Source organism: Phalacrocorax aristotelis, chromosome Z (assembly GCF_949628215.1).
Source record: "Phalacrocorax aristotelis chromosome Z, bGulAri2.1, whole genome shotgun sequence".
Classification (NCBI taxonomy): domain Eukaryota; kingdom Metazoa; phylum Chordata; class Aves; order Suliformes; family Phalacrocoracidae; genus Phalacrocorax; species Phalacrocorax aristotelis.
This window is the reverse complement of record NC_134311.1, coordinates 27,437,128-27,580,308: the sequence shown is the minus strand read 5'-3', so window position 1 is coordinate 27,580,308 and position 143,181 is coordinate 27,437,128. Positions and strand designations below refer to the sequence as shown.

Here is a 143,181-nt window from a genome sequence, read left to right as displayed (position 1 = left end):
AAGGCTACCTTTAAGTGTGCCATTTCCTTCTAGCCAGTTTTTATGATTCCCGCTTCTGCTTATTCAAGAGAAGTGTATCTCATTGCTTCTGGGTAAACGCACTTTTTTGGCTTACTCATTACTAAATGACAGTTTTCTGAACTGACAATGCGAATAGGCCCAGAAAAAGCTATCATTACAAATACATCCAGTTATCCATCTTTGAAGAACAACCTTCAACAAACACGTTGCACTGAAGTTTTAACAACTGCTTTTCTAACTGGAAAACCACTGTTGGGAAAGCAGACCGGTCATCTGTGTGCCTCTCTTAAATACATTAAACATTCTCAAGAAATAATCACCAAATTCCATTATTAAGTGGAGTAGCAGCACTGTAGTACAGGCTCTATCTCCAAATACACAAAGTTTCAGCTAAGCTAGAAAACATGTGTGTTGTTCATTTAATTTTAGAAGGTTTCGTTCAACATTAGGCTTGTTTAGGACAATGCAAATGTCATTATTTCCCTGGGAAATAGATACTAAGTGTGTAGCTGCACCAAGACCAGCTTGCGTTATTAATCAATTTGCTTGGAGTTTGTCTTAAGTATTATGTCCACCTAAAAAAACCTAGGTGAATTCAAGGCAAAGAACACACTCATCTAAGGCAGGGGGAGGAATCCTGTTAGAAATGCACAGGGCACCCAAGACATAACCTTAAGGATGAGGGAAAGCATGCTGCGGCAGGGAATGAGAAAAAAGAAGCAGCACTAATCCAAATCGATCCCTTCAGCCTATTCTCTTCATATGAGAGATACAACAAATGAAGCTGACCTTTAACACCACACTAGTGATACCACTTAAAAGTCTGAGCTGTAATTACAAGCAGTTGGCTAGGACTTCTGATTTAGATCATCAGTCACAATTGTGAGATTTTTGTACTGCATGGAGAAAAGGGATCGTAGGATTGCTGCATCTAGCTGAACAAGGGACATCTGAGCAGTTAATACACCGTTCCAGTTAATTCTCACAGAATAACCAACAGCTTTTAGCAGTTTGTTTTCTCTGTGGAAATTCAGATTGCCATTTAACAAGGCCTGTTTGGTTGCAAGTGTTTTTAACTCTTCCTCTACTGACGCTTACATTCTGAACAGCTTCTCAAATAGCTATTTAGCCTTCACACAGCCCTAACCACTGCTCCATGCATCCACGTGGGCCTGCAGCCCACTGGCTGTAAGCCTGAATTTCTCTTAAAAACACAGCAGTCCACTGGCAAGCCAGTGCGTGTGCTGCGGGATGCGTAAGTTAAACTGAGGGACTACCTTCTGCAAGCTCTTTTGCAATCCGCTCAAGTTCTTCACGTTTCTTTTTCTCTTCATCCTCTACCCTTCTCTCTTCTTCAGCAATCGGCTTTAGGTAGTCTGTCATTAACACATTCGCTTTAAAACGCAATTTCTACAAGCCGGCACAAAGCTCTGCGCCTGCTAGCTCACTCAAAAAGGAAGAAAGAGCAAACAGTTTCGGGGGCACAAATGCCCATTTCACACGAGTCCGTGGCTCCGAACCAGCAGGAGCCCGCCTCCGCGGGCCCCCGGCAGGGCCAGGCCGCCCCGCTGCGGCGGGGAGGGGGCGGAGAGGGGCCGGGCCCGCGGCTGCGCGGCCGCCACCGGCCGCCTCAAGGTGCCCTTGCGGGCCACGGGAGGGGGGGAGGTGGCCGCCCGGGCCGCCGCACTCACCGTATCGCTTCTTGCCGTAAATCATCCCCACCAGCAGCGCCGAGTACCGGGTGAACTGCGGGGACAGAGACAAGGCCGCGCCCTGCGCTCAGCTCCCGCGCAACGACAGGACAGGCCCGGCCAAGGCCCGGCCCGGCCCGCCACCTCCCCCCCCGCCCCTGCCGGGGCCGCCGGCCGCTCCCCCGCCCTGGAGGGCACCTACGCGGCGCCGGGGCAGTCGCCCGCCGCCCTCACCTTGATAAGCGGCGAGACCTGCACCGGCGGGATCATCCTGGCGGCGGCGGCGGCAGCGGCCGGACGTGACGGCTGCAGGGCGGCGGCGGCGGCGGGGCGGGAGGCGGGGAGCGCTCCGCCCGGCGGCGGGCGGGGCCGCCGGAGGGGGCGGGCGGCGCGGCGCGACGCGACGCGCTCGGTCCGTCCCTGCCCGGCCACGCGTCATCCCGGAGCGACGAGCTGCCGCCTCCCGACATGGGCCGTGCTCGTTCCCCCCTGACAGAAGGTGGAGGAGCCGCCGGGGGAAGGGGCGGGGCGGACTTTCCTCGGCGGGGGGAGGGAGGGGCGGGGGCGCGCCTGGTCCCGGCCGGCGGCTGCCCCCGCCCGGCGCCGGCCCGGAGGAGCGGCAGGAGCCGCCCCTTGCCTGTTCGCCGCGGGGGGCAGCGTCACGTCAGTAGGGTGCGCTTCTGCGTTTCGTTCCTGAAGCGTGACATCAAGCTGTCACGTGGTGCCGAGCGACTAAGGAACCTCGATTGTGTTTCGTATTCACAAAATTAAGGAAGCTTAGTCTTAGCTCATTAGTGCCACCATTTTAAAATAATTTAAATCTTTAAATCCTAAACTGTAAAGTTAAACATCGCGGCGAAAGCGTAAGGATATGATTGTTAAGCTCCCTGGAAGCTATTGGCCTGTGTTGTTTTCTGCTAATCAAGCCACAGGTAATTGAAATTCTTTCACTGAAATGAAAGGTCTGAAATGTTTTAAGGGAGCCGGTTGGAAGATTCTCAATATTCAATTCATTTGTAGTATTGTCACCAATATCGGCAATAAAACCACGTAACACCAATGTAGTATTAAGAAGCAAGCATTCTTTAGTACGGTGCCGGGTGCACGGGGGATAGTTCCTCCTAGCGTGCATGCCACAAGTCGCGATAGACAAAGCTTATATTGCTCAGTTATATACATACGCATTAGATTTCCTGGAAGTAATTATAATACTTGCGTCTCAATTACCCATGCATTTTAAGTCCCTTAGGAGCCCCTGAAGGTGGTCTCCAGTGGTCCCTAGTGGCTTGCTGAAGGGGTGTTTTTTGTGTCCTTTCCATGAACTCGATGTCCTTCCACACACAGTCATGAGCTGGCCCATTGAGTAATGTTGTCACAGTGTATTGCGAGGTGCGTTGGTTTCAGCTGGTGTTCTGACCCTTATCTAGGTGGAGATGTCCTTAGTTCCTTTTGCCTTGGTTTCAAATGGCGCCTGCTGCTGGATTGTTTACATCCCTCCAGGAACGTTCCCCATCAGGCTTGCGAAGATTATTTCCTTGAGCGCATTCTTGCCTGAGGCCCCTTACAAAAGTATCATGAAGTTTTTTTAATTACTGTCGTATGTCCTACCCCAGTAAGACCTGAAAGTGCTTTCACAGATGAAATGTATGTAACCCGTCACTTTTTTTTTAATGTTTCTTTTATTTATTTTGAATAGCAAGAACTCTGAGAGACACTTGGAGCATTACAAATGAGAGGTCACTGCTGGATGGATATCACTTTAGTTCCAGACACCAATGTCGGTTGTTAATGCCGTGGCAATTCACCACAAAGATCAATGCCAAGTCAGTAACAAACCAGTTACTAGTGGCACAGTGACTGCCTGTTCAGCCACTTCTGTCCAATGTGTGCCCAGGTGAGAGTTCTAAAATCCTTAAATACCTGACAGTGGCAAAATTTCAATTAAATGCTGTAACCTCCCAAACACAAAGCAGCAGTGGTATAGCTAGGAGTCTTTATGCTGATCTCCAAAGAGATCATGCTGACTTGTAGACGGGTACTTGCAGAACCAGAACCCAGTCCGGCATTTCTCCAAATGCTAGTATACCAGTTTCAAAAGCTAACAATTCAAGTTAGATCATATATTATCCAGAATTGTTTTTCAGCTTACTGCTACAAAGAAAAAAGTTGCAAACTGTGATGGTCTTGAATTACTGAATCACTTATTTTGAGATACAGATAACTTTAATCAGCCACCTGACTAGCCTTTTCTGTGTACCACCAGCCTGAAGCGCCTTCTGATGACCCAGGATGACAAACTCTGCGCTGGCTGGGTTTTGTTACTCACATACGTGGGTGCTAAACACAAATTACTTTTAAAAAAGGAAGTAAGTCCCATACATTAAAAGCTCCAAACTCCTAAGACAGGGTATGAAAAAGAAGCATGTTTTACATCTTTCTAAAAAAATGAATTCTCCAGAAGGAGTATGTGGTAACAGTGGATTCTGCTCTTTAGCCTCTGCCTTTATGAATTAGCACTAACTCATTTTTTGAGCTTTTGATTTGCAGAAGTGCTTTTCTGAGTTACTGATGGAGTTTGACTTATTCAAAGCATCAAAATGCCTCATTTTTTAACGATTTTGAGCAATTAATTGAATGACATCCCTGTGCTGGATGTTTAAACAGAAAGCGCTAAAGCTCTGAGGAAAAATCACTACTGCCCTTCATTGCTTTTGATGATACACAGATAGAACAGATGACCTGGTCTTCCCCCACCAATGCAGCAGGCAGCTTGGACTACAGGCTGTGATGCTACACCATCACACATGGAGAAGGAGGGGTAAATGGCACCATGAGTCACCTGCAATAAAATCTCAAATTATAAGTGCTAAAGGAGATCTATGTTTTCTTCTCACCACAAACACATTTATCTTTGTGCCCCATTCAACAGTAGCAAACAAAGAGGTCACAGTTACCAAACTGAAGGCTGCAAACCAAGTTCCTACAGTGAATTTCAGCTTTGCACACTACTGTCGCGTACCATCACACTGAAGAATCAAACTGAGCAAGTCCAAAATTTCTGGCGACTGACTTTATTTTACTGAAAAATCCAATTGCAAGAGCTGCCCTTGGTTTATCAGATGCCAAACAGCAACTTTGACTATGTCTGCTCCAGGCTTGCCCCTGTACTCAGCACTGGTGAGGCCGCACCTCGAGTACTGTGTTCAGTTTTGGGCCCCTCAGTATAAGAGGGACATTAAGTTGCTGGAGCGTGTCCAGAGAAGGGCAACAAAGCTGATGAAGGGTCTGGAGAGCAGGTCTTATGAGGAGCAGCTGAGGGAACTTGGGTTGTTTAGCCTGGAGAAGAGGCTGAGAGGAGACCTTACTGCTCTTTACAGCTACCTGAAAGGAGGTTGTAGCAAGGTGGATGTTGGTCTCTTCTCCCAAGTTACTAGCGATAGGACAAGAGGAAATGGCTTCAAGCTGCATCAGGGAAGGTTTAGATTCAATATTGGGAAAAATGTTACTTACTTCAAGAGTGGTCAGGCATTGGAACAGGTTGCCCAGAGACGTGGTGGAGTCGCCATCCCTGGATGTATTTAAAAGGTGTGTAGACGTGGCACTTCAGGGCATGGTTTAGGAGACATGGAGGTGTTGAGTTGGTGGTTGGACTTGATGATCCTAGAGGTTTTTTCCCAACCTTAATGATTCTTTGATTCTATGAAACTTACACGGAAGTCTGAATTGTCCTAAGAAACAGCTTCCTGGTAAGCTGTAAGATAATTATTTGCACTAACTCAGTTGTTTTCAAATAAAATGGAAAAAATGTAAACCATTTACAATGTTTATTGTGATTAATCACAAATCCTGTCTCTGCAAAGAACTCCAGCTATGACTGTTACTTTTTTATAGTGAATGAAGAGCTCTGTATGTTCATCATTATTCTGAAGGCTGCAAACTGAAGCTGCACCCTTCAGCAGTCTTCTAACAGAATTTTCAGTCAGCAGTATTTGTTATGGAAGGCAGAGATGGCAGGGCTGCAAGAGACTGTTAACGTCTTTTCAGGTCTTGAATGGATTAATCTTGAACCTGAATCCACTAACAAGGCCAACCGGTCTGAACAAAGCAGCTGGTATTATAGAATCACAACTGTGAACAATTCAGACAAGGACTTTGGACAACAGACTTCTCAAATACCCTCCCTCCCATGTATGACCATGTTCTGTCCAACCTGACCTATTCATTTTCCTGACTGGCAGTACCAGTACCACAGGCGAAGAATTTCAATGTCATTAGAAGGGAAGTTTTACTGCAATTTTTTACTGCAATTTTCTCCACTTTCAGGAGATTTAATTAAAATCTTTTTTTAATTAAAACTATCGCTCTGGCAAGGAAGGCCAGCAATCTTCTAGACTTTGGAACCAAGTGCTGCTGGCAGGTCACAGGAGGTGACCGGTGAGAGCATATCCAGCGTGCTGTGTCTGGCTCTCCCCACCCTGGCACAGGAGAGGCGTGGGCATTCTACGGAGAGTCCACCAAAGGCTGATGGAGACAACGGCAGGGGCTGGAGCATGTCTCACAAGGAGAGACTGAGAGAGCTGGGACTATGCAGCCTGCAAGAGAAGGACTGGGGGGGGTCTTATCAATGTTTATGAATACCTAATGGGGAGGAGCAAAGAACAAGCCACTCTTCTCAGTGGTGCCCAGTGGCAGGATGAGAAGCAAAGGGCACAAACTGAAATACTGGAAACTCCTTTTAAATGGAAGAAAAAAGAACCCTTTTTTTTTCTTCCTCTTAAGGGTGACTGGACACTGAAGCAGGTTGGCCTCTTGAGCCCTTAGCAACCAGCTCTAGCTGACCCTGGGGGATAAAAAACCAGGCTTCTCCCTTAAAACAGGAGGGATGGACTAGACACTCTCCAGAGGTCCCTTCCAACCACATCCATTCTATGATTATTATAATTTTAAATGTTTCACTTCAATTCTTCCAGAGGCAAACACCTGTGGTCATCAGTAATTCTGTAAAGAAGGGCTAGTTAGTTAGATCTGGGAATGTTTCTTCTACTTGAGAATCACACAATTCAAATTAATGCCTCGTTCTGAAATGCAATTTATTTCTCCAGAACTTACCAAAACTATCAAAATGGTCATAAACCAACTCTGTTTATACAAAAGTTTAGGTTCTGAGATATTACTAAATTTGGTTTGAGTAATGACTACAAGCCAAAAAATTGTTCTTGCTGCAGAAAAAATTACTTGCAAGTGGGGTTAAAAAAAAAAAGGAAAAAATGCATTAGCCAGCCATTACAGTTCCTTGTAGTATTTATACATTGCAATTCAGTGCTCTTCAAAGCACCCCTGTAAACATTGGAATGAAACTCCTTGGTCAGATTCCGTTTCAGGTCTCATTTTCTTCAACTACCAACAGAAGCAGAATCAGCATTTCTTTCCATGACATTAAAAGCTTTTGGGTGTTTCACACAAAATCACAGAATGGCTGAGGTTGGAAGGGACCTTGATGATTTTGAAGGAAACAAAAAATAAAAACATGCCCAACATAATTCTAAATGTAGACATCAGATGTAAGTTTTCAGCTGCAGAGCAGAAATAAAGGGCTAGAAGCTTTTTTCTTTTCACTGATTGGAATTTATTACAAATACATATATTCACTGCTTGTTATGTGCCTGATGCACATAAAAACAAAATTGTACAGAACCAAAAGTGCTCTTAAGTACCAGAAAAACCTTGTGATACACAACACAATGCAGAATCCTACTGCAAGCCACTTAACCTTGAGCAGGTATAAATCCCCTTGAAGAAGAAGTAGGTAATACTAACAATTACATATTGATACCAAGGTGCTTCAAACTAAAAGCACAAGTGCTTTCAGGACTGATCCCAACTGAAACAAGATACCTGAATTGGTTTTCACTAACAATTTTAAAATTTTATTTTTAAATTTTTTGAAGAGGAACAACAGGATCCCTCAAGTGCATTTAAATATGGGATTAAAGTTATCAGGCACTAAGACAGTTCAAGATACAAACTAATGGCTCTGCCAAAAAGAAATGTAAAGGCTTTCAGGGCAGCCAGAGGCTACATGGCTTTGCCAACTTCTTCTGAACAGCTCTCTAGAGGGTAACGTTTGATAAAGCATAAAGGTTATCAAACTGCAAAGTGTAAAAAAATTCAACGTGCCACGGGCTGGGACTCCTACAGGGTTGGTTTCTTCTGCTCTCTTGCTGAGGATCAGAAATCTGTGGGATCCCTTAGACTCTACTTACGGAAAAACTCAACTCCCTTACCTGATGGGGAACACTAACATGTGGCGGGAAAGTCTCACACTCTCTCTGACATCATGCCTTCAGAATAACAGAAGGATGTTTCTTTCAATAGGCATGGAAACAGACACACAAAGCCTGAGACATCCAAACCTTTCATTTCAGATGAGCAGATGCTTCAGAACTGAAAACAAATTTACCTCTAGTCCCATGGCACTTTGAGTATCTTCCCTCAGAGATACCAAAGCTAGTTCAAACCTTGGATACACATCCACATGAATTCTCATTTGTTAAATACATCCATTTTAAAATAACAGATATGCCTGAAGAACTTGTGTTCAGGTAGCCTGGAAGACTGCATAAGGGTCACAACTGCAACTCCCATCTAAAGTCATGCTCAGAGCCACCCAACACAAGTAGTTTTCAAAATGCCATCAGAAGTTTGTGACTATGCAGAAGAGACATCGTAACCACTAAAAAGAAAAAAAATGAAGACCAGCAACCTGTATGCACAAGTGTTCTACCATGATACACTATAAAGAAATCCAGAGGTCTCCATGTCTTCAAAGCCCTCCCTCTTTTACAGCAGTACAACCAGCCTCTGTACTTGTGTTTGGCTGCCATAATGACTGCCATGTCAGAAAAAAGGGCATTTTGCTGAGCATCTACTTGTGCACTTCTTAATTGATCATCACTGCAGTTACATGTCAAGCAGCATTTTTTCCAAAAGGGTAACTCTAAAGGAAAGGGAACATGCTTTTCTTTGTATCTCCTATTTACCAAATTTTTTCAATTACAGGTTTTGGAGAACAGGTCTCAGGCATGACCAGCTGAAAAATATGCCCCAGTTATGACCAGCGCGGGCTTTGGTTTAGACCAATATAATCCATACATGAAGATAATGTGAGTTAGAAGAACTGAAGTTCATGTTATTACTTCACATGCACTGCACGGAAATTTAGGACAGTGTTTCAGTAGGAGGCAAACATGCCTCCTCTTCTTCTAACAGTACAACCTTCCGTGTGGAGAGAGACATCACAGACTTTATGACAGTTAAAGAAATTCTAACAAAAATGCGCAGGGCAAGAAAAGCAAATGGGATTACAATCTGCATAAGATGGAAAATTGCTGTGCTAAATTCACTTAACAAGCACGTTAGAAAGAAGGCCCCAAGGCTTACACAAGGGTAGAGAGCCAGCTTGGCAAACATGAATGCATGCTCCTTGCCACCATACCTAGCAAAAGGATGCAAAGTTTCCCTTTCATGGAGGAGGGCTGTAGTCCATATTGCAAACTGAAATATACTGGCAAAGAAAGTGATAACACAGCTGACCTGAATGGCTTCTATTTCATTGTGAGACTTCTCTGCAAATTCACTGGTCAGCTGGTAAGCTAGTGGAAGCCCACCGATAAAAGCCAATGAAAGTATGTTAAGCAGTTCCATTAACCGTGTAGCTTTTGTTATGGAAAGGAAAAGTGAATGATGGACAAACCACAGGAGACCAATTGTTACAAACGAGCCAAAGTAAGCAAGGTAGTTTGGCCCATATTCACTTAAAGCTTCAAGAAGGCTGCCATGGAACTTCTCCTCAACTTCTCTGGGATCAGGGACGTTGTCTTCACTGTGGAGAGAAAACTTACTTTACTTTGCATATTACCATTATAAAAACACAGCTGGAGCAACACTGAACTATGTTGCTTTACTCTGAGGAAATAGGGAACACCAGGCATCCACTTTGTGGTTCTCTTATTTGTAGCTTACAGCATTTCAAATAACAGCTCTGCAAATAAATTAGATCTGAAAGGAAATCTGAAAGTAAGTTGGCATTCCCTTAGGTTAGTGAAATAAAGTTGCCACAGTGACTACACAGATTTTGCTGATAAAAGCCCTTTATCTGAAAAAATGGCTAAGCAAAAAGGAAACTTTATTCTTCAAGACTCTACACCCCAATATACATAAAATAGACTGATGATCACTACTGGAATGTGGGCGCTAGAAATATCTTTTGTTTGTGTTCTATATCTTTCTAGAAAATCATACTTAAAGTAACCACTGCAGGTTTTAGAAGTCAAAGACAATGTTTGGTTAATTTTATTTCCTCAAATATTATATATAGACATATGTAATAACAAAAAGTGTAAGAGGCAATACAAAGCCTTACCATATATCCAAAATGAGCAGGGTTGCTACAATAGCATAGACTCCATCACTGAATGCTTCCACCCGTTCCTTACTCAGAGGCTCACTCAGGTAAAAAGTGAAGGTTTCTAAGCTGTGATGTTCCTCCTCTTCATCTCTCTGACCTGGAAACAAATCCAGATGTTTACTAATGAAAGACAAAACCAGGTAGTATAGAACAAGGTAGTTACACAACCTGCTGTGACCTCCCTTCCTCTTTCTCCCCACCTGCCAAAATCTTTCTGTAGAAAGAAGGGTGCTGTTCATCCACAAAGGTCAGTCACTCCACTTTTTTCGGCAGCCATGCCTCTCCCTGAAGTTCATGTTGCTTTCAGGACAACACGTGCTTCAGGGACAAAAAAGCCCTGTCCTTTAAACTGTATGGCAGATCATTCTCACCAAGTGAATAATGACTGAAAGCTGTAATTGAACAAAATATTTGAGCTAAACACATCAGATGTTATACCTATTAGGGAAACCCAATAGCTGTATGTCTTCTAAGACAGTGTGGAGAATTTATACAGCATGGGAGAAAAAACTCACTGGAGCGCAGGGGCTGCACTGGGACATCAAATCGCCTGCTTTAAAATAAATTCAGTCTTTGGTCAAAAGGTGGAGCTCTGGAGTTTTTATAGGAAATATCAAACACATCCCTAAAGACTGGACTCTGAACTGCCCAGATAGCCAAGCTGCACCACTTCAGGAGTATAGGCTGGACAAAGATAAAGCTTACAGCTCCCAGAGGAAGTAAGGAGGGGAACTGAATGAAAAGCAAGTGTAATCACAACTCAGTCAATAGAGCAGTAATTTATGTCAGCCATCTGACAGGGTGAGATGTACACAGACATGAGGTGACTGCAAACCGCAGTGCCGCCATCGCAGCCAGCAGAGGCAGTATTTGTATGTGTTTATTCTCTGGCTCTGAGAGCCTGGCCATAGCCATTTCAGAGCATTTCTGCCTCCCTGTCTATTATTGCTGCCGCATGGGGGAGTCAAAAGTATGTTCCCATTTGCAGTGTACACAGATGTACTGGCTGAACAGCAGAAGCACAAAGATACTATTCTTCTGACTCACCTCGGGAGTACTGATTCTAAAGACATGATCTGTTCAGTGTTGTTGTGGTCATTTTACATTGCTTTCAAAGAGGGACACTCCACCTTTTGGCTAAGTAGATTGCACGATACCACCTTCTGCTTTACTTTGGCACTGGCAATCTCCTCAGCAGAGTTTAAGAGCAGCTCTGGCTGTTGGTGTGGCTGTGCAATTGTTAGTGCTGACACAAGGGGGGAGAAAGAACATAAGCAAGGGGCATGAGGGAAGGAAGCATGGATTTAGGCTTACCTAAGCCATGTATGAAGGCACACCTTTAGACCACAGCAGTTAGATTACTGAGATTTAACACCCTAAACAGTTAACTACCCTGAAAAAGTTTGATTTATAGCTGCTTTGCTTGCCAGTTTGAAAATGTAGGACCATACTGTATTGCTGGAAAGAAAGTGATACAGGCATAGAGCTTGCTTGCTTTATTCTTCAATTCCCATGCTCCCTTTTTAGGAGGGAAAACAGATAGATGGCCTGCACCCATCATTCATGTACTTGTGTGTATGTGTGCATGCATGTGCATATTCAGCACAAACCAGAGAGGTTTTGCACTCAGAAATGATGTTTGAATGTGTTGTGCCTTACACAAATCTCATCACAAATTAAGGGAAACCAGGGAGTGAGGGAGAAACTGTTTGGAAGCACAGCAATAAATCCCAAAATCACTACATTCCAAGACTAAAAATGGAAGTAGAATAAAATCACTTCATTCCAGGCTGTTTGGATAACATGTTGACAAACTAATAACATACCTGAACATACTCCTATGAATATTGTTACTCACCGACAATCTTGGTTTTACACCATGTAATGAATCGAGTGAGATGCGGAAAAACGATTACGAGACCAAGAAGTACATAAGACTACGGAGAGGAAAATGAAGAGAGTTTAAATTTCCTTATAAAAATATAAATCACCTTCCAAGTTTAATATGAAATGATTACTCTCAATCTTGAGAAGAACAAATCTTGTCTTTATGACATGGAAAAGCCTCATCTGAAATGCACAAGCACCTCCTGAATATTGCATGTGCAACCTAATGCTGCTTTTTGATAGCTAATTTAGTACCAGTAACGGAGCAAGCTAAAACAAGAAGGGAACTAATTCTGCTAACAAAAACGCATTAATGACTTTGTTGGAAGTTGGAGAACTATCCCACGTGATCCTTATGAATCCCTTCCAACTTGAGATATTCTATGATTCTACTGCTTGTTTCCTGAAGACACCTCAGTGGGTCATAAGTGGTTCACAGGTTTTGTGCAGGTCTAAGCACAACAGTAACTTGGAGACTAATTTCACTGTCACTAACGGCAAAAGAAAAGACACTAGTGAACAAGGCAAGGGAGAAGGAGGAAGTAAGGGTGTGAGAGTTAAAATTAGGCCTTTTCATGGTTGGACTCAGAACCGTCCCTTTTAACGGCAGCAACCTGACTCCTCCCAAATTTGGGAATTATTTAAACAATGCTAATTCCCATAGAATCTTTCTCAAAATTCAGTTAAATCCACCTTTTCCTAAAGATCAAGACAGAGGAAAGGAAGCTCAGGATACATCCAAAAAACAGATTTCAGTTCCAAACAGGAGTTTTGAGAAAGATAAAAGCTATTAGTAAGCAGGAGCAACTCACTGCCATTTAATAAAGATGGCAGAGAAGAAGGCTGTGTAAGAGCAGGCCTTAGCCAAAAGCATTTGTTTTAGATGCAGGTTGGCTAACTGGTCTGCTTATTCAATTTGCTCTTACACCCTGAGTTAGTTCAGCGATTATATTCACTTGTCTTCAATTTGTACAGTGTATTGTTTATTTCATGTAACCTTCCACATTATCTTACCTACTTACTATGAGCAAGACACTAAATTACTGTTCAGAAGACCTGTTTCTAATTAAGAGAAGGATTAAAAAAAAATCAGGCAGAGCAAGTAAAGCAAATACTGTATCAGAATATTCTTTCAAAACTATCCACACTCATGGATCAAATTATGGATTGGTATCTGTGAACCGAACACTTTCAATGCAAAACAGCAGCCATGATTACAACACCACAGAACTGGCAACTAAGAAGGTCTGCATATTTAACATGGACATCATTATTTTAATACACAGTCCTAAATATAACTAATATAAACTGCTGCAACAAAGTTTTCAGTTGACTGGGAGAACTTACCAAAGGAATAAAGAAAAAAGAAAAGACAGCTGCTAAAAAGCACAAAACCGGTCCTCTTAGGATGATCTTTAAGATACGACGTTTATAGAAATTCTGATTTTCAGACACCTGTATCTGTTGATTCAGTAAGTGTGGGTGATAGAATCCATATGCTACTATCACAGCCTGCAAGAAGAGCATTACTGAAGTTATTACATACGAGTATATGCACCGTTTTCAAATATAAAACTATTAAACCAGTATATGCCAAAGCACTTTCAACCTTATTCTTCACTCCCACATGGAGGGCTGATCTTAGAGTCTAAGATTTCACAATACGTTGCATGTCATGATTTTAGTCTCCTCTGCAGAGCTTGTCAGACCACGCATCTTGTATGAACAGCAATGGACACCTCCACAGTAAGGAACAGAAAGCAACAAGGCACTGCACCAGGAAAAAACCAGTGCCACTGCGCTGAAGCTGAAAGCCCATGTTCACTGAACCACCACTGCACAGCTCAGTAAGAACTTCAGTAGGAAAAGTCAATTGCTATTTCCTCAATGCATTTTTAAGGAGTGGGAAAGGAATTACTATTCTGGGTACTTTGAGGTCAGCTGCATTTTAGTTGCATAAATCAGCTTCACAGGACAGTGGCAATGCAAACTTGCATCTTATATACAGATACTATATTATCACAACAGGCACAACTTTGAAAAAGAATGCTATACAAACACAAAAGACATTTGCCAATTTATACACATAGTTAAGAAATGTAATTTTAGTTCTACCCAAGAAAATATATTTAAAAATGAAAATGTAAACAGTTAGCTCCAATACCTGTATAAGGCCAATGACAACAGCACAGACACTGAACAGGAAAATGCCAAAAGGTACCTCTGGAAAGGAGGCCATTAAGGAAAACTAGAAAAAAACACAACTAGATCAAATATTTAATTAAGAAGCAATGTAGGAATAACAGTAGAGTAACAGAAGCACTCTTCATTCAATACCGCAACTCAAAAACCTAAATAATGCTTTGCATTTCAATGTAATTCCACTAATTGCAATTTCTAGCCACAAATACATGTACACATCCCAACCGAAGGCATCTGGAGAGATGGCTTTGCTCTCATGTTGATAGTACAAAACCTTAACCTCTCTGACACTCTGTCTCCGTAATAACTACAGTCTGGCATGTAGCTGAGCTTAAAGTTTAAGTGTTTTCAGGGGACAAGATCTTTATAGCTGTGAAAATTCTTGATATTAGGATAGCTTTTTAAATTTTTTAATTTCTCTACCTCCATGGCTCCCTGTTGTATTAATTTCTGCAGCTTCATTAGGGAAAAAAATAAAAGCAGGGAGTAGTATTAGGGTAACATTGACAACTTTCAAAAAATTATTTAAACTTCAAGGCAAAGTAAAAGTATGTGCTCTTGCTGATAAAGACCATTTTACTGGCCCCAGCCTTATTCTTTGCAGACTAATATATAACACAGATACATCCAGAGAAACAGGTGCCAGTCATACAAATCTGTTCTACACATACAATAGAAGTCAAGATGCACTTTAAACATCTTGTTTTGCTCTGCTAATATGGTGTTCATTTTCAAATATTCTTTCTAGGTCTAAAGGTCGTTGTCCAGAAATTGTGCAGAACATCAAATTTGAAGATTTAAAAAATGAACGACTGACTGCCAGACTGGCTGAGTAAGTCAAAACTGATACCAAAACCTCTGTCTAGATTACAAAAGGAAAATGTTCTGTCAACTAAAGTCGAGTTTGAAACACAGCTTTAGTTCTCTTACAAAATGCAAACTTTTCATCATGCAACTTTGGAATTTTTCAATACAGCTGTTTTTTTAAAAGAAATCATGGGGAACTATGACTTCCCATGATTACAATTTTTCTTCAACAATACCCATTTTCTGGCAGGTCTATAACATGCAGTAGCTGAAGGTTATAACATGTCTTCATGAATTTTACAAAAGTACGGCTTAACTATTACAATGAATTCAAGGTTTAGACTATATTTATAAAACTTTTCTGGGTTTCTGAATACTTTGGTAAAGTCTTTCCTAATAAATGAATTTTAAAATCCTGTAATTTAAACGTGTCAAATTTTAGAAAAGTACTTACTGTGTACGGCAAGAAAGTTATAATCATCATGCAAGCCTAAAAAAGAAAGAACGTACTGAAACACTGGGTAAAATACAATACAAGCAATTCACTTATTAAATATACATTCAGAGAATGCAACAAAAACAGACTAAATGCTCGTGGTGCTTCACAAAACCCCCACACTTCTGAGGTTGCTGAGTTTTGGCTTAACAAATGGCTAGTTCTGTACACATCTTCCATGTTTGCTGTCCAAACTGTGCAGGCTTGGTTTAGAAAACTTTACAGTTTTGTTACCGATACCACCAGTAAAAGTTTTGCTATGGCTCTTAACAGACTTCTTTCTAAAGTAGTAATGCCAAAAATATCACACCTCCTGAAGAGGTATTTCTGATTTGTCAAAGCCATCAATCTCTGATCACAAATATTTCATATATAAAAAAGCCAGATTAAAAAAACACCTCAAGCACAAAGAAATGCATTGCTTTCAAAGCTACAGGAGATAATAATAATTACATGCCTTAAGCTAGTCCTCTAACGTAATTTCCTGTAATGCCATCTCAGTATTTTTATTATCAAAATTGACTGTGTGGTTGCACACTGACAGAGAAAAGAATTTTAAACAATACAGTAAAATAAAAAAGCTCTGTCTGAAAGCAAGGATATGTTCTCCATTGCAGCGTCCCATTACAACTGTTAATAACCGGGATATTACAGGGTGGCTCGTTAAAAAACATATTCAAATGAAGAATTTTTAAGAGATAAGATTTAGGCAAGTATAAAGCTGAAAACACTGGTTCACAGAAATTTGTCTCTCAGTGGTAGTTTTTTCTTTGAAAGAGCCTATAATCCCCTGTTTCAACTAAGCTTCAGAATGAATTTCTGACCAACCTAAACAAATGACTGAAAATGTAACTGTAATTCAAACCTAACACTAAGATTTTTTGTCACAAAAGACATAGCATTTCATTCTCTTAAGCCTGGAGGATAGATAATTCAGTTGGACACAGATGAATAGAGTCAAAAGGTTTTGCCTTAGGTGCCTCTTCAGTTCCCTCAGATGAACTTCCGACTAACCTGTTGCAGAACTTCTTTTGGCTTACAATAAAACATGTGCAAGTTGAAAGCAAGTTAGTTATCAATCAGCCACTTTGGCAAGGAGGAATTCAAACTCTTTGTACCTTCCTGACTTGGAAATTTGGCAGAGTTACACTATTTAAATTACAAACTTCTGGATATGTAGAAAACAGACTTAAGAAAAAGTGACCTGTACTTGTTAAACATTCAGCATGTCTGACAAGACTCACCAGATTTAGAAGAGCGAGGACATCATCTATAAGCTCTATCACCTGAAACAACCTGTCAAGGCAAGGCAAGGTATCATGAACAAGCCAGCTCCCAAAATATGTTTTACAACACTGTATACAAAATTGTAGACTTATGATATTATAGTGGAACCTGATTTCCTTTCCTCCAGAATTTATACAAGTAGTTCAGGTGCTACCAAAATTCATTAGCTCAAACAGTAATTTCTTAGAAAAATCTGAAAAACAAGATATGAACAGTCAAGTACAATCATGGAGCAGTTATTAAGAACCTCACTTCTCTTTGAAGGACAACTGGCATATGATGTAGCAAACTGGCTTTTTTTTTTCCCCCTACTCTATCTTCCTCTACACCTGAAATTCTGTATTTACTTTGAAGTAAGTAAGAGCCAATTCATCTGTGAAGAAGTGATCCAGATGTCAGTTCTGACCCATTGAGTCACACAGCAAAAACCTAACAAGACAGTGAGCTACAAATGGGTATCATTCCTTGGAAAAGGGAAGACATAGGGTGATTTGGGAGCAGAAGTTGCAGACGATTCCCTGGAGGACTTGCCGGTTCACTATAGGATGAAATGCAGCCAAGTCACAGGGCAGGCCTCTGGTTTGCTTTCTCCCACAGCAGTTTGTTCCAGAACAGCTCTATCTTTTGCCACTTGACGCACCTGGGACAGGACAGCCAGCAAACTGCTAGTGTCCTGCCCAAGGCTTGGGAGCCACAGGACAACTATCATTAGCTGACAATGGATCACCTATCACAGGCAAGGCCTGGAACTAACTGGAGAATGACAGCCTGTGCTCGCTGCTCAAGCAAATGCTTCTGAAGCATGAACAAAGGCAGATTTTCACCAGCAGGCACTGTTCATGGCCTGCACAAGGACATGAACAAGTCCATTTGATACTCTGATGCCAAAATAAAAATATAGGCACCAGACAAAGCAATGGTGTGTAGGGTCCTGAGCCCTGCAGCAGCACTACACAGATCTTTCAGAGCAGATCCAGATGTTCAGAGACCACCCAGAGCCTCTGATTTTTCTTTGTCACACATGCCATTGTGAAGAGCTATTATTCTGATTTTCTCTGAATTTTACTTTGGAGAACAGAGGCAAGTTTGTGCTGTTAGGGCCAGAATATTTTCAGAATTTTAAGGCTTAAAATAACTCCTCCTGAAGATATAGCATAGTTATTATTACAGAAAGAGAATAAGCTTTCCTTCCAAACTGCTCCACACCTTGTTAATGACATTCCTGATCCACAGAAGAGTCACTAAGAATAGAACCCTCCACAAAACCCTGAACTATTCAAAGACTATGCCTCAGCATTTACTTATGCAAGCGAAGAAGAGTAACGTGATAAAAGCACTGATGTGAAGTATCTGCTTCAAGTATTGAATTACAGGTTGCACACCTCTATTAGAATGCAACCAATCCACTTACTTAGGAATGTAGTAACGTTTGTAAATTTCAAAATTCAAATGAAAACTGGCCTGATTCTAGTGTGATACCTGCACGTCGATTTCTTTTTAACTACCAAGACATGGGCAGGTGGCAGCATCCACAGCTCTATAAAATACAGCATCTGCAACATTACAATTGATTTTGTGAGAAGCACTGCTGAGCACTGAGACACAAGTTTTAGGACAGCTGTACTCTATCAGTTCCTCTATCAGTGTAGCACACAAGTTACAAAGTCATACTTTTTCACCATAATTAGAACTTTAATTCCATCTAGAACATGAAGTAAAATGAAGAGTAACTCTAATTTAAAAGATACTAATACTGGTTTTTCTCTGTATCACTGTGTCAGTTGTGTAAGAGTACAGTTATTCATTCCTTAGAGTAGCATTTCTTTATAATGAATTATTTGTATTATTCAACAAAAGACAATTCAGAAATAGATCAGCAAGGCAGATATGTATCAGACACATGGTTACCTCCTGTCCTTTTAAACAATAGTTTTTCTTGGAATTAAACACTGTGTTCCTACCTCACATGAGCTGCCCACGCCACTGTGACTATTAAGAAGGTCATCAAGTAGACTGCAATTTTTGCTAGAAGAAGTTGCTGAACACTTTCACCTAATTTCTGAAACAGGAAGTGACACCCAGAGGCAGAGAAAGGAAAGCAGAAGTTAAATGTTAGTGAAATTATTAGCAATATCTGCAGGGATGCACATATTTGAAGTTTTTTGGTTTTTTTAAAATATATTTTTTTAAATACCTGCCAAGAATGCAGTTTTCTTCCAACAATCTTTTTACTACCATGCAGAAGAACCGGTTAATTAGATGCTTGTAAGTATACTGAAATGTGTAGTTAGTGGCATATGATGTACCAACACATCTCCTACATCTGTAAAAGGGCCTCCCAATGCTCTGTTCACCTGTGATTCATTTATGCACTCCTTCATCGCTTTTACTGCATTTCAAAGGAGGGCCGGCCACAAAATGCCTCTTATTTTCTTAGCGCTGACTTCTGGAGTAGGAGCATCACACAGGGAAGGGCTTAACCACAGCCAATTTTGCATGTACCGCCACAATGGTTTAAACAGACTAATGTGGCGTATTTGCCCAGTTATGGATCATACTCGAGTTTCCTAAACTAAATGAGACAAAATATTTGCATCTAGGTCTGTTTTTAAGAGAAAAAAAAATGTGCTGAAAAAAAAACACCCTGTAAACTTTCTCAAAATATTGTTTCCTAAAATTCCTCATCTTTCAGAATTAGTTTATTTTCTGTAGTTGCCTTTTTCTACCTTTCCTATTCTCGTTACTCATATTATTAATCTCCTTTTAAAACCAGCATTCTGCTTGCACTATATAACTGGCTTCGGTAAGTGATGATGTATTACCAAAAAGAGCAGATACTTTCTGAAAAAAATGTTTTGGTCAGATGGGCAATTCATTATTCATACAAAAGTAACTGGATAAAATCTTTGGCCTACAATATACAGCTCATTCAGGCTTCACATCTCAACTTCTCCAAATTACACAGTTTTTCACCCAAAGTTCAACAGCTCCTCCCTAGGGGAAATTTCCATTGGCTTTGATGTTAATGTTTTGGGCTTTTTGAAAGTCTGGAACTTGAAAGGAAGTGGGAATGCTAAATTAAGATGTTACAAGTACTTGCAAGGACACAAGAAACAACAAAAGACATATGGTACCTGATCAGGATGTATTTTTGTGTGAGCCACAGGCAAAATCTGAAATAACAAAAGCTTATGAGTACATGGTATTCTTTTCCTTATTGAGAGCTTTGTTAACGTCTAAGAAACTTCAGGTGCCCGCAGATATTCCTGGATCACGTAGCTACTAACAGCCTGCGGTCCTGGATGCCGGAACCACTTTTCGGCCGCAGAGGGACAACGCGCAGGGACAACCGCTCCCCACGACCGCGCTCCGCTCCCGGGGCGGCCCGCCGCTCGCCGGCACACGGCCGCCAGGCTCCGGGGCCGGCGCCGTCATTTGGCAGCAGCGCGACAGGCTCGGGGCCGGAGGGAGCAGGCCAACACGGCTCCTGCAAACCGCCGGGCTGGCGGCAGCCCGCCGGGCCGAGAAGCGCACGGACCGGGCAGGGGCGCGGAGCCCGGACAAGCTGCGGCTGCTCTGGGGCTCTCCCTCACGCCGCCCAACGGCGGCCCTCGGGCCAGCCCGCCCCCGGCCTCGCCACCCCGCCGCTGCCGGCTTGGGCAGGCCCCACGGCCGGGCCGGGCTCACCATCACCGTGGCGATGATAGAGAGCAGCGCGTCGCTGTAGGCCAGCAGTCGGTGCGACGTCTGCGTGCTGCTCCCCAGCTCCAGCTCCAGCCCCCGGCCGCGCACCGGCACAGGCACCGGCACCGGCTCGGGTCCTACCACCCCGCCGCCGGGGCCAGGCGCTGCAGCCCTCGGAGCCGCCATGGCCCCGCTGCGCTCCGCCAGCGGCGGCGGCGAGGGCGGCCGTTGGGCGGGGCGGGAGCGGCGGCGAGGGCGGCCGTTGGGCGGGGCGGGAGCGGCTCTCCCCCACAGTTGCCCGCTGTGAGGCAGAAGCCGCCGGCCCCGCCCGGGGGGAGGACGCATGGCTGTTACGCGTTATGCGATGTGTTAACTACCACCACAGCTCCTTACAGCTGATGCATATACACCAAAGACTACACTTACAGAGCTTGTAGTGTCAGGAGATTCTCAGCTGTGTTTATATATCATATTTTAAAATCATCCTCTGAATTCCACAGCAACTTCCGCTCCCCCCTCGATTTTTGGTTTGGTTTGCTTTGGTTTGGTTTTACCAGCCTAACCAGCCTTCTCCCATCACTTCCAACTATTTGGCATTTGTTTTACGTGCTGCCTTCTGTCCTTTGGAGCTGTGAACTGGAGGCTTTTGGTTTATGTTCAGGTTTTTATTCTGTTGGCACATTTAGTTCATACCATGATAGTCTATTTGGAATATATAGGGCTTATGTCTCCAGTCAACTTGTGCGCTAACTGAAGTGATTCAAACCCTGTTGCAAAGTAGGTTTTGATGCCGTGAAAAGCCGAAATCAGGACTCAATAGTCTGCATAACTATTAAGTATGTATTCTTTATTGCAGTGCTGGACATACAGGGGATAGTTCCTCCTAGCGTGCATGCCACAAGTCGAGATAGAAAAAGCTTATATTGCTCAGTTATATACATACGCATTAGATTTCCTGGAAGTAATTATAATACTTGCGTCTCAATTACCCATGCATTTTAAGTCCCTTAGGAGCCCCTGAAGGTGGTCTCCGGTGGTCCCTAGTGGCTTGCTGAAGGGGTGTTTTTTGTGTCCTTTCCATGAACTCGATGTCCTTCCACACACAGTCATGAGCTGGCCCATTGAGTAATGTTGTCACAGTGTATTGCGAGGTGCGTTGGTTTCAGCTGGTGTTCTGACCCTTATCTAGGTGGAGATGTCCTTAGTTCCTTTTGCCTTGGTTTCAAACCAAGGCGCCTGCTGCTGGATTGTTTACATCCCTCCAGGAACGTTCCCCATCAGGCTTGCGAAGATTATTTCCTTGAGCGCATTCTTGCCTGAGGCCCCTTACAACAGTGGCAGTCGTGAGGCTGTTGCATGTTTGTCCTGGGTGCTTCTGAGTAGAACCTCAGGGATCATGAGGTGGTTTCCAGGCAGGAGTTTGGTGATACTGCAGTACTGCAGAGGAGGTCTTCTGATCAGAGTTTGGTAGTTCTGCAGTGTCCTTATCTTTACGGTTCTGTACATCTGCGTCATAAATTTTGTTTAGGGGCTTCTTGTCTTGAAGCCTTTCTGACTCTCCCAAAGCAAGACGTTTTAGTCAGAACAGCTCTAACTCTATCAGTTTATTGTAGAGAAATATTTGCATTTTTAAAGGCAAATGCTGTAACTGAAGAAGAATCACAGTCTTTAAAGAAAACATACCTGAATTTGTGATAGGTTTTTGTCTGGTGGTGTCTTTGTCATCATAAACTTTGTATTTTCAGTTTCTAGGAAGGCTATTCCTTAAATAATGCATTTCAAAGGAGAAATCCAATGAAGCCAAGAATTCATATTTCATGTGCAGAATCAAATTGCAGAGAGCAAGACCACACTCTGATGAGGTGAAAATGTTTTAGGTTTGGACAAACTCCAATCTGAAAATACATTGAGAATGCAGTTTAATTCATAAACAGTTGGCTCAGCTTACCAATGGGAGTTAGCTATCCAAGGTGTTCTGGACTGAAAAACATCATATTGCATTCTTGCAGTACAGGGTGCTGCCTCCAGGAAACAGTAACTGGTTTTCCTCAGTTCCTGTATCAATTGAAGCTGAGAGTACAGAGGCCAGATCAGAAATATGCAGCTGAGTACGTACTACATATTTGAATGAATTTGTAATACACTTTTGGGAAGGAAGAGTCCAGCAGATGTGCTAGAAGTGCTGTGAAAATCTCTGAAATTCATGAATAGGAGCTGGAAATAATAAAATACGATCTAGTCAGTAGCTGGAAGAACCTGTGGAAATCACTAGGCTATGCCCCAGACTCTGCTCTAGAGAGGTGTTTCTACATCTGGTGGAAGTCAGCTCTTAAACCAGTTGGGGTCTGCAAGGAAGTGGATGGATGCTGTAGACCTGCCTGAAAGACAGAAGTGATCGGCCTGAGACCATGATACGCCTGAAACTTCAAGTGGTCTTCCTGGAAAGAAGAATGTGAGAAAAGACAGGAATCTTGGCTGCACACAGAAGCAAGAAGAGTCTGGAGGAAAGAGCTGAAAATCTGGGAGACTTCACCTGGAAAAAAAACAGCAGCCAAGTAGCCTTTTAACATATGTATGGGGAGACTCTCCTCAGGCACTAGCAATGGGCCTCAGCAAAGAATGGGCTGGGAAATCACCTTGGGAGACCTTGGTGGGGTGCCAGAAATGGTCCAGAGAGAAGGGCCTGAATACATTTGCCTATAAGAATGGCATTTGATCTGGCAGAAGTTTCCTGAGGCAGGTGTGTGATTGAACAGCATTTTCATTTGGGGCTGATGTGAGTGGTCTGAGCTGGAGGACACACTGTTGAACTGATTACAGAAGAAGTGACTGAGACACAAGAGCCACTTTGAGCTAACTGTGAGATCTCAGAACTCAATCTCTTTTCATAAGAGAGTTAAACTAAAGTATTGTATAGATGATGAGAGAACATAGCAGAACTGTGGCAAAATTAAATTTCTAAAACAAAAAGGGGCAAGCCTTTAGCTGAAACAGTGAATTGGTATGCCAAATATAAGCAAAATATGCATGGACTTCTGCTGGGACAGATACAGTTCTATTGCTCCAACAGCAGTTTACTCATGAGGTCCTGGGATGCAGAGTAATACTGAAAGTTCAGCTGCTGAAGTGATCCCATTTTTAAAAGGTCTTTCAGTTCATCTCTCCATTTTCCACAGCAGCTTTCTGAATCTGGTGGTACTGACGGTGTTTCTTACACTTGGTCAAGAAACATCAGCAAAAGAGGCAAAGGAAAACATGACTCTTTGTCATGGTTTTAGCTGGGATAGAGTTAGTTTTCTTCACTGTAGCTGGTATGGTGCTGTGTTTTGGACTTAGTATGAAACTAATGCTGATAACACACAGATGTTTTAGTTGTTGCTGGGTAGTGCTTATACTAGTCAAGGACTTTTCCAGCTTCCCATGCTCTGCTGGGTGCACAAGAAACCGGGAGGGGAGGGGGCACAGCTAAGAGAGCAGATTCACACTGGTCAAAGGTATATTCCATATCATGTGACATTATGCCCAGTATATTAACTGGGGGGAGCTGGCCGGGGTGAGCAATTGCCGCTCAGAGACCAACGGCATCGGTCGGCGGATGGTGAGTGGTTGCATCCCTTGTTTGGATTTTTTGTTTTTCCTCCTCCTGAGGGTTCATCTCTCTCTCTAGTTATTTTCTTTTTATTATATTACTATTATTATTGTTGTTGTTGTTTTATTTTAATTATTAAACTGTTCTTATCTCAATCTGCCAGTTTTCTTACTTCAGCCCTTCCAGTTCTCTCCCCGATCCCATAGAGGTGGGGGGAGTGACTGAGCAGTTGTGTGGTATTTAGTTGCTGACTGGGGCTAAACTACAACACTTTTACAGAAGCAATCGATATTCCTCAAATAAATTCATCAGTGATAAATTAATCTTGGCCTTGTAAAACACAACCCAACTGTCACAGGCAACAGAAAAGTTTTGTTGCAGGGAATTTGACTTTATTTATGGCCAATTAACAAATTTTTAATTACTGATTCTAGTATTGTAAAATAAAGAAGACCGCTTAAAGATCACTTAGGGGAAGCATCCCACATTTCTTCTGGACACCTTTCCTCCCTGCTTCCTGGCCTCAGCCCCTTGGGTGAGTTGATCAGGAGCACGAGATTGGGCTCAGTGAGTTGTGATTGCTTTTCTTTTGCTCCTTCATGTTTCTGTGTCCACTCTTCCGACATGGGCTCCTCCACCATCGGCAGAGCCCTCGGAGGTGTACCTGCTCTGTGTCTTCTTTTGTGCATCTGCCCCTGCGTGGGTGTCTCTCTGCTGTAGTCCTGCTCAGGCAGCTTCTCTTGTGCCTCCTTTTTCTCCAACATCCTCCTGCCTTCACATCTCTCCTGCCCTGGCATCTCTCCCCACTGCTCTGGTATGTCTTGCAGCCATTTTTTTTGTTTGTTTGTTTCTCTCTTACAAAGGTTGACTGTCCTTTATATTGTCTTTTGGATTTTTTCTTTTACATTCAAGGCTGGGGTTGGAGTATATGTATATCCTACATTATAAGACATGCTGAGGACCATATGATGAATCAGAATAGTGTATAAGACACAATGTAAAGCACAAGTATTTTAAAATGCTGCATAATATGAATTCATGATGGAGGAGACTGAAATTCTTCATATGAATATTGCTCTATACTTTGTATAAAGTGTTTTATTGGGCATGTAACTTGAGCTCAAAGAGTATTTATTACACAAAGTTTAAATACCTCCTTCACACACACTTAAGCAGCCATTGTCCTCTGGGAATTGGTGGTTTTTGGTGTACGTGCTGAAAACTTTTGTTCCTAGGATAAAAAAGAAAAAGGCAAAATCAAAAGGGGTGCAGATGGTCTCTTTCCTCCAACCAAGTTACCTCTTTGTGTATCGCTCTGTAGAGTGCTGGTTTTCACTGAGGGTGACTGGCCTGTTGCAGCACACTAGCTACCACTTGAGCTACCACAATTAAGGCAGTGCCTTCTCCAGTCATTCTTGCAGCTGAGATACAATTTTGCTTTATTTTTTTGAGGGCTGGCTTTGACTCTTTTGTCTAAGTGCTTTGCCTTCATTACTGCTCTTATTACCTCCTGTACCCCACTACTGAGAAGTGTCCTGAAGTGAAGGCGTGCTGCTTCTTAGCAGTGAAGACTTCTTTGCAGAATTAATGCACATCATTTGTGATCTCTTGCTGGTGGCTTGGTAGGGCACGTGGTTTGCTTGCGATGGCCTAGTAGTAAAACTTTCAGTCGTAGCTGAAGTTGTACCTGCATCTCAGTACCACTCTTGTTACTGTTTGACATGCTTAGGTTATGGAGCAACATTTTCAGCAATGACTACTGATTTAGAGAAGCTGAGCTCAATGTAATGTATTGCACCAGTGTAGAGCTGCTCAGCAGGACAAGGGTTTTTAAGACCAGATGCACCTGCTGTCGTTCCTAGGTAGTTTTGTGACACTGTGCTGTACTCAGGTGGTCTGGTGTGCTGCTGCACTGCATTCTGAAATAAACCAAAGGAAAACAGTGCTTCCAAAGTGGCAGTGCTTCTTTGCTTAGTTTAGATAGTTAAGTCCAGCTGTTTCCTACTACTCTCTTCATCAAGGCAAATGGTAGGAGGAAAGGGGTCTGTAAAATGAATTGTGAGAGCCTGGTCATTGTCAAGTTTAAGATTTATTGAGCTAGGGCATAGGTTTTAGTCTTGGAATTCAAGGTAGATTATAATGAACCTACTGTCTTCATTGCTGTTTCTACAGGGCATGCTGTTGGTTGCAATACAGTTCCTCACTCAGCCATTGACACAACTACTATTCAGGAAGAAAAGCACAGTTTACCAGCTGGAGCTGTTATGAACATCTATTCTCACATAAAGAGTGATACATTTCTGCACAGTTCACTGCTGCAGCTGAGTAAAATGTATAGATATTATGCCTAGGAGAAAGCATCATTTGCCCTTACAAATTCAGATAAAATCTCTGTGCTGTGTTATTGTCTTGAATTGCTTTTTAATTAGAAGAAAGAGTAACAATGGAGGCTTGAGGAAGTGTGCAAAAGCACTGAATTCTGGCTTAGCTGTGTTCACATTTCATAAAATGATAACACTTCCGAAGAGTTTAGCAGGACCAAGGTTAACCAAACACAAAAGTCTTATGAAAGGAGTTTCTGTAGCAAAGCATTGTAAAATCCACACAGATCAGTCTTAATCTATTGAGCTTTTGAGAAACAAACACGCAGAAGCAATTATATCAGCCGTTTGCACAGATACATTAACCTTTACACTTCACCTTCTGCCTGTGCTTGTTCTGTAGTCCAGTTTGGGTCTTTCTCATTTGCAGGCTCACTAAAGATACCAAGACATGTCAACTCCTCCCTCAAATAAAGAAAAACGATTTCTTTTTACATCAGAATCTGTTGCTGAAGGACATTCTGGTAAGTAAAACTGCTGATTGAATCACTGCTTTTAATACTTGCACTGAAGAATGCTCTCTGATTAAAGTTCAGTAATATCTCTCCCAATGGAGAAAAGAAAGAAACAATTATTTTGAACAGACTTCAGATTAGTGGCTTTGTTTGCTTGACAAGAATTTGTCTCATTTGTTTAGTATGCAGTATAATCTGGCATAGGCAACTTTAAACTTTTGCAAGAGAGAAAAAAGCATGGAGAGTTCTTCTATAGGTAGACTTAGAGCTGCCACGTATACTGGAATTACAATTTCATTTTTAATTCTGTAATGAAAAAATATTACTTTATCCACGTATTTATTAAAGGTGATCCTTGAACTCTGAATCTCTGAAACATTTGGAATACTAGGCATTAATTTTCATCAGAGCTACGTTCCAGATACTGCTGTAATAGTACATAGGCCCATATTGCCACATTGTTCTCCCTAACACAAGTTTACATATGCTGTAGGCTCAACAAAGCCATTTTATTTTCTAGATCTGGGACTGCAAGACAATGCTTCAGGTCTAACTGCTGTTGATTATATTCAGCTATTTTTTACACAGCTTTGTTTATACAAATATGTATCTAGAAGCTATGTTAACTGATGAACTGGAGGAAGTTTGGACCACCAGCAGATATACTAGTGACTCAGATTTGCACTAAAGGTAGCAACTGTTCCTTTTATGGAGGAACCTTCAAATGGAGTGTTTTAAAGTTAAGCCTAAAAATAACATTACCTCTTACTTTTTCCACAGTAGAAGGAAAGACAAAAAAAAAAGTGAGAAAATGAGGGTGACATCAGACACTGAAGGTTTGCAGTCGTTTTTCTTTTGTATCTATATTCTCAGGATTCTCACTCATTAGGTGGTAATGGCACAGAATGAGACCAGTTATATTGGTCTGTCCAGCCCCTAGTGAATAGTCCAACAGCTGCAACACCGCTGCAGCATGTAGCATCAGATCTTGAATGACCACAACCACTCGCTCGCTTTAAAACACTACACTGTATGTTGTAACGGTGCAAATAGTAGAAGGCAATAAAACTTATCAGTTGTTCCAGGTTATGCCATTCCTGCTTGAGCGTTACCCTCTGGTGTGAATGAATTTCACAATCTTCAGGACTGCCTTTGCCTCAGGGTTGTTGACAAACTAGCCAGATGACAAACTTTGGAACTTGGCATTACTGATTTTATACGTGATTGCACAAATGATTTCTGGGTCTGAAATTAAGATCACATGATGTTTCTGTCTTTCCGTTCTTGTGTCTTCAGACTGTGGTCAATTTTTATCAGTGAAGCCGCAATATAACTTAAGTAACTGACCAGGATTCTGATTCCCTGAAATACTAGCAAGAAAGTTCAGTAAGATAATGCTTGAGCTGGGGATCAATGTAGTACAAATAGCTGAAGACAGGATTTACAGCTATCAAGTTGGCTTTTTTGTGCTTTTTTTTTCAAGCCTCTAAATTGTTTGACTTACTTTGCAAATGCTTTTGAAATGCACAGTTAGATGTTTAGATTAATCTTGATTGGTGAAAACACTAGGAACAAGGCATAAAGGTACAGAAACTGCTGATTCAGATTCTGAAAATTATGCCAGCGAAGAGACCTGTACACCTCCATCAGCAAATCTCATGCAACACTGAGATCACTGTAGCCTATGTGAATAAAAGGGGCACATACATTTTAATCACTTGTGCTTTGCTTTTAGCCTGTTTTTAGTTTGTATTTGAGTGAGGTAGTATTGATGGTACAATGGCTCCTCCATTCCAATCTACAGGCTAGCGTGTTTCACTTTTCCTTGGTTTTAGATTATACTGGAGTATATTACTACACAGTTCTTATATTAAATTCAGTTTGCACTTAAACTTCGCATTGAATTAAAGATCTTTCAGAGTACAGAATAACTCCACTCTTACCTTATAGTTTCATTTTGATGTTTGTTTCCTTCCAGACCAGATTATCTTTAACAGTAAATAAGTAGTTTAAGGTGGACATCCAGCTTCTTTATTAACTTCCTCTTTGAGCCCTCAAGCCTACACACATATGTAACGGTACTCACTCCTGCAAGACAAGTTATTTTAGGCTTGCAGTTACACAGATAATTATATAGACTGTTGGAAATAATATAGCCACTTGGCTCATTGATACAGAAAGTGTTGTAGATCTGGCTGTGTAGTTGTGTGGCTGAACATATTTTGGATACCTTTTTTTGTAATGATGTGTAACAGAACAACCCCACACTTGGAAGGAAGGGGTTTTGTATATGTTTCATTTGCATGAATCTAGACTCCCTTCTTTTTGACCAAACACTATTTCATGTTTTAATATTTAACCTAAGCTTAGGGACAGGATATCTTGGCCTTCAGTGATTATCCATTTAATCAAGGACAAGCCTTCCTTTTAAGGAGAGTTGGCAAGAGAAAATAGCCTTAAATTGTCCTTGTGTAACATGTGACCACATATATTGATAAAAAGGGTTAGGGTACCTTATCTGTAAAGACCACCAAGACCCCTGAAGAGAGGAAGGTATGCGCAGAAGAATCTGAAACGGAGCCAAGAAGAGTGACTTAATGCCATTACGCAACCTGTGTAGATTAGAATGAATATGTATTAGAAAGACAGAATATGTTTGGACTTATTGTATAAATATGATGAGGTGGCTGGCTTTGGTGTCCTTGATTTGTGGAAAACCACCAAGCACCCAGGCTTGCACAACCCTGAAATAAATGCCAATAACTCTCTTGAGTGTGTGATTATTGACCCATTGCACACCGGGCGACAAATCTGCTTTTTGGAGAGCAATGGTGGGTGAAGATTAATGTGTGTTCCTCATGTTGCTTCCGCAGATATGCAACCTTTCAAAGCTGTACTTTTGAAGAAATAATATGGATTGCTTTTACCCGGTTCAGTTACCCTGATGAGACAAAGAATCTTGATTTGTCCACTAAATTGTTCATTAGCTTTTAACAAACCAAATATGTTTGGCATATTCAGGTCTTACTTGGACACTAAATCATAGGTACTAAAGACAGAATAGGTAAAAACCTTTTTTTCCATTGCTTTTGTCCTTAAAAAGAGACCAAAACTCAGAAATATAACTGTTGAAACTTGTGAGTGGCCAATGCTTGTCCCTGAGAGAATGTTTGCAGATGCTTTTCTAAACTTAATGAACCAGATAGTTGTGAATAATTACAGGAGTGGACTTCAATCTAATACACCTGTTTGCAGGGGAGCAATGCCTCTTGTCACCCAAAAAAGTTGACACATGAGATTTCATAGGTCCCCACTGGAGGTACTGAAGGGATAAACACTGCCTTAAGTGCAGACCTCTGGCAGTTATAAGATGTAGATCAAAATAGGTAACTCAGAAAATAAAATACATAGTTTAAAATAAAAAGGTGATGAATGCAACACCCCTACAGAAGGGTCTTAGCTTAAATACTTCCACAGTTACGTCTTGTATCTCTCTTCTCCTGAAACTAATATTTCAGGATGTCTTTGCAGGCCATTTTGATTGCCCCCTCACCTGGGAGGAAAATGCTCAGTCAGCATAAGTCTATTTCCCACTGGAAATGAAATTTTATTAAGACATCTCTTTTTTTATTTTTATGATAAACAAAAATGTTTTATCTGTCTTATTTTTATCTTCTAGATAAGATGTGTGATCAGATAAGTGATGCTGTTCTAGATGCTCATCTCAGTATTGATCCAGATGCCAGAGTTGCCTGTGGTAAGTACAATACAGATCGAAAAACTGATTAATGAAGTACAACAAGTAATCCGTGTTGATATAACACCCCGCGAACCAAAATTCTTGCAATAGCTGGCTGGCAGTCAACACTTCCACAGTCAGTCAAGAGGCCAGCTCTGGCATAGTGACTCAGAAGAGAAGGGAAGGCAGGAAAAAAAGCTGCAAAAAAATGAACAGAAGAAAGGAAATACATAGTATGTGAGTACAAATTAAAAATTATGAAATGTAAGAAATAGATCAGGAGAAGCCAGTGGTATCAGGGAAAACTCATGTTGACAGGGCTAATTATAATAAGGAATCTAAGAAAATCAGGGAAAAAGAGAACCTAGGAAGGGTATATGTTAAGATCCATTTCTTCATAGAGAGAGTATATGGTATTAATAAAACTCAAAATCCTGAAGTGCTAAACAGATATGTACTGTGCCTTTACAGAAGCAGAGTGACGTCCCTGGTTCACAGGAAGATAAGTGCACAGTTCATTTGAATGTGATTCTGATCAAAGTGGCATGCCTTTTTTGAGGGACTTTCTGTTAGGGCTACCTTGTATTCTACATAGACATTGTCACTAGCAACATCACCTCTTCCAGAGGCTAAGAACATATCAAATTGGAATGAGCTGGGTTGCAAATGGGGAATGGACATGGAAATAGAATGTTTGTAAAGAGCTCTCTGAACACAGTCATTCTGTTCTTAGAACAAGTCATCAAGGCCATAGTTACAGCACAGGGGACTAGAGGCATCCCACAAATACAGTTATCTAATATGATGCTCCATCTGAAAAATCACATGTGATCCTTGATGCAGAGATGTGAGCAGTGAGGAGACATGGGGGAAGGTTCTAGCATATGTATTAGACTTGATGAAGCATGTATTTCAGTATTGCTGGTAGTTATGCTTCCAAAACTGCTGAAAAGCTGGAGATAGTAACATAGAAATGCTGCAAAAATGATAAGGACTGAAAAATGTGTCATAAGAGATGCGAGCAACAGGATCAGTTTGTCTTACCAAACAAGAAGACTGAGATGTGACATGATTGCATAGATAAATCCCTGATTTCTGTAAGCTGTTGGGAAAAAACCATATCAGAACTGCTGACTGGAGCCAGAAAACTTGAGTATAACATTAAAGCATAAGTCTGGAAAAGATTAATTGGTTGATCAGACACAGAGTTTGCTAAAAAAGTAGTGAGCTGGATAACAGAAAGCAGTTATGGCAATCAATACAGGGTTTACCAGCTGAAAATTAGAATTTCTGTTTAGCTGTACAGGCCTTGCCTTAAAGTTTCAGAGAAAAATCTCAAAGCGTTATGTAAGTACTAAGTCTCTGTAACACTGTATTTTAAAAAACTAGGAAATGTAGTTTATGGAGATGTTGAAACTAGATTCTATCTACCAGTAGAAAAATGTATCTGTGGTTCTCTGAGTTTTATCTGATGCTTGGACTTTCAGGATCAGGAAGTTTTGCATACAAAATTCTGAATTATTACATAGGATCTACCTTGTTTCAGCAGGACAGAGCTGGTCTCTGTGCTGCCAATACACTGAGTAGCAGTAAAGTCAAGCAAAAGAATACTGGCTGCAAGAAGCATAAAGTAGAAGACAATAGTTATTCTACTTTCTCTCTGATTAAGTGAATCCAAATGCTTTCTAGAAAAAAAAGTTCTCCCCAGTGTGCCCAACAAATGACACTCAAGAGAGGAAATTAACTAACTATAAACAAAGACAGTACAAAAGAGAAGGTGGAAGCTTCTATCTGCTAATGGTGTTCAGAATATTCTTTTGAGGAGATTTAAACATGTAAGAAATCACCCTGCAGTGAAAAGCCCAAAACCCAGTATGGTAACTTTCTCTTGGGTTGAGCAGATGTGAGCGTTGCTTGGGCTCACTTATAAGTTGCAGCTATAGTGCAGCTCCTGAGCTGTGTTTTCATTTGATTGAATTAAATTTCAGTCAAGATGGAAAGCAGTCAAAGGTAGCTAATCTTTCTTATCCTGATACTAAAAAACCATCATCATGCCACGAAGTCTTGCATCAGCATCAAGCTTTGCTTGGCTGTAATGGGCCTGGGAGAGTTTCTAGGGACTGTTGGTGGTGAGTGCAGCCTTATTCTTCCATCTCTTTAAGACCAGTTCCTTAACTTTGTGTTCTTCCAGAGAGGCTTCCCCATTTTGTAGTGACCACACTGGAAAAGCTGAGAGTCGTTCTTCTCTGCCTCACACCCTAATATAGGGTCTCTTTCCCCAACACAGGATTCATAGCACCATATATGCCTTGCACATGTAGGTGGTCTGCTAGGGTGTAGCAGAAAGGAAGAGTACTGCTGGTCAGTAGGGCATGGGCGCAAGACTGAGTGTGAAAATAATAGCGCCAGAATACCCTGCACTGTAGAGGTATCACCACCTGGGGTTGATGTGCTGTATACATTTAGGACTACTGTATTACTATGAACTGTCACTGTGTCCACAGTGTAATTGAGAGATACCATGGCAGCTAGGATGTAGCTTAATAGTTCAACATAGACTAGTTCCTTTTGCTGACAAACAGAGAAAGCTTGCCCTGTGCTAAATTCTTAGCTGCTTGCCTGGATTATCTAAGATAAGCTGCCAATTAAAGCTAGCTCTTTTATGTGATGCTGCTGTCCATAATTGTGCAATTTTATAGCATATTCTTGCCTGTAATACTTAATATTGGAATCAAATACAATTATTCAAATGAGATGGTGATTGGATGATAAAAGTGATGGACAGAATTCAGTGTAGGCTAATGCAAAGGGGAGGGGAGCAATCTTATCCCCCTATATAGAAAGTAAGGTTTGCAGTTCACTGCAAGTATTCAGAATAGAGATTTTGGTGTTGTAATAGACAAATGTTTCCGTGAAAAGAGTTGATGCTCAGTAGCAGTAAAAACCCAAGCAGTCTGTTAGGGCTTGCTGGGAAAGGAAAGAAGACTGGAACCAAGAACATCATTAAGTCAAATAAACCCATGGCTGCCTGTCTTGAATACTGTGTGCAATCTATTTCTCTGTCCCCATCCCAAAAAAGGGTATAGTAACATTGTGCGGCAAGAGTAGCGACTGTGATCATAGCCGCACAATGTCTTTCGGTGAACAGCCTGGGTCTCCTCAGTCTGGATAACAGAGGATGGAATTAGATATGAAATATAGCTATACAGTTGTACGTTGTACTGATGTGGTGAATTTATTGTGATTGTTTGCTATATGTTTTAACAGAAAACAGAAAAGTTTAGAGGCCAGGTGGATGCTTGAAACAAACAAGGAAATAAAAAAATGAAATGATTCTACACAAAATTTGTAATAAAGGTGCATATTTTCTTCCTCCAGGATCCTGTAGTTACTAAAAGTTTTCATGGTTGCCAAGGGCAACAAGGTGAATTATGGTAAAAAAAAAATCCATCAAAGGCTGGTAATGTTATCTGTTAATAAATTATGTCCCTTTAGCTTCAGGAAGACCATGAGCTGAAATTGTTGGAGACCAGGAAAATATTTGGAGAAATAGCACTATATACTTCATATGTTCTTATAGATGTTTGCTGCTGGCCACTGTGGAGATAGGATAACTGGGTAAGATGAACCCCCTCCATGCAGGTATTTTAATGTTCATAACAGCTGAAGGGAAGAGTGGTTGCACACAGAGCTATATGTATGCTAGAGCTTTACATTGAATTTCCCCTGTGAGTGATTCTTTGTTCCTAGAACCATCTTCAGGATCTTCCTGTGTAACTAAAATAGTAGCAGTAAAATTCTGATGTTTTATCTTTTTTCTGCAGAGTATGTAGCAAAAACTGGAATGATTTTGCTTTGTGGAGAGATCACATCCCAGGCTGTAGTAGATTACCAACAAATTGTAAGAGAGACTCTTAAGAGGATACGGTATGATGACTCTTCCAAAGGTGAGTGACATCCTTCAGGTGTTCATTCTTGGATCTGTTCTGTATGTGGCCATATTAATGTTTTTATGATCTTCCAGGAAATAAAATTAAATGTGTATCCAGGCCTAGGAGAAAACTGCACAGATGTTGATATGAGTTTTTCAGTGCCTGGTACTGAAGGAGATATTTTAAGTTGACATACTTGAAAAAGACTAATTCTTGAAAGTGCCAGGTACTTCTTGCTTCTCTGATGCAGAAGAATTGGTGTTTGCAAAAATGTCACAAGGTGGTTACATCTGCAGGTTTGTACAGTGAAAGCTTTAATGCTGATATTCCTTGTCCCTGGGGTGCATACACATATGAAACTTGAAGTTCACACCCAAGAGAATTCTTGACGTATTCTTAACATATGTCCCAAAGTAGCTTACCTTCAGCTGTTGAAGCCCGTACATGACCTTTCCCCTTCAGTCTTCCCTTTTCATGCATGACCTATATGGCTTTTCTCTAATTCTATTGAACCCTAGAACCTACTACAAGGAAAACTGAATACCAGGTTCTGGTAACATTTTTCCACTCTCCCAGCTTTAATATCTAAATGGTTTGAACCCCAGTCATCATAAGCAATGTAACAAGCTTTGATGGGGCAGCTTGTAGAACTATACTTATCCTCTCAGTTTCAAGAGCTCAGGTTTCAACTAATACCACTAACTTGCCCACATCCTGAGACTGTTGCATAAATGTGCTGATTGTCTGCTTCTATTAGCAATACAAAACCTAGCATAGGAAGCTTACATGCTTAGAGTTTTCAAAGTTTTAGTCAAGATAACTAGATAATCCCTAAAAGCTTCTCTAGCAATTTGTGAACTCTCGTGAATGTATGACCTAACTTTACAAAACTCCCTTCACTAGGACTGGACTATAAGACTTGCACAGTTTTAGTGGCCTTAGAACAACAGTGTGAAGAGATCAAGCATGCTGTCTCCCATGGCAAGAGTGATGATGACATTGGAGCAGGAGATCAGGTAATGGGACTTAATTCCAGGCACTTACTCAAATTTAATTTATGCACAACCAGTTAAGACTTTAATTGGACCAGGGCCTTTCCTTAAAAGCTATTGTGCAACATGTAAGAATTAGCAGCTAAACACTGTTCACTCTCTTAATCACTACAAGTGCAAAAAAGTAACACATCCTTCAGTAGTTTCAGTGAAAGTAGCTTTTCCCATATCCAGTGGCCTTACTGGATAGAGCTACAATTAAAGTGTATATATATATTTTTATCAGTAGGTGTCAGTTTCTGCTCTCTCAAGTCCTTTGGGTAGCCTGGTTTTACTTCTTGGGCATTAAATGCTCTGTCAGTTGTCATGTATGGGGAGAAGACTGAACAGTCTTTAAGGCCTTTTTGTCTGTTAAACCTTTGCAGTGTATTCTTACAGACGCTTAAGGCAGAATCATTCTTGGGAATCAGACCCTGCTGTAGTTCTGAGTCTTGTGCATGGAGATACATAAATGTTATTTCAGGCTGGCTATATGACAAAGTGTGTTCACCCTGCATGTTACTGCTCTCTCTTTCTAGCCTCGGGTGGTTTTAAAGTACTATATGGCAAAGACAGGTGCAGAAATGGAAAGAGAACGTGGAAGCGAGTGGTTTATTTCCTTGTTTTTCAATGCAGTTCCCTGTTTCTTAATGCAGGGTTTGATGTTTGGCTATGCCACTGATGAAACTGAAGAATATATGCCCTTAACAGTCCTCCTGGCACACAAACTGACTGCAAGGATAAAGGCTCTGGAACGGAATGGAACATGGCCCTGGGTTAGACCAGATGGGAAAACACAGGTTTGTAAACAGAACAACAGAAATAATTTACCCTGAAATAATTTACCCTGTCTGCTACTAAATCAGAATTCATGTTTGTCAAAAATGGTGCTGTCATTTTCATGGCCCAAGGTGGTGTGAGTTTCACATGGTATATTCTATGTAGTTTGTTTAAACTGTTCTATCAGTGTCTTAGCAGATTTCTTCAAAATAACACTTGTATTTTGCTTCTTTTCCCCTGGAGATTAAGAAGATTAACAAATTGACAAACAGCTGGTTTTTTTTCTGAATAAATATCAGCATTCCAGAAGCATGAACTGGGACACTGCTATGGTATCTTAGTTAAAAGAGGGATGTTCTTGATTCAAACCTCCTATATACTATATTTGATCTGTGGTCAGAGCCACTGACAGCTGTGTGGCAGAGCTGCGTGGATGAGTCACTGAGCCTACTCTAAGACTGATCCACTTTGGCAGCCTCAAAGGCAGTTAAATTCTCTGTCTTCCAGGCTGTGAAATATGCAGGAGAGGAAAGGAAAGCCTTACATGTGGCATTTCCATGCCAGCAAGGTGTTTTATTACTCTTAATTTCTGTTGCTTAGTAGAGATGAACTGCATTGAGTTATACTGCTGCCATTGTTGCAGCGCAACATGGATTGTGTCCCTACCTTTTGTCAGCAGTGCATAGAATGTGAATATACTGTTTTCTTTATGGTGTATCTATCCAAGCATTTTTGAAGGGTGGGAAAGTAGGGAGGTCTTGGTCTGTAAGAAAATCGATACTAGGGTTGGAGCAATGCCAGTATATATTTGCATGTACATAAAGCCTGTGCAATAGGTAGAAAAGGATACAGCCCATCATATCGTGATCTACAGTTGCTCATTTTAGCAGGCTTCTCCAAAAGTTATTTTGAATTTACTTTGGTGTTTCACTATTTGAAGTTATGTTAACATGCCAAACCATGAATAATTTTAGCATCTGCCAGTAAAAACTTAGGCTTATGTAGCTTTCTTGTTGTTATTTTGGTTTTATGTGGTGATACATGTGATATCCTTTGCTTAACTCTTTTGGTAGTGGTACTTCAGTACTTTCTGTATTTTTTATGTTTTGTTTTTTCTTACAGTGATTTTAAGCATAGGAAACAATTGATCATTTTTCATCCCACTTTCCTTCATCTGCTTATTTTTTGCTGCAGGAAATAAGTGTGAGGTTAATTTTCATTTCTCAAACTGATGCTCTTGGCCTTGTGTGTTCACTGTCATTTTTTTTTCTCTCTAGGTCACAATGGAATACAAAGAGACTAATGGTGCACTGGAGCCCATCCGAGTGCACACACTTGTGATTTCAGTACATCATGCCCCGGACATACCTCTACAACAAATACAGAAGGAACTAATGGAGAAAGTTGTTAAAAAAGTCATTCCAGAGAAGTATCTTGATAAGGGCACAATTTATCATCTCCTTCCAAGTAAAAAGTTTATAGAAGGTGGCCCTAAGGGATGTAACTTCGAAAAAGGACAGCCTATACAGGCTTGGATTCTATTTGCCACATGCTTCTAAATGTTCTCTTGAGCGAAAGTGCAATGAACTGGTATACCTTTAACTAAGAAAGTCTATATATTCTTATGGAAGCTTCAGTCATTTCTACTGGAGTTTTCCTACTGGACAGCTGGCATCTAAACTGAAGCTGTACCTGCTGTGACAGCCAAATGTACGGATTCTTGGATCTTTGTCTTTCTTCCAGAAAGTATTTTAAATGACCAAAACCCAGACTTTAAGTTATACACTAAAATGCCTGACTGGAAGTATCTCTTCACTTTTACAGTAAAAATCAAAACCAGAAATAACAACAGATCTGATCTTCTACTTTGAAATTATTCAGAAAGCTGGACAAATTTCGGAGGAGACTTTAATGTATTAAGTCTTAATACTCATTTGAATTTGACATGTGTTCTGCTTTCCAGGTGCTGGTAGTAAGAAAGCAGGTTGTTGCTGTGAAATTGTTAAATGAGGGATAATTCTTCCCAGCATGCATGCTGCAAGTCATGACAGACATAGCTTATGTTGGTCAGTTATATAAATATGCATTAGATTTCCCACAACAGTTATACATATTCATTCACAGTGTGTTGCAAGATGTGTACATTTCAACTGGTGTTCTGACTCTTATCTAGGTGTAGATGTCCTTAGTTCCTTTTATCTTGGTTTCAACTGGCAGCTGCTGTTGGGTTGTCTGCATTCCTCCAGGATGCCCTGATCACACTTGCGAAGATCATGTCCTTGAGTGCATTCTTGCCTGAGGCCCCTTACAACACGACTGCAGCACAGATGACTTAGTACATCTCTGAAAAACACTGCAGTCACGTAGACCTCATTCATTAAACAGTTGCATGGGAAGGTGAACACTATGAACAATAAGTCATATCTGTGGCAAATACAAAACAAAGCTGTACCCATTAACCTCATATGGGATTGGGTAAACTGTTGTGTCTCATGAATGTATTCAATTGTTTGTCCTGCAGAGTGATGCTGGACTGACTGGCAGGAAGATCATTGTTGATACCTATGGAGGCTGGGGAGCCCATGGTGGAGGTGCATTCTCTGGAAAAGATCCCTCCAAAGTTGATCGTACTGCAGCTTATGCAGCTCGCTGGATTGCAAAATCTCTGGTGAAAGCTGGTCTCTGTAGAAGAGTATTAATCCAGGTAAGAGCAACCATGAAAGTAATACACATAACAGAAATTCTGTCTCATGTGTGGTCAACCCCATGGAATACATACTACCACCACAACCCCACTCCAGTTTCAGCAAACCATTTCTCCTACTAGAATGGGACTCCAGGAAGTTCCTCTTGGGGGGGTGTGTTATTAAGGAACTCTATGAGGGAAGCCAAAGACAGAGGCCACGATGGTCTTGAAACAAGGAGTGTGTTTTCAGTTGCATTCTTTCTCCAACTCTGTTGCCATCCCTGGTCTAGGTACTTCTTTGCATCCTTGCTTTTACTTCCAGCAACCCTAGTGATGCTCTGCACACACATGGATGCCCAGCAATCCAACCTGGGCTGCACAGCACATTACAGAGAGTTACGTTAGCAATGTCTAGACATAGTTGTGCAACCTGCTGTACTATATGGTCATACTAGTGGTAACTTAAACAATTTTAAGCTGTATTTGAATTTACCTTAAAGTTACTGTGAGTTCTCTACTGCGTGTTCCTAGTATACTAGGTGTGAGGTGTGACTAGAGGCAATAGTCAGTTATGTTTAAGAATTTAAAACAAGAATAACTTTCATCAGTCTTATGTGCTCAGAGGAAATGCACTTCCTTCCTTGTGCATGAATTTTTGAGACTACTAAGTCTAAGAAGTTGGAGGAGGTGTTTTATTGACCCCTAGACAGTTTCACCTTTAAACATGAACCCAATGTGAATGCTAAACAATTAAGGTTTGTCTAGGCAGTTCACAATATTAGTTTATACACATACTTATTCTGAGTAGCTGCTATGAAATAACTTTAACCCAGTACAACAGTGATCTGGCTGACGTTTTGCTCTAGAGGTGTGTTGAAATACTTTTACTTTTTCCATGGACAGGAGAGAAGCCCACTGGATCTGGTTATTATCAATGACATAGTATTCAGACATCCCAATTAGGAACAAGGCCCCTTTCTTTAGATGTTGTACATGTGCTTGATACCTGATTAAACTTAAAGTTTGGAGTTAGTCAAGGAAAGGGGAGACTGGGAATAAGCCAAGCACAAATAGTGATGGTTAGCAAATTGTTGATTTGGTTTTTTTCCTGAGAGGACAGTAGACAAACTTCTGATTTCTTGGTACGCACATTTTGAGTGGCATTTTTGAATAAATAAATCAGTCTTAATTCTTGAGTTAGGCAGGAATGTTAACGTTCCAGTAATTCCCAGAGACCTTCCCTAAATAACTGGGCCTGACTGTAGACAAAGCAAGATTGATTTTTTTTAACAGCAAACTATGGAGATGTCAGATGTTAGCAATGAAGGTAAGATGGGAGGAGAGAAGAGGATGGGACAGCAGAAGAGCAAATGTCCTGGGAAGGCACAGAAGGCTGGATTGAAGATTAACCAAAAGGAAAATATATCAAGTGGAAATGCAAAAGTGTTTTCAGCCCATTAGTGTCCATGTGCTACACTAAGACCTTGCCAGCCTCCACTGAGGCTGACAATTGAGCTGACTCTGCTATGGATATTGTTTCCATGCTAACCATCTTTTCATACTGAAAGGGCAAAATAGAGGGAGGATAACGGAGGGAACTGCAGACTAATTGGCTGTATATTATCACAAATACCATGTAGGCTTTATTTAGTGAGATATGGAAATGTCAGCTTATTGGTTAATGAAAACCAGACTTAGCATGATATCAAAATTAGCTAAGGGAAAGATAGTAATAATTCGGGCAGTTTCTAACAAAAATCAGTTCATGGTTACTGAGAAGTATACAGATAGAACTGAGCCATTGGACTATTACTTCTTGAAATGTGTAGAAAGCAGACACAATGAGGAAGACCAGTGAAAGCCACAGAACAGTTTGCATTGCTTAGTGACATTCAAGCAAAACATATTTTCAACCAGATACACAACGATGGAAGAAAATGAAGTGTATGTTAACCTATACTGTGGCAGGACGGTATTTTGGAATGGGACCAAATGAAAAAAAAAAAAATTTCAGGAGAACCTGTTAGTGCTGTGCTGCACAGTGCTGTGGTGAAAAGATGCTAATGTGATTCTTGGATGTCAGAAAGGAGCTCTAGAGCCCCTCTGTCTATATAGCTCCTCTGTCCTCCTTTGAATGAAGTGAAATTACAGGGAATACTTCCTGGGTTACTTTGCCTACTTCTGATAGCTGTGTTTTTAAAAGTACATGGAAATATTGGATGAAGTTCCAGGGAGTGTATGGAAATAACTCACTCTGGGAAAACAAGTCTGGGAGTGCTTTAGGAACATGGAGCTTTTTCTTATCTTGTCCTAGATACTCTTTTCTCTGCCTCAGAAAAAAAACCCAGAAATATTTGTAGATCTCAGAGTCTCCAGTCTCAAAGGCATGAAATCTTGTGTCTAGCTGAGGCTGAAGGATGCAGAATGGCAGTATCTGAGGATGATTAGAAGGATCTTTTAAGGAATGTCACTTAGATCTGATATTTGACCAGGCTGAGCATTCTTTGAGAAAAACATATAATTCTCTAACATAAAAGACAAAAAGCAAAAACGTATCTCCTAGCTTTCTTTATGCAGAAAAGGTGTGCATAAAATCTTCCCCTGATACATAGGATAAGCCTTTCCTTCCTCTTACGCAAAAAGTAGGAAGGATAGCTCTAACTGTGTTTGGGTTGCATGCATGTGTTCTACAGCTATCATATGCTATTGGTCTGAGTCATCCTCTTGCGATCTCAGTGTTTCATTACGGAACGTCAGACAGATCAGAAGAGGAACTGCTTGAGATTGTGCAGAAGAACTTTGATCTACGCCTTGGAGCTATCATAAGGTTTGTGTGCTATTAGCATTTATTGAAGGGAATCATATTTTTAATACTCTCTTTAACAGCTTAATGTTAAAGTTTCTGGCTCCTAACCTCATGGAAGTCACCTTCATCATAAATTTGTCATCATGATTTGCTGTCATTTCTGCTCCTCCCTCATGCATGCACCCAGGGCAACATACAAGGGCCAATTCATAAGTCTGGTCACAAAACGTAGTGAATAAGTAAGACTGGTCTAAATTATACCACGTTATATCTCCCAATAACCCTCGTAGTGTGCTGCATTGCAGTTCATTAGCCAGGTGGCAGGGTGCTTGGTAAAGTAGAATTAAAATTTAACATTATATATAGTTAGGCTTTCCAGTCTGTTTACAGGGTGTGTAAGGTTCACAGTCCCTGCCTCATCTAGAAGGCACCTGAAATATTGGTTCTTTCTGAAAGAAGTACTGGGGTAAGCAGGGGCCTTTAATCTTTAGGTGGCAACTTGTGAGACAGCTGCTACAGGAAAGGTTCTGGTTCCCTCATTTCACGAGCAATCCCATTGAAATGAGTGGGATAATATGTGATGTACTTTGCCCTTGCTCATGCACAGAAGTTGAGCGTCACCCTACCACAAGAGTAACAGCATGGTGTTTGCTGTTGCTGTTCTGGGGATATTGGCCGTTAGTCCAGAAGAGAAAAGAACATCCTTAAGTGACTAGCTTCTTAATGAAGTGTAAGTGAAACCTACCTTCTGAGTGAGAAAAACTGAACACTGAGAGCCTGTCTCTAGTTGTCATGCAGTCTTGTGCAGCCTGTTTGAAGTGAACTAAACTTAATTAAATAGGAATTCAGGTTTCTTAAATGCTTTCTTAAGATTTGGTAAGCCATTGAAATATTGAATTCTTTTAAAAAACAGAATAAGAATAAAAATCCTGCCATGAGATCAACTGTCTTGAAGTGAAAATTCAGTTGTGATCAGAAGCGTCACTAAGGCTATCATACAGTCAGAGGTTACAAGAAATCCTGAACCTACTAACACTGCCTCCTGCAGCCAATCCAGTTATATTCCTTTATGGAGTATTTCTGGATCTGAAAAAACAGGTATTTTAGACAAACATATTCCTTACACTTAAAGAACCAAGGGAATTACCCTTTTCTTTGAGAGAAGAAAGGGCTGGAGGAGAGAAGCCGATCAGCACCTGTCCTTATCAGCAGGTACACCCTCAGAGATATGGTATAAGTTTGGGGTTGTCCTCTGCAGGGACAGGAGTTGGACTTGATGATCTTTGTGGGTCCCCTCCAACTCAGGACATTCTGTGATTACCCACCTACATTCCAGGGAGCTGTGAACTGACCCTAGCATTTTTATTTCTTTTTCTCCTCTTCTTGGCTGACTCATATGGTTCTTTATGTGAACTTTTAGGAGGTAGATCTTTCTGCTTATTTGTAGGACAGCTTCCTAAGACCTAATGGTACAGGGTCATCTTCTCAGTCCTGAAGAACCTTTGAATCTTTTGGCTGATTTTCACCAAAAATGACAGGCTGGACTTCTTAAAAGTCTCATGAAATATGCAACTAATGGAGAGAAACACTATCTCTTTCCTGTTTTAAGGAAGCAGCCACACCGTGTGTTCACCCAGTATTAAACTCTGTGAAATCAGCATGGGAGCTCAAGCATGAGATAGGTACCAGCACAAACTTGACTTCATGCACAGAGGAACTACTTTGTCACTTTGAAAAATGGAGGTTTTAAAACCTCTGTTTTAAAATGCTAAAACATGCATGTTAGCTATCTCATTATTTGAGGAAAATGCTTTTAATGATTCACTTAGCTTTTAAAACCAGAGCTATTAGTATAATTCTAGTGTCTCTGTTCCAGAGGAATCTTGAGTGTATTTGACTCCAAGGGGAGAAATGTCAACAATATGAAATCTCTTTTTTTCTTAAAAAAGGAAAGATATTTCTGACAAGCTATATTGGCATTTTGCTGATGTGGCCAGCCTTCTGCACTCCTTTTCAGAATGTTTCCGGAACATATAGACTGAGAGTAGAGCTGACTTATATTTTTAAAAGTCTGAGATAATTCAAGGCATTATGGCAACTTCTGTTGCGAGGTCATGTTTTCCAGGTGTTATCAGTTCACAAGTATAATGAAAACTCTTCTTTGCCTTTGTCATTATGGCAGGTCATTGCCATCAGTTATTTGTTTGGTGGTTCCCAGACATTTTCCTTGATTTGGTGTGCTCAAAAATGCTGCTTTTTAAAAATGCATCATCATAGCCCCGGAAGTGGTGAAGGCAGTAAGAAGCAAAACCAGTGTTGTTGACTGAATATTTCTTTTTTAAACATTACCTCACAATTTTTACAGTTCTGTAAATGCTACTGGCTATCCATTCTAATCAACTATGCACCAAAGTACTTCATGATGTCTTATTTCTCATTTAGTCATCACTCACATTTCAATGGCTTTTGTATTAGGGTCATGCACAAATGACTGTAGTAGCCACTGGAGCATGTCATCATGTTGCACAAAATATTACTTGAAACAAGACTTAGTTGCTGTACATCATAAATGAACCCATAAGTACAAGAATGTGTAATCTCTTCACCATCTGAAATGTATTCATTATCCTGTTAGTATTTATACTTCTTTCCTTAATTAGCCATTTCTCAATCAATTTTCTCTCCAGCAGCTTATAATATAAATCATCTATTTAAATGTAGTTTCAAAGATAATTAAACAACATAATACCAAATAGAAGAAACCCTAAGTAGAAGAAAATGTTTCAGGCCTGTCATGAAACAAAGAGAAACTTCTGCATAGATACCAGTGGCTAACAATTTAGCACAGCTGCAATCCTCTATATTATGCAGGCTAAAAGTAATAATCATGACTTTCCCCTTCATTATTTGTCTAGTCGTAACCAGTGTTAAGGACTATTCTAATGAGCAACTTCGTGCACCTACGTAAGCAGTTAAAATTCTGCAGTTACTCAGTCTACTAGATCGTCATCTTTGGCTGCTTCTTTTGAGATCATTGTTGTCTTTCTGGCACAGTGGCATTAGAAAATATTCTATATTACCCTTGCAATAACAGAAAACACATTGATGCTTGCGCAGGTATAGCCGAACTTTATTCCGACTGTACTGTTTCTGCATTGTAATGCTTATAAAGCCTAACTGCACACTTACCATATCTCTGATACATGTGAAGAAAGCTGACTGTTCCTAGTCACTTCAAAATTGAAACCATCAGCTCACTAGATTTCCTGCTGTAGATCTGGGTGATTGTGCAAGGAAACAGCTCCTACGTTTTACTGTTTTTCTTCCAGGGATAGCACTAATTATCCCTCTGATGTGTCTAAATCACAACATACATTGGAGTAGAGTTAAGTGTAAGACTTGCCTTTTTTCTTTTCATAAAGGGATCTGGATTTGAAGAGGCCAATCTATCAAAAAACAGCATGCTATGGGCACTTTGGGAGAGAAGAATTTACATGGGAAATACCCAAAAGACTTCTGTATTAAGTTTTTCAGAATGTTTCAAGTAATTGACAGGTGGTTTAATAATCAGGTAAAATGTCAAGCTGTTCAAGAAAAGGCTGTATCTACTCTTTTCAAAATTACATTCTGTGGTTAATAGATCTACTGAAAAATATTTGTATGTAATTTCTAACTTTCATAGTGGCCTTACACTTTAAATGCATGCTGCTCTATCTAATATACTCTTCAGCTTTGTCTTTGGTAACATGTGAACAATTTAGGCCTTCGGCTGCGATCAGGTATTAAGTGGAAGTTGAAGTCATTCCTGTTCTGCCAGGGAAGGCCACTACTGCTTACCCAATTAACTTTGTGCTGAAGTGGATGAAGTTGGTGAGGTAACTTCCAGCAGCTTCCTGTAAGAGGAAAGCAGTAACAGCACAAATTGCCATAATTCTTTGGGCCAGGACCTCCATGAATACAGCTTTAGTTATGGTCCTTCTAGTCCAAGCAAATCAGTAAAAATACCCATTTCATAACATTGTTCCTTGTAATCCTAAATAACCTTAGCTATGAGCCAGTGTTACCTGTTTGCTTCTAACATTATAGTTTTGTAGGCACGCCTGTGAAAACTGATGAACTCCTATGTTGTAATTCCTTTACTCATTTATTATTATTCCTTCTCAAACGGAAATGTTCCATGTCTACATGAGTTGGAATTGGCTGTATAGTTTCAGTTAAATTTCATTTAGCCACTTCTGAAAAGTAAAACATAATTTATAACATTACTTTCCTGTGACTTCTCTGACTGAAAGCACAAAATGGAGAGAGAGAATTCATTTAGCTTCTCTTCAAGGACTGGAGAGGATGAAAAGGCTTGTATACAGAAAGTAGCAGTTCTGGCAAGCAAATTTATCAGATTGTAAACTAAGACAGAGTGTTGGAATGCTGTAACTGCTCTTACTTAATACCAGGGAATTTTAACAGATAATTAAGCAATATGGCTACCCTGTCCCCAGTAAAAGAAAAATATAGGTTTCAGTGGTAAGTCTAATCAAATGCAAGTAGTTGAATATAACATTAGCCTTAAGCAAGTTTTAAAAAGCTGCTTCCTTTCATGTAAAGACAGATCGATCCGTTGCTCCTTTGATAGACCGGAGCTGAAGCGAGGTCACTGTACAGCTGTACAGCCTTACCAGGCCTGGTGGAGTTAACCTGATCTACCATAATAGTGCTGCGGTCAGTCCTGTGACCTACAAAAATGGCTTTTTTTTTCCTTCCATAAGAAAACCGTTCCTGGAAAAATAAGAAAAATTCGTTCCTGGAATAAAAGTGGCAATTATTTTGTGGGGTCTTTTTAATGTTTATTTAATGACAAGCTTTCCTTTTTATCACAGAACACTGGACCCTGTCTTTGCCTGAAGCTAATTCAGTTTAGTATGCATATGGTCATATAGGCATAAACCACTCCATTAACCTCTATTAAAAATTTGTTCAAATTGGTATTGTCTAGGAAATAGTTATGTAGCTTGCTATTAATTCTGAAATATCAGAATAACTTCCACTTTTAGTAATACAGGGGTACAACGTTTAAAAGGCAAGGGATTGCAAAGATCATTATACAGTAAACTGACTCTAATGACCTTTTGAAAGATATTTCAGTAAGTGGACATGTAGTCTCAATTTTACAGCTGTCTCAATTACAGCTAGTGTCAATTTTACTGTCATGATACTTCACCTTTCCAAAGTTGAATAGTACTTTGGTAAGAAGCTGTGATGCTTTGTTTGTCACAGGAGAAGACCACTTTGATAAAGTCTCTTGTTTTTATTAAATTTAATGAGGAAATGATTTGTTCGTTGGAGGTGTCTCTTAATCACTGCTCATTCACTGTTAAAAAACCAAAAAGCAGACCATAGGCCTTTTTAACTGTCCAACAGCTGGAGTCTACAGGAGGCAACTTGGACCATGGTGTATTCCAAAAAATAAGAACACATTTCTGCGACACTTCTTTCACCTTGCTCTCTGGCTTCCTATAAACAGACTTGAGATCAAAGTTATAGACCTTTTTCTTCAACAAGTTGGTTAGTCTCTGCCTTCAGAGTACAAACCTTTCTTTCCCCTTGTTGTCGATTCGTGTTTCAAAGTAGCCAGGAGCATCAGCTGCAGAACAAATCCCTAACTACAGATTGGAATGGGAACAGTATACTTCCAATCTCCAGAGATCCTGTCTACAAATTTTAGCAAGTGTTCTAATAACTAGTGAATTAATTTCATTTACACAGGGCAGCTAATTTGCCGTATGTAAAGTCTTCCTCAAGAACAGCAAAAGACATATGCCTTGTTTGAAGCAAGCAAACAGATAAAAGCTACCTGTGGTAAATATGTAGTGTCTAATCTGAAGTCAGAGACAAAACTATTGCTCCACAAAATCATTGAAGTATTTTTTTTCAAATGATTGGCATGTTTCCCTATTACCATTCTAGAAATGAATGACTTAAACTGGAACCTCAAAAATAAAAAAGGGTGCACAAATCGGACATAAGCACTAAGATGGCAGTTATTGCTGAAAGTTTAGCTAAATTATCATGTAAACTACACACAGGGATCAATCAAAATACTTTAATTTTCAAATGTTGCAATTATTGCTTTATTAAACTTGTTATTTTAATATCCAATAAATAGGCTTTTCTTTGAAATATGTCATTGAAATATATTATAAAAATCAAAATACAGGTGCTCAGAATCTGTGTAAGAAAAAAATTGTAGTCACATATGAGGAGAACACAATAGTTTATGCATTGTGTTTTGTGACGTCATCCAAAGTAGCAGGCTGTATGGATATTCAGCTAATACAAAAAAGCTACATGAATGAAAAATCTGTACCACAGAAAATTACTTGGGTGTACCATACACTGTAACATGTAGAGGTATCGGCTGTTCGAGAAAACAATTTTTTCAAATACTGAATTTGGATGGGCACTTCCAAAAGCTGATGATTCTTGCTGGACTGTGTGAGGTGGAATTAAACCTAAATCTTTCAAAAGGGCAGTTTCACTCAAACCTAGACTAGTCCATGAGGGAAGAAAATTAATGGAACAGAAGTGCCAGCTCAGCTCTGAAAGTACTTTTCATATCTTCCTGGTCTCAGAAGAGAAGAAGGGTCTCTGCATGCAAAATGAAGATATTAAATTAAGAAAGGTCAAACCTGTTCTGTTTGCATTATGTCTCAGGATTAGCTTTCTGACTTATGTTTTCAGAGTACATCACAAGAGCAGCTGCACTGAAAAATACAAACCTTGGAGATGTATTTAATCTTCCTTCTAAGATGTACTTCTGAAATAGATATTCAGTTGTGCTGAACCTAATAAATCCTAGAGCCATGCAGACATTATTGTATATGCCATTTTCCTAGTTATATTTTGATTAAGTGCTATACAGAGAAATGCAAAGTAGAATGCTAATTAATTACTATTTAATTAATTTAATTCCTAAGGAGCTGAAAGCAATTACTGGAATGGAAACTGAAGTGCATATCCTCACTACATGCTCACAGACAAAATGAATTTTCATTTAATAATTCCCCAGTTTACAGCTTTGCCCTGCCTTGACCTTACAATACGAAACGAAACCCCTTCTTTACCACCTTCCCCACACAAGATTTTTGGCAAGAATGACCCTTGGCTCATTCTGGGTGAGGCTGCAGAAGGAAGAGGAATGTACGAGAGTTAAAATGGGAAGGCTGGAACAGAGCTTTTTCATCAGGATCTCAATCATCCTGCAGCAGTCCAGTGTGGCTGTCAGAACTGGATGAAAATCAGTAACAACTTTGTTTTCCTCTGCTTTTCAGCAGGTATGATGCCAGCATATAACTGGGTAAGCACTACTGCCTTTAACAACTTAAAAAAAAATCCATAGGCCTCTCAAGCTGCCTAAATCAAAAGAATACATTACAATTTTAAAACACTGTTATAAACAGAGCATTGTGCCACACTTTTGTCTCAGCAATAAAGAAGAATGTCAGCCCCACTAACGGAAAGCCTTCTAGGCAGCTGCACGCATTTCAAACCACATTTTACTTAGTGGTCTGCTTGACCTCTCCAGTACAGTCCTGGATATTTAAAAAGACAGGTCAGTAAAATATTACCCCAGGATTCTTTTAAACTTTTTTGGCTAGACAAGCTGCATCTACATTCAAGGCCCTCCTAGCATACCTGCAGTAGTTGGAGTGCCAAATCCATCCTGATTCTTTCAGATGTAAAATTCTGCTTCTTATCCTACATTTTTTCTTATACTGCCTTCATGTGTGACTGATAGCTACTGCTCCTGCAATCTTTCTTAGGACGAACTCCACTTGTAAGCTATGACTGACTGTCCTACCTGAGAAATTTCAAGCAACCAGAGGAATTGTACAAATCTTTAGGTTAAGCTTTTCGTTTCAGACCTCACACTTGATGCCGATCTGCATACGATTTTTGGACTGAAATTTTAGATTATTTGTACCAAATCCTTTCTCAACAGTCAAATCTCTCTTACAGAAGTAGTAAAACCACAAAGTTTAAATACCGTTTTCACTGGTGGAATTTTATTTTCTAATTTTTATACATTAAAAATGTACAAATTGATGGAGAATCAAGATTCTCAGACAGTAGGTTTATGCGCATTTCAAGCAGGTATAAGCCTCTTCTGCTGCTGAAAGAAATGAATAGTCTGGCTGCCTCGTCATCCTCAGAGGTCTCTTCGAGCCTTTGGGATGTCTCTTCTGTGCTGAGGTAAATGCGAGGATTAGCAGTGAAAGAGTCAGGGAACTGTTAAAATTGGTTAGCAAAAAAACCCTCCAAAACCACCCCCAAAAAAAGAGGTCATTTTAGCCCAGGTCACTCAATCTGTTACTGAAGATACAGCAGAAACCTCAGTCTTCATTTAAGCTGAAGTGAATTTTAGTTGCCTCATATTCTACCTGCAAGAGAGTCCTCCTTTTTGGAATAAGAAAGTTGCTAACACAAAAACCAGACCTTCAAACATGGAAGGATTGCTTCCACAGTTCCTTATAAAAGATCCTGTTCCTTTTCCAGTGGCCTTGTATGAATGAGTCTTTGAAGAGGAATATGCGGGTGACTGATAGGGTAAGGGACAATGAGCAGAACAGTATGGTGTAGCAAGCCTAACTAGCAGTGATTGTTTGTCCAAAATAATTCCAGCCTTTGCCTGAAAAAAAAAATTGGAAAAGTCAGAAAGCAAAATGGGGTTGAAGGTAGGATGCTCTTGCTGCAAATACAGAGTCTGCTGTTCTCAAGCAGTGATGGTAGTATGACTTAAGACAGCAAGAGGTTTTCTTATAGGGAAGGAGAAATGGAAAGCAGCAGCTGACCACTGTAACAGAGAGAAGGAAGTTCTCCATATACTCTGACTTTGATAATTTAAGCTTTTTTTTTTTTTTTTTTTACTAAGAGATATAAAAACATGGGATCTCCATGTACATCTACTGGCCTGCAAGACCATACTTCTTAACTGGTAAGGCATTAGAGCAGTGAGGGAAGCACAAGATGCCATGCCTCTGTAATTCACACATTAGCATGAAGAACAGCAAGTTCTTAGTTTATGGAAGTTGAGAAACACAGCCTTAAAATATTTAGCTACTCATCTGTGCAGGAGAAAGCAAGCACGGACACCTGAAATCTTAGGGAACTTGGGGATGTCTGGGATCATCTCAAAGTGACGCCTGCCGGCAGGGAGCAGACCGCCGTAGCAGAGAGACATACTTTCTGACAGGGAGTCCTGGGTAGCAGTGTTCTTTCTGAAACAAAAGGTTTTGAGGCAGCCTTGCTTTTAGGGATCTGCTATCCCAGGTCATGCAGCCTTCTGCAGCAGACGGGCCTTACCAGTTAGTGATGTTGGTACAAACACACGGAGAAGTCAGCCTTTCGACTGAGGACGCTGGCTGACGCTCTAGCTACCAATATTCACGTACCCGCCGCGCTGTGACACATCGAAAAGGCAACACCACCGTGCTCCCCTGTGCACGCGGGAGCAGGCGCTGGGGATGCTGGAAGGGCAGCGGTTGGCGGGTCAGTGCTGCACGGAAAAGCGAAGGAGGGGGAGATCCCGAGGTCAGACGAAGCGCAAGGATTACGGCAGCACTCTGGCGGAAAGAGCCCGTACTGCCCAAGTGACATCGATATAGGCCTGAGTTACCGACGCGACGCACGTCACCTCCCTCGGGGACGGCAAGAGCCTTAACTGCAGGTGGTGACGCTGCTGCCTAGTGAATGACGTCCCTTCCCCCCGCCCGCGACCTAGCAACGCCGCTCCTCCCCCGCCGCGCTTCTCGCGGGAAGGCGAGCTCCGCCCCGCCCCGCCCCGCGGCGGGGCGGAGGGGCGGGCTGGGCGGAGACGTCGCTGTGAGTTTATAAATGACGCAGCGCTCCCGGAAGCAGCCCGCAGCGGAGGGAACCGCGGTGGGGGAGGCGGCCGGTTGTTGCGGCGCTCGGTAGCTCGGCAGCTCGGCGGAGGCGGCCCGCTCTTCCCCTGCCCGCTGCATCGCGCTCCCCTCGCCTGCCCCCCACCGCCTCGGTCACCGTCGCCCCTCTCGCCCGGCAGCGCCGGCCCGGGCCATGTCGCTTTTCCAGTCCGCTCTGGACTTCCTGACGGGCCCCGGCTCCCTGGGGGCCGCCAGCCGCGATCAGAACGATTTCGTGGGGCAGACGGTGGAGATGGGAGAAATGAAGCTGCGCATCAAGCGGGTTATCGCGGAGGGTAAGAGCGGGCGACAGTAGGCCGCGCCCGGGCCGGGCCGTGCGGGTGGAGCGGACCCGACCCCGCCGCTCCAGGGCTGGGCTGGACTTCGCCGCCGGCCCCGGCGTTCCCGTCCCCCTCACCCCGCGTCCCCCTTCCTGGCCGGGAGAGCTTCCTCCTTGGCAGGCCGCGCCCTGCCAGGACGGGCCTTGCGGGGGCCGGCGGGCGGCGGCGGTGCCCCTCCGGCCGGGGCCGGCGGCTTCCTGCCCGGCGGGCGGCCCGGCCCCTCCGCGGGGCTTGTTGCCGCCGTGTTGCTGCCTTCGTTAGGGGCCGTGGGCGGTCGGGGCTAGTGCCGGTGCCACGGGAGGGGCTTGGCGAGGACCGGCTGCCGGAGCTGGGCTCACGGTCGTTGGCCGGCTGTTGGAGTGCCTGTGGAGAGTGGTGTGTTGTCTGGCACCTTCTTCACTTGCTCTATGATTTAGAATATTTTCACCGTGTAACATAACTCTTAAAGGAGTTTATAGGCTACCTAGGACCTCCTGGAAATACTGGATTGCTTATATATTAAGAAAGAATAAAGACAAGTTAAAATATTACGCCAGAGATACAAGTTTGCCTGTGCTGTTTTGGGTTGTTTGGAAAACTGTGATGTGCAGGAAAACATGTTATCTTTAAACACAAACGTCAGGAGGCTGATCTCATTCAGTGTATGGACTATGCTGGAGTATAGGAGTTAAATGTTTACTGGGGTATGTCTGGGCAGTTTTCAGTTTCAGAGAATTTTTGGGTGGGCATCTTGGAACACTATTTGCTAGCCTGTTTTAAAATAGGTGCTCTGTTTGGTGTGTGCAAGTTACTTCAAAACTAGCAGAAATTGGGATCTTGTTGTGTTTGTGGTCAGAGGAATTACTTTATTTCTTCAGGCAGGAGATATATTGGATCTCAAAGGACTAAAATATGATTTTGTCCATATTAATGCAGTTACATTACTCATTAACTTTATACAGGTGGCTGATGTTATTTAGGTGAAATATTCCGAAGCTCTATTCAGAGCTCCTTTTCATTATTGAAGTTATTTTCTGTGGTTGCTTCCTGTAATTGTCTTATATTTAAGTAGTTTTATAAGTAGGTTTATTAATTTTTTCCTGAGTATTTTTTTGTTGAAATCTTAATGACCAGCATAGAAGAAAATTTGATTCTTCAAGTTCAGCTATTTGAGTTACACAAGCAAAGTTTTGTAAATTTGAAACAACAGTATGTTTTGTCTTCATTACTGTTTTATCTTCTTAAGGACAAATAAGTTAATACTTTAATGCTGAAGTACTTTTGGCATATGATCTCAGACAAAACCTGGCAGTTTTTTAGATAGTAATAATTCTTCCTTGAATGTTTCCATTGAGCCTTTTTTGTAAAAGCAGTTAGCCGTTGCATTGACGTAGTAGCAGAAACAGTTACAGCAGTTCATAAATTACTTCATGTCATATTGACAAAGTAAATATAGAATATATAAAGCCAGAGAACCTCTATTCTAGGCATCCTTCTATAAAATAGAGCACTTTTAAATCTTTATGGTGATGCATGGAACAAAACCTGATACTTTTCAGTCTCTTAAGGTTGAAAGCATAAAGGGATATTCTGCAAGTCTATGTGTTTGGTTAGATTAGGTAACGTTTTTATGGGTTTTTAGTGTGCTAAAAATCAGTTGACAATTTTGCTAGTAGTCCCTACTGCCACCCAATGCATAATGCAGTCTTCCTACAAATACTGCACTGCCAGTAAGTGAGACTTAATTTGCTTTTTGAGTACTGCTGTTGAGGCCTGTAGGTTGAGTAGTAAATATGAAATTATCATTAAGTGTCCTATTTTAGCTTTATTAAATTTTCTAGAACAGAGATCATACTAGCAGAAAAACAATATTTTTAAAGTTTTGAATATTTCTCTCCTGGTAAGCTGTTAAGTGAGAAAAACCAGATAGAAATATTCCTCTATTAGTCCTTTCAATGACTGATTTTGAAACACTAAGTTATTCTGTTTCATGATATCTGTACTAAAGATAATTGCATCAGGAAAATCACTTTATGCCGTAATTATGGTTCAAATTTACAGTTTTCATCATCTCAACAACTAATTCAATTGCAGACGATTAACTTTTGAATGTACTATGATTTTCTCTTTAATTCTTGAGTACGTAATTCCTTTTCTACATAGTAAAGGTTAAGTCTTGGATTTTATGGGAAATGAGGCAGTGGTGTCTTGGTTCAACTTAAAGAATTTATATAAAACAGATCAGGGTCTCGTCAGTGGAAGGCAGTGATGACCTGGAGTGAGGAACACTGGTCCTTCCGAGTATATTGAGAAATGTGCTGCCTGCTCATGTATGCTAATTGTAATGTATTTGAAACTTGTTTGTGTTACTACTTTAGCCAGGTACTCTTTGGCCTGACAAATATGCAGCAAAAGCTGAGAATAAATGATTAAATTAGTGTTCCAGTGATTGTGAGGTTCTCCTCCGGAAGAATCATGGAGTTGATATCCTCAAGTGAACATTCAAAGAAAGATGGAGATTTTACTATTCATGTTAATACACTAATGAGCAGATGATTGTGGGGTACTTGCTGGCTCTTCCAATATCAGTTGTATCTCATGAAACTCGTTGACTTACTAGTGCTGATTTGTGTATGGGATAGCTGAGAGAAGTTCCAGAAAACTGCTTTTCAGACAGCGCAGAGGTAGTAGGCAAAGCAGTGGAACTCCTGTGCTGTTTCAGCATCACTTTCCTTGAGACTGAATAAATAACAGTTTTATAGTAGAGTCCATTTAGCCTTGTCTTTTTCTTCCAGATAATGGGTTTTCCTTATCACTATGTTGTTTTACTTGTCCTTGTCCCTTTGTTTAGAAAGAATCACTCTGAGAATAGACATGCATTTTTTCTCATGTGGAGGTTAGGACTGTGACTTTCAGTTCCTGCACCATCAAGTCTTTAAGGCTTTTTGGTATGGGATAACGTTAATACTACTCCCTTATTTTTTAAGATTTTCCTCTCAATGCAACAGTATTTTGCAAATAAGGCAAAATGAATCTTTGTTATTTGCCAATTTGTCCAGTTGTCCTGCCATTAGAGTGAAGTTCCAATGGTTAGGGTAAACTTTCCATATGCTGAAAAAAAAGCCGGTGAAAATCAGGGTTGAGATCTATGCAAGGAAGGTCCCTGAAATCTCACTTTCCACTACTTTTATTGCTTGTTTTATACATGGGGCTGAACATCTGAGAATAAACCAGGTGTATGGTTGTGTAAGAAGCAGGAAACAAGCAAGTTCTGTAGCACACATTTGACAACCACTCTTCATATGTATTGATTTCTTATGCTTCCTTTGAGCAACAAGCATGGGTAAAGAGTAAGACCACGGAAGAAGAGAAACATGATGACAAAAAATACACCTTATTCAGACTGTTTGATCTGAGTCTAAAACTTTTACTGTGAAGAAAGAATCATTCCCTAGAAAGGGTACAGACCTTAATCTTTTCAGAGTTTAGAAAGCTGTCATGAATTGAAGCCATGTAGGTGACTTACTATAAGCTGCATTCTGAGAAAGTGAAAGTTGTGTCTGTCACTAAGGTATCAAAAAAAATCTGCTTTAGACTTCAAGGGTCCTTCAATATTTTGAATGTGAACAGTGTTACAGTATACCAAGCTTATAGGTACAATTCTACAGTCTCTGCAACTCCTGGATTCACAGGATGGTGGTAATGTAATTAAATGCTGATTTTTGGATTAATATAATTCATAAAACTCTGGGCAGCAGGGGCACAATGAATACTGAATAGACAGGTTTCTCCAAATGTTGAATTTGATTTGCTGACAGATGTTCGGATTTACTATGAAGGGAGGAGGGCTCATGTGAAGTCAGAGGTTGTAACAGCCTGTATGTAAAAGATGAAGTGACAGTTACTCTGCAAACCATGTGTGAGGCAGACTTCTTGGAAGTGGGGAAAAAAAAGATGTCAATCTCTAAACAAGAACTGAAGCATCCTGACCTAGGAGTTTTCCAGTTCGCATTCCATTTACTGTAGCTTTAGAGAAGTTTTTCAATGTGAAGCAGCACAGGGCTAGTTTTAAAACTGGTGTTTCTTAGGTATTGCAGTTCCTGCTCGCAGGGGATCTCTGAAAGTTTCAGAGTGTTCTACCTCTCCACTTCTCAACGTTATGAGAAAGTCCAGTTATTTGAGTGAGTCATGCTTAATTTTTGAGGCAGTTTCATGTTGTTATTTGCTGTTTGCAATTGACACAGATGCATGACTGGACTTCAGAAAATATGCTACCAATTCTTGGCAACAATGACAGAGGTTCCTTTATGTTTTGAATAAGGATGTTGCTTGTACTCTGGTGGAAAAATGTCTGTCTGATTTCAGGTAAGATGCACTGTAACTTGTAGTCCAGGTTAGAATTATGGTGTTTCAATGAAGTTATAACTGAAATGTGAGCAACACAAAATTCATACGGAAACAAACTTGGTCAGTATTTGGGAGGGGACAGGTCACATCAAGTAGTTAAAAACAGGAAGTTACTCACACCATCCCTTTCTCATGACTAGTTAAGTGTATAATGAAACCATGCAGTATAGTAGCAAGCAGCTTTATGTTGTGGTTGTTGTCCCTATTTCGATGCTTCACTAGCTGACAAGTAGGAAAACTGTAATTTCACTGAAATGGTTTGTCTGAAAAAAATCAGTGAAGATAGGAAAAAAAGGGACTGGATAAAAAACAGTTGTAAATCCAATTTAATTTTTAGTGCCGTGAACTTACTTGATATTATGTGATGCCTAGGTTTAACTTGAGTGAGAAGGCAAATCTCTCAGTTGGAAAGGAAGGGGTGTTCTGCTCTCTGTAAGAGGATGATGGACTGACAGCAGCAATGCTTGTTGGCTGTGATGGTGTAAGGATGAGTGCAGAATGCTCATGATTAAGGCAAATGAGGTGGGATTACCCCGTAATGCAAAGGAGGTCATCAGATGGTCTCAGTGTGGACCAGGAAGGTGAGGTTGGTAATCTTTGTGCTCTAGCCTGTTTCTCTGGATCAGCTGTGGGGCAAGACTGATTCCAGGACTGACTGTTGCACTTCAGCTACTCCCTTTTCGTGAGTTGGTGTGGTCCTCTACAGGGAACCTCTTCTGTGTAAGTTTGTTTCTGCAGAAAAAGAAAATCAGTTTTCTTCTGCCATAATAATAACTTCTGCAGCAAATAATAATCTGAGACCATTTTTTGAGAGCTTGGGCTCTGTTCTGAAGCTGAGAATATGAAATGCCTCAGCTCTGAAAAACCTTGTGTCTCAGGGCAAGGGGTTGGATGCGCGTGTACATATATACATACTGGTAACCTGTATGGGGAAATGCTAAGATGATTTTGCTGATATAAAAAGCTTCAGAAAACTGACTTAAAACCACCTACAGGTATTGACATGAGTGGAAATACTGAGTGAAAACAGCCCAAATGAAACTATGTTCTTTCTGGACTGCTAGGAAAGAAACCAAAGCAGTCCTACTCTTAACTTTCATTTCCTCTGTTGGTTCTACTATACAGGTGTTTCTTCACACAGGTATGTTGATGTAGGGGTGTGATCCTTGACTGGCATGGCTGTATTGACTGAAATCCTTGGTGTGGTTATAGTTAAACAGGTGAAACTGGTTTTTTCTTCTTTTTTCATTTTTGCAAATTATGTTGCAAACTACATTGGTCAGAGGGCATGGAGTAAACTGTTTTGGCAAAGAAGTTTTCCCCATAAAGTTGCCACTGTTCAGGGTATATTAAAACTGCTTTAATAGATAGGCTCTACAAAGACACCAGCATCAAACCCTAAATGAAACTGCTTCTAATAATGAAGCAGTAGGACTAATTTTGCCTTTTGTGAAGGAATTGTTTTCACCAATAACATTGTTTTAAAAAAATAAATTCACATTAAAAAGAACTGTCACTACTCACTGTACCTCCTTTGGTATCCCAGCAAATCCATAGATTTAAAATTGGTATCAGCTGTAGTGCTTCAGTGGTAGTGAACCAGTCACCACTTGGAATGAACAGTGTTACATGGTACTGAACTGTGTTCAGGTGAAACAATGAAATGACAGAATGAGAAACTTAGTGAAAACAGATGTTTTGACAGGGGCATAGCTGTAAAGGATGAGGTGGCAGTGAAATTCTGTATGAAACAAGTGCAGTGAAGTAGGAATTTAACCAGGCAGGATACCACTGGCTGTTGTTTGGAGTTCTGAGAAGTGTAATGAACTTAACTCAGTGATTAGTGTTTCAGTACTTGATCTTAAGATAAAATTGCTGAAGTAAAAGTGCATCTTCTAAACTACTTGTGTACTCTTAAGTTATCACTATTTTAATGAAGTTTTTTCCTTCAGCTTAATATTTTACTAGCCCTGTAAAAATTGTGAGATCCTACTATATAACTATTGCTCGGAGCTCTGGTAAGCCATGCCACCATTGAAATGGCCTTAAAGAAGCCTCTTCATTGCTGTTCCTTTTGTTAACCCATGCTCTGAAAACGTAGTAATGAAAGCAAGTATTTTGCTAATACAGAAGTTGATTCTGGCCAGCTTTAAGTTTGACCTCAGCAAAATCTTAGTTTGAACACTGTGTGCAGATTTTGCCAGATTTCCAGATAAATGGCAATTATACTTCGCTGAAAGTCAAATACTGTGCTTTAAACTAAGTGGAGCTTGTATTCACTTCTGAGTTTATAATTTTTAAATGGCTTGCATTGCTTAAAATGTTCACTTACACTGCTAGTCCAAAATGAACATTTATGATTTTCAGTGAGTATTGAAACGTACAACCAGTATATGTTTTGCAGTAGTTATGAAGCTGAATATAAAATTTCTTTAGATTCCTAGCTAGTAAGTAAGAAGACTGAAATTAATTTTTTTGGTTGGAAATGAGATTCATTTAAATGCAACAAAAACTACTTAAACTTCAGAAACCTTTCTGAGGTGGTTGTAACATTGTGATTTTGACTGTTAAAAAGCCAGGCCTTTCTATCAGATATGAACTTGTGTAGTTTTTGTAAATGTGATTGAGTTTTAGGCATGAATTGCAAGACTATTCGCAAGCAGAGAAAATTTCTGGGCAGCTGTCAATGTCTAGAGTTTTGGGAGGGCTGTATGATGATCAGCGCTTCTGTGAAAATTTGAAGAGGATCTTTTTTTTGAAGATTATAGTAAATCTTTTTTTAGTCAGGTAAACAAATTCTTTCATATTCAGTGTCAATAGGACTAACGTTAGTGATAATGTGCAACTTGGTCTACTTTGTGTTTCTTATATTGGAGAAAGCTTGTAGGAAAGCTTGTCAGACCAGTTGAAATAATTGGAAAGGTAGCAGTGCTTCTAGGGACCTTCTTCAGAGTTTGGATCAGCTTGTTTGTTAATCAGATAAGTGTGTGAAGGGGGTGGATTGAATTGATTTGATGACTTAATACTGATGCATAGGTACTTTCACCTGTAAAGTTCCCAGGAGGGCATTTGAATGAAGCATATTTTGGAGTGCGTGTATGTGGATGTTCGTCTTTGTAGAGGTACTAGCAAGGTGTATGCTTGAAATGCAGTGTATGCAACTGAGCTGAGCCTGCAGAATAACTGTTCTGTAATCTGGAGTGCCTCTGTCACCATTTTGCTCTTGAGTGCCTTCCAGAAAACAAACTGCAGTAATTTTGTGTACTAGAAATTTGTGCTGACCTGAAACCCATAATTTTGTTAATTGAAAGATATATTTTCAAGACACAGCTTGCAGGATTATTGGAATAAAATCAAAGAAATATTTATGAAGATGGATGTAAAGACTTTCTTCTGTAGGGCCAGCAGTACTGTCAATGTGTAGGAGGCCTGTGGGATCTGTGTAGGACAAAGACATAGAGGCAGAAATTCTGTGGTACGGTGACTGGGGTACACTGGTGTAGGGGCTTGCAACTCACCAGGACGGTGACCTCTGAAATCTGGGGCATGCCTCTGGATGAGAACAGGAAACTGGTTGGCAAGAGCTGTCAAACCATGGTGCCATGCTTCAGTTGAAGGATGACTTGCAGATTGTCTTGCTTGTTTCACCAGCTGTGTAAAATTGTAAACCGTAGTCATAACTGACCAGTGCTGTCCAGAACCTTGTTTTTCTTGCATATGTTCTCATTCAGAAAGGATCAAAGTAAATAGATAAGAACAATGCATGCATGAGTAATAATATATGATGGGACTGAACTGCAGCTCTTGCTGTTATATTTGGTGTTCTCACTGATACTTTTAACTCTTCTATTGTGCACTAGTTACTTTCTTTTGCTTATTTCCCTGCAGCTGGGATCCTGGTTTTGCTGTTTTTGTCTGTAATCCCCCATTAGATACCAAAAGCAAAGGCAATATCCAGGAGCCTGTTGTTTATTCGTTTCATGTTACTGGCAAAGTAACAAGATTTGTGGGCAGTACCATCCAGGAGTCTTGGAGAACTCTGATGGTCAATTGCCATGTAAAACTTGAGAGCACTCCTTGAAAAGCCTTGTATTTGAGTGGCAGAAAGCAAATACTGTGTTCAATTCACCCTTATGTTAATATTCCTTATCTGCAGAGAATGTATTGGGTACTGATGTGACTGTACTGATTTGGATCCTGCACCTCTTTAAAAAAATGCCTTGTCAACTTGTCTGTGGTTGTTCATTCTTTAGTTATCCTGTTCACTTAGCCTGTTTGACTGGTAAAATTTTGTAGTTCACTGACAGCTTCTGTGTTTATTCTCCAAATTATTGCTAAAGAGAACATTGCTATGTAGTTCAATGAAAATAGAATTTATGTTAAAGGAGTAGGAAGGCATTTTGGCTGTTACTGTACTAGAGATACTCTGCAATAGACAGAGAACGTATATGCCGTCACACTGTTGGTGCACCCATGAGGACGACATGGCCAGAAGAAATGGAATTGATACCAGGAGCTTTAAAATAAAGTAGAACTGTTCAAATATGTTCTCTTGATACAGGTGGATTAACATAATTAGCAGTTGAGGAAAGTGGCAGACCTGTAACTTTTTCCCAGTCTTTCTTACTTTGTAGAAATTTGCACAGTGTTCTTGAGCAAATTGGTAGTGTTCAAAATAAATATTCTGACAAAAGAAGTTGCAAGGAAAATAATGATGTATGGAATGACAAATTGCAATTTACTGCCAGCATGACCCTTATTGGAAGTGTGTTCTTCAGTTCTTGAAAATACTTTCCACTTCTATTATGAAGCCTGAAGCATGGAAATTCTGCTAAAAAATACGAGGAGGTATATACTTAATATTTTGTCTCCCTTGGTTATTGCTGCCCTTATAGGAAGCCTAACACTAAAACCAAGTAGTTTAATTAAAATCACTAGGTAATATTGGCTCTACTGAATCTTGGTGTTATAAGGTCCTGCATTAAAAAATATGCTTCATAGCAAGTCTGCACATGCAAACTAATGAAATGCAGGAAAGTAACAGGTCAGTGTGGTTCTAGAATGTGTAAAAGTAAGGAAGACAATATTTTAGCTGTAATGTAGGTCACCCATACTTTTGGCAAGCCACTGAACAGTATGGATACTTATGTTCAGAGAAGCATCTAAATTCGTGTATTAGCACTGTTAGACTAAAAACAATTATTTACCTGAATGCTGACATTAAAACTGACTTAATGTGTTGTCTTCTTGTAGGTGGCTTTGCATTTGTCTATGAAGCTCAGGATCTTGGAAGTGGCAAAGATTATGCTTTAAAGGTAAAATGAATTTTCTTCACTGCAGGTTTACAAGGTCTGTCTTTGTGCTAAAGCATCAAGCAAAACAGTTAATTCTTGATGTATGTCACTGAACAAGTCATTCAGAAAAATTCATAACGATAAAGTGGTGTTTGTATGACACTGTACCTGTATTTAGGACAGCCATTCCTGTTAGGACCCTGCACTTCATACTTAGGTGGGAGTTGCTCTATTAGGTACCACTGCTGTTTGTCTTCATTTGGTCTAGAAATTCATGACCGTGCCCCAAACATTTTGTGGCATGAATAAAAAGAATCTTTCTTAGTTACCTGAAGCGGAGTACAGCAATATTTTCACTCCTCAAAAGCAGATTTAGCCTACTAGTTAACCTACCTTTGTACTTCCAGAGTAAGTTTCATCAATATTAAAAATAATGCTCCACACTTTGACTCATTGATCAAACATTCAGCCTGGCACTTTAAAGAGACACTCCTCTGCATGCTTGTTTTCTGAAGGGTTACAATATTCATGCAATAGCTGAAAAACTGAAGTATTATGGAAATACAATAAAGTGAAGTAATTTGTCATATTTTGATGCAAAAAAGTCACTTGTGTTTACAACACAAGGCTTCATTATGTGACTGTATCAGTATGAAAACGTCTATCTTGGAGAGAAAGTGAAAAAGGTAGTAGTATGAGAGGTGAGAGAGGTAAGATGGCATCATACCACCAGTAATTACTTGGTAATTTCCTTTTTGTACCACATGCTACAGTAACAAACCATGTGACCAGACCCAGATAGTATGTGTGTTCAAAATGTCACCCAGAAGTAGCCGCATTTAAAATGAAGATAAAAGACGAACCATTACTATACTTCGCCTGTTTTGTAAAGCTGGTACTTTTGTACCAAACGCTCAGATTGATTCTAGTCAAATGTTGACTCCAAATCAAAGTGATATTGGAAATAGTAATGCCTGACTTTGCTGCTGATTACTCAGGTACCATTGGAAAAAGTTAGGCTGCATAATTTCGAGAAGTTTTGGTTGGAGTAGATGGAAGACTGTTCCTAAAGATCAGTGCACAGTGCTGTAGCTACGAGCCTTTAGTATTTTATAGAACAGAAAACTGTAAGAGCAGCTACTTTGAGTGTCAAAGGTTAAAACTGCTCAGTTATTGCTAAACCTGAACAGTACAGGTAGATGGAAAACTGGCTGCTATATTTATGGCACCATATCCAAATGTAGAAACAGCCTGCTTTGTTTATTGTCCCGTCACAGTTCCTTAGGTTTTTGACTGTAGCTTATTCTTTGTGTTCTGGAAAAAAAAAAAGAACTTGTGCACTGTTTTTCTGTAAGTTTTAATAACTTTCTCAACTATTCTGTTTTCTGATAGCGATTGTTGTCGAATGAAGAAGAAAAGAACAAAGCCATCATTCAGGAAGTTTGTTTTATGGTATCCTTTTCTGGAACATGCGTTAATGTTTTGATTCAATTGCCTGATATCAAACATTTCTGTGAAGTGGAGCAGTGCTGCAGATTAAGTTCTTTCCATGCCATACGCTGCTTAAGAGGGCTGAAGTTCTGAGGAGGGTCTGGGTTCACGGTTTGTCATGGATCTGGCACCAACATCCAGCAAGTTCAGTTCTTCAAAAGTTTCAGGAATTTAATGTGTGCAGATAACTTCTGTAGCTAGTGTAGACTTTGTGTACTTCATCTAGCAAGAAGTGAAATTCTAATTTGGGTTTTCTTGCAGTCCTGTGACTATGGTCAAGAGATCTTTGACTTTTCAGATGATATTTAGATCTTAAGTAGACTTCCCTCACATGCACTGGATTTATTGCCTTTTGACTACTCAAAACTTTCCTTTGACTCTGTGTTTCTTAATTTCTGCCTCAGATGTGTCTGGCTTTAAAAAGTAATACTGAATGTTAAGGAAGGGATTTCAGGAGAATACATGCATCAGAAACAAGCAGATCTTTCTCAATGTTGTTGCTGTCCTTTTTGTCTTCAGTAATGTTAGATGGTAGGTTATAATATAATCTCAGGGTGTTTTCAGTCCTCAGCTTTAGTAAATTCAATATTTGTTCCCCAACATCAGCTCTAAGACCCTCAGTTTGTTTCACGAGTCAGTGCGTAGCTGTGGTATGCTGTTCTGTTTAGCACTGTGAGTGTTCAGCTTGATTTTGAGTTACCTGGCAAACCACTGATCTTAAGCTACTGAAATATTTCTTTTTATGATTGCTGAAGTGTTTGCCAAAATCTTACACCGAGTTCTCTAGCAGTACACTTGCAAAGAACAGACTACTGTAACACAATACATTTTTCTAGCTGCTCTGGCTACATCTTGCCAGGAGTAAAGGACTTGATGTTCTTTGGATGTTTTTTCCACAGCTCAGGCTCATTAAAGCACATCCACAACATGAATGAGGGATAACTGTTGCTAACTCTCCGGTGTATAACTGTGAAATGAAATTAATTCCTGCAGGTCTAAGTAAAAGGTTGTAAAGAGATGTATTAGATATAAAATAGTACTTTAGATTCATTCTAATTTGGTGGATCTGACTTGCCCTTCTTTTATAGCTTTGTTGTTCTTGTGCCTTTGCTTTTTTCTTTTTGGACTTGGTGAATGCATCTTGTAAATAGTGCATGTTTGTCTTGCAAGCATGAGTCTCTATATATAACCAAGGTGATGCCCATCAGGGGTAACACAAAACAGGCATAATGCAATGTGACTTCCACTGGCAGGAGTTGAGATCACTTATGTTTTACTCCCCTTTACATAGTTCAAAAATGATACCTTGATTTTTGAACTGGAAGTGAAATATGGCAAAAGGTTTAGCGTGAAGAATTGTTACTTATCACAGAATCACAGAATGATTTAGATATTTAGATATCTATAGGTATCTATTAATATCTTTAGATACTTATAGGTATTGATGAAATAACCCTTGAGTCTTCTCTTCTCCAGGCTGAACAAACCCAAGTTTCTCAGCCTTTCCGCATAAGGCAGATGCTGCAGTCCCCTGATGATCATCTTGGTAGCTCTCTGCTGGACTTGCTCAAGCAGTTCCACATTCTCCTTAAACTGGGTGGCCCAAAACTGGACACAGTACTCCAAATGTGGTCTCACTAGGGTGGAGTAGAGTGGAGAGAGGATAACCTCTCTGTCTGCTGGCCGCACTCCTTTTAATGCAGCCCAGGATATTGTTGGCCTTCTTGGCGACAAGGGCACAGTGCTGGCTCATGGTCAGCTTGTTGTCCACCACCACTCCCAGGTCCTTCTCAACAGAGCCACTTTCCAGTAGTTCAGCCCCCAGACTGTACTAGTGCCTGGGGTTGTTCCTCCCCAGGTGCAGGACCTTGCACTTGCTCGTGTTGAATTTTATCAGGTTCCCCTCAGCCCAGCTCTCCAGCCTGTCCAGGTCTCGCTGGATGGCAGCACAGCCTTCTGGTGTATCAGCCACTCATCCCAGCTTGGTATCATCAGCAAACTTGCTGAGGTTACACTCTATCCCATCGTCCACATCATTGATGAATATGTAGAACAGGACTGGTCCCAGCACAGACCCCTGGGGAACACCACTAGTGACAGGCCTCCATCCAGACTCTGCTCCATTGATCATGACCCTCTGAGCTCTGTTGTTGAGCCAGTACGGTGGGAGCATAAGTTCCCTCGTCTTTCAGATAATGTGTTTTGAGCTTAATTACTTAAAACATAACATACCTAATAGTTGCTGTGGAAAGACAGGTGTTGATACAATAGCCCTTTCTTGAACAGCCAGCTAGAGAAGCAGCTGATAGTTAAACAGTCTCTGGTGCTTGTGCTGATACCTTGCAGTCATTGTCAAAAAACAAAAAGGAGTAACTAGGCCTGTTATGAAGTCCGGTTTCCTCAGAGCCCTAACACAAGGATTTTAATGTTTTATTGACTTTTTATTACATAACCTTCAGTGCCTTCCCTTGAAGTCTGTTTTTTTTCAGCTGAGGCATGAATTTCCCTGTTCTACTTAGTATTGTAATTGCAGCTGTAATGTTTTCTGTTTTAAGCTAAGATTTCAAACAAGATACCTGAACTGCTGTATACAGTACTATCAATAAACTTGGCAGTGATCTTCCTTAAACACGTTATCTCCAGAAAAAACTTTCAGGTCATCCCAACATTGTCCAGTTCTGCTCTGCTGCATCTATAGGAAAAGAAGAATCAGACACAGGACAGGGAGAGTTTCTTCTGCTTACGGAGCTGTGTAAAGGTAAACTTTGTCTTTTCCCAGTAATGCATATTGCTTCTGACAGTTGTTTTGCACAGGTTGCTTCACAGCCTAGAAGCTTTGAAAGCCTTTTAAAGATAACATAGTTCAGTGGAACTGTAGAGTTCAACCTCATCTTTTATAGGATAAGGATCATGTTCTTGGAGACTACAGTTCAACCTCATCTTAAATTGGGATAATCATGAAGTTCTCTTTGTGTCTGAGACTAGTCAGAAGAAGGAAGAGGAGGAACAGTTCCTTACAGCACCATTGCCTTTGGCACTGCAGTCGGTGTGGATTTGCCATGTAATACTACACCTTGAGACAGTAAATTTTCCTTGATGAGAAGAGTTTGGCTATTCATACCAAGCTTTCAGAATTTGTGGTGTCCTGTGTGTGCTTATGTGAATTTTCTGATTTCCTGCAGGACAGCTGGTGGAATTCTTAAAGAAAGCAGAATTGAAAGGACCTATCTCCTGTGACACCGTTTTGAAGATCTTCTATCAGACCTGCAGAGGAGTGCAGCATATGCATAAACAGAAGCCTCCTATTATCCATAGAGATTTAAAGGTGCATTACAATGTTTAAGTAAAGGCTGAATTTTTAAACAAAGGAGCCTGTAGGGCTGAATCAGTGTTAAGGCTGTTGATTGAATACAGTGGACGCTCTTGAGTGTGGTGCTTACGTGTATTGCCTTGCCAAGGCAGCTGGATGTCAATAAGTCATCACTGAAATACTTGCACCTCTTCAAAGAACATCTTTCCCCTGTGCCTTGTGGTGTGCTCTATCTGAGCAAGCTGATAGAAAAGTAGTATATCATGGTTTTCTGATTAGGTTAGTCTTTAAGTAGTTTGCTTTTGATAAAATAACCAGTTATGACTTCCAAGTTGCAGTTTTGGGGTGAGCAGGCTTTCTAAATAGAAGAGGTAAAACTTTGAAGGAGAAGAGGAGGTAATGTTGGATTATCTGTAAAAAATGACATAGCCTTGGGGGATGCGTAGTAAGCTGTTTGGTTTAGACCTAACAACTTGCATTGCATTTTAGAGCTTGTTTTTAACTTGAATTTAAAGTTTGGTAGGCATTATCCATGATATATTTTGTTTCTTAAATTTTCATCTTAGCCTTTACAAAGATGCTACAGGGTTATGCTGTAGAAAGTGGTGTCCTCTTAGAAACTCCAGAGATTTGAAAGGACATAATCTGTGTTTGAATTTTGTATTTTGAAGGCAGGGGTTCAGCTTTACGTGTATGCTATGCCTTAGATGAAGGAGCCCTAATCATCAGTGAGATTCTACTGTACTACAAATACATTTGAACCTAGTGGAAAAAGGTGGTCTTCGTAAACATAAAATACAAGGAAGGAGATTCTTTATCCTGAAACAGTGTCTGAATTTCACACGTTTATTTCCTACTTGATGTGATATCAACTGAACATAAAAAAAGGAAAATTTATTCCTCCTTAAGCAAGCATGTACTTGATTAGTTTTGGGAAAGAAAAGTGAAACCGTCTTCTAAAAGTAAATGTATGCTAAGTGTTTTCAGCACTGTTACTGAAAGCTTTGTTAGGTACTAGTGTAGCATCTTAATATAAAAATAGCTGTGATGATGGAACATGCCCTTTTTTTTTCTCAGTACCATTAAGCAGGCTTCTAGGTCATGTCAAAGAAATTAATCAATCTGGGCTACAACTTGCTTAGTTTTACGTCTAGGATAGTCTTCCATTCCTCACTGAAATTTCTATACACCAGACCCTAGAAAACCTTGTAGAAAAGGTGCATCTCTTCTCTGAAAATGGAGTAAAAATCTATTTACAAATTAATTTTCAATTTCTTACAGCCAGCTCCATAGAAGTTGAGCTAATGCTGTAGTTCAAGGTCTGTTTTTTCTTGTCAAGTAATATAAGTTCCTGGCAGAGGAAAATATGGAAAAAGGCAGGAATTTGGTTTCATGTTGGTTTCATGTTACAGGGGCTGCAAAGCAAGATGAAGTGATAGTTATGATGCAATAAGCAGAGAACTTGATACAATCAGGAGCCAAATAAGTATTGTTTAACTGTGCTACCAGTTCCTGAAGCTGGATGAAGTTCAGACTTACAATATGTGTTTAGAGCACTGTAAGAAGCCAGCTAGTTACTTAGTTGTAAAAATTTTAAGCTGCCTAGAGGGTGATTTGTGATTTGTGATTCTTTATTTTAATTGTCTGAATTTGGTGTTTTCAGGATTTGCCATACAGTGCACAGCTAGTCTGCTTAGCACAGGTCATAGAGCCTGTTATCTGAATAATCAGCCAGAATGTCTTACGTTACTAGCAACCTTTACCAAAGCACAAATACCAGAATGTGTGTACAGAACCTTGAACTCTGGTCTTACTGTGACCATTTTTGATGTAAAAAATTAATTTTATGTTGAATGCCCACCGTTGTTATTGTACATGGAGATAAGCAAAGGTTATTGAACAGAGAAGGGAATTCAGATTGCTGGTTGAGATTGATATTCTAAGAAACAAACACTCAAAACAATGTTCTGGCCTAAAGTGAGCATTTTTTTATTTCTATAAATACACATTTGACTTGATGTGGAAAAGCATTTGTTAGTATACAGAAAAAATGTCTTTAATTTATTATTCTACATCTTTTTGAAGGTGGAAAACTTGCTTATTAGTAACCAAGGGATGATTAAACTTTGTGACTTCGGCAGTGCTACAACTGTAGCTTACTATCCTGACTACAGCTGGTCTGCACAAAAGAGAGCACTGGTTGAAGAAGAGGTGAGACTATTTCAATGCGATTAATCTTACTATCAACAGTGAATTCACTTAATTGTTACTATTAATCTCATATTGATTCATGGGACTTAAGACAACTGGGTTTTTTTCAGTTGTAGTGTTCATAAAGCTTTTGTTTTGTATTTGTGTTGCCAGGGTTCAAACACTGTCTGCAGTTATTATCATAGCTGTGTTCTGTAGCTGCATATACAAACACTGCTTCTACTTGAGCCATGTCCATTCTGCAATCTGGTGTGAAAATAGAAGTGATTGCTAGGGTTTCTTCTAATTGCACTCTTGAAAGGAAGTCAAAAATAGGTTGTGCTGAAGTGATTCCCACCTTCTCATCTGTTTTTCTCAGTTGGATAACACATAAAGTGGCAAGTCTACTCAGAATTTGAATAGGTAGTATTGCAGTGCCTCTAGGACTACAGCGTCTGTGTTAAGCACACAGTGTGTTTTTTCAAAGTGCATTTGTTTCTAGGTTAGAGTTGAATAATGCTGGTAAATCTAATGGGATACATCAACTAGACTCAGCATTCAGTATGGAGAAATACAGCGATGCTAAAAATTCATGTGTGCAACTTCTCATATCGTGAGTCTCTGTAAACTCCCCGTTTTGGAATCCAGTGTCCTTCAAGAGCAGTCCATTGGTTTCTGGAGAACAAAAGATGATGCAGTACCAGTCTTAGTCTATGCAGAAAGATGGTAGAAGAGGTCTCTTCAGGGATCCTTGTGACATACTTAACTCTTCGGATGCATCTGCACTATCATTAAGTGTGATGAGGAAGGGAGAAATACACATGGGAGCATGAATTCACTTCTTCGTTTATTGTTGATTTTCTGTCATGTCCATATCCCTTTTTGCCTCATGTAGAACAGTCATTTTACGTGGCGATTCACGACATGGACTCCGTATTCATGCACAAGCAAAACCTAAGTCGTTTATTAACAAAGGAGCAGCCTTAATATAGTCTGCCTCCTGAGCTAGTATTTTTCCCTTCTCTCCGCCTCTGAATGTGTTCTATCACAATAGCTCCACGTATGGTATAAACATAGATAAGCACGCTGTCCTGCTTCGGGGCTCCAGCTGTGCCCCGACCTTCTGTCCCGCATATCACGGCCTCAGTTCTGTGTTTTTGTGGGTTGTTTTTCCATCCCGCAGCTTGCATCCAACAAGGGCGATGGGATCTCCGGTGCTGTGACAGGAGGCCGCATTCGCTTACTCCACAATTTTACTTCACGTGCTTTGCAGTTTGTAAGGACTCTTGAATACCACAGTTATACAGCCTTATATCAAAGCTATAGTGACTATTGCAGGATTCAGTTGATGGCTTCTGCCTCGACAAGTATTACGAAATTGATTTTCAAAGTGAGAATGCTGTCTTTTCTACATGGAGAGCTGTTTCCTTGGTTGAGTGTTGGTAGAGCTTATCCAAGTTTCTGTTTCAAGAAATTCTGTCTTTTGCAGATCACGAGGAATACAACGCCAATGTACAGGACACCAGAAATTATAGACTTGTATTCACATTTTCCAATTGCTGAAAAACAGGACATTTGGGTAAAAAAATTTTCTCTTGCTGTATTATAGCTGCTTATGTCATAGTGAAGCTGATTTTGCAGTCTTCATGTTAATTTGTTGGTGAAATAAATAAAAATGTGAAAAATAAACATAGAATTAGATGGTCTTATGTCAAAGTAAACTTAAATAGTATGAACTGTGTATCTAAATATTAAATGAATGAGAGTAGTATCTGAGGTTTTCTCAAATATCTAGCTTTGACTTCCACTGTGAGAGGCAACGCTGAACTACTTTGACAGTGCAGTAGAACTGTTGCCTAGTTGGAACTTGCCACCACAGAGCCAGAATACTTAGTCCTTGATTTCAAATCCTTGTCTTTCATGCTCTGCCACCCATGTAATCCTGGGACAGCCTGTTGAGTTCAAAATGATTATGTCTAGGTAGTGCATCTAGCTAAAATAATGACAGATAGCAAAGATGAGAATGATACAGAGATTACTCATGCTTTGTACTGCTAAGGCTGGCCCTCAGGCATTCCAGCCCCGAGAGGTGAGAGGGAAAATCTGGAGAATGGAAGACTTTGCCTTGGTTGAGGAGGATCATTCAGGCAAACTAATTCAAGACACAAATCCATGGGGTCCCATGGGATGCACCCATGAGTGCTGAGGGAGCTGGCAGATGCTGTTGCTAAGCCATTCTCCATCTTTGAAAGATCATGGAGGACAGGAGATGTGCCCAAGGAATGGAGGGTAGCCAGCATGATTCCAGTCTTCAAAAAGGGCAAAAAGGAGGACGTGGGAAACTATAGGGCAGTTGGCCTGACCTCCATCCCTAGAAAGGTGATGGAACAGCTCATCCTGGAGGAGGATTCATGTCTGGATTTCATCTCCAGGAATGTAGAGGAAAAGGTTCCATCTACAAGAAGGGCCAGACGGAGGATCTGGGGAATTACAGGTCTGTCAGCCTGACCTCAGTGCTGGGGAAAGTTATGGAGCGGTTCATCTTGAGTGAGCTCACCAGGCATGTGCAGGACAACCAGGGGATCAGGCCCAGCCAACATGGCTTCATGAAAGGCAGGTCCTGCCTGACCAACCTAATCTCCTTCTATGACCAGGTGACCCGCCTAGTGGATGAGGGAAAGGCTGTGGATATTATCTACCTGGACTTCAGGAAAGCCTTTGATACTGTCTCCCACAGTATCCTTCTAGAGAAGCTGGCAGCTCATGGCTTGGATGGGTGTACTCTTCGCTGGGTTAAAAACTGTCTGGATGGCCGAGCCCAGAGAGTTGTGGTGAACAGCTAAATCCAGTTGGTGGCTGGTCACAAGCAGGGTTCTCCAGGGCTCAGTTTTGGGGCCAGTCTTGTTTAATGTCTTTATCAATGATCTGGATGAGGGGATTCAGTGCACCCTTAGTAAGTTTGCAGACAACACCAAATTGAGTGGGAGTGTTGATCTGCTGGAGGGCAGGAAGGGCCTACCGAGGGACCTGGACAGGCTGGATAGTTGGGCCAGTGCCAACGGTATGAGATTCGACAAGGCCAAGTGCTGGGTCATGCACTTGGGTCACAACAACCCCATGCAACACTACAGGCAGGGGGAGAAGTGGCTGGAGAGCTGCCTGGAGGAAAAGGACCTGGGGGTGTTGGTTGACAGCTGGCTGAACATGAACCATTAGCATGCTCAGGTGGCCAAGAAGGCCAGTGGCATCCTGGCTTGTATCAGGAATAGTGTGGCCAGCAGGAGTAGTGGAGTGATCGTGCCCCTGTACTTGGCACTGGTGAGGCCGCATCTTGAATATCATGTGCAGTTTTGGGTCCCTCAATACAAGAAGGACATTGAGCTGCTGGAGTGTGTCCAAAGAAGGGCAACAAAGCTGGTAAAAGGTCTGGAGAGCAGGTCTTATGAGGAGCGGCTGAGGGAATTGGGGTTGTATAGCCTGGAGAAGAGGAGGCTGAGAGGAGACCTTATTGCTCTCTACAACTACCGGAAAGGAGGTTTGTAGTGAGGTGGGGGTTGGTCTCTTCTCCCACGTTACTAGTGGTAGAACGAGAGGAAATGGCTTCAGGCTTCATCAGGGGAGGTTTAGATTGGGTATGAGAAGAAATGTCTTTACTTCAAGAGTGGTCAGGCATTGGAACATGCTGATCAGGAAAGTGGTTAAGTCACTATGTGTAGCTGTGGTGTGCAGGGACATGGGTCACTGGTGGACATGGTAGTGTTAGGTTTACAGTTGTACTCAGTTATCTTAGAGGTCTTTTTTTTGTTCTATGAAATATTTCTGCCTTTATCTCTGTGCAGGCTCTGGGCTGTATCCTGTACTTGCTGTGCTTTAGGCAACATCCATTTGAAGATGGCGCTAAACTTCGCATAGTCAATGGGAAATATACCATCCCACAAAATGAGACCCGCTATTCTGTGTTTCATGATCTCATTCGTAAGTTTTCAATGTTATTTAATTTGGTGTCTTTATGGATACAAAGATGTATCCATAAAATAGTGTTGTATTGTTTGTATCCATCAATACAATGTTGTATTACTGATCATGTGATGGTGAAAAATGTTATTACAAATGGTAATTAAAAATTAATGGTTACTAAAAATTTTAATCCATTTCTTTGAATTTGCTTTAGAAATTGTTTTCTTTAAATTTCAAATAGATTATTGGAAACTTTAATCACAGTGCTAGAAATATGTCTCCAACTCCAACAGTATTAGAAATAAAGTTATTTCTGAGGTTATTAGTTAATTGATCCTAAAATATATTATTTGAAATATTCTTAACCTTAAATGGTGTTTTTTCATGGATGACTGTTATGACAATGGTATTAGGATTTGGATTTAGGAGTTGCTCCACTCTGCATGTTTGATTATTGCACTGGAGTGCACTGAAGAAATTATTAGTCTCTGCTGGGAGAAAAGCTCGGAATGGTGTCTGTTACATTGTCTGAATCTCCTTTTTTTTAGGCTCCACTTTGAAGGTGAACCCAGAGGAGAGACTGTCGATCACTGAACTTGTGAATCAGCTGCAGGAGATTGCAGCAGCTAGGAATGTGAACCCTAAATCCCCCATCACAGAGGTAAAGATGTCTTGTAAGGACTATTATTAATTAGGATTCCTTTCTCTCCTCTCTTATCCAGTGAGAGCTTAGTAACAGAGCAGGTCCCCTGTTCTACAGTCTTTTGAAAATTTCACACAAACTTGTTTTGAAGATCAATTTAATTGATCTGTATCAGTTACAGGTTCTTTAAAAATATGCCTTTTAAAGCACAGAGCTTGTGTGACATTAAAGGAAACTAGCTGTATTTCTTATTGCTGATTGAAAAACTTCTCATGATCTTGGGTCATTCTTCAGCATGCAAATGCTCTGTTTTGACATGCTGCATTTAGTCACAATTAACTTGGACAGAAAAATCTAGTATACAAAGGCTCTGCCTGCTCTAACTTAAAACACGCTTAGGCGTCTTCTGTTCAGTGCTTGTTTGCCCAATACTGCAAGTGAATCAGTTAGTGTATCTTGACTTTCTGGCTTTCTTCTGAGGTTCAGCTTACCTGTTCTCACAAAGTAAAAGTAATTTACCAAACATAACAAGTTGGCTAAATTGTCAAGAAAATATTTGTAATGAGTATTAATCTCTTCAGCTCCTGGAACAAAATGGAGGCTATGGAAACAATGCTCAGCCTCGGACATCTGTGACCTCCGTTTCACAGATATCCAAGCCTGCAGGACAGCTCAACAATATGTACAATGCAGGTAAGTGCAGAAAGACATAATCCTAGTGTAAAACCAGTTGTACTTCCTCTATGTGGAAAAAAACCATGCTGTGGGGATTTTATGCACTTCGCAGAAGCAGTAGCTATTTGCATTTGTATCACTGTTTCTAACTTTGTTTTATTTTTCACGGGGTTTGGTTTTGTGTTGATACATGCAAATGTGAATTTCTCAGGTTCATTGCTGGGCGAGGGAAAATTCAGTTGCCTACATAAAATAATTGAAACTAAAATGCATTATTGACCTACAGAGGTGGGAGACTTGAAAGAGGTGAACTAAAACTTGACGAAAGTGGCAGATACAATAAGCAATAATAAGAACAAGAGCTGTAGAGAGTAGTCTTCAGGTTATGACAAATGAATATAATGGCTTTTAAACCTAAAATTTTCTGATTTAATGAGGCAATGATATTTGAAAGTGGCTTGTGTAAAGAGGAGAATTTAAGAGGAGTTTAAATTTAAATCTCAGAATGCTGTATTTTAACTGAAACCTTTTTACTTTGTGGCAGAAGTTACTGAAATCAGTACATATCCTGAGTTAGTGCACAATATTGGATCTTTGGTGTAAGAAAGTGACAGTTACTTTCCTTTCCAAGAAGAATTACTTAACGTAAGATATGTTGCAACTTAAAAAGCAAACATTCTGTGGCTTTTGGTATAACTTTATACTAAAATGGGCTTTTGGGTGCCTAGTGTCTGAGGTAAAGAAATGCAGAAGCAATGACAGGGATTTTGACTATGGACTACACTAGTTCATTAATGCTAAGGAGTCACTTACCTGATATATGTTTGTTTTAGCATGTGAAAAACCCATATGAGGAAGAAATACTTCTGTAAGCATCTGGGGTCCACATCTCCCTTCTCTGCTCCTCCCCCCAAATAAGGCTCGGCTCCCTGTGATAGCTTGAAATACATGTGACAGTGATCATAGTCTAAAGCTATTTAGTTTTTTTTCACTTCCAAGAGACTCATGTCTGACAGCCTCAAAGGCAAAAAAAGGCAACAGCCTAAACTCAGTTTGGCTATCCAATCAGTACTTTCAGAAATAGCTGTTGAGCCCAGCTAATTGCGGGAGGTTTGGGCAGGGAGGGCTTCAGGAGATGGTTGCACCACAGGACATTAATGGTGAGGAGAAGGAGTTGTGGTACCACCTGAGGAAAAACAGTAGTTGGACTAGCAGTACTAAATTGAGTCAACCAAAACACATCTCCAAAATTACATGGTTCAAAGCGGACATACCCACTCTGTAAAAATAGATATTCCAGAGTTCATTCAGTTGAAAATTGTGCTTAATAAAGTAAAGAAAATGAGAAGCTTGATAGACTTGCATATAATTTTTTAGTAAATGGAAATTTCTGCACCCATGTTATCACATATATGTGAAAATGGAACAGTTCAATTAATATAGAAGGTATCAAAGAAGTATTTCATACTGTATTCAATGTTTCTTCCAGCTTGATATTTCTTGCTTAATATTACTGTGCTGAATTGCCAATGAGACAAAGGGTATTAATGTTCCAGGGAAACTTTTAAAATTGGGTAATATTTATTGCAATAATGTTATCAATTTCTGGGGAAGAAGCCAGTTTTCTAGTAGGATTATAATCAAAAGGCTGTTTGGCCATCTGTTTTGTGCAAGAATGAGTACTGTTTATTGTATACAATAATTTTAATAGGGATGTTTTGCTGTGATTCTGTGCTAGCTGGAATGTTGTGCGTAAAAAGTAAGTTAATAATGCCAGCTGCTTTTGAAGCCCTGCATTAAAATGTCTCTACTGGGGGTGCTTAAGTAGATTTGCTAATGATAAGCTGAACTTTAGAGACGGATACTAAAAAAAAAAAAGGTATTTTGCTGTACTGTCAATATGAAATAAATTTTCTGGAAGTAAAACATTTCCATTTTGTTTTCACTTAAATGCAAACAGTCGATTAAACAATGTGTTAAGTAGTTTGCTAGTACCTCCTGACTGCAGGAAGTACTGTTTTTTACGTAGGTCATAATTAAGGAGAACTTCAGAACTGCGAGCCTTACAGCAAGGCGTAGCCTGTGTGTGCATTCACTTCCAGCTTTATAGGCAACTTGCTTTAGTGCGGAGCCCATTCTAGGATGTGACTTAAAGTACAATTATTTTTATTCAACTACTCTAGGCCTGACCGTTGCGGAATGTGACCAGACTTATGGAGGGTTCTTTGATATTCTGAGGGGTGGAACAGAGCGATTTTTCACTAATATTAAGGATACATCTTCTAAAGTTATCCAGTCTGTGGCCAAGTGAGTAAAAAAAAAAAATTAAAATCATGCTTATAAGAGTTCTAAATGAAGGGTCAGGAGCTTACTCCAGAAATTATCACATTCAGCATACTTTTCCAAGTATGAGCTCTAATAGCTGGTAGCTAACCTTGAGATACAAATTCAAAAGTTACTTCAGCAGTCATATACTAGAAATGAGAATGTTGGGGACAAAAGCCTGTCAATAAGTACTGCTTTCCCTGCTGTGTTTTAGGTATCAAAAGCTTGGGAGGGATGAGCAGGTGGGGGCTGGAGCAGAGTAGAAAGTTATGGAATAGAATCATCATGGTTCAGAATGCATGAATTGAATGAGTAGATAGGGCCTCCATGAATGAGAGAGGAAGAAAAGAAGTTGGAGTGGTGAATGGTATAAATAAAGGGAATGGAGATGAGAAGAAAAACTGCAGGGAAATAGTGTATGAGCTCTTCCATCCAGTTTAGCTTTCAGGTGGAATCCTATGCCCTCCAGGTGAAGCGAGAGGAGGATCTCCTTTGCCCTGCATTACATGGAAGAATAATCTCCTGTTCTGATGTATGTGTTCCCAGATACTAGTGTGTGTTTGTTTTTTTCCTAATCAGATTTTCAGTCCCTTTCCAAATGTTTCTAGTACCTCTACATGATCAATATTGATCAATCTGTATGATGCAGTTTTAACTCATAATAAAATTTTGTGGCGTAGAAGTTTTTGCTTAATTCTAGTAGTACTGAATACTATGACTGAACTAGAGCCTCCTAAGGAATACTGAACCTTGTCCCTCACTGTGGGTTTTTGGCCCTTTAATTGGGATACTGCACTATGGCTTGGAAGTCTATTGCTTGCAATGTACTCTTCTGTCACTGATTGTAATTTGCGTGTAGTGCTGCTCCAAAATGTTTGTAATGAACAGGTAAGTTTGATTTGGAGATCTTGTACCTCTGTAGCCAGTTCAAGAGCATTTTTAGCTGTTTGCTCTTATACTTAGTCTGTTTGAACTTCCAATGTGTGGCTTAGAAAGCCCAGGTCCTCTATTTTTAAAAGGTTGCAAAAGCTATACAGCTTTGGTTTATCCTTAAGCTTTCTACAGAAGCAACTGGCACAGTAGCATCAAACTTTCATCCTGGGAAACCACACTGACTCAAGAGGAGACAGGGAGCTGTACAAGAGGAATGAACTGTTGGTTGATGAAAAGCAGTGACTTGTTAGCAGCTTAGCAGAATTGTTAGGAATTCCACGTATGAAGTAACATTGTAAGCTACAACTTTTAAGCAACTGCTCTCTGTTTTATTTGTTTGGCATGTGCTGTCTTGTGGACCTGTTCTTTATCTCCTTGTACCTGCTACCTTCTGTGGAACTGATCTTCCTCTCCCTTCCTCTTCAGTCCTACTTCTGGTTGTTTTGTGGTATCTTGTTAAATGAAATTTACTGTGTGGTAGAACATGGAAATGTGCAGATTCCTTGCCTTTGACAGCTCTACTATTTATCAACTCGAAGGTACTTATTCCTTCTCTTAAATTCTACCAGTTTTGCTCAGATTTAAATCTTGCAGTGGAGAAATTACTTTTATTCCTTTGACAGATAACGCTTAAATACTTTCACATGCCTGTGTTCCTATATTAGGTCTTACTCTGATACTGTGTTTTGATTCTATACTACATGCTTCTGAAGCACTCATGTGCTTCACTTCCTTGTGCTCTTGTCTCTGCATACTTTCTGAATTGTTGTCCTCCATCAGTCAGTTATGTCTAAAGTTTCCTCTTCCTGCTCCTACAAGTGGGTTTCTTCTTTAAAAGCCACTGGAAGTTTAATTACTTTTTTGAATTTAATTTTGTGCCACTTCCCCCTTTTGTGGTGGTGGATTAGGACTGTCTAAAATTGACTTTTTAATATGGCATGCCTTATGCTCTACCTGCACCTTATTTTTTTTCTCTTACCTAACAGGCATATGGCTTTTTTCTTTGATTTCCTTTGGTTCTATAAGTGTAGCGTGCAAGGAATCAAACAGTAACTGTACATCCAGCTGCATCTGCAGAGCTCATATGGCAGCACCTGAAGTATAGGACAGTGAGTACTTGCTGTCTGAAAAGGTGCTGTTCACATGCTTTTCTCTACAATTTTGTTTAGATTATAGTGACTGCCCAAAATAAGTCTTGCATCTGTCTTATTCTTAGAGTTACTATGCTACTTCTGAATTGCTAGTTAGTGTTTGGTGGCTGAACTCTATGCTTGGTGCTTTAGAGTCACTTTTTTGGCAAAAATGGCAAAGTATGATGGAGATGGAACTTGTTCTGCAGAACTCCATGGCAGGATCATTTATGCCTTAAATTTGTGAGAGACTTAAGGAGCTGTTGAAATCCTCTAAACTACTTCAAACCTTATCTGGCATGACTGTTCGCTTTTTGGTGGTGTTTAAGCCTGTCAGGAATGTGAGTGCTGTTGGAGACACTTTAGTGCATGTCTTGTAGAACTTACTAAATATTAGTCAAGTAAGCTATTTACTATAACATCTTATTTGTATTTATAACAAAAAGTCATGTGGGTATTGATTAGAATTGAGTAGCTTGTGAATGTAAACCTGTAGCTCATAATGGGTGGGGGTATTGTGATATCCAAATGAGATCAACAAGCCACACGCCTTTTCCAGCTAATGGGGGATACAGCACTTCCATGGATTGACAAAGGTTTGTCAGACAGTATATGTTAAGGACCAAGCTTCATCATGAGGAGGTCAGTCCCTCACAGTTCTGGACTAGGCTGATTGACTATTTAGGTGACTTGTTCACATCACCTCTGACAGAGCATGTGAGACTGTCAGATTTTTGTTTAAGCTCTGGACTAACAAACAAATCTTCGTTTTGTGGAGGATCATCTGTCTTCATACAGCTACTTATTTTCTAGGGTTATATAAGTGACTTTGGTCACTGGGTTGGGGAGTGAAAGAAGGAGGGAATACATGAAGTACATAATTATGCTAGTGAGAACCAGTTACTTCGATACTTATTTTCCAGATAATATTTAATCAATATTGAAAGAGAAACTCTTGTAACACTTGTAATTACCAGTATTCTTCAATAGCCCTTAGTGCTGTAATTTTCATTCCTTGATAAGTCTGTGTATTTTGAATCTTAACTGTGTTTAACAGTTCACTGAAATGGCAAAACATGAATTAATGTGAGCAGTGCTTAATGTTATGCAGGACCTAGGGTAGTCTCAGGTTCTTTAGCATTTGATATTCTTAGAATTTAACATTCACTGTGCTGCTGGGAGTCCCACCACTGGGTTTGTGCGTTCTTAAACTATTTATGCTTTACACTTCAGCTTGATTAAATTCTTTACATCTACTGTAGGACATACCTTTTCTGTCATGGTCATTCTCTGCCTTTACAAACTGTTGTGGCTACAGATGATACCATCAGGGATGTGAGAATACTTCTTCTACTGTTACATTCTTGATGGCCTTTCCAAAACTCTTCAACAAACATGAGAAGCAGACATTCTGGACAAACTAAAACATCTTTTCCTTGTTGTGCTTTTTCCTTACCATGCTTAAGCACTCCTCATGTCGGAGTCTGTCATCCCATTAGGTAGGCTCGCTCCTTCCTACTTACCATATCTTTTCTGAATTGTGGAGTTCTTTATCTGCACACAGACTTTTTTCTCACTGAATCCAAATTAGTGTTTTGTAGTTGCTGCAAAAATGTTAATTTTTTTCTTCTCTCCCATAGCTGCCTTTACCTTAATTCAAATTTTGGTTTCTTCTTTATCCTAATAAGTGATGAAGTCTGAAAACACATGTCACAGGCTACTCTGAAGAGGACAGTGAATGATGGCCATCGTGATTGTCCCCCAGGCCACCTCACTTGCAAGTGCTGCCATTGCCATTACAGATTCAGGTCAGGCAGAAGTAGTTTATAGCTACACGAGAGGACACAGCAACAGTTCAGCCCTCTGATACAAACTGATCTAAAAAGGAAGTCCTAGGGTGTATACACACTTGGAGCTGATACGCACTGCTCTGAAGGGTCCTGATATGGCAGAGCAGTGTCTGTGTAGAAGGCAGTTTTGTCCCAGAAGATGTACCCATGTGTGCCTGATAACTCAGCCTGCAGCCATGCGGCCTTGATATACCCCTGTTCAGCTCATCTGTGTCTTGCTTATGACACTGCTGTTCCCTTGACCAGCTTTTATGCTTATTGAGGTCTGTATCTGCACGGGTTAGAGATGCCCTGTTAAAAACATATGTTTTACGTATCCAGTCTTCACTGGTATTAAAAGCAGCATGCAAAACTTACCATCAATCTTGGTTTGGTTTGTCAAACCAGTCTCTTTCACTGAAGAGATTATGATCTAGTAATCTAGGGAACAATTAGCTGATTTTATTGCTGGCTTTCTTTGCTTCTAATGTAATTTTCTTTCTGGTTTGGTACTGCATTAATGTTTTTTCATGGATCTTTGTCTCATTAGGTAGTTGAATGATTAATTCAGTATAAAGGAAAACCAAATGGGAGCAGATTGTGAATTTCAGTGCTGCGTTTCTTCCTGGCTTTTAAAGAAATAAACTGCAGAAATGTTGGTGCTTAGCTGATGAATAGATGGTTTTCCTACTCTTGTGAGTGTAGAGATGTCTAGAGGAAGACTGCTTAGTGTTAGAGCATTATTTAACTGAGATAATGGTTTACATGCTCACATTGTAGCTGTGTCATTAGACTGTCATTCTTTATTCTTTTCCACCTTCAGTTGTTAGTAACACAAGGCAATGATGCATTGTTGTAGAATTTTGTGCTGTATGCTAACTAGTTTATTTTGTGAATTTAATTGTTAATTTAAATTTCACTGTTTATTTGCTGGAATGATCTTTTGTTTAATATTCGTTATGGTCTTTAGTGCAGTTGTTCTCTGGCAAGATTGATAATGCCAACCGTTTACGCAGTGCAAAATTTTTAGCATCTAACTAAAACTTCTGATTTTATTTAGGCATTTATTCTGCAAAATGAGAATTCATATATTTGCTACATTTCTGACTGGACTTCTCACTAGAAAGCCTTGAATTAGCGTGGTATAAACAGAAAAGTGACTAAATATTAGTGTCATAACATACTTTCCTATTTAGCTTAATTAGAGCCTTAAAAAGCACACAGTGTTCCATATGGATCATAAGCCAGAAACCCTCCATGCAGTCTCAATTTGTTTGTGTGTTCTTCTACTCTTATTACCTGCCAGCAGGTAATAAGCAATCCCAGCAGCATTGCTATGTAAATGGAGGTTCTGCTGTTAACAACATGAAAGGAAAGACCTTATTCCTGATGTTTACTTACAGGGTTATATCTTGAAATGTGTAAGAATGCTTAGCAGTGTGAAGAATATGAATTTTTTTCACCTTCCTGCCATTTAAAGCAATCTCTGTTACCAGCATGACATGAAGCCCTCCACTAAAAAACAGAGTACCTTGTGTTCAAGTCTTACCACTGGAACAGCTCTGAAATCTTCGTAATAAAGTTCAAGGAATAGTAATTCAAGGACTAGGTCACATGTTTTAGGAGACTTGTATTCATTTTGCTGTTTAACAGCTACATTTTAATTAAGACAGCACAAACATTCTGAAGCTTTTTCAGTTTTAATAGCCATACAGATTTTTTCCTGCAAAACAGCAAGCTTGAGTTGGTTGTGATCTATTGTTGATATACCAAACTGCACTTTTTCAGCATCGGGTGTATGGTGAGATCTGTTCTAGTAATGCTGCATTTTAGTTTAGACAAACATAAAAAGTAAAGGCGAATTGAGCGATGCTAGTAAGAAGTCTGAAAGTGTTCCCAAAGGAAAGGGCTGTGAAGAACAAAAAACTGACAGTCCTAATAGTTCTGTGCTTTTGTCTGAAGTTGCTGCTTAATGTTAGTGTTATAGCATTAAAGAGAATGGTTCTTTGTTCTCAGAGTATCGTATTAGGTGGTTTTTACCTTGATATCAAAAAAGGTGATATCAGTAGAATGATCTGTATGTTTTCTTGCTTGAAGCTTGTGGGTGGAAACAACAAATAACGTTTGACACTTGTCAGTGATATAAAGGACTATGTTCATCGCTACTTTCAGTAAGAAATGATTCTTAGCTCTGAATATGAATTTCTGCCTTTGTTTGACTGCAACAGTGTTACCACTTGAGCTACATGATAAAGTTTTGTCCTTCCAAATGTGCAAAGAATTTTGAAATAGTGTTTGGCTATTCTGTCTATTTCCTTACACAGGATTTTTCAAGGGTGAGTTTTTTAGTGCTTCGTCTAGTGAGACTCTCAAACTTCCTGTGGTGATTTCAATTTCTCTGAGACCATGGGACATTACCATTATTAGGACACTTATTATGCCATTCCGCCTAAATACTGTTTAATGTCCTTGTTTTCAGAACAGTTGTTCTTGCCTTACCTGAAATCCTGTTCCCAATCCTTGTAAATTCAATAGTTTTTTAATCAATCCCTCCAGCCTCCTTCGTGTTTATTAGCAAGCAGTAAGGAATCAAAGCATAATGTTCTTGCTTGATGCTTCAAAATGTGAGTGCAGTATTCGAGGTCTGCTCTTTCAGGTGGTGCCTTGAAACTTTGTAATGATAGAAAAGCATTGCTTTGATAGTGCCTCTGCATTCCTTAAACATGTGTCATAGTGTTGTGATGACATCTTGATATTCTGGAGATAATGTGATAATGACTTATTTAAGTTGGGGGTGTCTAAACCAAATTCTTTAGGTTCTGTATTCTGTATTCTTATTTTGCCAATCAGGAGTGCAGACCTATGTGACTACACTCAAGGGTGTTGGCTTGTGCTGGGGATCTTCAGTCTTTTTTCTCAAGCTCTTTTGTCCTACTGCTCCTGCTACATAGCAGATAACCTAGAAACAAAAAAATAGTGGTCTTAAGAATAAATTATTGGCAAAATGTAAGTGATTACGTAGAGATGAAGGGAATGGATCTAAATACAAAAAATCTCTGGGAGATTATTTTCCAAAAAGGCTGCTTTTTAAAACTGTGTACAACTATATGAGAAAGATGACTAATGATTAATGCCTTACTGTGGGAGTTTTGGAAGTGAATTTTTTGAGGAATGATTTGAATGAAGAAAGATTCAGGTAGTAACATGGCAGAGTTACATAATTTAAACTTTAATATTAAAAACAGTCTTTGCTTTAAGCATTATGTCGTCTTCCATTAAAAGTGTTAATGCATCCTCATTAGGCTTTCAAACTGATACCTCTAATGAAGGTTTACCAGTAAGAGTAGGGGCTAGAGAAATGAGTTAAACATTGAAGGCACCTGTACAAAATCCCCAGAAGTGGTTTTACTGCAACCGATGTAAACAAGTAACTGTTCAAATACATCTATTGTGAAAATCTTGAAGTGTGAGTTAACAAGCCTCAAATGGAAAAAATGAAACACTGTTCATTGTGGTGAGTGTAGCCTGAGACCTGGATTTTAGACTTATGACTTGAATGGTTCTATTTCCTAGTATTAACTCCAATGTGTTCTGTTTCAGTTATGCAAAAGGAGACTTGGATATATCATACATCACTTCAAGAATTGCTGGTATGATAGCTATGTCTGCTTAAGAACAATTTCTGATCTTAATATATTAAAAAGTGAATACTTCACCTGGTGTTTGCTCTGTCTTCAGTGATGTCCTTCCCAGCTGAAGGTGTAGAATCTGCCATCAAAAATAACATAGAAGATGTGCGGTTATGTCTGGACTCTAAACATCCTGGCCACTATGCTGTGTACAATCTCTCTCCAAGAACATACAGGTCTTCAAGATTCCATAATAGGGTGTGTATACTTTTTGTGTATTTCTCTAAGAGGTCCTTCAACACTATCTTGATTATACCTTCAGCTTTTCGTTGTGAGATACATTCAAGTAAGCTGCATAATCAAAAAGATCACAAAATAAGCATAAACATAAGGTCAAAGAATAACCTATATTCTGATTGTCTTTTGCTTTTAATCCAAACTTAACTGATTAAAGACTAATCATACTGACTAAAGCCTGTGCTTCCTAGGCTAGTGATATCTTTGAAAACATGTACAGGTACTGTAGATGTTTCAGATATAAATGGAGACTACTTAATTAAAAATCTTACTAAAATTTCAATCTTTCATACATTCAGAGGTTTTCCTTCATCAAAGGTAGTACTCCTTAGGTGACTGATTTGCACATCCTGTTCACTGGACTTTCTCTTTGTCCCACTACATATCATTTGACTGTCATACGGCTTAGACCCAGCTAACTACTTGTTGCTACTGCCTGAAATATTGATATAGCTTAACTGAGCCTGTTAGCTTTTCTGGCTATTTCACTGACACTAAAATGAAGATATTTGCCTAATTCAGTAACAAGGTAGTGAGGACAGCTTGTTAGGTGCTGAGATACTGGCATTCAGTGCCTCCTCCTAAATGCACCTCAACTGTCCTGTAAGTAGCACAATAGTGGAGACTAATACTGTGTTGTGAGTTGTCTAGCACTGGCCACATTAGACCTCACATAAACAGCCTGTAATGATCATGCCCCTTCCCCACAATACTGACTGCCCAGGGGAGAGTCTAGAAGCATTATTTGTTACAGTAACCCCCTTTTGGGCCTTGTCCTGCAGAACCATCCTTAACACTACTTCAGTTATCCAAGTTCACTTAAGCTGTCAGGCTGAGCTATGTTTAATGTATTCTGTCTAGTGCTTGTCACTTCCTTCTGTTTTCTTGTAAACTTGTAGATAATTTTTTTTTTCAGTTGTCAATACTTACTGCCTCTTGGGTGGAAGAACTCAACTTTATCTGCATGTGGTTCAGTATGAGGTTCAGGCAGAGACTGTTCAATATGGAAGGCAGAGCTTAATCATGCAGGAAACCTCCTGCATAATTATTTGGAGGAGGTACCTCAAGGCAAAAGTTTCAGCAATGCTTTTTAGCAGTAGATGATGGAAAGTCTGAGGCCAACATAGTGAACTGATCTGTTCTTCATCCTATAAAGCTATCAATCTCTGTTTATGGAATGGTAAATTCTGTGGCTGGGAAGTTGTTTACCCTGGAGATGTTTTTTGGTTATGCAAGTCTGAGGTGCCTATACATTGATATTCCTCATGTCTTAGTACTGTAAATGGTAAAATGAGCACAGCTGAATCTTCCAGTGGTCTGGAACTCTTCTGGTCTATGTTTCTTTTTGATGTTCATTTCGTGTTATAGTCTTTGTTTTGGTGGGAAGTAATAGTAGATCATAACTTGTCAAAACATTGTAGGTTCCTGCCCACTTTATTGGCTGGGAGTATTCAGGAAGTTTCTATAAAACACTGTTGTCTGTTTAAAAAGAAAATAAGTCAGCTATTTTATGTGGAAAACAAACTCTTTAAATATATTGGGAAATTTTCCCTCTCCATCTTTGAAATCCAGATGCACAACGAGAAATACTGACTGACTTTATTATTCAGTGCTGGGTGAGAGCAGCCACATAGGAAGTAAGGAAGCTTTGTTTTTCTTCAGCGCCTGCAAAAGGTGGTTATGGCAAGCCTTAAACTTGATCAGAGAACAGCTTCTGAAATTTAGTTCCCACACTTTGCTTAGTAGGCATTTATGAAATTATATATTCTTGCTTTCTTGCTGTAAGCTATCCATATGGAACTTTTACAAATTTGTTCAACCTTGGTTAAAGTTAAAGGTAGTTTTGAAGTCTTCTCTGCTGGTTTTGAGTCCTTCTTGGAAGAGGTTGCTCAGAGGTTGGTACTCCGCATCATTCTGCTAGTAATAAGAACATTTTTAGCTTAAAATGTGGCCAAAGGAAAAGAAGGTAATGTTGTATGGTGTAATCTGAATTAAAAAAAACAACAAACAACCTAGTGTTTGAGCAGAAAGTAAATGGTAAGTCAGAAAGAAGTCAGTTCTTTTCGATTTTTGAATACACCTTTTCTAGGCTGTTTCCTGGTTCGTAGCTGTAATGCTGCAATATGTTTCTTTCACTGATATTGTAATATTTGAGATGTACTGAAGCTGACATTGAATCTTGTGGTGAGCAGGCATATGAAGGACAGGTTGCTTTAGCTTTTATTTGTTCAGCAGTGGCTTTGCATAAGCTTTCACTAACAAAAAAAACTTCAATTTAAACCTCTTGCAAAGTGATACTTTCGGAAACTGTCCTTTTTTTAATTGAAATACTAGAATACAGTGAAAAGCTGTAGGAGGCTTTGTATGTCAGACTCTCTTTCAGCCTTTTTCTGAGCTTGGGACAAAACCAATGTCATTAAGAATTTTTTGCGATACTCCATCAATTAAAGTCAGTCATCTCAGAGTAAACCTTGAACTCTTATCTGGGTAAGAAAACATGCTGCTGATAGCAAAACTTGATCTTCCACATTCAGTAATTTTGGTCCTGGCTAAAAAGAAATAGAAAAAGCTTGCTTTGGAAGTTATTTCTTTGGTCCTGGTAGAACATCTACTCTTCAGGTGTTGAGAGTGCTCAAGGATCATGTTTCATATACTGATTTTGAGCATATAGACTCTCAGTAGTGAAGCTGATTATTTGGTAGTGTTTTGTAGCACTAATTGCAGAAGGAATATTACTCAACTGTTGAGGATCTTTGAATAAAGGACAAATGGAAAAGCAAACCAAGTCTTTCTAGGTTTTTTTTTGCTTAAGAATATGTGCACAAATCAAGTTGAAAGCTGTTTTATTCCTTGCTCTAAGAAAATTTCAGGCAGTAATGAGTTGTTGATACTTCTACTGCAGCAGACTATAGACAGTTTTATTGCAGTTCATCCTACAAAGTGATGCTTACACTGTGTGAGACTACTTTCTTTGAGCATCTTGCTTAATTTCTACATGAAGGTGGCATTAAAGTGTAAAATTGTCTCTTGTATGTATATATGCTTATGCTATGCAGAGATATGTGACGATGTAATCTTCTTTCTTGCCTCTGCTGTCTCTCTCATTGAAGGTTTCCGAATGTGGCTGGCCAGCAAGACGAGCACCAAGTCTTCAGAATCTTTATAGCATATGCAAGAACATGCATTTATGGCTGAAACAAGACCAGAAGAATGTTTGCATTGTGCACTGCCTGGTAAGAAATCGGTTTAAGTCTGAAGTGCTTTGCTCAGTCTAGCCTTTAATGGTGAATAAGGATGCTCCTCTCCATTCAGTTTGTGAATATTATTGGCTTTCTTTACTGTGAGGCCTCAGGTCAATTCCATCCTGCTATGTCTTTAGGAAAGTTATTTGCATAAATTTTCTCCTTAGGCAAATTAGTAGGATAATACTTACATGTGCCATGGAAAGCAGTGCATAGGAGGGATTAAGGCAAAGTAGCCTTTGGGAGAAAGTCTGCTCTGCTATTTCAGTGTTTGCTTTTTTGTTCATGTTTTCTGAGTGACAGCTGGGTGTACACTGCATTTCCCACCACTGTCCATTTAGAATGTAATCTGTATCAGCAGAATTGCAGAAACTGACTTGAGCCTTTTGCTGGAACTTGCTTTTGCTGGCAGCAGGTTGCTGTGTAACTTCCACTGTTCTCTAATGTAACTCAGAAAAAGCAGTAAACATCTCAAAGAGCCACCTCATGTCAAAAATGGGGGGGGGGGGGGGGGGGGAATGAATGTAGAGTATAGTTACTACATTCAAGATTTAGGAACATGAGGTTACTATTATGTTTGTAAGAATTTCATGGTGAAATTTTGACATTCTTATTTTCCTGCACAGGAAAAAGAAACATGACAGTTGTTACAATGCTTATGGTGCTGCTGAAAAGCATTCATAACCAGTCCTTTGATATTGTATAGTAGTCTATATGGAATATCATGATCAGAGTTTAAAAGAGGGTTTACTGATCTGGCAAAGCATAGAGTGATGCAAGGAAAAAAATCAGTTAATGCCAGCTCCTGAAAACCAATGGGATTTTCAGTGCTGCTGTGAGGTTAGGAATCTAATTTTATATTAAAGTTATACTTAAGAGTATCTCAGTATCACATGATTGCTAGTCCAGTAGGTAAGAAGCAGATGAGATGGATTAGCACGAGTTTTTGTAACATTGTTCCCTTGAAGTGTTTCTTCTAGATACCTAACTCATTCCTTTTCCTCAAGTGTGAGGGAAGCTTGTATATATATGGCTGCATGCGATACGTGATATGAGGAGCATACACCAGAACTGTTAGAAATGAATGGTAGCTGCAATATGTGTCTTGGAATCATTCATCTGGAAATTTTTGTAGACTTAAAAGCTAGGAAATTTAGGTTGAAAAGAATGCTTTATCTGGTAGAGATAGAATGTTTTAGTCTGTCTTGGATGACAGAACATGAGTTGCTTCTTCTAAAGGTGCATCTGCCTCTAGGTGGCTGGGATTCAAAACCAGGTAGGGCTTCCTGGTCTTCTGATCTTTACTGTAGAGGTCTGCAGTAGTGCAATGAATTGATAAATTCCTGCATTGTAATTGGAGTGATCCAGGTGAGAAGCAGCAGTTGAAAACAAGATTTAAATGGCAGCTCCCTGCTTCAGCTACATTTAACTCTTTCTGGACTGGCAATAACTGGGATCTGGCATCCTGTTCTGTTGATATCTCAAGACTATAGCACATATGCCAGAGGCTGGAGTAACTCCTGAACTTCTGCAGTAATGCTTTGCTCTGTGTAATTATTTGGGACTATGCAGTGATAGTCATCCTTGAAAACTTGCACAGCTATAAGGTGTGAGTACAAATCATCTTGGTGGAATTTAATAGCAAAAAGACTTCCAATTGGATATGTTGTAGCTCCTTGTGTGCTTCAGTGTCCCTTCACATAGCTGTATTTGACCTGTTTTAAATGAACCAAGCTAAGCTAACTATACACACACTAGGAAAAGTCATGTTTAATTTGTTTTAAGCAGGTTATTTCCAAAATTTAGACATGAAACTTCTCTACCTACCTTTTTGAGGCTTTGGGAAAAAATTTACACTCAAAATCTAGCTTTTTCTAGTAATTGTTTTTTGTTGCTGCCTTAATGATTGTTTATGCCTGAGGTTTGATAATGTTTGTAGCCAAGATCCATCACCCTTGGTAAAACATCCAAGGAAAAATTGAAATTCTTACTGTCCACCTCTGGGACTGTTTCTTCTGCTCCTATTCTGCAGTTTACCAAGCTTCTTTCTGAAGTGCAAGGTTTTGTCATCAGATTTGTTTACTAATGAATAAGTTGTTCTTTATTTTGAATGCTGTACTTCTGGTTGTAAAGTGGTCTTCAAAGTCTTGTAAAGTTGTCCTCTGACTTCATGCTATGGTTGCAAAGGGTTTGCTGTGACTTGCTTGCTGACCTTTGTACAATGTTTTTTCTCCCCTTGGTGCGGTGCTTTAATTTGGAAGTGGCTTTGTAATGCAAGTGTACATAGGTCACTGCTTGTCATGCTGATCAGTGTTGTTTCATTTTTCCCTTGTATTCATTCGTGTTTTGTCCGAAGTGTAGGTGTCTCGGGATAGGGCCATGTTTTTGTTACATCTGTGAAATTTAACTGAAAGGCAGGGTCTGGCCCATAGAATCATTGACTAGTTTAGTGACTTCTGGAAATCATTAGGCTTGCTAGCTACACCAGCAGTAATATTGATTTGCTGATGTCGCGGTTTAGCCGGCAGCTCAGCCCCACACAGCCGCTCACTCACTCCCCCACTGGTAGATGGGGGAGAGAATCAGAAGGGTAACGCTTGTGGGTTGGAACAAGAACAGTTTAATAATTAAAATTAAAAGAAACAACACCAGAAATGCAATGTAAAGGAGAACAAAGAGAGGCGCAAAGCCCCGGGGAAGGGAGGGGGGAAGGGAGGTGGAGGGGGACGAACCACCAAAGCCAACCGCACGCGCCGCAGCCGCCCACCCCCCGCCGACCCGCCGCCGCGCCGCTCCCGCGCTGCCACTGGCCCCCTTCATATACTGGTCATGGGGTCACGTGGTATGGAATGAACCTGCCATTGGCCAGTCGGGGTCAGCCGCCCCCGCCATGGCCCCGCCCCTCCCAGCCCCCCCCCCCGCCACGCGGCAGAGGGCGGGAAGCTGGAAAGGTCCCCAACCCCCCACGGTGAGGAGAATTAACCCCTTCTCAGCCAAAACCAGCACAGCTGAATTGCTTTTTAAAGATATGCCTCTTATGGTGCTGGCAGACCTTTTCATTGATCTAACTAATGGTTAGAATAGAAGCCTGGCTTTTAAGGAAATGCCTGTTAAAAGAAGTTGAGGAAAAACATTTCCTTCTTCCCCATTTCCACACTTGTATGCCAAATTACAACAAAAATTTTGATGTTGCTAGAAAAAAATTGAGGTCCTGTTCTGTCAACCATTACCTCTTCTGAATCTTCAGTGTTTTGTAATGTAGGAGTGAATCTGGGATATGTGTAGCAGTGGTCCCTGTGGAAAGAGGTTCAGTGTTTTAATTTCCTTCTGTTAGTTCCATGGCAAGCTATGGACTCAGGCAGTTTTAGTCAAAAGGTTAGAGTTCAGTATGGCTTAGTTCTTCTGAATCTTAGGACTTCTGTAGCAGGAGTCCATGGTAATCAGTCAAAAGTAGCACCGGACTGGGGTTTCAGGTATCAGCCAGGAAACAAACTTAAAAATGAGTATTAGTGATAGTGAGGTAATAAACATAAACTGAAAATTTCAGTGTTAAGCTAAAGCAATTATTCACATTTGAGCAAGCAGGTATGTAGTATCTCTTGTATTGTGCGGAAATCAAATGAAAACATTTCACATTCAGACACAAATCTCTAATGCTCACACGTGGTCTTGGATTTCATTTTGTTAAAGGAGGAGACAGCAAGTTCTTCAGTAACTTCTGTAATGCTTTTACTGCTAGGTTTAATAATAAAGCTATTTTTTTTTTCATAGGATGGAAGAGCAGCGTCTGCGGTTGTAGTTTGTTCTTTTCTGTGTTTCTGTCGTCTGTTCACTACTGCTGAAGCTGCAGTTTACATGTTCAGTATGAAACGCTGTCCTCCTGGCATTTGGCCTTCTCATAAAAGGTATGGTATCAGTCTGTAGGGTACTGTTGAAGCAAGTAGTTATGCACTTGTGAATATGCTACTATTGTTACAGGATGCTTTTTAGGAAGATAAATTATTTCAATAGTGTCTGTGTTCAAACAGCAAAATACTTGGAAAAATTGATATATCGTGGGTAAAGTTCTGAATTTTGTGAGTCTAAGTTACTCCTGAAGCTCTTATCAAAGGTAAGTCAAATATGACCTGTAGTGAAGAAATTTTAGGAATGAAAACAAAGGTATGCAGTGCTTTTGAGTGCTCTCTTAAGGATAAAATCCTGTTCCACATGTGTGAGACTAGTTTATTACAGTAGGTTTTACTGTGTCAGAACACTGCAAGTTCTGTGGAAGGACCAAGAATGATTTATGTCAGTCTTTTCTGTATAAGTAAGAATGCCTTCTGCTTTTTGAAAGAGTCCGTGCAGAGGTGACTTTCATATAGTTCGACAAGTGTTTTAAACTGATTATTTGATTTAATTTGATAGATCTTATGAAGTCTCAATAGGTAGTGACACTGGTAGTACGGGTGTTTCCTATAAAAAGGATTAGATTTAGAAAGGTGAGAAGTAAGAAATAGTTAAGTATAAATGACAGATTATACAGATTTACTTAGAGATTATTTAATGGGTCCTCCTCTGTCATGGTTTTAGCTGGGATAGAGTTAATTTTCTTCACTGTAGCTAGTATGGTGCTGTGTTTTGGACGTAGTATGAAAATAATATTGATAACATGCTGATGTTTTAGTTGTTGCTAGGTAGTGCTTGTACTAGTCAAGGGCTTTTCCAGCTTTTCATGCCCTGCTGGGTGCACAAGAAGCCAAGAGGGGAGGGGGCACTGCCAAGAGAGCAGATTCAAACTGGCCAAAGGGATACTGCATATCATGTACCTCTGGGTAGCTTCTTTGTAGCTAGAAAGAACATGGAGACTCCCTTTTTACACAGAGGCACATGGAGAGGACAAGGGGGAATGGACACAAGTTGCTCATAGGGAGATTCCAATTGATCATGAGAGGGAAATTTTTCACAGTGGGGACAGTCAACCATTGGAATAATCTCCCCAGGGTTGAGTCAGCCACACTGGATGCTTTTAACACTCAGCTGGACAGAGCGCTGGGCCATCTTGTCTAGACTGTGCTCTTCCTAGAAAGGTTGGACTAGATGATCTCTGAGGTCCCTTCCAACCTGGGGTTCTGTGATTCTGTGATATGGTGTCATCCTCAGTATATTAACTGCGGGTAGTTGGCCAGGGGAAGCAGCGATGGCAGCTTGGGCACTGGCCGCCTCGGTCAGTGGGTGGTGGGCAGTTATATCACTTGTCGTTTGGGTGTTTTCCTTCCTCCCAAGAATCATAGAATCGTTAATGTTGGAAAAGACCCTTAAGATCATTGAGTCCAACCACTAACCTATCACTGCCAAGTCCACCACTAAACCATATCCTCAAGCATCACATCTACCCTTCTTTTAAATAACTCCAGGAATCGAGACTCCACCACGTCCCTGGGCAGCCTGTTCCAATGCCTGACAACCCTTTCAGTGAAGAATTTTTTCCTACTATCCAACCTAAACTTCCCCTGGCGCAGCTTGAGGCCGTTTCCTCTTGTCCTATAGCTTTTTACTAGGGAGAAGAGACCGACTCCAGCCTCACTACAACCTCCTTTCAGGTAGTTGTAGAGAGCAATAAGGTCTCCTCTCAGCCTCCTCTTCTCCAGGCTATACAACCCCAATTCCCTCAGCCGCTCCTCATAAGACCTGCTCTCCAGACCTTTTACCAGCTTTGTTGCCCTTCTTTGGACACACTCCAGCAGCTCGATATCCTTCTTGTACTGAGGGACCCAAAACTGCACACGATATTCAAGATGCGGCCTCACCAGTGCCAAGTACAGGGGCACTGTCACCTCCCTGCTCCTGCTGGCCACACTACTCCTGATACAAGCCAGGACAGGATGCCATTGGCCTTCTCGGCCGCCTGAGCACACCGCCAGCTCATGTTCAGCCAGCTGTCAACCAACACCCCCATGTCCTTTTCCACCAGGCAGCTCTCCAGCCACTCCTCCCCCAGCCTGTAGTGTTGCGTGGGGTGGTTGTGACCCAAGTGCAGGACCCAGCACTTGGCCTTGTCGAATCTCATACCGTTGGCGCTGGCCCAACTATCCAGCCTGTCCACGTCCCTCGGTAGGCCCTTCCTGCCCTCCAGCAGATTGACCCTTCCACCCAACTTGGTGTCATCTGCAAATTTACTGAGGGTGCACTCAATCCCCTCATCCAGATCATCAATGAAGATACTGAATGGGACCGGCCCCAAAACTGAGCGCTGGGGAACACCACTCGTGACTGGCCACCAACTGGATTTGACTCCATTCACCACCACTCTCTGGGCTCGGCCGTCCAGCCTGTGTTTAATCCAGCGCAGAGTGCACTCTTTGAAGCCATGAGCAGCCAGCTTCTCCAGGAGAATGCTGTGGGAGACAGTGTCAAAGGCGTTACTAAAGTCCAAGTAGACAACGTCCACAGCCTTTCCCTCATCCACTAAGCAGGTCATCTTATCATAGGAGGAGACCAGGTTTCAGTGCTCTCTCTTGTTATTTTCCTTTTCACTCTAAGAATAATAATAATTATTAAACTGCTCTTAGCTCAACCCACGAGTTTTCTTACTTTGGTCCTTCCGATTCTCTCCCCATCCCACAAGGATGGGGCAGTGAGCAAGTGGCCGTTTGGTATTTAGTTGTTGGCTGGGGCTAAACCATGACAATAACTTATATTAATGAGGACAGATTTAAAGCCTTTAGAAGCTTTGAGTTACTGGCTTCAGAACTGCCGTGGAACTTTGATCCATTATGTGTAAGATACAAAACACACAGTTCTCCTAGTTTGGTGTTTTAAGGCATTTGGAAAGAGTGGCTAGTTTGTTTTACAAGTAGAATGTGCATAAAACTGCAGCTCTACAGCAATGGCTGGAGGGTGGGACACAGGTGCAGATGAGTTTGTATGCAGGGCTGTATTCAATTTTCTGGGCAGTATATTTTTCTGTTGTGATGCAGCCATCAGGCTTTTGTACAGGAACTGTGTTGCTGTCCTTAAATTGAGAGGCTGGCTAGGAATCATAAATATTTCTCCATGTCTCTATTTCATTTTCCTTCTGTGAAATTCTGTCAGATTTCAGAATCTGTGCTGTTAAGTTTTCCCAATGTTTTATTGTTATCACTTGTCACTGGTTAGTGGCTGGATATGAACAGGAGTAACTCACCTATGTGTTCACCCATTTTTAGAATTTTGTTCTTTGGTTAAATAAGTACCTTTTTGTTTTGGCAGATATATTGAATACATGTGTGACATGATGGCTGAAGAACCCATTATTCCTCACAGCAAGCCCATCCTCGCCAGATCAATCGTCATGACTCCAGTTCCTCTTTTCAGTAAGCAGCGTAATGGCTGCAGGCCTTTTTGTGAAGTTTATGTGGGAGATGAGAGAGTAACCACTACCTCCCAGGAATATGACAAAATGAAGTAAGTACAGGTTTTGCTCTGAAACAGCACATTATGTTGTGCTAGGCTAACTTAAATATGAAGTCCTTACTGTGAAGAGAAAGCATATTTTGCATGTGCCAGTTGGGTGGAAAGCTTCTTTAACATACGGAGTAGCTCCTCTGTCCCATTTTAGCTGATCTTGAAAGGTAAATCATGGTGAAGAGACAACATGGTTTTAATGGCAGCTTGGATCTGTTCCTGCAGAAAGTGAGGATGACAGTGGGGTGAACAGAGGGCACTGGGAGGCAGAGGTGATCAAGACCCTCTTTCCTCTCACTCCATGTGGTGTAAACTAGGAAGATTGATCCCTGGTGTACCTGTACTGAACTGAACATCATGTCTCAATCATGGAAACCAGAAAGGATCCCCCAGGCATGGTAACTGTAAGGGGAGTGTCTGTTAGCCCCTGTACAGCTCTGGTGTCAGCTCTTGTACTCAGCATGGGAATTGCACATGGTACTAGCAGTACTAAGTATAGACAGTCACAGGCAGAGGAAAGATGAGAGAATACCGAAGTTGTCCTAGCTTTGCTATAAATCCAAGCCCCATAAGGAGTTTAATGAATTTGAAGAGAGCAGGAACAGAAACAGCTGTGAGGTGTTATGACGTTTTCCCCTTTCTCTACCACTGTCCCTCAGTGGGAGTCCTAACATACCACAGCAGCGCGGCTACAGTTTCTCCCTGCGCCTTTCTCTGGAACAGGTTTCTTCATAACATCCTCTCTTGCATTCCCCAGCAGCTCCTTGAAGACATTTCTTCCATATTTGATCTGAGAACTATGGGTCTAAATGAGTCTGCTCTGCTGTAGGCAACTGTTAATCATGTTATTTTTTGAGCAGTTTTTAAGTTTTAATCATTTAGAGAAAATTCCTTTGCCATGGTAAGAATTTGAAGCAGATTTTTATGGGTTGATACTGAAGGCCTTGGAGAAGCCAAACTAAACATGGGTCATCCGATCCACCCATTTAGCCCTGGAGATTGGGTTTATGTTAAGAATTTTTCAGGTAATCAGATGGGAGAGAAGTGGAGTGGACCTTAGGAGGTGTTGCTGGCTACCTTCACTGCAATCAAGATTTAAGTCTATAAAGAATTTGCAGACGGAGGTGTCATCCCTTAGTACAGCTGTGTTGTAAAATCAAATGGCATTAGGTTTATTGACTTCCAAAGAAGGGGGTGTATGCATAATCATTAATAACAGCTGCTGTGCATATATCAATAAGGGTAATCGGGTAGAAGCAGATTTGGATGCACTTTGGGAAAAAACACACACATTCCATGACATATCTCGAGATGAAAATTCTTCAGGGTTTTGAGATTTGTGGGATAAATTGACTTCTTGGCTTCCTAATCTAAGATGGTTAAAACAATTATTCATTGGATTGGTTATGCTAATGGTTTTAGGAATGTTTGTGTCTCTTAGGTGTTTTCTTTGTTGTTGAAATTCAGCTAAGACACATGGTGATTGGAAAAGAAATAAGATGAGACACTGTCGTGGTTTATCTGGCAGCTCAGCCCCACACAGCCGCTCGCTCACTCCCCCACTGGTAGATGGGGGAGAGACTCAGAAGGGTAACGCTCGTGGGTTGGGATAAGAACAGTTTAATAATTAAAATTAAAAGAAACAACACCAGAAATGCAATGTAAAGGAGAATAACGAGAGGCGGAAAGCCCCGGGGGAGGAGAACAAACCACCGAAACAAACCGCACGCGACACACTCACCGCCTGCCAACCCGATGCCGCGCTGCTCCTGAGCCTGAACAGCCCCCCCTTAATATACTGGTCATGGGGTCACGTGGTATTGAATGAACGTGCCATTGGCCAGTCGGGGTCAGCCGCCCCCGCCATGGCCCCACCCCTCCCAGCCCCCCGGCCACACAGCAGAGCTCTGGAAGCTGGAAAGGTCCCCAACCCCCCACAGTGAGGAGAATTAACCCCTTCTCAGCCAAAACCAGCACATTCTCCACCCCTTATTCCATACCATTTACGCCATGCCCAGGTCCCATATGATGCAATACAACCTTCCTTACCAGCTACCACCACTCCCCTTCCCATCCTTTAACATAATACACAGGCATCATTCCCTTAGTCTATGGACCTTCCCTGTAAAATGTCCATTGAGTTCACCCAGTCCATGACTCTGGGCTCCATCTGCTGTATCAGGCTTTCAGGGTGGGGGAGATGGTGTGTAGCATTGGGTTGCTGCATACCGAGTCAGTCATTGTTCCATCACTGCTGCGCTGCTTGTTTCACAGTTTATCTTCCATGGGTTGGGAGGCTCGTACTCTGATATCATTGATACAACACAGAGCTGACACACAGTATTATACAGCAGTTCACATTTTGCCATTCAGTTCATTGACTGTTTTCGCCCAAAATCAAATCCCCTTGAGGCACACATGAGATTTCTCCATCCTCCCGCATCACCCACCAAGTGCACCCAGGTCCCTGAGCAAGAGCAATCCCACGAATGGGCTTGCCTTTGCCTGAGGCAGGAGGAACCCAGGCTGTCTTGCCCAGCATACTTTCTGCGTGCACTACAGGGACTCTGTCCCTTTCCACAGTATGTAGGGTTTCTGACTGGGCCACTTTTCCTGTTCAGCAATGTCTAAGGCCAGCTGGATGGCCTTTACCTCTGCAAACTGGCTTGATTTACCTTCTCCTTCAGCAGTTTCTGCTACTTGTCATGTAGGACTCCATACAGCAGCCTTCCATCTCCGGTGCTTCCCCACAAGGCAACAGGACCCATCAGAGAACAGGGCATACTGCTTTTCGTCTTCTGGCAGTTTGTTATAGAGTGGGGCTTCTTCAGCACATGTCACCTCCTCCTCTGGTGATAATCCAAAATCTTTGCCTTCTGGCCAGTCCATGATCACTTCCAAGATTCCTGGGCAACTGGGGTTTCCTACTCGAGCCTGCTGGGTGACCAGTGCAACCCATTTACTCCACATAGCATCAGTTGCATGGTGTGTAGAGGGGATGTTTCCTTTGAACATCCAGCCCAGCACCGGCAGTCGGGGTGCCAGGAGCAACTGTGCCTCAGTACCAACCACTTCTGAAGCAGCTCGAACCCCTTCATATGCTACCAATATCTCTTTTTCAGTTGGAGTATAGCAGGCTTCAGACCCTCTGTATCCCTGACTCCAAAACCCTAGGGGTCGACCTCGGGTCTCCCCATGCACTTTCTGCCAGAGGCTCCAGGTAGGGCCATTCTCCCCGGCTGCAGTGTAGAGCACATTTTTTACATCTTGTCCTGCCCGGACTGGCCCAAGAGCTACTGCATGGACTATTTCTTGTTTAATCTGTTCAAAGGCTTGTCGTTGCTCAGGGCCCCATTTTAAATCATTCTTTTTCTGGGTCACTTGATAGAGAGGGCTTACGATCAGACTGTAGTGTGGAATACGCATTCTCCAAAAACCCACAATGCCCAAGAAAGCTCGTGTTTCCTTTTTGCTTGTTGGTGAAGACATGGCTGCTATTTTGTTGATCACATCTGTTGGGATCTGATGACGTCCATCTTGCCATTTGATTTCTAAGAACTGGATCCCTTGTGTAGGTCCCTTCACCTTACTTTGTTTTATGGCAAAACCAGCCTTCAGAAGGATTTGGACTATTTTCTCTCCTTTCTCAAAAACAACTTCTGCTGTGTTGCCCCACACGATGATGTCATCAATGTATTGAAGGTGTTCGGGAGCTTCTCCCTGTTCCAGTACAGTCTGAATCAGTCCATGGCAAATGGTAGGACGGTGTTTCCACACCTGGGGCAGTCGATTCCAGGTGTACTGGACGCCCCTCCATGTGAAAGCAAACTGTGGCCTGCACTCTGCTGCCAGAGGGATTGAGAAGAATGCATTAGCGATATCAGTTGTGGCATACCACTTGGCTGCCTTTGACTCCAGTTTGTATTGAAGCTCTAGCATGTCTGGCACAGCAGCACTCAACGGTGGAGTGACTTCATTCACACCACGATAGTCTACTGTTAGCCTCCACTCTCCATTAGACTTCCGCACTGGCCATGTGGGACTGTTGAAGGGTGAGTGGGTCTTACTGATGACTCCTTGGCTCCTCAGTTGAATGAGCTCATGGGTGGGGATCAGAGAGTCTCTGTTGATGCGATATTGCCGCCGGTGCACTGTTGTGGTAGCGATTGGCACCTGTTCTTTGACCTTCAGCAACCCCACAACAGAAGGGTCCTTTGAGAGACCGGGCAAGGCAGACAGCTGTTTAATTTCCTCCAGCTCCAAGGCAGCTACACCAAAAGCTACACCAAAAGCCCACTTGTACCCTTTTGGGTCCTTGAAATACCCTCTCCTGAGATAGCCTATGCCAAGGATGCACGGAGCCTCGAGGCCAGTCATGATGGGGTGCTTTTGCCACTCATTCCTGGTTAGGCTCACTTCGGCCTCCAATACAGTTAGCTCTTGGGATCCCCCTGTCACTCCAGCAATACTGATGGGTTCTGCCCCTATATAGTTTGATGGCATTAAGGTGCACTGTGCGCTGGTGTCCACTAAAGCTTTATAATCCTGTGGGCCGGACGTGCCAGGCCATCAGATCCACGCAGTCCAGTAAGCCCGGTTATCCCTTTCCTCCACCCAGCTGGAGGCAGGGCCCCTCTAGCCTTGATCATGGCAGTCACAACTCACTTCCTGTAAATGTGAATCAGGAGTCCCTCTATTACGCTTAGAAATAAAATCAGCACTTCTGCTCCTCTGTCTGGGGAGGTGCTCACTGGAAACTGGAGCAGCAGCTTTCCTGGAAGAGCCTCCCTGAGTGACTGTTCTTCCTTGCAGTTCACATAATTGTGCCTGTAGGGTCGAGGTAGGCTTGCCATCCTACCTCATCATGTCCTCTCCGTGGTCACGCAGGTAGAACCATAGGGTGGCCTGTGGTGTGTATCCCCTCCTTTGAGCCAAAGGACACTTATTCTAACAGCTGAGATACTACTCTGTAGGGGTGGGGAGCAGGACATATCTTCTTTGAGTTGCTGCACCTCTTGGGATAGTTTCTCCACAGCAGAGACGAGCAAGGAAGAGGTATTTGTTTTGTAATCCTGGAGTCTATCAATCACCTCCGCCATCGCTGGTGCCTCGTCATCTTTCCAGGACATCACTGCCAAGGAGTTTGCATGCGAAGATGGCGCGCTCTGTACAAACTTCCGCCACATGGGTCATGTGCACTCAGCTTCATCTGGATCTTTGGATGACCGTTGATCATCTAGGTCACCATAAATCACCTCAAGCACAGCTAACTCCCTTAGATACTGGATGCCTTTCTCCATAGTTGTCCATTTTCCTGGGCAATATAACTTCATCTTTAAAGGGATACCTTTCCTTCACTCTGGACAGGAGTTGCTGCCAGAGGCTGAGGGCTTGTGTTTTTTTCTCAATTGCTTTGTCAACGCCCCCTTCCCCAGAAAGGGATCCCAGTTGTTTGGCTTCTTTTCCCTCTAGTTCCAGGCTACTGGCCCCATTATCCCAGCATCGGAGCAGCCAGGTGACAATGTGCTCACCTGAACTATGGCTGAAGTCTTTTCACATATCTCACAACTCGCTCAAGGACAGGGATCAGGTGGTCTCTATTTCATTTATGACTTCTCCCTCCTCTCCCTGTGATGGCCCTGCTTTTTCATCATCCCGTTCTAAACGAGTTGACGTCCGCTTCCAATATTTCGTCTTGTGTATGGGGGCAACTGATACTGGTACGGGTTGATTCTTTGAGCCGGCTGCGAGTGGCTGCAGTGCCTGTCCTGGGGGTTTGAGTGGCTGCAGTGCCTGGTGTCAGGGCTGGAGTGACCACAGTGCCAGTCACTTTGCATTTCAATCCAGAGACATTCTCTTCCCCCTGGGGGCACTGAATACTGTTGAGCAGGGCTCGGTATGCATGGGCCAGGCCCCAGCATGTTGCAGTTATCTGTGTCTCTCTGGAGTTCCCAGCGTAACAACATACTTTCTCCAAATACTCTACTAGTTTTTTAGGATTCTGCACTTGTTCAGGGGTGAAACTCAGAATCACTGGGGGTGCCCACTGCCCTAGGTATTTGCCCATGCTATCCCACATGCCCTGCCACTCGTAACTATCAAGCCTGGGGGCAGATTTCTGGGTGATATTCTTAAGTTGCTTAGTCAAAACCAAAACAACATGCCCAAAAACTAACAATAAGTACACCTTAACCACCCAAGGATGTTCAAGATACAAAAAGGTTGTTGTAACAAAGGCACAGGCATCATAGAACAAAGTTGCAAAGGTACTATTCTGTATTTCCTCCACATAAAATCTCTCAGAGGAGGAGGTATAATTGCTAATTGCCTCAACAAGGTGGTATCCGAAGTACAGTAACGGTTTCAGCAAAAACCCCAAATACCAGATAAAGCTGAAAACGAGTGTTTGTATAACAAATCTTGTAGGCAAAACGTTACTTATCACAGCAGAACACAGCAGACTCAAACAACCAACACCGATCTTTAACACCAACTGCAAAAAGGACAACATGGTGCTGTGACCAGCAGCTGTTGTTATCTCCAACCCTTGAGCCCCACGTTGGGCACCAAAATGACTGTCGTGGTTTAGCAGCAGCTCAGCCCCACACAGCCGCTCACTCACTCCCCCACCGGTAGATGGGGGAGAGACTCAGAAGGGTAACGCTCGTGGGTTGGGATAAGAACAGTTTAATAATTAAAATTAAAAGAAACAACACCAGAAATGCAATGTAAAGGAGAACAAAGAGAGGCGCAAAGCCCCGGGGAAGGGAGGGGGGAAGGGAGGTGGAGGGGGACGAACCACCAAAGCCAACCGCACGCGCCGCAGCCGCCGACCCGCCGCCGCGCCGCTCCCGCGCTGCCACTGGCCCCCTTCATATACTGGTCATGGGGTCACGTGGTATGGAATGAACCTGCCATTGGCCAGTCGGGGTCAGCCGCCCCCGCCATGGCCCCGCCCCTCCCAGCCCCCCCCCCCGCCACGCGGCAGAGGGCGGGAAGCTGGAAAGGTCCCCAACCCCCCACGGTGAGGAGAATTAACCCCTTCTCAGCCAAAACCGGCACAGACACCAAGTGGAAACAGGGAAATATTTCACTTGGGCACTTGAAAAGGATGAATTATTGTGAAATTTGCAAACAAACATAAAACACTTCTCTAATAGTCTCCGTTTGAGACTCAGTAAATTCTTATATTGATGACTGTAGCAGGTAAGCTACAAGCCCTCAAAAGGAGGGATTGATAGAGTTGTTGTGACTAAAACCTGTTGCTTTGGGGGAGTTGGAAAGGCTTCAAGACGAGAAGCGGCTGCGTGGTGTTTAGTTGCTGACTGAGGCTGAACCATGACAGCACCTAAACAAAAATTTACAATATTTGACCTTAAAAAAGGAGATGTACAGAACCATAAATATAAGGAACCGCAGTGCAAAACGCTACACCAGAACAGACTGTCCCTCAAGGATGGTATATACGTGATCTCAGAACTGAGTTTGCACGAAAGCAAAGGTTAACTAGTGGACCCAGTGAGGAAGAGTATGTAAAATGTGTTCATCTGATTCGTGTCAGTATGGAACAATGCTAGGGCCACACGGTGGAGTGTGACCCTCTAACATTTGACCGTTCTGTTTGTGCTTGTGTAACCGAGGGCCGCTCAATTGACTTGTTAACTGTCGTAATGGTTGGAATGTTGATTGGCGATTTGTTAAGTTAATTGTTAAGAAAGAATTTTAGTTAGGAGTAGAAACTAACACCTGAGAATTTTAACAAGATAATAAATAGGCCAGACAAGAGGGCATTAGCAGTGAATGCTTCATTGATAAGAAGCCTCCTAAAAAGATACAATTCAGTAGAGCGTCAAGGACTAACAGAGGAAACATCTTGCTACAAAGGAGAGTGCCAAGATAAGGGAAGGCTACAAATCAGCCAGCAGTGATAACAGGGAACTTCTTGGCTCAGGAGGCGCTGAAGCATGGCAACTGGGGAAAAGGTAATTCTGGCAGGGGGAGAGTGCGACCACCGACCCAATTCAGGACCAAAAAGACTTGCCCCCCCCCCCCCCCCCCCGTAAAGAGCATGCGTGCTATAATCTACATGGCAAGTGTGGCTAATTTAACTACGGCTGACCAACGGCAAGTGGGATGCCTATCACTGACCAATGAGTGTAAACTTAGGCGTGTTTTTACTAATTGTTATTAATTAAGTAACTGAATATAAACCCTGTAATTTTGTATGACGGGATGCACGTTAGGCGGAAGAATCCCCCGTGCATCCAGCGCTGCTTGCTTGTCTCTATTCAATAAATTGTAAACTTTAATTGGAATTCCGTTTAAGGCTAAATTAAATATCACAGAGTAGATCCTTCATCCAGAGACCCCTGATGACCACTAACAGGCATACACAGAGGACGTTTGCATATGATAATAAAATTGATATGATCATGGAAAATTAATGAATATGTATATCCTTTCTCAGAAAATCAATGAATATGTATGTAAAGCTTGTATAAATTATGCAACTAACTCTGTGCAGGCATGCACACTAGGAGGAGTGATCCCGTGTGGCCAGTGCTGCAATAAAGAATACCTGCTTAATAGGCGTTCAGACTATTAAGTCCTGATATCGGCTTTTCATGGCATCAGTAATATACTATTTTTTTTTAATGAAATTAACTGTGGTTATGTGTTTTCTTCAGGGATTTTAAAATTGAAGATGGGAAAGCTGTAATTCCACTAGGTATAACAGTCCAGGGGGATGTTCTCATTGTGATATATCATGCCAGGTCAACACTAGGAGGCCGACTACAAGCCAAGGTAATGATAAATTTAACAGCCTACATGGAGATTTGCTTTTTCTTGTTGCAGCTTTGTAGTATACTTATATTAGTGATCTCATTAAGTACGTGGCTTTATTTGCTATTCTTTAAAAGAAATGCATGAGGTTTTCATGTACCCGGGAATTCATCCTTTTCAAGCCTAATAATTATGTCTATTCTTAGTACTGTGCATGTAGATGCTTGGGTAAGCATTTCTGCAGTTTACTTGAGTAGTGATAGTTATAGGTGCATGTAAAGCTTCCAGCCAGTTTTTTGAGGCAGTGATGGTTACTTGTTAAGTTCCACAACAAGCCAGAACTTTTTAATTCTGTCCAACCAAACAGCAATGAAAGGAAAAATACTGTTTGATAGGAAAGTGGTATTCCCTATGGTTTTCCTGCTTTGTTTGTTTCTGTAGGAAGGTGAGTGTCAAATCTTGTCATGTTACAGAGGTTCAAGACTTTCTTAATGTCCCCAGAGTGCTGTGGGGTCGGACCTTCTAGAACATCCTAAAAGTGAAATCTCAATGAAATGATTCTTTAATGCACAAAAATAACTAGCGTATGGTTTAAGGTCATCAGAGAAGGCATACAACTGGGGAGAATTCAGCCAAGGTTAGCTTATACTCGTACAATCTCAGTTTCATTGATGACAGAATTTCTTTGATGTGGTTTCTGTGGCATTTATTCACTAATTGGAAAAGATCAGAATTTTCTTATCCATCTACTATAACGTGATACATCAACACTGTGATCCTCATTTGGAGCTTTGATGGAACAATATTCAATATGTCCTTAGTTTTATGTACTCTAAATTGCCCCCTGAAGGTCTCTGCTGAACTCTTAAGGAGATCAACCACCACATTTCAGTATTGCAGTTAAGTGTCTAGAGCTGGACATTGTGAATGTCTCCCGCTTGCTCAGAGTTAATTTGAGAGAGGAGTTAGTGTATCTTTCAGGAAATTTCTTGCATAGCAAGGGATTAAGAAAACTGATTTAATAGGGTGTTCAGGTTTTCCTGTGTAGTTCAGGGCAGGGATGGATGGATGGGTCAGAGAAACTCTTTTCAGTATGTCCATGTCTCTCATACTGAGGATCCCAGCAGCGGGCACAGGACTTCAGATGCAGCCTCACCAGTGCTGAATAGAGAGGAAAGATCACCTCCCTCACCTGTTGGCAATGCTTCGCCTGTTACTTGACTTGCAGTTATGATGTTTAATAAATACTAATTTACAAGGAAAGCTTTCATCACTCAATTTTATCATATCATATTTATTAGACTACTACTGGAAGAATTACTTTGTAAGAATGAGCAAGACTATTCCACACATGTTGTAACTAAAACCAGGGAACAAAAACATTGTGTATTTATCAGTTTGATGTAATTTGGATTTGTGCAAGACCAGGAGCTACATGAACCTTCCAATGGAGCATTTTCTGGATTCCTACATGCTGATCAGGCATGAGAAAGTAGTTTTTTTGTTAGCAGAAGACAGAGTTGGGAGAGTTGAATGGTTATAATGAATTGGTTTGGAAAAGCCCTATAATTATGTATGGTTGATTTGAAGTTGCACAGGAAAAAATGCTTTACATGTCTCATGAAGTGTCCTTTCAAACATGCTGCCTTTAAGACTGTTCTGAATGGACTCATCTATATATGGCATATATTTCTCAGTGTATTGCACAACAAATTTTTCTGAGCGTATGTTATTCAGAAAAGTAATAAGGGTCATGCAGCTGCAGCCTCTGGGACAGGATCTGGAAGTATTTAACAGGCTTTGATAGTCTGAGGTTAATAATGAGAGGTACATGGTTCAAGGTCTTTTGGTTTGTTTCTGGTAGTAATAGATTTGTCTACCTTCTGTCTTAAACTGCATTTAAATCTCTGAAGATAAACTTTACATGGAATTAACTGAAATGGTAGCAAACCAAACACTTGAAAATATTTAAATACTGGAAATACTTTAAAGGCAGACCACTGTGCCTACTGTTCAGGTGGACTTACACAGTTTCCCTGTATTCCTTGTTTTCAACAGATGGCTTCAATGAAGATGTTTCAGATTCAGTTCCACACAGGTTTTGTGCCCCGAAATGCCACCACAGTGAAATTTGCCAAGTATGTTGATACCCTTTTGAGGGGGCCTGAAAGAAGTTTTCTTTGAAACTGCTTAACCTACCAAACCAACATATGGCGGGCGGAGGAAATATAGTCAGTGCAGGAAGTAGATTACTTCAGTTGCAGTAACAAGGTTTTTATTTTCTCACCTGTTGAAAATACGTGGGAAAAGTAAACAAATCATGTTTTAAACCTTATACTAATTGCTTTGAAGTTCTGTCTTGGACTGCGGTGATATTTAATTTAGCTAGCCATCAGTATCAAGAATCTGCTTGTGTGCATCTTTGCAGGTATGATCTGGATGCCTGTGACATACAAGAAAAATATCCTGATCTATTTCAAGTCAATCTGGAAGTAGAGGTGGAGCCTAGGGACAGACCTAGCTGTGAACAACCACCATGGGAAAACATGAATATAAAGGGACTGAATCCCAAGATCCTTTTCTCCACCCGAGAAGAACAACAAGAGGTTTTATCAAAATTTGGTAATGAATCTCCTGAAAAAATAGAGAAAATGATAGTTTCTAATGTAATTAGTGTTTGAGGCTTTTAATTTCTGACATGCCTTTAATTGAAAGAAATTTAAAAGGTGTGGTTTTGTAAATATCAAGTAAAAATTTGCATTGTATGACGGAGTATAAGTTATCCTCCAATCATGGATTATAATTATCCTTGTCTTACCTCTGCTGTCATTACATTTGCTTGCTTTAAAGCTATGAATATGCTATTTGCAGGGATTTTAGCAAATAGAATTGTGACAGCTAGGATTTGTAGGCAAAATGTCTCGAAAGAACTACATTTGGCTAAACTGGCACCATTATAATTTCACTTAAAATCATGTGAGCATTCCTCACAAATAGTCTTAATTAAGAATGTTTTTATCAAGGTCCTTCTTATGCATAGCCAAGTAACGCTGTAACTCAATTTTTCAACTTTTCCTAACATGGTCCAGCAGACATTTAATTTTATTAATACTACATTTTCTGTGCTTCATATGTAGATGCCTGCATTAATTCCAGTTAATGCTGTTCAGTGTCTTCTTCTCCTCATATTAGTAGTTAGCTTTAAAACTTTCACTGTGGCTCTTAAGCCTTCTCTGTCCTTCCAGGATGAAAAGCATGATGGAGAGTATTGTGGTGATTTTAGTACACCATACCTGAGATCTTACTCTCTTAATATGGTACATCTTACTTATTTCTTTTGATAGAAGGTAGTTGCTGCTGTCTTTTTTTTTTGCAGGATATGTTTAATTTATATTATAATGTATGCCACTTTATATTTAATTTGTATAGATTTTAAAGATCCTACTGTGAGCACAATTCTCAGCTCACTAAAATTAAGATGTTTCATTGATAATGAGGATTTGTAAAATTACTGTATTTTTTTAAATCACTTTCATTTTCTGATAGATAAATGAAATGTAAGCGTTTCAAATTCCATTGAAGATATTTCTTAAAACTGGTGGGAAGGGAATGGGACCAGAACAAGTGCTGTGAACTGGTTTTATAGAACTAGCCTTATTAAAATTGAATTTGGACTATTGATCATGACCTTTTATGTACGTTTTCTGAGTCAGGGTTATTTTTTCAGCATCTCTAAGCTGCAGCTGAGTATGTGGAAGGAGGGTGATAAAGTGCTCTACCAGTTTGGTATTTAGATGTAGACAGGCCACTTTCTCCCAAGCATTCATCCCATTCTTTTGACACAGTGGATGACCACTCATTAACTTAGGGAGTCATCTTATTTGCTTTGAGGAAACCTTTTTTTTGGCAGATATAGCAGTAGTTAGCTCAAATCAGCCTTACACAAGGGTCAGTTAATATCTGATCTTGGTGAAATAAGACATGTAAGGAGTAGCTAACTGCAGCACAGAGTGTGTTACTAAACTACTTTGAGATGTTTGACAGCTTCATGTTCTTCTCTTACTTTATACTCTGGGTTTTTCCTACAGCTGCATTTGTTATTTTCTGATGCTCTGTTCCTTATTGCAGATGTTATTCTTAGCGCTTAGCTGTTTTAGGGAACAGCTGGTACAAGTGAAGTGTTAATTCCATTTCCCTACAAATTTAAGTAGAATGCTTTAGTGTTTTGCTGTAAGCCTGATTAAATTAAATGTTATAGTTGATCATAGGGTTTTATTAGTCTTTGCAGTTGAAACAAAGTTAAAAATACTAATTTCAAATAGGGCGAAGGAGCAGGAATTTGCTTTTGCAGAGTAATAGATACTTTGAGACTGTTGTCATGCTATAGCAGTCAGTCTGCAAGTAAAATATCAGCTTCCAATACCAGGATCGAGTTTTAGAAGTCCTTCTCTAAGGTTTCTGGCTTAAAATCTGTCTTTTAGGGAAACCGGAGCTACCTAGACAACCAGGTTCAACTGCACAATATGAAGCAGAAGCATCCCAGCTGGAGCAGTCTTCAGAAGGTGCACCTACTGAGACAGAATCCCCACACAGCAGTAGTACTGATGCAAATAACTTCTTTCATTCTCTGGACTGGAAAGGTACAGGTTTTCCTCTGAAGTAACTACTTGTATGTTTGTCTTGTACACCTTCCAATGAGTGCTTAAGCCTTCTTATGCAGCAAAAGTGACTATTTCACCCAACCATGACAAACTAGAGTGAGCTCTGCAGGTTAACAAGTGGTCATTCTGCTTCATTTGGATAAACACCACGTAATGGTTTTTGGTATTGTGTGTAACTTAAATGATGAGTTAGATTTTTCTTTTTCTGCAAAAATCTTAATCTTAAAGGTTAAGGAGGAAGCCTTAGGAAGCCTTTGCATTCCCACAGACCCACTTAGGCTGGTGGAGGAACAGAGGAAACAAAGTAGACTAGCCGGTGGGGTCCAGATTAGTATGTATGGACTGAGAAAATGTAACTTCTTAGTGCGAGTGTAAGTCCTTTTTCTGGGTTCTGCTCTGTTGGCAAAAAAGTCAGTAACTGCTGATGGTGTCAGTGAATGATATCACTGAGTGCAGCAGCAGTTACTGAGTGATCTTCTAAGCCATAAGTACAATGTCCTGAGGTGAATGTCCAAGTCACTCACAGTTTGAAAAAATTTGTAGTACATACCCTTTCAGAGTTTCAAGTGTAGTGGTGAGCTGCCCCTTTGCCCTGTACAAAGAAGTGGTAGGCAACAGTTAGTGCTTTTCTCATCAATTCTTTGGGGATCTTTGATTAATTAAGGATTGATTTCATGTGATCTCACCATGTAAGTCTGTCTTACCCTAGTTGGCAGAAGAATCCTGGTAATCTAAAACTGTTGTTTCTTTTTATTCAAGAAGGAAAAAGTCCAGAAAGTGGAATAGAGGACAGTTCATCTAGAAATGATTGCTTTCAACTACCTGATGACAGGGAGGAGAGTGATCCTTCATATGAAGAATTCTCTACATTTCCAGGTGAAGAAAGTGCAGTAATTGCTCATGAAAAAGACTCTACTCTGGAAGGAGAGTTGCTTTTTGAAGAGCCATCAGCACTGCTACAAGAATCTCCTCCTGAAGAGAATGTAGACTTACTGGGACTGGACTCTGGTATTTTACCAGAACAGAAACAGCCTAAGTCAGAAACAGATTCTTCACCAAGTAATGCGGACTTGTTGAACAATCTCTTTGTGGGTAATGCATCACAGGTTTCAGAAGAGCCCACTGAAGATCTGCTTGGGCAAGGAACAGGTTTCTATTTTAGCAGTCAGTCTCAGGGTCCAGCTGTTACTCAGGGTATGTCTTCAGCAGCAGCCATGTCTTCAGGTATGTATATTTAACATCAGTACTCTTTGGCTAGTCAACAGATAAAAACTGCTGCTTGTGTTGTGCTTAGAAAATGAGTACCATGTTTTGATCTGTACACTGAAGACATTGGTCTGTAGCAGGCATCTGCATAGACTTGGTGTTTTTATTGCATGAAGGAGGCGAATTGATGTATATAATCCAGGTGTTTTGTTACATTGCCAGTACTCTATTAGCTTTAAAGCATGTAAACAGAAAATATCAGATTTTGAATTTAAAGGAGATTCAGCATTCTTAAAGAATCCATAACTTTCCCATACAAATGTTACATGCTTGATCCTTTTCTAAATCCACATGTAAATAACTTCTCTTGCTAAGGCATATAATTGTAATAACTTACTGCTTTCTTGCACTTTACATAAAGCAATAGCGTTAGGTGTGGTACAGAGCTGTGCTGCTTAGGTCAAATGTCTGTGAGGGATTTTTGAATGTTAATCACATAAGACTGCTAGGAAACTGGAAATCCTGTAGATTAGTGTTCAAACCAGTAGGATAGTGATAACTGCCAAAAGGTGTGTTCTTGCTGGTTTTACTTCTGTTGTTGGCAGGTCTGTATCCTGCAAGAGAATGTTACATGCTGGTATGTATGCTCTTCAGTACTTAAAACAAGGTGTTCTAGTTTAGAGGTTCTTTTCCTCTTACCAATGCATAGTCCCATGACTAAACTTTTAACAATAGCAATTCTCTGCCTGAAGTTACAGTAAGATTTTTGGGAATATTAGTCAAATAATCTGGGAAAGTGTTACCAGGTTTAGCTTTTTTGCACAATGATAATTCACTTGGACTGAAAGCTTTAATCTACATACAGCTGCAAAGTATTTTTGTAGAGTGTTCAGGTGATTTCAAGTACTCCTTTCTTTTGAAGCAATTCAGTATTGAACTTTGTTACTGTGATCAATGAGGAATCACTTAATTTTCCTTTTTTATATAGGCAGAAGTCTATAAAAGAGAAGTTTTACTCGTTAATCTTTAACTATGACTTTCTTATATGTATTCCATAAGCCACCTGAGTAGTAGTCATGTATGTATCTCGTTCTGCCTTTGAATTGGATAAGAGAAAGATAATTGCAGAAGAGAGACTATTTGGTCACTGTTGTATTCCAGTTTGCATATCAAACTTGTACTTGAGGTTTTGTGTACATGTGATGCTATATTAAGATAGCTTGATGACAATCCAGGATTTGTTTTTTGAAGTGTTACTGGGTCCTGTACAATGTGGTCATTAACTCAGGATGTGCTAGAGCACTATATCAGGATTATTCCTTCTCAGCTTCTAAGTGAGTCTGGCAGGTGTTCTGTGAGCTCTTGAGGATTTTGACCCTAGAGGGCAGCAGAAACATAAAGATCTCAAGTGATGATTCCAGCTGACTGTCACATGTTACCCCATGCTAACTATAAATACTCTTCCAATTAGTTTTTAATTCGTTGTGATCACTAGAGACCTGTTGAAAGCCTTGCTTCTGTTGCTTTTCATTGAGTTGATGCACCTTCTGCCCCAGAGTCACCAATGCCTTCAAGTGGTAGTATGAATGTTTTACTTGATATTCTTTTCAGTAGTTTAATAGTCTGGTTTGTTTAAAGTCTTTGCAAGTTTGGTATTAGAGAGCATTTAACAAATGTAATTCTTCTGTTTGTATGCAGTTGGTAACTCAAATTTAATGTCTTACATGGATGAAATTTAACAATGTTATTTAATGTATGCAGCTTTGCTAAGGATTTGTGTTTGAAGACATAGCTGTTCATATTGTGTATGGCTGAAATACTTTTTGTACCAACATGAAAGTACAGATATCTGGAGGAAGGGGCAGGTGGTGACTCTGCCACAAAATTCTCAGAAGGCTGCTGCAGTTACCAACATGAGCTCTACCTTTTGTCTGTGCCCCCAGAGGAGTAAGTCTTTTTCAACCTTGTCTTTTGCTGCTTTTTCAGCTGATCCTTTTGACCCATTTGCAATGTCATCAAGTGTAGAGAATCAAGTCCTGTCTGATCCAGACCTCTTTGGGGAATTTCTTAATCCAATCTCAGTGTCTACACCTACTACATTTCCTTCTGCACAGAGTTCAGCTCAGACTTCTTCCAGCTCAGACTTCTTGAATTTAGGTAAGTGTGCGTCTGGTGGTCTGCTTCTCAACAGTTTCTGCTGCTCTGTGCATTTGTCTTTCAGCTTGGTCAAGGTGGATTAGTGTCTTAACAGATCTACTTGTTGTGACTGCTGTTTTAATTAGCTCTCTATTCTGGGGACACAGATACAAATTCACCAAGTAGCAAGGTTTTCCTGTATAATGTCATGCTAATATTTATGATGTAGAGGATTTCTAGCATTGCTAATGTTCTGTTAGGAGCTGGAGTTTCCTCTGAGAGCTCTTAGAACAGAGGCTACACAAATATCTGCAAACTTTCAAAATAACATTCTGCCAGGTAGAAAGTTTGTATTCAGATTTTAAAGATTTTCTGGAAGATTTGGGGGAAAAAAAGAGCAAGTACAGCCAGTTCTTAAAATGCAAGCTGAGGCTAGCTTGGACCTTCTTGACCTAAATGCATTTTGGTAATATACTTATGGAGACATTATGTAATACTCTAATCTTATTTGTTTCATTTAATTTCTCTGACGTATTCTTGGTGAAGCTTTTTCCTCATGCATTTATTTTAAAATCTATTCATCTTTAAACAAAAAGCTTTGTGTTTGGTCTTCCCATTTTTCCATCCTAAGCATGTTATTTCCAAAGTGTTACTAAATCGAAGTTCTAAGCATGCTTTTTCCTTAAAGAGAAACATACCCTTGCAAAAATGGAGTGGTAGAGCCAGAAGTATTGCTTTTTAAACCTGATTTTCAAAGAAAAGTGTGGGTCCTCCCCATAGGGATGGGAATTGTGGTCAATCTGTAACAGCTCTTCTCTGCAGCCCCTTCATCCTTACACTGGTCCCTTGCTCCTGTGTGGGTCCTTCCCATGGGATACAATCTCTCAAGAACATGGGTCTCCGTAGGGTACAGTCCTTCAGATACAAACTGCTCCACTGTGGGTCCCCCACAGGCTGCAGCTCCTGTCAGGAGCCTGCTGCTGTGTGGGCTCCTCTTCATGGGCTGTGGCTTCCTCCAGGACACCTCCACCTGTGTGGCATCCTCCACAGGCTGCAATGTGGATATTTGTTCCACTGTGGTCTTCTCCATCGGCTGTGTGGGAATTTCTGCTCTGGCTCCTGGAGCACCTCCTCCCCCTCCTTCTCCAGTGACCTTGGTGTCTGCAGTGCTGTTTCTCTCTCACTTTTCTCACTCCTCTCACTTTTCTCGCTCCTCTCCTCTCACAGCTGCTGTGCAGTGTTTGTTACCCTTTTTTACATATGCTTTCCCAGAGGTGCCATATCATGGCTGAGGTGCTCAGCTGTGTCCTGTGGTGGGTCTGTGCGAGCTGACTGTGTCCAGCTTGGAGTAGCCCAGGCCTCCCCTCACAGAGGCCACTCCTGCTAAACCCCCACTTACAAACTGGAGACAGTTAGGAATGGTGGTATCACATTCCCCACCCTGAATCCAGGAGCGTTTTCTTCGCAGAGGTTATTGCATGTGGTTTTGAATTGCCCCTCCTCGTTGGATAATCAGTCTAGTTGACCCTGTCAACTGTGTTAGCTACAGAGAAACTGCTTTAAAAAGATGCAGTATTTGCCTGGCTGAGATGAGGGCTTCCTTCCTGAAATAAAATGCTAGCCAGCTGATTGTCCTCTCTACCATGTATTTAGGCATTATATTCCAGTTGTGGTGAATTCTGCTGAGATCATCCCACTTGCTGCTACCTTTGCAACATTTTTGTTCTGTCCTATAGATGCAGTAATAGCTGTATGTTTTAATTGTAATACTTGTATAGCTGCCAGTCTTGTGTCACTTTTTGTTATGACTCTATTGTTGTCACTGCATGAGGTTACCAAACAGATGATAACTTTTTTCTGTTTGGCAGATCATCTGATCAGTACTGATCTGTGGAGCATCATCTCAGCAAAAATCTGTCTCAGTCCAGAGGCAGGGACCTCAGGAGATTTAGCTGACCTTCTCAAAGCCATGTCAAGTAGAGCAGGCTGCTCAGGACCATGTCCTTGCTGATTTTTATTATTTATGAGGATGGAAACTCTACAACCTCCATGGGCAACCTGTGCCAGTGTTTGACTCTTCTTGCAGAAGAAACTTTTCCTGTTTAAATGGAGTTTCCCGTGTTTCAGTTTGTGCCCATTGCCTCTTGACCTTCCACTGGGCAGCACTGAGAAGAGTCTGGCTCAGTCTTCTTTATTGCTTCCTACTAAGCATTTATACACTTTGATAAGATTGCCCACCCCCAGTCCTTCTCTTCTCCAGGTTAAACAATACTAGCACACTTAGCCTGTTCTTGTATCAGAGGTACTCCAATCCCTACATGAGAGAGAACCCTTTTATGTACTAAATTTAAGCTGGAAAAATACATAAATGAAAATTTCTGCACTCTAAATGTTTTCCTGCAACCTCAAGGAGACCACCATCAATATTCAGCTGTTAGTAACGTTTGAGCAGGTGCAGAAGAAAAAGGAAAAATATGTTGATGTCTTACTTCAATGCTTATTGTTTTATGCTTACTCTTTCTGATTTTGGTTGATAACTTGCACCCTGGTAAATGCATTAGTGTACCTGCTATTTTAATGTAATTTCTGGAGCTTTCTGGCACAGGGAAAAGATACTTTAAATGTATGTCAAATAACAGCTCTTCTATGTGGTTAGCTGCAATGAAGTATGTATTTGAGCCTTTAGGATTCCATCCAGTAACAGGTATCAATTTTAGCTAGGAGGTTAGGAATATTAATAGCTATAATGCTTTTAATATTAACGAGTGAGTGTGAGTGAAAAGACATGACAGCTAGTAACTGGAGAAGGGCAAATGAGAGTGTGTTCTCAAATGATATATTTAGAAGAGAACTGTGATAAAAGCAAAAGAAAGTGCAAACATTAGGTCATTAAAGTGAGAAACAATTTTAAACTCACTAAAAATAAACTTATTCAAAATAAGCTGCAGCAATGAGATGGTGAATCTACTGCTGGAGCAGTAATAAGTGTCTAGAATTAAATTTTAGTGATGGATACGCTTTATTCAGTAGCAAGCAACTACTAAACCTCTAAAGATACCAAGAGAAAAGCTGTTTCAGTGAACACAGGTTCACTGAATTAGAATTTTAGGCTTTTATTTCTCAATGTGGCTTGAAATTTAAAATCATAGGAGTTTTAAAATGTAATTTCCATTTGTAGGAAAGGTAGTTCTTAATGAATCTGGTCTGTTAGTGCATTTTGTCCTGTAATCTGAGCATGCTGAGCAGTTGCTGTTAAAACGACAGTGTATTAACAAGGTAGTTTAATTTCCTTAGTGGGTATCTGTTAAGTGAGCACTTTTGCAAACAGAATTGGTTTGCTTGCGTATGCAAGTAGCGGGACATCATCAATGCAAGTTGAGTCAGGCTTGAGCTTCCCTCTTCGAGAATGAACTGATCTGGTCACAAGATAGCAGGGGATGTGGAAGGTGATCAAAAGAAACCTGAGTGACCAGTGTAGTCTTCTCCTTAGTAGAAGTTAGTTTCTGTGACAACTGAGTTCTGTCAGGCTTTAGACAAGGTTAAAAAAAATCTTGCACTATACTCAACCAGCCTCTTGGTTCACTGAAAATCCTCTTGTCCTTTGATTAAAGGATTTCCTGTAGAGATGACAAGTTAAATAAAGAAAACCTGATGTGAAGTTGTGTGTAGGATATAGTAAAAGGCAGGTCCCTTATTTTGGGAAGCTGGAAAGTGTGATCTGATTACCACCAACTTATGTCTTAGCTTGGTTTGAGCAGTGTTAGTGAAGAACTATGCCCTGACCTCCAGTGCTTTACTGCTGTATGGCTAAGGATTATAAATATGCACATTAAAGAAGAACCTAAGGGACAAGTAGGTATGGATCTGCTTGCTCATGGTCTCAGTTGCTTCAGTTTTTGGAATATTTAGCTATGCTTCATATTTTACCTTTTCTTTAGACATTCTGCTCCTTTACCTTAATGTGTCTGTATGAACTCCAGTATGCCAGGTTACAAAAATAAGGGATTCAGCGTATGGTCTCATCATACCTCTTCAGAATGTGTAGAAGTCAGTATCATGCTGGTAATGCTATTTGTTAATGTTAAAATCTATTGTAGTGTCCAAGCTGTACAACTGGAAAGAATATAGTGTAAGAATAAACAGTTCCAGGAGGTGATTAATATTATCTGTTCAGTATATTGTAAACAGTGTACTCCATTGTTTGTACTATTCATAGTGAATTTACTGCTGTACCTAGCATTAGGCTACTCCCTGCTTTGTTCAGAGTGGGGGAGATGATGAACTTGGCTGCTCTTAAACCAGCAGTTTTAAGACACCTGACTCCTGTAGTGCTCTCAATCTTTCAAATGCATTCAGCTGTAGTTTACTCTTATTTCTCTCACCTTGGTTTTATCATAGGGAAAGTGTTAATTCCTTAAGTGGTTGTAAATTTCCTCATGCCCTTGTAAAAAACTTCTATTAGGAGAGATCATAAGCCAAAATTTTTTAGCTTAAAAATCAATACTAATATTAATTCAAGGCCCACTTAATGTTTGGGAGTGGCATATGGTACAGCAAATTTCTAAACTGATTAATAGATGCGTTTGGATACTTCGATGTTTATAGCCAGTGACGCTGCTGTGTAGCAGATAGCTGGGATCCTGAGAACTGAGGCAAATAGATGCTATTTCTTCTGTGGTTCAGAGGCAGGGAGATGAGGCTTAAGTCTGGAGAAAGGACTGAAAATTGTACTGTATCTTCAGAAGATTTTTGGCGGCTACTTCATGCATTTTTACTTTGTTTTCCTTTGCATGCAGCAGAGGTGACTCTGCTGTAACATAGGCTTTCGGCAGATTATTTGTTGCAGGGTATTTGGTGTGCTCTCCTTGCAACTGCAAGATCTAAGTATAAGTAGAATTAATGGATTGGGGTGGTGGAAGGGATATTTGCTTCAAATTATTTCATCAAATAAGATAAAATAGCTTGTGTGATTTGGTACCAGTATTCAGAATTTAAAGTTGAGAAGCTGAGAAGTGAAAAGCCATGATGCAGTAGTCAAAACATCCGAAGCATCAAATGGTTTTTGTAAGGATGGCTGGGTTAGCTTTCCAAGCTTCAGGTCATTGAAATGTCTTAGAGCACCACTAAACGTACTGGCTTTGCTGAAATATCACCTCTCCCTGTAGCACTGACTGTTCTCATGGCATTGAAGGGGTGGTTCATTCAAAAGCTGTCCTTCTTCACTGTGAGTCTCTGCAAGCTGTGCTCAAAGGGAACGCTCAGAGCTGGTATGCAGCTTTGTGTTCCTTACCTAGGACCTCTCATTCTGAGGATGGCTCACTTCATACCCTGTGTGAGTGAGAAAGAGGGGAAGCATTACCAAGTGTCAGGTTATAACTCTGTGTTGGATGGGACGCTTTCTAAAAGTTAGCGGAAGCACCCTTGCATCCTTTTGAATGTGACTGTTTCATTGTCTGTCTTCAGTTGTCGTGGTGGTTTTGTTTTGCACGTAGAAAAGCAGCTTTTATCCACAGAGCTAGTGATTCTCAATCTTTTCCCAGAAAAGATCACTTTTCCTGTATCCTGCTCTTTAATTGCATGCACTCCTTCGTGTATCGAACCCAAAAGGACTGCTAGTTTGTCAGGAGCTCCATTTGTCACATGAGTTCTGGGGTAGGCAAGCTTGCAATTTGAAGTGACCAGGCTCCACCTGCATAGCACCCAGACTGGGCGATATGGAACACCATTTCATGAAGTACTGCTGCTTTCTGGTTATGTGCTGTATTGTCAGAAACAGCAGTGTCCTCTGAAGCCATCCCTTAGTAGTCCTTTTGCCCAGGAGACCTAAGCTGTTAAATTCATAGCATTGCCTGTGCATGAATATACTTTCTCTATGAAGCGCATGGGAGGTTTCAAATAAAAATGAAGGCATGCTAGTAGTAAAACCCTTCTGAGTCCTGTTTAAGACTGCATGACTGTGTTACAGAGAAATATAAGCAAGCCATGTAGTTGGCCATTGTAGCTGACAATGCGGTATATAGCTCTATTGGTATTGGCAAAATTTCCATTATTGTGATGGTTTTATTAAAAGAATAATCACAAGATTTTTTCTTCTATAGGGAATTTGATATCGGAGCCACCTACAATATCAGCGTCTACAAGTCACCCAGACCTCTTAGGTGGATGGGAGTCTTGGGCAGATTCCTCAGCAACCAGCAATGTAGCATCACCACAGATTAAGCCTCTTGTTGAAGGTACTATGAAATGAAATCCTTCCATTAGAGGGAATGAAAAATACTCCAGACTTGGTCAGTTTAATCACCTAAACTGCTGAACGTGACTTTATGCCTTTTTGCTTTGTTGCTTAAAGGACTCTATGCTCTTGTGCTTAAATGTCCCTTTAGTAAGGCACATGTAGTTTTTCAGAATAAGTTTAAGGCAGAGTAACCAAATATTTCCAGTTGTCTATTGTAATGGTGATCCTTGTCATGGTAAAAGATGTCATAGAGCAGAATGGTGGAGAGGTTTACATGAGGTGTTGTGGAAATAGTACTGTTATTTATTCTCTCAATTTCCAAATACATGAAGTACATTATATGTTTTCCTATTATACAGGTCAAGCTCTTACCACTGGGAGCCAATCCGGTGTGTCTTCAAGTCTATCTTTCAGCCAGGCTAAATCTCAAAGCTTTGATCCTTTTGCTGATCTTGCCAATCTTGGATCTGGTCTTCCAGGTAAGATCTTACTTTCAAGAGACTCTAATGCATCTACAGTTTGATTTGCTTCTTGTACCAATAAGTGTAACTGATAGCTTATATAAAGGAAAGTGTTTACTTTTAATTGTAAACAACCAGCTTGAGGCAGTTGCTGAGAGCAGACAAGTAGCAAGAAAATGTCAAATCTTTGCAGAGGTTGTGTGAGACATCTCGAATATTTCAGAAGCTAACCACAATTGTGATTTAGAAACCATATAAATACTTAATGCTTCAGGGTCTGGGTGACAAGGCAAGAGAAACCAGGGGGTGCTGATTCAGTAACTGAGCATGAGGATTCTTAGCTAGCATTGATTGGTACTTTGTTGTGAAGGATATATAATGAAAGTTGGATTAAATTATTTAAATCTAAAGTGACAATTGTTTTCCTTTTAATTCAGTACTTTCCTTCAAATTCGGTAGGCCTTCATGGTCTGCTACTCAGATGTCATGTTTGTAAGATGAGGACAAATCAGGCCCATATTTTGACACCAGTACCATGATCATTATGAACATTTGACACTTTGCAGTGCTGTGCACAAGAAGTTATGGAAGTTCATAGAATCATTAAGGTTGGAAAAGACCTCTAAGATCATCAAGTCCAACTGTCAACCCAACACCACATGCCTCCTAAACCATGGCCTGAAGTGCCATGTTGACAAATCTTTTAAATGCCTCCAGGGATGGTGACTCTACCACCTTTCTGGGCAGCCTGTTCCAATGCCTGACCACTCTTGCAGTAAAGAAATTTTTCCTACTATTAAATCTAAACCTTCCCTTTCACAACTTGAGGTAATTTCCTCTCATCCTATCACTAGTAAACTGGGAGAAGAGACCAACACCCACCTCACTACAACCTCCTTTCAGGAAGTTGTAGAGAGCAATAAGGTCTTCCCTCAGCCTTTTCTCCAGAGTAAACAACCCCAATTCTCTCAGCTGCTCCTCATAAGACTTGTTCTCCAGACCTGAGTACAGGGGCATGATTGCTCCCCTACTGCTGCTGGCCACACTATTCCTGATACAAGCAAGGATGCTGTTGGCCTTCTTGGCCACCTGGGCACGCTGCTGGCTCAGGTTCAGCTGGCTGTCAACCAGCACCCCCAGGTCCTTTTCCTCCACACAGCTTTCCAGCCACTCTTCCCCAGTCCTGTAGCATTGCATGGCATTGTTGTGACCCGAGTGCAGGATCTGGCACTTGGCCTTCTTAATCCTCATACAGTTGGTCTTGGCCAATCGATCCAGCCTGTCCAGATCCCCCTGCAGAGCCTTCCTACCACCATGCAGATCAACACTCCTCCCCAACCTGGTGTCATCTGCAAACTTACTGAGGGTGCACTCAATCCCCTCATCCCGCCATTGATAAAGATATTAAACAAGGCTGGACCCAAAATAGGGGAACAACACTTGTGACCGGACACCAATTAGATTTACCTCCATTCACCACAACACTCTAGGCTTGGCCACCCAGCCAGTTTTTTACCCAGTCTTACAGTTAACTTTCAAAAGGAAAAATGACTGATGTCACTGTGCTAGTTAACCTTCTCGGGCTTGAACTGATTTTTTAGGGAGTTGTAAGAACTGGAGTTTAGACTCAGTGTTATGTTTTTCATAGGCATGTTTTGGCCTTCATGTACAAGTCATTATTCTGAATGAAGAGTTAGGAGAATGGAAGGTGCTTAATTACAAATGCTGTATAAACAGAAAAGAATCAATAGCTAAAGGTAGTTAGTAGTAGCATATTAGGCTAGTGGTAGGATACCAAGTGTTCTTTATCAGAAAGGAGGAGCATGGTATTGGAAGGTTCCTGCTCATACCAAGGCATTGTCTTGTCCTACAGGAAGAATTCGTTGGCCTTGAAGGTTGAAATAATATAGAATGCTTTGAAAGAGTAGTAGAATGAGATTATTTTTCAGTGTGCAAGGCCATGTACTATGTCTAGTAACAGGGATTTTTTTTTCTGTAAATTTTGCAAGTTAGAAGTGACTGAAGACTGAGTTGACTATGGAATTGGATGGTTTCATGAAAAAAGCAGTGCAATCCTAGATTTAATCAGGTGTTATATTGCAATACTACATTTTATAGGATGTAGTGTTTAGAGGTATAGTATGGTATCTCTTACATGGCCCTGGGGAGACATGTTCTTGTATGTATATGCAACTTGTCAAGGGAACTGAGTTTCTAGGAACTTTTCCAAAGCAAGTCAATCAAGGGTGATTTAATGGTGGCTTGGTTTAAAATAAAAAATCTCAGATTTAGTCTCATCAGTGAGACAAAAAGCTGAATAATGAATTTAAAAGGTTGGAGCTTTATTCTGCTACATTTGTTTACAGTAAGTATTGTAAAGCAGAGAAAAGGCCTTGTGTGTTCTTCCCAAAGTTGCTTAGCAGCTTCACCTGCTAAGCAGTATTGCTTATACTGGTTTAATGAAGGGAAATGAATTAAAAAAATTGAATCAATAGTGTGTTGATAGACAGAAGCCTATAGATCAAGCCAGGGTGATTACAACAGTATCTCCTGCAGGCTTCAGTGCTTTTTTTATTCATGTGCAACATTCCCTGTTAATGCTGCTGTGGAATGAAGTTCTTAACTATGTTAAAAAACAGTGCAAGAGATCACTAGACTTCAGAAACACTCATTTGAAAATATTCTCAATATGTAACATTTTCTTGATCATATAATTAGTTTTTTCAGTGTCCTTTGCATATTAATGGACATTGAAATATAGTAATTGGGAGGCAGAACTGTCTGAATTATTTTCTGACCTTACATATGCCTGGCCAATCAGACAAGAGTGAATGCTTCTGATAAAACTGACAGTTGAGAACTTGAGCTGTAAGAGGCTGGAAGACTAGCTCTAGCTCCTGCAACCCATGTTACTTGTAAATGAGACTCTTAACTTCATTTTACACACACTTCTGTTATACTTGTCCTTGTATAGTGGTGTAACTGTAAACTGCGTGGTTAGATTTCAAGGCTAAACTGTCTTACTTGTATTAAGCAGGTGACAGATACCAATCTGAACATCTAATTTATTATTTATTGTTAGGTTCCTCCAGTAGTGGAATCTCAAGTAGTGGCTTTGGTCAGAAGACCACTCCATCTCAGAAGTCAGGAAATAAGTGGCAGAAATCCACAAAACCACAAAGTACTTCATGGCAGTCCCAGACTAAATCCAGCCCAGCAGCTAAACCCAATTACACAGTAAACTTTAGTGTTATTGGAGGACGAGAAGAAAGAGGAGTCAGAACCCCAAGCTTTGGTAAGTTTTCTGAAGGCATTGCTTATAATGGCCTGTGTGAAGTTAGTCAGGTGTGCTGTTAGCTGCAGAAACTCTTCTACTGTTATCTTTTTGTTTACATTTAGTTTGTATTTAGTAAAAATCTGAAAAAAAGCGTGGCAAATCTGGTCCAGCTTTTGCAAAACTATGCTGGAATATCGCAGAGAAAAGCTGACCATGGCCCAAATATACAGAAATTTGGGCATAAAGTCTGAAGGCTATATTCACTCACCCACCTGGGTACTGGTTTCGTATTACTGTGTTAGAAAGGTAAACTTGATCTATCCAGGGAGAGATGGCTGATAACATTGCTTCATGATAGTCCACCTGTGATACATAAGTAAAAGGATGCAACATTTTTCCCATCTGAAGAATAGTAGCTAGTCTTAACAAAGACTGAGGCTAAATTTTTGGAAGTTCTTGTGTTTCAAACAAGGATAGGGGTGGGAGCAGGTAGAATCATTCCTGGAACTAGCCCAAGATGTTCCAACTGACTAGGCAAACCTAGAGGTATATGGATGAGCATGGCCTCCTCTACATTAACCTCCCTGGAAAATTTTATATTCCTGATGTGTTGGTATTAGGATTATGCCTCCCTTTCTCTGACATATAAGTGAGCTGCAGGTACTTCTGTAAGCTGAAATGATTCTGTTGATCTGTATCTGGAAGGAGGTGGCAGGATGGAAAGGCAGTGGGCCTAAGCTGCTGCACTAGAAAATCTAGAGAACAGGGGGTAAAGAAAATCCAATTAGCATGATGAAATGCTGTGAAACAGAACAAGGGATGTTGTGATTCCACATCCTTGAAAATAGGTGGACCTCAACCGGACAAGGACTTGAGAAATTTATCTAGCTGTCCCTGTTTTGAGTGGGGGTTGGACTACATGCCATCCAGATGCCCCTTCAGAATTCAGTTATTCTACAGTTCTCCAAAATTTTTTTGTTCTGTAATTTCTATAATGACTACTCATTATATTCCCTCATTATTCTGTGTAAAATTCAACATACTTAAATGTTGACTGCATAGTTTTTACTAGAGTATTGAGGATACGGTAACTTGAAAAACTGCTGCACAGTGGTTATAATTACTTTATAGTGGAAAAATGGAACCATTATATCTACCTATTCATGGTTTTGGAATACTCCCTCAAATCTACTCCCTTTTTGAAAAAAGAGGACATGCAAGTATTTAGTCACATGTATGCACATGAGATTATCTGTTCTGCTGGACTGAAAGCTTGTCAGTGATCACTTTTATTCCTGTTGTTCTGCTAGTCTTGTGGAGCTTATCAAGCCACTGAAGAATATTTATTGTGGTAGTGAGGAATGTCATGCAGCTGTGTCTAAGTGCAATATATTCCCCCCATTAGTGTATTCTCCTATAACTTTTTAATGTTGTTCTCCTTTTTTTAGGTCAAAAGCCAAAAGTTTCAGAAAATGACTTTGAAGATCTCTTATCTAATCAAGGCTTTTCGGCTAAATCTGATAAAAAGGGACCAAAGACCATTGCTGAGATGAGAAAACAAGAAATGTCTAAAGATATGGACCCCTTGAAACTCAAGGTTTTTTTAACAGTGATTTTGATTTAAGTATAAATCTGAGCCTAAACTTAGAACTGCTGATAACAGAGTAGAAAGATACAATGACTAACAGGGCAAACTGAGAAAGCAGGATGAAATTTTATCTATATTTAAATCTTATTAATTAGCATGAACAAAAGTCAGTTGGCAATGAAGCAGCAGTGACAATAGCATGAAAAGTGGTTTTGCGGGTGGAACACAAGTTTCTGTTTGTTTCAGCTAAGCTGGGAGAATTTAAGAACCTGTTTTCTTGTCAGTCTTTTTCTTGAAGCCAGAACTGTTCTTTATCTCTAGTGTTCCCAAATATGTCCTTAGAAAAGATAGATTTGGCTGATTAATATAAAACTATTCTTTAAAAAACAGGCAGGTGAGAATAGCTGCCTTCAGGGTGATCACTTACTTGCGTTTACCGGTTAGCAAGTGCTGTCCTAAGGGATTACTAGAAGATGTGGTTTTGGAGGTGGGCTGTAGAACTAGCCTGTGGGGTGTTACTGGATCACCTGCTCAGTTTTTTTGTCATACTCATAACATCACATAGTAAGGTACTTTCAGTTTTGCAGTCGTTGTGGTGCTTTAGAAAAAGGGCTTTGGAGGGATGCTGAAATTTGTTTTCACAAAGTGTCTTACCTGAAGAGTGTGCACAGCTTGCGTGGGTAGCTTTTACTTCCATAAATGGAAATCAATAGATTTCTATTTCCTATACTTGCTGCTGATAGAGGGAGGAGATTTTCATACTACATAATGCAGTCTTTAATGAAGACACTGTATGCTATATCACAGTGGCTTAACACTGCTGTTAAAGTCTGAAATGGCCAGTTACTGTAACCAGCTTTCACGGGGATATCTGAAAGAACACTTCAGTTTGTGCAGCCCTGCAGGTTGCTTCAGTAAACATTAATAGTTAATATATGTGATCTGAAACTTTTCTATGAATAAAGAATTTTAGTAAATTAATGTTGTGCCCTGACAGGGAGTTAATGTTAATTAAAAAAATCTGTTACAATTACTTCTGTCAATTCTTTTGTCATCATTTATACAGGGCTTTAATATACAACTATCCTAGTAATTTCTCTTGCAATGACTGAATTTCTGCAATAAACTAATAACAATGACCTAACCCCCTAGTGGCGGATGCAAAATACCATTCTTGGGTGGCTAATGATCTGGGTGACAGAAAGAAGACAGTAGTAAGACAGTTGGACTTGGGGGATGAATGCAGCGAGACATCTGTACTTGAGTCTTAATCATGTAGTCTTGTACAGTATGAAGTTTATGTCTCTAGGCTGAGAACGTTTATGGTGCTGCATTCATTTCTATACGTTCTGTTTTTCCCAGATTCTCGAATGGATTGAAGGAAAGGAGAGAAATATCAGAGCATTAATATCCACTCTTCATACAGTGCTTTGGGAAGGGGAAAGTAAGTGGAAACCAGTCAGCATGGCAGACCTAGTAACTCCTGAACAAGTAAAGAAGTACTACAGGAAAGCAGTACTTGTAGTTCATCCAGACAAGGTGAGTGTGTTCCTCTGATACTTCCTTTAGAAGGAGTACAAACTGCTTTTACTACACCATACTACTCACTGACAGATGCTGCAGCCTTGCTTCTTGATCAGCAGTCTAGATGCTTTTCGCTTTCCTTTCACTGTCTTCTGAATTTGGTGTCCTGACACAGCACAGAATTTAAAAGATAAACGTTAACAAATGAAAGATCCCATTAAGGTTGTACTGAGCACCAAAGTCAGCTGGGAATACTGTTTTTAGCTAAATTTCAGTTACTTATGAATTGCACTTATGAAGGCTTTGGCTTTGTTTAAAATACTTATGGCAAACTTTGGTTAAGATCAGAAAGGGCTGTGTGTCTGCAAAATTGTATTAACGGAAGAGTCTAGAGTTGTTGAATGAGATAATAAATACAAAAGGGGCGAGATCTTCCCTAGCCACATAATTCCTAATATTTTTCTGCTTCTACTATGTTCTGTTCCAGGCCACAGGACAACCTTATGAGCAGTATGCCAAAATGATCTTCATGGAATTGAATGATGCGTGGTCAGAGTTTGAAAACCAGGGATCAAAGTCCCTTTTCTAAAACTTCACTGTTTACAGAGCTACTTCCAAAAACTGGAGCTGAGAATTGTTGTGATTCCTATTGCGTCTAGAACTTATGAAGCGCTTTTCCATGATTTCAGCACAGTTTCTAATCATGCACTTAAATGTGGTGATGTATTCTGTAAGATGTGGAGTACAAAGCATTACATAGATGCATTAAGAAAACAGCTGCTCAGTACTTGAATAAATCATAGGCTGGAAGTAAAGATTTCCTTTCAGTTTATATAGGGTAAAATAGAATTTTAATGAAGCTCCATGATTTCTGGTATACAGTATTAATTATAAATCATTCCAATTTCATTGATCTTTGCTTTACCCCTACCTTCCCCAATTTGTTTGTTACTTTCAGTAGTTTTGTAATTCAGTTTTGGTGCCTGTTGCCTTATTCAAAGTGCTTCAGTTATCAGCAGTGAATTTGCTTGGCTTGTCTCAAACCTGAAGGTGTATATTTTCATCTGTATTTTAGATAATCAATCTGATAATCATTCTGTAAATAATGGTTTCTGACAATACCTGTGCTCCTTACAATAAATTAACAGTTGTTTAGCCAAAAACACCCCAAATGTGGGAAAGTCAGCCAGGGTTCCTCTTGATTTTTAACTTTTTTACATATGAATCTAGAAACAAATCTTGGCTTTAAGGTTTCCATGTTCTGCAGTTCTGTTATTTATTATGGACCTTTGAAAAGCTGTAGTCTGACAAGTGCTTATTTTCCTAGTTTTTTAAATGGTGTCTCTTCCTTCCAATTTCAGTGGAACATTCCTTCCATTGGGCTTCAGATACCCTTGACAAAAATAACATTATTCTGAAACTTGAAGTGTAAGCACAAAACATTTTACTCAGCTTTGATTTGTCTGAGTAAATACTGCATTACTCATTATCATCTGGAGAGCATTTAAAGTGCTTTAACACATTCTGCGGCACGTCTGAACTTCTGTATTTTTGAGATACGCATGACATGAGTGTAACATGGGGTGAATTGGTAGACTGTTGCATTTCTGCCCAACAACCTTCCATGCACTAGCTAGTGCAAGATGAGTAGAGACACAACTTGATAGAAAAACTTGCCACGTTTTCTCATCCCTAGTCAGAAGGCAGTTTTTCACTAGTGCTGGGGTGACTGAATGCGAATGACCAATGACTGTTATAGTCTGTGTAATAGCAAAATGCAGTTTTCATATCAAGTTTTAAAATGTTGAATATTAGTGTGTGGTACTAGAGCTTCGGCAGCAGTCTCTTGAAACACTACTGTTGGGCATTGAAGGGGATATTTTGATCATCTTGCCATTTCACATTTTGCATACTTAACAGAGGGGAACCTGTACCATTATCAGAGTTAACTGTTCAGCTGAGCAACATTTGAACAGAAAACATGATATTCTAATGCCACCTGAACAGTGTGTTGGATGAGGATTTCCACTGCAGTGCCAGCCTGAGAGCTGATGAGTTAGAGACTTGTGAACATAGGTTGCAATTCATAGTCTCTAAGCTCAGATCTAACACAGTTTCTTATTAACCTCTGATAAAAGGTTTTGTGTATGTGTTTTTGTATATTCACATATATATTCAGCTACTGTGATTTTTTTTTTTTTTTTAAGATGGAAGTCAGGGTCAGTTATGGATCAGGAAGGTTATTCATAGCTGCAGTTGTATTTCAGTGACTGCTTTGAAGCAGTCTTAAATCTCAGTAGATTTCTTCATAAAAGCAGATAACTTGCTGCCTGATTTAGAGGTAGAGCTAATCCTTTTTCCTTGGGACCCTTCATAAATATTTTGTATTCATGGCCTGCATCCATGGAAATTAAAGGCTTCTGCTGGTAGAATAGATTTGTTGGAGACCTGCATGGCTTTTTACAGTTCTAGGACAAATGTTATTTCATAATAGGTTTAAAAAGACACACACAGATATTAGGAGTGCAGTCAATCAGTCCTTTATATAGCTGAGAGATAAAGCAATTTGTGGGAGCTGGTTTTAGTAAGGAAGGACTACTTCAAAAACCCATGTCCCTTTCAGCACATACAAGCAACATAATTTTGAGTGACACGTTTCTAATTGCTCTTTTCTTGAAATATGTGCATAAAAATTAAAACTGAAAATTGAGAGGAAAACGTTTTATTCTCTGCTTTGTATGTTTGGTAGCATTTTCTGGATGATGTCTACATTTCTGTTTTCATTTGCCTGTTCTTGTTTGCAAAATTTTCTTAACAGTGGAGAAGAACCTTTGAGGTCCTCGGTGACCAGGGGAACATGAGTGCACATGTTTTATCTGGAACTCAAGATATCTTGAAATTGATTCTTCCTTTTTAAAATTCTAGAAAATAATGAAGTTTGGGTGGAGATTCTTCCAAATGCCATTTGATAACTGAAACTTCAGTCAGGTTGACAGGATGCCTCATTTTATGGCTTAATCAGCTTTTGTCCTCAGTGGAGGAACTCACTGCCTCTTTCTCTCTATGTAGTCAAATTTTGGTGCTAGGAATCTGGGAGACACTCAGTTGGGTAAACTCTCGAATCTTGACAATGAAACTATTTTTGGGGTTTTTTAACTGCATCATTTAGCTGTGTTGCATACAAGAGTGCAAAAAGCTGGATTTCAGTAACGCCCTGTAAGCAAACTTTAAAAATTCAAGTGATGAACAGAAATACAGTAAACTGAAGTTTTGTATTCTTTAGAAGATCAAGCAGCATGAGAAGCACTAAAGGTGTTTCATAGTGTAAGGCTTAATATATTTGATTTTTTAGTTGCAGGAATTTGGAAAGAGAGATGTTAAGGTAAATTTTGAATAAACATATTCAGTCTTAATGTTGCTGTTAGAAGAGAAGGGTCATCCAGAAGTCTAGAAGGTCTGTTTGCATTAATATTAAAACAGTAATTAAAAAAAGGTAAAAACTGGGAATGAGGGCTTTTCAACCACTCTAATGCTCTGTCCTTCATTGCTAATTGGTTGCCTGCTGTATGGGATAGGACTGCGCTCAAACTATTAGACAAACTAGTAGACACAAGTTTCTCTGGAGCTGTACACTTAATGTCCACAAGCTGAAAAGCTTTTAGAATAGGCTACAGAAAAATTGATTAAGGTGAGACTTGATTAGAAACTGTGAATTCTCTCTGGGCTTAAGATGTATATTTTCCATTCATGCTTATTATTCATTGCACACTTAAATTTTCAAATGTTGAAGTGAAATAATGTCCTGAACGTTAGACTTTATATCTGCTTCTGCTGACTGCAAAGCTTGAGGTTGAGGTAACTGAATGTTGCCATAGATTAATGTTGTGTTGACCAGACTTCACGTGTGGTACCTGAAGTTCTATTGTGAAGCATCTCCTTGACTCTTGCAGCAAATCACTGTGCCTTTTGGCCCGTGTTTGTAGTTCCTTTGTCTGTTAATGACAACTAATACCATGCCTTCTTTGCAGCCTACCAGGATCCAGTTCTTAAAAATCAGTAGCTTGACATGGTTATTGCAGGAGCAAAGAAAAACAGTGCAATATAGGTTAAGGGAAGAGTAGAGAAGAACATTTAGACTCTAACCTACATCTCAAATTTTACTTTCTAATTCTTTCTTCATTGACTTATCCTTACCTACATCTGCTAAAAACAGACCTAGAACAGCTTTTCCAGCCTGTTGAGAAGTGCTGACTGGCTATAGACAAGTGGCAGTACCAAGTGCTTGGCTTTTTTTTGCAGAAGTTGCTATAAAGCAGGTATATAGTAGGGCAGGTTTCCACTAGTTATTGCTGAATTAAGTTGCTTATGTTACATTTCTGTTAGATATGGAGAGTCAGGAAACTGAACATGTAAAACAGAGATCTGTGAAGAAGAATTGGTGTTAAGACAGTGTGGCTAGAGCCTGCCAAATGGAAAACAGTATGTTTTGACCGTGTTGGGGGAAATCAGTTGATGTCTTCAACCTTGGGCATGCCTGTCTGGTGTTTCCTAGTGCTGTCAGATTTCCTTGAACTTAACAGCAGGGAAGAGAAAAAAAATGAGCAGTTAAGCACTTACACTCATATTGAATCATGGGGTTATGCTCGATATTGTTAGTAGGTAGTGATTCCTGGATGTCGAGCCTGGGAGGGAAAGTTCTCCGTTGTCACCTGGGTAAAGTTCAGGTAGTTTGCTAATCAATGGTACCTTCCTTCAGCAAGTACAGAATGAAAAACCTACAACAGTGCTGATGAAATATGTTTCCTTGGAACAGTGGCAAAGTCCTTGCCATTGTACCTGTGAGAGTAACCAGTGCTCATTAAAAATGCCTTGTTTACCTCCATTTTATTGCCAACTCTAGAAAGTTCCTCCAGTGTTGTCAGAGTAACAGCTTCTTCCTGAATGCAGACTACGTCTCAAAGCTGCATGTGCAGGGTTTATATTTTGCAAAAACCAAAGCAGTGTGCAACGGAGATCTCGGCTGCCCTTTTGGGACTGCTGGGCTACGTGCACCATTCCATCTCCCAGGACCAGACTTCAGTTTTCCCTGGCAGTGGCCGTTGTATTCTCTGCTGCTCACAGAAATATTTTAGGGGTTTCATAAATGTGGAAACCTTGTTGCCCTTTAGCTGTGTCCGACAATTGCAATGTAAAGAATGCTTTGTAAATAAGTTCAAATTAGTCTTGTACAGTTGCCTGTGCTTTGAGTCAGTTGATATTTTCTGTCAAGAACTTGCAGGTTATTGACCTGCAAAAGCTGTGGAAGGAAGGTATCATTTCCCACCCCTTGAATCTGTCCCTAGTGCAGAGTACCTCAAGCTACCAGAAGCCCACTGACTAGGAGCAAAGGGTGATTTGGCTGAGCTGTGGTTCTGATCTTGATGAATCTTGCAATGCTTGCTTGCTCTCTGTTTTGGTGAGCTTACTGTGGACTGTAGACTGTATTAAATTTCCAACGTACGCTCCAAAAATACAAATTCAGTCACTTTTATGAAGGATACATGTTGTCATAGAGCTTTTATTACCAAAAGAGGATTAAGAGGCATTGTGAGAACTCCCAGAACTCTGTTTAGTGGAATGTACTGTATATTTGCAATGTAGACTTCTAGAACCAATTGTCATCTCTGATAAGGACTTAATTTGCTCTGAGGTCCTTAGTGTATTTACCTGTAGTAGTGATTGTACTTTCTATACATGTGATTTTTTTCTGGTTTGGGGATTGTGAAAGGACAGAACAGATATTTAAGTCCTATTTTTTGCCATCTTTTAGGAAATGCAATGTACTGTGTAATTTTGCTACTAGTGAAATGAAAATTATACCTGTGTGTATATAGAGGTAATATAGTCAAATTAAGCCTTGTTTAAAAGTAGATTTAATGTTTGGCACAATGTCCTTGAACAGAATATTTTGCTTCAAAATGTATTACAACTTAAACAGTGATCAATTAAAACAAACAAAATGACTTTGCATGTTTCTTTCTTCAGCAAGGGGGAAATACCTGAATACCCAACGCACTTCCACTGCCTCTTTCAGAACAACATGCAAGTGTTAGAGAAATGTTTCTCATTAGTATGTTGAGGTTGGCTGAACCTCTTAGAAACCAAGTGTCTCTTCAGAAGTGTCTTCTGTTGAAGATGAGTCCCTGCAGTGTGCTCTGCGGTTTATCAGTTCAATTTCTTAGACTGCTGCCTGTGTTGGTCTGTGAGGGATTCTTGGACAGGACGTGGTGCAATGCAATGCCATCCTGTCCCCCAAGGGAAGCTCTTACATAGGTGTGTGGCAGTAATCTAAGGGAAGGAGAGCAGGAACAAGTGGACAAGACTGAGGCAGGAGGGAGGAATGAGCAGCCTGTAGGGAGGGTAGGGGAGTGGGACATATGGTGATGAAGGCCTGCAGATCTGGGGAATCTGTGGGAGAATGCTGGAGAGAGGGGACTACTAACATGGTGCCCAGAAACATCTTTTGACTCCACGCTCTCAAACAAGAATGGGGGAAGCCAGGTCTTTTATAGTTGGGAACAAGCCACTTGGTGATATTGAAAAAGTTTCTTTTAAAAAAAAAAAAGCATAGTGGTGTAGGATTACCACAGGGGCTTCCCAAGTTGAAGAGTGCAAGACAGGGAGGATATGGAAGAATCAATGGGCACAGCCAATGGAGAATGGGTGGGATAAGCATGAGGTGGGAAAGAAAAGCGTTAGCAAGCAAAGCAAAGTTCTGTTAGGGAAGGGCCATTGCCTTTGGTAATGTTTTTCATATTCTGCTTACTACTTCAACTAGTCTGGGTTAATAAGAACTGAGTATTAAGGTAGGTGTTCTAGCATTTTCTCACTGAATAATCTTTCTCCTTGTATCCCATAGAGAACATGCTGCTACTTTTGCTGTTAATCTGTTTACTCTTTTAACATGCAAAGCTGCTGAAAAATACATTGATGCCTACTTCTAGTCCTTTATCCTTCTTTAATGCAGCAGTAATGTTGCTTAGTTGCATCTTTGCAGCATACAAAGCCTCTGGCTACTCTGATACATATTTAGAAAGACTGAGTTGGGGGTACAATCCACAGCAGATGGAGGTCCTGCAGCATCAAGCTGGCAGGCATCAGTAAGGAATTACACCAGGTAGGCAGAATGTGTTACAAAGAAATAGCAGGGCCTTGAGTTCAGTATCAAGCAGAGCAAACAAAGCGGCAAGAGTGAATGGGGGACAAAAAAAGGCGTCAGAAGTAATGCCTGTAATGCTGTGCGTTCCATGGTGCGCAGAGCAGCACGCAGCAATCTGAGCCAAAGCTGTCCAAGTCTGAACTGTAAACACCTGATCTGGATGCTGGAGTGCTGAAGGGGATACCATTTGCTGTGCTTCAGCACCGCCTCTGTTGTGAGGATGAGAGGACTTCTGGCAGATTTTTACCTTCCATGGCAGAACTGCACAAAAAGCACTGAAGAAGGAAAACGAAGCATGTAGGCAGGTGAAGGCTTAATCTGGAAGGATAATTCCCTTTTAGTATAAACTGTAAGGGTTTCATCTCCTGTAATCCCTAAAGAGTACTGGCCACTCTCCTGAGGTGGCCTCTGCCCCTTAAAGGTTTTGGCACACACAAAATAATGGCTGTGAAGTTCTCTGGTGTGTAATGCTGCTGGCAGACCCACGAATTCAGTAGTTTTCTGGCTAGGAGGCCTTACAGCTAGTAAGGCCTTGCTTGACTGTTGCCAGCTGATGAACTTCACTGCTTGCTTCCCTGTACAAGGTTGTTGAACTGGTGCACATTCTGCATAATTTCACTCAGACTTTTTTGTATATTATGGCTAAACTTACCTCACCTGTCCTCACTGACTTTTCATGAAACCAGGGATGAATGCAGGAGTTTTACCAGCACCTTTTTTTTCACAACTGTCTTGCTTCACCGTGGAAGCTGCCCTCCCTTTTCCTTCTTCCAGTCCCACTTATCACCAGGCTTTGCTGCTCCTACCAGGATGAGCCTGACACTTACTAAACCTGGAAATTCGTCACCTACTTCTGTGCCCACCTGCTGCAGCTGCTTCCCCGCATGTGCAAAGGCATGAGCCACTTTCAGACCTCTGTATTTCTTCTCCTGTGTGTGGGGTGTCATGAGGAGCACATCTTCTATGGAGAGTTGAACTGTTTTACCATCTCCAGACATGAAAAAGAATGTTTGGGGATTTCCTAGGGCTGTAAAATCTTCCTAGCAATTCAGCAAAGAAGGGGAGACAGAAGGGACTCTGTTCTGTGCTCTGCTTCTCCTAATGCAGGCAGCTCCACTTGGCCTGTCCTTGGCTTTGTGGGCTCCACAGTAGGTGATAATCCTCTCCATCCTACCAGGAGAGGAGGAGGGGAGGTGGTAGGAGGTGGCTGCCCTGAGCCAGTCCTTGTCATGGCAGGCAAGGCTGTGGCCAGCACATCTCTGCCGGGAGAAGGGGCAGCTGCAGTTCCTGCTGGAGGGGGCAGGGGCTGGGGGGGGTGAGGAGCACCAGCCCTCTGCCATGCACCCCTCAGGGTGGGTGGCAGCTGTGCTGCTTCCTTGAATACAATGCACCTGACTGCAAGTTGAATTATTTATTGGAAGTAATTATGTTTCTTTATTTCGATTGCCATCTGCTGGCAGAAGGACATGTTCATAGCCATTTCACATTGAGGGTTTTTTTTTTAACCAAACCTGTGCCACATTAATCATTTTGCATCTGTTTGTGTATTTTGTACACGAATGCTGCAGAAAAGGTGTTGCTTTTGGATGTCTGAATTGATGGAGCTGATGATGCTTGAGGCAGGGCTCACAGCTGTCTTTGGGGCCAGGGCTGGAAGAACAGCAGAGGCATCCAGCTCCTCTGCCCAGGTTCTGCTGGGGAATGTGCTTTGCAGCTGCTCCTGTTTCAGGTGGGGCACTGCTGCCAGCTTTCCCCCTCCAGGAGCCCACAGGCTGTGCCTCTGCTGCTTTTTAACTGCTACCCTGTGACAACAGGTGATCCACAACTTGGAGCAGGTGCAAGTAATCTACCTTGCTGTTGTGTTAGAGCTGGAGAAAAGGGGAAGAGGAGATGTGCACCACAGGAGTTGCTGAATGGGCAGGGAGGGGAGTAGGGATGGGATGGACACCAGGCTGAAAACAGCATGGGGAAGCAAAGGGCTAGGGAGTAAGTAGGAAGATCACAGGGCTGTGGATTGCACATGCCCAAGCTGTGGTGAGCAGATGTGACCTCAGTACAGATGTACCAGTACCTAGAGTGCAGATACTCAGACACAGTTGCCTCCACTGGGAGGAGGAAGAGTATAGGCTAAGCAGCCAAAGCTTCCTGGCAGTGCAGTCTGCTGTACTGTCCCAATACTTGCCCAGAGCCTCCAGAGAATGAAGCTGTACCGGCTCTTCAGCCCAGGCTGCTTCACCCATGGTGAGGTTGTTGCGCCATCATCTGTTCCTGGGTGGTTGAGAAGGATATCTGCCTGCCCTGTCCGGCACTAGTCTCAGGGGTGACATCCTTGGCACATGCTCTGATAGAAAAGACCAATCTCACCAGCATTCCTATGGCCCACCGTGAATGCCACAAAATTCATCTGGGCAGAATGTGATGAACTTCAGCAACTCAGGTGCTGAATTAAGTTCTGCCCTGGGAAGTTCCCCATCTGAAGAAAGATGCCAACAGCCTCAAAGAAAATTTGATCTGCGTTTATTTGCCCTCATGCAGGAAGGTATAAATTTAACCTAAGTGACAGCAATTTGCAAGGAGTTGATACCAACAAGACCTTAATGGTAAAGTTTGAGTTTTACCTCAAGGAATGGTTGGAAACTGCATTTTAAATATGATCAAGCATCTTGTGTATGGTAAATAAAATTAGATGAGCTTCAAGTTCTAATTCTATTGCTGTCAAGTGTAATGTGTCTTCTTCAACTGAGAAATGATAACTGCACTTCTTTAATTTCAGCACTATGCAAATAGTATTAGAAGATTACTTGTGATGCTGGAAGATCAGCATCTGCCAGAAGATTAGCATAGGCTGGAAGATCTGTTGCTGTGATCCATGGTGGCATTTAATACTACTTATTCTTTTCCATAGACAGACGTGAAATGCAAATTAATTTCCCAAAGGCACATTTTCTAGCACAAGTACTTGTTGTTTGTGCAGCAGCATACACTGAAGTAGATTGTAAAAAACCATGTACTTACCCAGGAACGTGAAATTAAGCTCTAGGTCTGCAGAACACTGGGGGACCTTTGGAGCCCTTGGCTGTACAAAGGCTGCCTCATTTTTAATGATCCCCACTAGACAATGCACAAGGGAAGGCACACATTCACCTGCTGCTCCCACCTTTGTCCCCCTGCCAGACCCACCCCTGCACTTTTTTCCAGGAAGTTGCTAGAGTTCAACATGAGCAAAACCAAGCATTTTTTCTTCTACCCTTCTCTTAGAAACAGCTTGAGTCTTCGAATGAAAATTTCCTGAAGCCTGTATGGGAGAGCCTGGGGCATGTGGCTGGGAAGGAAGCATTATAAAGGGTGCATGACCTGACATGACCTGAGGTCTAGTATAGCAAATGACTGTTATAACGCTTGAGGTCTGTTTTAACTATGGCTGAGCTACAATGCTACAATTTCTAGGTAAGAAAAAGCCAGTCCAAGGTCTCTTAAGACCTGATTGTGTGCCAGTGATGTTTGTGGTGAGCAAACAGCCACCTTCTCCTGTAAGGAATTTCCAAGAGTTAGGAGTAATGAAGTCCTTCAAACAATCTACAACACCATGGACTTTGCAATGGGAGGTCAATACTTCTGATTTTACGTAGGAGCCATATTAAATGTAGAATTCACAGACCTCTGTTTCTTATATTCAGATGTTCGACTGTGTCTGAGATAATGTTTGTCCTTGTTCTAAACGTCCAGTTATTGATGCTGAAGCCATTCAGTTCTGGAGCAATGAGCATGAACAAGAAAGTAGCCTAGTGCTCTTGGCAAACGTGCATTGAGGCAGAACCTCATTTTCAGATATGCGTCTTTCACTGAATTATCGGCTTATTGACCTCTCCACGACTCCAGTGTTGGAGCCATCTGAAATGGTGGGTTTTCTATTTCTTGCTATGGCATTTTTGTAAAGCTGAAGTGGTTCCCTTGGAGTTAAGTATAACTGCAGTCATAACTTCACTTAGCTTTTTAGCTACAGCTCAGGTTTCCACAGCGAAGACCAGCCTGTGCAGTTGGGTACCTGGTTTGGGCCGGTGATGTGTGGACACTGTGCTGCCTGGGCTGTGCCCCCGAGCCAGGCCCAGGCGTGGGCCTGTGGGAGGCCATAAGCCTTCATCAAGGAGAGACAGGCTTTCTGTGGCTGTGCTGTCTTCCCAGCAGGCGAGTTTAGTAAGAAATTTTTATGCTTTGCAGTTCTGCTTTTTGCTAAAGGACATAATAAATACTGAAGTGCTAGTAAGATCCAGCTGAGCTGTCTGAATAATCCTCTAATAAATTGCATAATAAAGAGTGAATTCAGTAGGAGATCAGCTGTTTACACTGGTCTGTAATTGATCTCTAGCAAATAACACATCCACTTGGCATCATTCCTGCTTTCAGATATGCCATTATGCACCTTTCAGCCCTAGGGACGTAGAGGACAAGGTGGCACGAGCTGTTTCCCTCCTTTCTACTTGCAATGTCATGGTTTGCATAATCACCACGATTAGGTGTATCCTGTGCAGTGGGAGCCACTGCTGGCCGGTTGAACCACAGGGCTTTGCATGAGCAGCCTTCAGCTACACAGACTGGTGGTTGCAATGTGCTGGCTGGCAGAAATACCTTGCCAGACAGAATTGATTCTGCTCCTGCCACTGCAAACTCAACACAAATCTGATAAGGGACCTGGCTCAGCATCACTGCGGGGAGGACTGTTTGCAGGAGCTTGCTCTGGGGCTTGCAGGGCATGCTGCAGGGAGCAGGGTGGCTGTGGGATTCTGGGTACCCACTGCAGTCTTGGACCTCTGACTTCAGGGCGGATATTTTGGAAACATGGCATATGACACCTAGGAATCTACATGCTGCTTCCCCAAGGACCCTGTCCTAGACCCACCTGCCTCACTGAGTCTGGGCCCTCAGAACAGGGTCTAGGTGCATTTGCTCTTGTGGCTCCATGGCAGATCAGACCTTGGGGTTTCTGGAAAGCTCCCTGATATGCTATGATTGTGTGAGCTTGAAGCATTGGAAGTCAATCATGCAAATGTAGGTTTAATCATTCAGCATCAGAGAAGGGATCTGCCCTTCTGCAGTGGCTCCTGTCATGGCAACATACCCTTTTGTGCCATGGGTCAAGGAACTGGGTAAAAGGAATTGTGTGCCCTCAGCCAGCCCTCCGGAGACACATGTTCTCCTGCTGCCTCCTTATGCTTGGGCAGGAGACCAGAGGAAACAGCCCATCACTGTGTGCCCTGTAAATCCTGTCCCAAATGTCTTGGAGAGGGAGTTGATCCCTGCCCCTGCTCCTTTTCCTGTCACAGCAGCTACAAAGGATGGGACACAATGTTCTCCTTACGGTCCAAAGTTGCACTTCCGCAACAGGCACATCAATGTCCAATACAACAGCCCAAGAGGCTCTGTTGTTCAGCCTGGTCCTTCCTCAGCACTGCAGGCTGGCTCCTGTCTCCTCCAGGCTCCTGTCCTGCTCCCCTGCATCTGCAAATTGACCTGAGCATGGCACCTTTTAAAGCTTCCCACCCTCTGCCTGGGGAGCTGCCTGGCAGCTGGGCTTGAGAAGTAAGGTCTGCATTTAGCACTGAGTGTGCTTTGGCCCCAGAACAGGTTTTATGTATGTGCTTTGGGGCGCTGCTGCATGTCTGTATGCAAGGCTTGTTGGGTTATGAATGAAGCAGAGCCCGGGGGCGATGCACTCCGCCAGCTGGGGGGTCTGGGTGGTGGGAACTGGCTGACAGCGTCTCCCTTCTGCCATCTGTAGCACTTGATCTGCCTCTTCCTCGTTCACTCTCTGTATGCCAAAGCACAGAGCGACTTAATTTGCTAGCAACCAGACGCATTGGATATGCAGAGCGCGTTGCCATATGCATCGCCAGTTTTACTGCTAGGAAGTTTTTAGTGGCTGTGAAATGAGATAAGCCGAATAGTGTTACATTGGTATCGCTGGACAAAAGAATTGAAAGTAAGGGTTCTGCATAACAATAACAACAACAAAAAAAGATGTATTAAGTCTGATGTTAGATGGTTCATGAAATAATTAGCGTTTCCAAGTGTGTCCTAATTTCAGACAACAGTGAAAATACAACAAGATGAACAGAAAATGATGGGTTATCCTTTTGGAACAAGGCACTTTAATTGAGCCAGATGGGCCCAGATGTTTCCTCCCACTCTCTGACTGAAATGATCACCTATTCAGAGGGAAATGTTGTGGGAGAAACTGTAACAAAGATGCAAGAGGAAATTTTCCACAAGCAGTGATTACATTAAGGGGACTTTAGGCAGCTCTTACTGCTCTAGTGAGGCTAATTGTGTATGAAAATAGGAACATTTGAAGGCTGACTTAAAGAGGTGCTTACTGCTGCTCACTCTTCACTTTGCATTTTGATCCAAGAAATACTTTATAATCAGCCTCCTCTCTCATCAGCTGGCTTTGACTCCGGGTTTCCTTTTGGTCATCTGCTCTTCCTGTTCCTGGTTAATGCAAGTGGACCTCTTCTGTGTTTCAGCATTCCCGGTGAGTTTGATAACAGCGACTATTTTTCTTCTAATCCATTTTTAGAGTTTCAGTTTGAAGTTGCACCTGGGAGGACTGGTTTTATATCACTGCAACATTCAACATAATCAGTGTAACCAGAGACCTTTGAAGAGTGTCTCACACCGTGGAGGTCTCCCTGCTTCCCTGCATGTGCATTTGAAGCTGCCAGGGGTTATGTGTGCACGGGTAGGTGGGAAGTATGCACGTACTCATATTCAGATGTGTCCACAAGAAGAACTGGAGATTTAAGACTATAACACTGTGAGTCTGGTAGGTGTTAGGAAGATGGTGTGTTAAAGCCATCAGGTCTGGGATGGGTCTGGGCATGGGGATGCTTGATATATCTGTCCTGGGTTCTCCCTTTCTAGCCAGCCTGTGCCCCCTGCTCTCCTCCTCACACTCCTGGCTCCAGTCAGTCACATGTGGTATGATCAGAAAGGTTTGGTTTATTTTTCTGAGCCCAAGGTCCACAAAGCTCCCCTCCCTGTGAAGTACAGCCATTTCTTTTATCTCTGAACAGCCCAGGAAACCCAGCCAGCCCTCATGGTGGGCTGAGAATTTCCATCTTCCATCACACTCTGTCCTGAAGAACTGGCAAAGTCCCCTGCAAGGCCATGTCCCAGAACTGTCCATGGGTTATCAGTACTCCATCTCCACCCCTCTTTGTCATGGCAGGGAGAGAGGAGAGGCAGAGAGCAGCCACCCAAGTCGTCCTTGCCATCACCTGTGGGGAGGGCTAGAAGGACAGTGGAGGGTGCAACTAGTGAGAAACAGACATGACTCAGCTGCCTGGTGACTGACTTTTAAATGAAGCTCCTATAGTATGCTGATGTCCCCAGTTCATCTTGTAAGACTCCCCTGGAGACTGGGCACAGCGCAGGGGGTCATTCCCCAGAGCAGCCTGCAGGGTGTTGCTGGGAAAATGAAGTAACCAACTTTGGCACTAAGAAAGTCTTGTGAAGAAAACTTCCCGGGCCTGGGGGCCAATTGTCCTCTTACAAATGCAATCAGACTTAGGAAAATGGGCCTCTCCTGCCTGGTCCAGCCTCCAAAGTGCTCCACCGCCAGCCTCTGGGTTGCAACTGTGGCTCTTCAAGTCCCACCACACCCCAAGAAGGAGCTGATGAGCCTTGGATGACATGTGGTGGGGCTTCTGCCTCATCAGAGAGGTTCACTGGGAGCTCTATACCCTTCCTCCATGAGCTCCATCTCAACCCAGCTCAGCTGGGGAGGAGGGCAGGGTGGATGAGTATTACACTAGTTAACATTGCAGAGTGGCACTTCTTTCTTAGGTGTGTGTGACCCTGCTCCTCCACCAGTGGGAACTGGTTCATGCTAGAGGGGTTTTCCCCAGACTGGTAGAGCAAACACCTCCAGGAAAACCACTGCTTCCTTCTCCTCCCTGCTTGGTAAGAGTGTTTGACCCAGGGATTTGGATTCGATTTACAGCCAAACAGGAGACCGCTTCCTTTGGCTAACTCGGGGCAGTGTGCTTCTCACCACATGCCTAAAATGCTGTTGCAGACACAATGCTGAAGCAGGCACAAACTCAGTGTCTGAGCTGGTGCTCAAGGCATGGGAAGCTTCTGCATCCACCAAACACAACCAGGTTCTTCTTGGGAAGGGATCCTTTAAATGAGAGCAGTGGAGAGCTGGACAGCATGGACCAACAAACATACCTGCAGGAGCTTGCTCCCCTTCAACTTGGCAGCTTTCTCCCGAGCTCCTGTTAAGCACTGCAGCCGGTTGATGTGCCGGTGCTTTCTGTGGGGGCCTGTTTGCAGGTCTCAAATGGTCTAGAGCTGTACTGATAGCGTTAACAGTCTCTGAGCCAAACTGCCTTGTAGTTCCTATTCATCACATAGGAAAGCTTAAAGCTGTTAGATGAGCCTTTAGCTCTGCTCTGGATCCCTGTATGTAGATTAATCACTGGGAGCCCCAGGGAGCAGAACTAATACTCATGTTCAGTTGTTCCAAGCAACACTACAAGCGAAAGAGCTGTTAAAAAAAAAAATCTTATAAAGGCAGTAACTCCTTTCCACCCCCTCACACCTGTTACCTAGTAGCTTACAAAATCTCCTTTCTGTTGATTGGAATACAGAGGCTTTGTTTCTCCCTCTTTTCAGTATGTTTCTGGGTAGGACTTAGTTGCACAGAAACAAAAATCACGCAAGTTCCTGGCCTAATCTTGATGTAGGAAGACAGTATCCTACATGATGCTCTCCCATCCTGGGTACACCTGCAATGGAGAGCTGATCAGCAAACAGCATCTGGGAGGGAAGGAGATGAAAAGGCTCCCTCTGTGTCCTCTGGCAGCACAGCTGCAGAAAAAACCAAACCTGCCTTGAAATATGCCTGAGAAGCTGGTCACCTGCAGCTATTGCTACCACTGGATCTCATGCACAGAAGTGCGTGAATTACAAGGAAAGTGATTCAAGAGTGTTCCCTGTGTGTACCCTGGGATGTGGGAACCTTGTTCCCTCAGCTTTGGCAACCCAAACGCAATATTACTGATGATCTGGATCACAAGGGAATTTGCCCCTTGTGACCACATCACTGGCTTTCTTTGTCTTTGGTTGTTTTTTTTTTCCTTTTTTTCTTTCTTTCTTGGAAACACCAGGTGGTGAGAAGATGAGATAAAGACAAACCGCAGCACTTCGAGACACAGCCGTTCCTCAGCAGACTCACAAGGAATGCAAAAGCTGTTCTCATGTCCCTGGTTTGCGTTGGTGTTTGAGCACTTAGGTATGAGATGCTGCAAGAGTCACTGAACCCTAATCAAACAAAGTAACTTTCAAAATAAAGAGGAACTGGTTGACAGTTAATTTGGACGTAGCATTTTTTCCCCAACCAAGGGGTTCAGGAATTTTGAACCCTGGCATTTGGCAGCTTTCACATGGAGAGACCCCTCTGGGGGAATCCTGTAAGTATTTCAGATAACTCCCTTCAAAGCAAGAGTCAGTTGCTAAACCAGGCACAGGGGAGTCTCAATATTTATTCAGTCTTAGCTCTGCCTCTTGGAGCGTGACACAGCAGCTACCCATTGCAAACACCTCTCTGCTGTCAAGTCAGCAGGGCTGTGCCTTGGACTGGGAGTTGCTGTTCACAGAAAACCCTGGGAAGCAGCTTCTCCTATGCTGGAAATGCTGTTCTTGCTTCCTGGCAACCTAGAAATGGGCAGGGATCTATACACTCTTGTTTCTTCCAACAGAAGTACATCCCTTCACTGTTGGTAAAGGAATCTGGTTGCCTCAGTGGGTATAAACATAGGTTTTATTTTTTTGGAAGCAGAAACAAAAATTCTTTAGCAGTCCTTAATTTCCAAAACAATTTTAGTTTTTAATGAAATGTAGATGGTAAAATCTTCCTGTGAAAATAGCTGATCTTCGTTGCTGTCCCAGCCTGTCCAGGACATGCTTTCTCACATGGGACAGGTAAGGGCAGAAAGGAACTTTTTTTTTTTTTTTTTTAAATCACAAGGGCCAAGGTGCTTTAATAAACGTCGTCTGGTTACCAGCAACAAGGCACTGAGTGAACAGACACCACCTATAAATAAATGATGACTAGCTCTTGGCTTGTGAAAGGAAATGCCTGCCTTATCACTGCAGTTGGGATGGCTCCTAATCATTATTGTAGCTCCAGTTCAGTCCTGAGAGGACACTTACTCTCAGCATGTGGGATGCTCACAAAATGAAAACAGCACAGGTGCAAACTCAGACTTTCAGGGCTGCACCAGGCACACAGCCCTCCACCCTGTGCAGAAGCCAGGCACCTCCAGTAGGTGAGCTCTAGCCTGGCACCATGGCCCACCAGTGAACGACAGGTTGGGTCCCAGGCTATGGCAGCCACCAGCAATCCTGTGTCATCTTTGGTGAGGGCTGTCCTCACCTACAGAGTTAAAAGGGATGCTCTTGTACCACCTGAAACCCAGGCACAGACTGAGCTCTCATCTCCAAAGGCCCTGGAGAGGAAATTGGCTTTAAACGGATGATCAAAAGCTGCCGAGCAGTTAGCACAAGTGGTGTCCTTGAGTGGTGCCGACCGCACCCTCTCCTGAGCAGTGGGCTGGGAAAGCGACCCATGCGTGTGTTGTCATGGGGTGCCTATACACCTCCTTGAATTGTGAAAGGAGTCTGCATGTGCCCTTTTGAAGGACTTGTGGGGGCTGCAGGAAGCCCCTTGCAGGTGAGGGGCTCTGCACCGCCTGCCCTGGAGCAGAGGGAGCTCCTTGAGGCAAAGCCCTTTGGTAGCAGTGTATGTGTCACTCGGCGTCCCACCACCATCGGGATTTCCAGCACCCAGGAGAAAACACGCGACTCCTGAGCGTCTTTCCCACAAACACGTTTCTGAGGGTTCTCCCAAGGAGAAAAACCTCCTGATTCCAGTCACTGCTGCTTCCTGTGTTTCACAGACAACCTTAGTAAGGATGCTGTTTGTTTCAGGCATCATGCAGAGTAAGTCAAATGCCTCATGAAAAGCCAGAGAAACCTGTACCAGCCTGGATGGTCTGCACAACCACCCCCCACCCCTCCAAACAGATCTTGATCTAACAACAGCATCCTGTCTTCCTCCTTCTCCCTAGTTAGCA

The 143,181-nt window shown here is 41.2% G+C and overlaps 4 protein-coding genes across 6 annotated transcripts in view; 2 read left to right on the top strand and 2 right to left on the bottom strand.

Annotated features, from left to right (window-relative positions):
• ATP5ME (ATP synthase membrane subunit e) overlaps positions 1 to 2,097 on the bottom strand; it is a 2,317-nt gene extending 220 nt beyond the window's left edge. The window contains exons 1-3 of the mRNA XM_075078830.1: positions 1,947 to 2,097; positions 1,713 to 1,767; positions 1,299 to 1,397 (exon numbers count right to left, since the gene is read on the bottom strand). Coding sequence (XP_074934931.1) covers positions 1,299 to 1,397; positions 1,713 to 1,767; positions 1,947 to 1,982 — 190 coding nt within the window. The 5' untranslated portion in view covers positions 1,983 to 2,097. The remainder of the gene's footprint in view (positions 1 to 1,298; positions 1,398 to 1,712; positions 1,768 to 1,946) is intronic.
• Positions 2,098 to 6,781: 4,684 nt separating this feature from the next.
• TMEM175 (transmembrane protein 175) lies at positions 6,782 to 20,787 on the bottom strand. The gene is made up of 10 exons (XM_075078418.1): positions 20,546 to 20,787; positions 19,993 to 20,031; positions 18,820 to 18,917; positions 16,816 to 16,867; positions 15,530 to 15,565; positions 14,231 to 14,314; positions 13,414 to 13,578; positions 12,038 to 12,116; positions 10,135 to 10,276; positions 6,782 to 9,594 (listed from the first exon to the last, which is right to left on the bottom strand). The coding sequence occupies exons 1-10, from the start codon at positions 20,726 to 20,728 to the stop codon at positions 8,931 to 8,933; spliced, it is 1,542 nt and encodes a 513-aa protein (XP_074934519.1). The 5' UTR covers positions 20,729 to 20,787; the 3' UTR covers positions 6,782 to 8,930.
• A 5,953-nt stretch (positions 20,788 to 26,740) lies between these two features.
• LOC142050006 (S-adenosylmethionine synthase-like) lies at positions 26,741 to 46,704 on the top strand. 2 transcript variants are annotated; one of them, XM_075078303.1, is made up of 9 exons: positions 26,741 to 26,976; positions 30,647 to 30,724; positions 34,531 to 34,653; positions 35,542 to 35,654; positions 36,326 to 36,469; positions 37,727 to 37,943; positions 38,969 to 39,153; positions 41,829 to 41,962; positions 45,364 to 46,704. In XM_075078303.1, the coding sequence occupies exons 1-9, from the start codon at positions 26,904 to 26,906 to the stop codon at positions 45,464 to 45,466; spliced, it is 1,170 nt and encodes a 389-aa protein (XP_074934404.1). In that variant the 5' UTR covers positions 26,741 to 26,903; the 3' UTR covers positions 45,467 to 46,704. The 2 variants fall into 2 exon arrangements, 1 of the variants encoding a protein (XP_074934404.1); XR_012657881.1 differs by lacking the exons at positions 30,647 to 30,724; positions 34,531 to 34,653; positions 35,542 to 35,654; ... (3 more) ...; positions 41,829 to 41,962; positions 45,364 to 46,704 and adding an exon at positions 27,488 to 27,532.
• A 5,130-nt stretch (positions 46,705 to 51,834) lies between these two features.
• Positions 51,835 to 127,559, top strand: GAK (cyclin G associated kinase). 2 transcript variants are annotated; one of them, XM_075079870.1, is made up of 28 exons: positions 51,835 to 52,172; positions 61,857 to 61,918; positions 63,290 to 63,349; positions 66,032 to 66,146; positions 66,571 to 66,713; positions 68,784 to 68,909; positions 70,378 to 70,467; positions 72,728 to 72,863; positions 73,394 to 73,506; positions 74,070 to 74,181; positions 76,347 to 76,470; positions 83,981 to 84,030; positions 84,119 to 84,267; positions 87,417 to 87,539; positions 91,320 to 91,453; positions 94,779 to 94,973; positions 103,661 to 103,778; positions 105,816 to 105,895; positions 106,186 to 106,379; positions 108,239 to 108,397; positions 109,181 to 109,642; positions 111,611 to 111,781; positions 117,859 to 117,993; positions 118,355 to 118,474; positions 121,539 to 121,751; positions 123,182 to 123,330; positions 124,684 to 124,860; positions 125,333 to 127,559. In XM_075079870.1, exons 1-28 carry the CDS (start codon positions 52,031 to 52,033, stop codon positions 125,432 to 125,434), a joined length of 3,954 nt encoding a protein of 1,317 aa, XP_074935971.1. In that variant the 5' UTR covers positions 51,835 to 52,030; the 3' UTR covers positions 125,435 to 127,559. The 2 variants fall into 2 exon arrangements, with proteins under 2 accessions (XP_074935971.1, XP_074935970.1); XM_075079869.1 differs by having other exon boundaries at positions 109,178 to 109,642.
• The last annotated feature ends 15,622 nt before the right edge of the window (positions 127,560 to 143,181 follow it).

Excerpts from the sequence above, each read along its gene's own strand:
- TMEM175 (XM_075078418.1), bottom strand. The coding sequence starts at position 20,728 with ATGGCGGCTCCGAGGGCTGCAGCGCCTGGCCCCGGCGGCGGGGTGGTA. Across the intron at positions 16,868-18,819 it reads GCGTGGGCAGCTCATGTGAG|GTTGTTTCAGGTGATAGAGC; the intron begins GTAGGAACACAG and ends TTGCCTTGACAG. Across the intron at positions 14,315-15,529 it reads TAACTTTCTTGCCGTACACA|TTTTCCTTAATGGCCTCCTT; the intron begins GTAAGTACTTTT and ends GTTTTTTTCTAG.
- LOC142050006 (XM_075078303.1), top strand. The coding sequence starts at position 26,904 with ATGTCAACTCCTCCCTCAAATAAAGAAAAACGATTTCTTTTTACATCA. Across the intron at positions 26,977-30,646 it reads TGTTGCTGAAGGACATTCTG|ATAAGATGTGTGATCAGATA; the intron begins GTAAGTAAAACT and ends TTTATCTTCTAG. Across the intron at positions 35,655-36,325 it reads ACATTGGAGCAGGAGATCAG|GGTTTGATGTTTGGCTATGC; the intron begins GTAATGGGACTT and ends TTCTTAATGCAG.
- GAK (XM_075079869.1), top strand. The coding sequence starts at position 52,031 with ATGTCGCTTTTCCAGTCCGCTCTGGACTTCCTGACGGGCCCCGGCTCC. Across the intron at positions 70,468-72,727 it reads CTGAAAAACAGGACATTTGG|GCTCTGGGCTGTATCCTGTA; the intron begins GTAAAAAAATTT and ends ATCTCTGTGCAG. Across the intron at positions 76,471-83,980 it reads GTTATCCAGTCTGTGGCCAA|TTATGCAAAAGGAGACTTGG; the intron begins GTGAGTAAAAAA and ends GTTCTGTTTCAG.